Source organism: Triturus cristatus, chromosome 1_1 (assembly GCF_964204655.1).
Source record: "Triturus cristatus chromosome 1_1, aTriCri1.1, whole genome shotgun sequence".
Classification (NCBI taxonomy): Eukaryota; Metazoa; Chordata; class Amphibia; order Caudata; family Salamandridae; genus Triturus; species Triturus cristatus.
In genome coordinates, this window is record NC_140579.1 from 606,721,685 (window position 1) to 606,865,863 (window position 144,179).

Genomic DNA, 144,179 nt, shown 5'->3' on the forward strand with positions numbered 1-144,179 from the left:
AGGGGCCAGTCCTTGGTTTAGAGCCCAGAGGGGCTCAGGGGGCCACGAGTGTTGTGTATTCAGAGCCCTGGAAGGCTCCAACGTTGGCCCCAGCATCTTCCCAGCTGCCCAGCACCTAGTGGGCAGCTGCCACGTTTAGGCCCCCCCTGACATTGGGACACAGGGCGTCCTAGCCCCGACAAGGCCAGTTGGCCTAGGGACTGCCACAAGTGGTGGCTAATGTGAGTTTTGCGCTATTGTTCCTAACCTGCACCTCTGAATGTGTTTTATGCGTCATGTGCCTTGTGTTTACACCTCTGAATGTGTTGTGATGCATCATGTGTAATGAGTTTATACCCCTACAGGTATTGTGATACTTAGGTGGTTGTTTTTCTCCTAGTACAGGTGGTGCTAGTGAGGTCCTGGTTCCCTGGGTGACATTTTCCTAAGGTGGTTAGGGTTGTGTAGGTGGTACTTACCTGTTACCAGTAGTTACTGGTGGTGTGCTACATATGTTATTTTGTGCTACAGTAATTTTATATCCTATGTTCTAATTGCTAAGTTCTAAATGTGCTAATTCTTGACAGTGGTCCATGTAGCCCTGTCCCCTGTACATATAATCCCTTGTAAAATTCTGCCCAGTGCAAGTTGGCACAGTGTAAATTGTGTGAATATTATCTAATGTGTTTTGGTAGAATAAAAAGGCTATTTTTATATAATACCTTGTGTGGAGTTTCCTTTGTGGTGGGCCTTGGGTGTTGTTGCTGGGTGCGCGCGCAAACGCTTTACACATTGAGGCGTGAGGTGTGAGGCGTGCAGCAGTGTGAGGCGTGCAGCAGTGTGCGGCGTGCAGCACTGTGCGGCATGCAACACTGTGCGGCGTGCAGCAGTGTGAGGCGTGCAGCAGTGTGAGGCGTGCAGCAGTGTGAGGCATGCAGCAGTGTGCGGCATGCAGCAGTGTGAGGCGTGCACCAGTGTGAGGCGTGCAGCAGTGTGTGACGTGCAGCAGTGTGTGGTGTGTAGCAGTGTGCGGCGTGTAGCAGTGTGTTTCGTGCAGCAGTGTGCGGCGTGCAGCAGTGTGCGGCGTGCAGCAGTGTGTGGCATGCAGCGGCATGCAGCAGTGTGCGGCGTGCAGCAGTGTGTGGTGTGTAGCAGTGTGCGGCGTGCAGCAGTGTGCGGCGTGCAGCAGTGTGCGGCGTGCAGCAGTGTGCGGCGTGCTGCGGTGTTGGACTTGGCCCTTTTTCCATGAATTTTTTTCGTTTTTGTAGTGTTAAGGTGCAGGTGCTCCCTTCACCCAAGATGGCTGCCACAGGCCCCGGCTACTGCAGAGTGGCCTGTTCTAGTAGCACCCTAGCTGCCAGGAGCTGGCTGGAACCCCACAACAATGTTGCGACTCCAGCCCGCCTTTTTGTCCCATAGGTAGAGTGGGGAAGCTCCTGGAATGTGCTGGAACCTTCTAGAAGGGAGGTGTGGTTTTTCTTTTGCCGCCTTGGCTAGAGGTCACCTGACCTAGGGTTACTTAAGAGAGGGAGGGAAATTTTTGTGGTGAGTTGGCCATTGGGGTGAAGCAGAGCTGGAAGAATCCACCAGGAGTGTAGGCGGTAGGGCCTAGCCAGGGACTTATGCCTCTGAGAGTGACAGGATCTAGGTGCTGCCTCTTAAGTGAGTGAGGGACCCTGTGAAACCCACTGATCTTGCCCAGCAGTAGGAGGACCCAGAGACTCTCTGCCCAGCCTCACTAGGAAGGATCTAGTCGCCCTCTCCATTCCTAACCCCCTGTAACAGAACCCCTTAAGGGCGCCAGATACATCTGCGCCAATAAGACTTCATCTAACAGCTGAGAACCAAGACTGAATACTGAGACTGCGTGTCCAGACTGAACTCTAAAACCTATTCACCAAGCACTGAGACTGCGTGTCCAGACTGAACTCTAAAACCTATCCACCAATGTTGGACTTGGCCCTTCTGGCAGGTTCACCCCTGAATTTTTTGCTTTTATTGGTGACTTGGTGATAGTGGTTTTTGGTTTCTGGCACTTTCCCTGTGTCCCAGGGTAAAGTGCGTGCGCACTCTGAGTGCATGTGTTGAGATAGGCCTGCCCTCCCATAGGAATACATGGGGAATGTATGTGTCCCTAGTAGTTCCTGATACGTGGGGTGTGCAGGCCCGAGTTTGGTATGTGCGGACTCGTGTGATTGAATGCTGCACGATGATGTGTGCGGCGTGCATGTACCTAGTGTGGAAGTGCCACTTCTAGAAGTGGGCACTTCTGTGTGCAGTGTGTCTGGCGTGTGATTGGCTTGAGCTGGCTGGTGAGCCTCGCTCCAGGAGTCTGGTTGGGTCTGCCCCAGTGGTGAGTGTGAGATTAGCATGCTGATGGCTGGGGAGGAGTGCACCTTGGACCTGAATCGGGCAGGGCTTTCTCCACACAATACTGGCTCCGCCCCCTGTGGTGCGACTGACGACCCTAGCTCTGCCAGTGAATAGAGTGAGGGGCTGAGCACATCAAGGGTGCTCCCCAACCAGCTGCGACTGGTTTTCCCCTTCACCCTGAACCAAGAACAAAGGGTTTTAGTGTATAAAAATGGGGCTGTGTCCTCACAGAAACTGTTCTCTGCCAGGATCTTACCTGAGGGGGGCTGCTGCTGCTGCTGGACCAGAGGACCGCCACTTGGACTACCTCCCTGCCTGGAGGCCCAGTGAGCTGGCTCTGGGTCCAGCCTTGCCCCCCACCCCTGCCCTGCTGCATGCAGGGAAGAACTTTGCTGGATTCTATGGGGATCCTCCTTTAAAGCGCGGGGAGCGCTTTATTTGTGTCCCCAAAGCGCCTGGAAGCGCTTCTTATTTGCCCTTAGCGCTAGGAGCGCTTTATTTCGGGAAGCCGGTGCCCACCCGGCGTTTGCCCCGTCTTTGCGGATCTTAAAGCCTCCTGGCAGGTGCCCACCCTGCCAGGGACATTGCCACTCGTTGGCGGGTGCCCACCCCGCGTCTTAGGTACTTTTGGACGGGAGCCTACCCCGTATTGCCGCCTTACTGAGAAGGTAAAATCACCGCTGCGACCCCGTTCGGCCGATCCGGAAGTCAGGCAGGCCGAGGGCGGGCCTCCGGGACAACCGGAAACTTGCAATAGGAGGGCGGGAGCCTACCCCGCCTCCCAACAAAGCATCGCGGCTGCTCTGAGCCCCGGAGCCGGCAGGAGCCTACCCTGCGCCCCGGGGCACTCTGCCCAGAAGAGGAAGCAGCGCCGTGACGGCCCCAGCCCCGCCGCGAGAGAAGTGACGGTGAGTGCTGCCGGCCCCGGAAGCAGGAGAGCGGAGGCGGCGCGGGAGTCCCCGGAGAACAGCCCGGTAAGTGTGAAGGGCTGGGGGGACTCCGCGCCTGTGTTGGGAGGCATTGTGTGTGCCCTTGAGCCCAGTGAGGCTCCCACATCCTCGGGGGCATTCGGGTGTTTTCTAAGAGCCGTGAAGGCTCCAACGAACGGGGGCAGTTTCCTTGGTTTCTGAGCGCGAGGCGCTCCCACATGGTGACAGTGTTTTGTTGAGCCCAGTGAGGCTCCCACGTACTCGGGGGGGCATTTTGTTCAGAGCCGTGAAGGCTCCAACGAACGGAGGCAATTTGATTCAGAGCCCACGAGGCTCCAACGTTGGCCCCCATTGTATAGTTTAGAGCGTTGCACGCTCCCAACGTCGGGGGCATTTCTTTTGCACTCGGAGCGGCCCCGGAAGACAGCGGGCCGCTCCCACACATACGGGGGCATTTCTCTTGTGATTGAGTGGCCCCAGATGGCAGCGGGCCACTCCCACCTTGCCCCACAGAGTTGTTTAGAGCCTGCGAGGCTCAGGGGGCCACAAGTGTGACATATTTAGAGTCCAGGAGAGGCTCCAACCCCTGCCATATTTGTGTAGGAAGGCACAGTGGTGCCCCAGCATCTCTCCAGTTGCCCAGCACTTAGTGGGCAACTGCTACGTGTAGGTTGTGCTGTGTGCACCCTGGTTTGCGCAGCCTGCGCAGGCGCGCCCTGACTCTGCTGGACACAGGGCGTCCTTGCCCCTTCAAGGCCAGTTGGCCTAGGGACTGCCACAGGTTGTGGCTAATGTGAGTTTGGCGCTATTCTTCCTAACCTGCACCGCTAAATGTGTTTTTATGCGTCATGTGCTTTCTTTTACACCGCTGAATGTATTTTATGCATCATGTGTTTTCCCTCCCTACACCTCTGAATGTGTTGAGATGCATCATGTGTAATGTGCTCATGCCCCTACAGGTATTGTGATACTTAGGTGGTTGTTTTCTCCCTAGTACAGGTGGTGCTAGTAGTTCCCTGCGTGACATTTTCCTAAGGGGTTTAGGGTTGCGTAGGTGGTACTTACCTGTTACCCGTAGTTACTGGTTGTGTGCTACATTGTCTATTTAGTGCTACAGTATTGTATGTGCTATGTTCTAAAGTATTATTCCTATGTTCTAAGAGTGCTAATTCCTGACAGTGGTCCATGTGGCTCTGTCCCCTGTACATATAATCCCTTGTAAGCTCTGCCCAGGCCTGTTGGCACATTGTAAAGTGTGTGTTCTTATCTAATGTGTTTTGGTAATACAAAGGCTATTTTTATATAATACCTTGTGTGGAGTTTCTTTTGTGGTGGGCCTTGGGTGTTGTTGCTGGGTGCGCGCGCAAACGCTTTACACATCGCCTCAGGGATAAGCCTGTCTGCTCGTGCCAAGCTACCAAGGGGGTGAGCGGGGTTATGTAGGAGAGTAGGGTCTGCTATCCTATGGTCACCCAAAATTTTTTGCTTTTTGCTTCACTGGTTTTTGACATATTGAGGCTGTGGGCCTGCTAATCAGACCCCCAGCCTGCTGTTCTCTCTAACTAAATTGACACTATGCACCCTAGGTGCATAACCAATTGGAATTGGATCACCCTGTGAGCCCCTGTACCAGTGTACACTAGGTACCCAGGGCATTGGTGTATCTAAGGCCTACCAGGGGCTGAAGCATGTATTGTGCCACCCCTGGCCTGGCCTAACAAATTTGACACAACTGGCTGATCACTCAGCTGGGGTAAGTTGGTGTAACCACCTGTTGGAAGGCGTTCCCCGGGGAGGCTGCGGAATGGGTTCCTGACCACCCTGAGGCCCACCTTTCCCAGAATTAGGCCGAGTACGAGCAGGGAGGCCCTTCCTGGAAGGGTCTCGCACCTAGGATCGCACGCGCTGCGCTTACTCTCTCTTCGGATAGAGGGACACCACACAGTAGTTCGTTATAAGGCAATAAGCTTTTATCGGTAGTTGTCAGGGATCTTTATGATCCGGCAGGCAGGTGCAGAATTAATGCCACAAGCGGCAGCGATCTTGTGATGATGGGAAAAGGGGTAGCGGGACAGTCTTTCAATCAGTGTCTCTGCGAGGTATCCGGCGCACAGCTCTCAATCCTCGAGCTGAGGGGATGTTGCTTCTCTCGGCAATCTCTGCCGATTCTCTTGGAGGAGCGGGCCGCGAGTCACTCAGCAGGCACCGGAGGGTCGTAGTTCAGGGAGCCGCGACGTCGTCAGCAGGGCTCAGATGGTTCAGCGTTCGGGGAGCCGCGACGGCGTCAGCAGGGCTCAGATGGTTCAGAATTCATGGAGCCGCGACGGCGTCAGCAGGGCTCAGATGGTTCAGCGTTCGGGGAGCCGCGACGGCGTCAGCAGGGCTCAGATGGTTCAGAATTCAAGGAGCCGCGACGGCGTCAGCAGGGCTCAGATGGTTCAGCGTTCGGGTAGCGTTTCTTCTGTTCGGTGAGCGATCGAGCCGCGACCAGGTCCGCAGGCTCTTGTCAGTCCAGGTCTTCTCTGCCCTCGTCCCTTCAGCACCCCTTGTTATACTCCCCCTCCTCTTTGAAGTCTGGAGTCCTCGCGGAGAGGGGTCTCGTGCCTGGGTGGGGGGCGATGTGTCGGGGTTTCCTGTCACTCAGCCCATTGATCTATTCAGATGTGTCCGGGAGGGACCCCAGACGCCCAGCAGGAGAGGCGCCCGCTCACCGGGGGCCTGGTGGCCGATCGAAACCTCCCTCGGGGAAGAGTCCAGAGGTGTGACAGAGTCGGCGCCTCTCGGTCTGGTTTGGGGGGGGGGGTTTCGTTCTCCCTCGGCCGGGCATGCGTGTTGGGGATCTGGTCGGCCCTCGGGATGTTGGTCCACGGGAGCCGGAAGGCCGTGTCCACGAGGTTCGGCGTGGTTGTAGTGTACTTTGCTGGTCGGGAGGGCCCACGCCACGAGGCCGGTCTCACACGTTTCCCCCCCCAGCTGAAAGGCGGGGAGAACTATCCATCCACTTGGGAGTTTTCCTCGCTGAAGCGGAAGAATCGGGACAGGCCGTCCGCGTTGGCGTGGTCAGTACCGGGGCGATGTTCCACAGTGAAATCCATCCCCTGGAGAGAGATGGACCAGCGTAGCAGCTTGGGGTTTTCCCCTCGCATCTGCATCAACCACCGCAGGGGTCGATGATCTGTTTGCACTCGGAAGTGTGTTCCGAACAGGTAGGGCCGTAGCTTTTTGAGAGCCCAGACTACGGCGAACGTCTCACGTTCAATCGTGCTCCACCGCTGTTCCCGGGGCAGTAACCTTCGGTTGATGAAGGCTATGGGCTGATCTATGCCTTTGTCGTCGTATTGTGAGAGGACTGCCCCGATGCCGTGTTCCGAGGCGTCCGTCTGGACCACAAACTCCTGGGCGTAGTCGGGTGCTTTGAGTACTGGAGCCGCGCACATTGCGGCCTTTAGGGTGGCGAACGCCTTCTGGCAGGCGGGAGTCCAGTGTATTTTCTTGGGGTGTTTTTTGGAGGTTAGTTCTGTGAGAGGGCCTGCGATGCTGCCATAGTTTTTAATGAACCTTCGGTAGTAGCCGGTGAGGCCCAGGAAGGCTCGGACTTCCGTTTGGGTTGTAGGGGGTTCCCAGGACAAGATGGCGTCGATCTTCGGCTGGAGGGGGGCGACCTGCCCACTCCCCACCTGGTGCCCCAGATAAGTTACGGAGCCGTGCCCAATTTGACATTTGCTAGCTTTGATGGTGAGGCCGGCTCGGCGCAGAGCCAGCAGGACTTGACGGAGGTGCTGGAGGTGCTCGGTCCATTGGGAGCTGAAGACCGCTATGTCGTCAAGGTATGCTGCGCTGAACCCCTCTAGTCCGGCCAGGACCCTGTTCACCAGCCGCTGGAAGGTGGCAGGGGCATTTTTCATTCCGAACGGCATCACCCTAAAGCGGTAGTGCCCATCCGGGGTGGAGAAGGCGGAGCGCTCCTTGGCTCCCTCGGTGAGGGCATTCTGCCAGTACCCACTGGTCAGGTCGAAGGTGCTGAGGTAGCAGGCGGCTCCAAGGCGGTCAATGAGTTCGGCGGCACGGGGGATAGGGTGAGCGACTGCTCGGGTGACCGCATTGAGGCCTCGGTAGTCCACGCAGAATCTCAGCTCGGGGGCAACACCCGGGGTAGTCGCCTTCGGAACCAGGACTACCGGGCTGGCCCAGGGGCTGTCGGAGGGTTCAATCACCCCAAGGTCTAACATCTTTGCCACCTCGGTCTGGATGCAGGTCCGTACCCGATCAGGGACCCGGTAGGCCCGATGTCGCACTGGCGGGCTGTCTCCGGTGTCCACGTCGTGGACACACCAGCTGGTGACCCCGGGGGTCAGGGAGAAGAGATCCGCGAACTGCCCAAGTAGCTGGCGGCAGTCGTCGGTCTGTTGGGCTGTGAGGGCGGTCGACAGTCTCACTCCCTCCACCGATCCATCGGTTTCCTTCGCCCCCAGGGGGTCTGGGAGGGGCTCGGTGTCTTCTTCGGTCCCATCGTCGGTGGCCAGGAGTAGACTTAATTCGGTCCGCACAAAGTGGGGCTTGAGGCAGTTCACGTGGAGAACCCGGAGGGGGTTCCGCGGGGACTGCACATCGATGAGATAGGTGACTTGGCTCTTCCGCTCGATCACCTTGAAGGGTCCAGTCCATTTATCCTGGAGAGCACAGGGTCTCACCGGGGCCATGACCCAGACTTGTTGGCCTGGCTGAAACTCGACCAGCGTAGCATTCTGGTCATACCAGCGCTTCATCTCTTCTTGACTGGCCTCGAGGTTTGCTTCTGCGAGTTCCCTGAATTTTCGGGTCTGGTTGCGGAGCACCAGGATGTATCGGAACACGTCTGGAGGGGTCCCCCGGGGGGTTGCTTCCCACCCCTCCTTGACTAGGCTCAGGGGTCCTCGGACGGGGTGTCCATATAACAGTTTGAATGGGCTGAACCCCAGGGATTTTTGGGGGACCTCCCGGAAGGCGAACAGGAGGCATGGGAGGAGGACATCCCACCTCCGGCGTAGGGGTTCCTCGATGCCCATGATCATCCCTTTCAGTGTCTTGTTAAAGCGCTCGACTAGGCCGTTTCCTTGGGGGTGGTACGGGGTGGTGAATTTGTACGATAATCCGCACTGCTGCCAGAGGGACTTCATATATCGGGAGATAAAGTTCGTCCCCCGGTCACTCACGACTTCGCGGGGGAACCCCATGCGGGAGAAGATCCCCATCAAGGCCCGGCCCACCACGGGGGCCGTTACGGTGCGGAGAGGGATGGCTTCGGGGTAACGGGTGGCATGGTCCACCAGGACGAGGATGAACCGGTGCCCCTGGGCGGTCTTAGGGTCCAGTGGTCCGACAATGTCGATTCCTACCCGCTCAAAAGGGGTACTGACGACGGGGAAGGGTTGGAGCGGAGCCTTGCGCTTGCCCCCACTCTTTCCGCTGGCCTGGCACGTGGGGCAGGACTTGCAGTGGGCCTCCACATTTGCTCGCATCTTGGGCCAGTAGAAGTGGGTGACGAGTCGCTGGTATGTCTTATCTTGGCCTAAGTGTCCGGCCAGGGGTACATCATGGGCCAGGCCCAGGAGGAGACTTCGGAAGCGTAGGGGTACTACTAGTACTCGGGCCGATCCCAACTCGGCCGACTTCTGTTCACTGTACAGCAGTCCGTTCTCCCAGTATACCCAGTGGGTGCCAGTCTGGTCGCCTGCTGCTTGGGCCTCGGCCTGTTGTCGGGGTCCAATGAGGGACGGGCAGGTGGATTGTTCTTGGCAGAACTCTTCACGGGAGGGGCCCCCTTCGCAGGGCCACGGGGCCAGTTCTGGCAAGTCCCCGAGTTTGGTCAGGGTTGCGGGGTCGGAAGGCCCGGATTCTTCGCCGGGAGCGGTTGGTTCGTCCAGGAGGGGGTCGTCGGCCTTTGGTGGTGTATCCTGGCTCTCAGGGATGGTGGCGGTGTTCAGGGGCATGGCCTCTCCCCCCTCGGAGGAAGGCGCCCGGAGAGTCATCGAGCGCGTGGTGGCGCATACCCACTCGGGTATGCCCATCATCTCGAGGTGGGCCCTTCGTTCCACTTGTCCCCACGGGGAGTTCTCCAGGTCGTTGCCCAGGAGGCAGTCCACGGACTGGGAGGTTCGGACCGCTACTTTTAACTTGCCGGTGACTCCCCCCCATTCGAAGGGGACTAGAGCCATCCGGCAGAGGCTCTCGGAATTGTCTGATGAGATGACGGGGCAAAAGGCGTCAGGCAGGATCTGATCCTAGGAAATCAGGTGACAGTGGACCGCCGTGACACTCGCCCCCGTGTCCCGGAGCCCCTCGATGCGGTGACCGTTGACCGTCACCTGCTGTCGGTACTTCTTCGTGTTGGCGGGCAGGGGCGTGCCGGGGACCATCTCCCAGTCCCCTAGGGAGACCAAGGCCATGGCGGCTGGTTCCCATTCTTCGGAGTCTTCCATCTCTTCCCCCAGGGCTACAGAGGCCATCTGTCGAGCCGGCGGGGTTGTGGTGGTGGTTCGCTGGTACAGGGGACACTGAGGGTCACTGGCATAGTGTCCGGTCTGCTGGCAGCGGAAACATGTGATTCTCCCTCGGGTTCCCGGCCTCCCTGGGGGCCCGGTGCTGGCCGGAGGCGGAGCTGGAAAGGGCGGAGATTGTCCTCTGGGAGGGCTGAGCGGGGATCCCCCCGGGAGCTCCCTTTGCCGGCCTTGGTTCCCTCCGCCCCTCTGGCGGGGGGGTCCCTGATGGTGGCGACCGTAGTCTCCCACGGGGCCCCGGGAGGTCCGGGTGTTCACCCACCGGTCAGCCTCGACGGCCAGTTTCCGAGGGTCTGTGAGTTTGCTGTCCAAGAGGTGCTGGCGCAGCTCTACGAAGCAATTAGCGGGCAAGTGTTCCCATGCGATCAGGTCGAACAGCTCCTCAAAGGTGGAGACCTTGCTGCCCTTGATCCATCCGTCCAATGCCCGGCTGTAAAAGTTCACGTACTCCACCCATGTGGTACCGGGTATCTTTTTGCAGTCTCTAAACCGTTGCCGGTACATTTCAGGGGTGAGCCCATATCTGGCTACCAGGGCCTCTTTCATGTGACTGTAGGAGTTCATCACGGTGGAGGGCAGGTCCAGCAGGGTATCTCTCCCCTCGCTCAGGAACCGGCCCCACAGCCCAGCCCCCCAGTCTTTCTGCGGGACTCGGTGGGAGGTCATGGCGACTTCGTAGGCCTTGAACCATTGCTGAATATCGTCGTTTTTATAATATTCTTTCACCACATCCATGGGGATGTGGACCTTCGGTTCCACGGTGGAGGAGATGGGTTGCGTTTCCGAGGGTCGGGTCTCCGCTCGCTTGGCCTTGAGCTCCATCTCCTTCAGGCTACGTTCGTGCTCTAGTTGGAGTTCCTTTTCTTCGTGTTCTCTCTGTCGTTTCTTTTCCTCTAGTTCTCCTTGTAGGCGTAACTGTTCTACTGCCAGTTTTTTCTCAGCCAGTTTTATCTAACCTTCGATTTTTAGCTTTGCTAGTTCCAGTTCGTGGTTGCGACTTCTTTCTCGGTCCGCTAGTTCCTCTGGGGATAGGCCCCCCTCAGGGGCGCCGTTCCTCCCCGGGCTGCTTCGTGGTTCGTTGGGGTGCTCTCCTTCTGCTTGTGACCGAGGAATTTCTGCCTCGACCCAGGTTTTTAATGCCCCCTGGAAATCCTCTTTCGTGCTTAGTCCGGTGGTAGCGATTCCAAAGTCTTTGCAAAATTGTTTCAGTTCCCGGTGCGTATACGATTCTAACTGGTCTTTTTGAAATGCCGTGCTTGGGTTGGTGCCTGCGGCACCTAGGGAAGTTTCTCCTTCCATTCTTCTCGGTGGTGCGTAAGCCGTCTACTGCACGATCTCCAGGTGTTGGCTCGGATCCCGTCGCCTGCCACGAAATGTTGGAAGGCGTTCCCCGGGGAGGCTGCGGAATGGGTTCCTGACCACCCTGAGGCCCACCTTTCCCAGAATTAGGCCGAGCACGAGCAGGGAGGCCCTTCCTGGAAGGGTCTCGCACCTAGGATCGCACGCGCTGCGCTTACTCTCTCTTCGGATAGAGGGACACCACACAGTAGTTCGTTATAAGGCAATAAGCTTTTATCGGTAGTTGTCAGGGATCTTTATGATCCGGCAGGCAGGTGCAGAATTAATGCCACAAGCGGCAGCGATCTTGTGATGATGGGAAAAGGGGTAGCGGGACAGTCTTTCAATCAGTGTCTCTGCGAGGTATCCGGCGCACAGCTCTCAATCCTCGAGCTGAGGGGATGTTGCTTCTCTCGGCAATCTCTGCCGATTCTCTTGGAGGAGCGGGCCGCGAGTCACTCAGCAGGCACCAGAGGGTCGTAGTTCAGGGAGCCGCGACGTCGTCAGCAGGGCTCAGATGGTTCAGCGTTCGGGGAGCCGCGACGGCGTCAGCAGGGCTCAGATGGTTCAGAATTCAAGGAGCCGCGACGGCGTCAGCAGGGCTCAGATGGTTCAGCGTTCGGGGAGCCGCGACGGCGTCAGCAGGGCTCAGATGGTTCAGAATTCAAGGAGCCGCGACAGCGTCAGCAGGGCTCAGATGGTTCAGCGTTCGGGGAGCCGCGACGGCGTCAGCAGGGCTCAGATGGTTCAGAATTCGAGGAGCCGCGACGGCGTCAGCAGGGCTCAGTTGGTTTCAGAGTTCGGATAGGGTTTCTTCTGTTCGGTGAGCGATCGAGCCGCGACCAGGTCCGCAGGCTCTCGTCAGTCCAGGTCTTCTCTGCCCTCGTCCCTTCAGCACCCCTTGTTATACTCCCCCTCCTCTTTGAAGTCCGGAGTCCTCGCGGAGAGGGGTCTCGTGCCTGGGGGGCGATGTGTCGGGGTTTCCTGTCGCTCAGCCCCTTGATCTATTCAGATGTGTCCGGGAGGGACCCCAGACGCCCAGCAGGAGAGGCGCCCGCTCACCGGGGGCCTGGTGGCCGATCGAAACCTCCCTCGGGGAAGAGTCCAGAGGTGTGACAGAGTCGGCGCCTCTCGGTCTGGTTTGGGGGGGGGTTTCGTTCTCCCTCGGCCGGGCATGCGTGTTGGGGATCTGGTCGGCCCTCGGGATGTTGGTCCACGGGAGCCGGAAGGCCGTGTCCACGAGGTTCGGCGTGGTTGTAGTGTACTTTGCTGGTCGGGAGGGCCCACGCCACGAGGCCGGTCTCACACCACCTCTTACTTAGGTGTAGTGTACCTATACCTAACCTTAAATGGGACACATGTTAACCTATAAGTCACTCCTATGGCAGGCCTTAACAATCCTGAAGGCAGAGTGCTTGGTTCCATGTGAGATGGTGCTCTGGTATGAGCTGAGCCTGTCTGCAGTGGTCGGAACAACTTCCTTCTACCGTTTCCAGATATCGTCATACCATATACTCTTAAGTGCATTATGAACCTCGCGGTTAAATGCTATCTTTGGTTTGGCTTTATCAAAACATGTCTGTGACAAGTTGGCCTGGTATATGATGTTCACTAGTTAAAGTGACCACCTTGTACCATGCCAAGCAACACTTATTGTGTGGTTGTAAGTCAACCTTTTCGGACTAGCTGCCCTAGTGGTAGCGTAGGCTAAGCAGTCTTAGAGGCTAAACTCGTGAAGCGTGTTAAGCCAGCTGTTTTACCAAATGTAACCCCCTTTTATACCAATGAAAGGACACCACACAGATATATATTGAAAATATATATGTATTTATTTCTCAAAGTAACCCCTAGACTCTTTATGAGCACAGGAGCACAAATCGTTAAACAAGAATACGTTAGAATACACAGAAGTTGCACTTTATATGGATAGGCCCTGGTGGCCGCTCAAACCATATACTAAAATAGTGGTATAAGTACCACGAACAGAAAAGGGAAAAGGCCTAGGGCCTCTAGAATCGCTGGGCCTACAAGGAGCTAACTTTAGTTAGTGACCAGGAGGTCCACGGGTTGCGTGTGCAGAGCAAATAGTCACACGCGGGCTCCCATAGGTTTTCAATGGGTGCGTAAAAGTTACAAAGTTACTGCAAAAAGGACCTTCCGGATGGACTATGAGCTTAAGATTCGAAACACAGACACTAGAGATGATACTCTACACTTGGGCACCGGAGTGCCAGCTTTACCTCACCCACAGGAAGCGGGTGCATAGGTCTCGAAGTGCGTCGGGTTTCTTCTATCTGTTCAATGGAGCCTGTGGACAAAGATGCTGCAGGCGATCGGTCCGGAAGAGATGCGGTGGATCCAAGGGTGGATCAGAGTTGTAGAAGACCTGTAAGCAGAGGGGACAGTGTTCACAGTCACTAGCCAGTGACCAGCGTGGCACCAGGTGGGTACCAGGCGATGTCGGGTGCAAACAGGAAGGAAGGTGTAGCTTGTCTCTGCAGCCACGTGGTCCCTGAAGGTTGACGACATCCAGGAGTCGGTTCACGAGCTGTCCCACGCAGGTTCTCGCTGTCGGCGGTGTCAGCTACTTGATTGAAGCAAACAAGCCTTGGCAAAAGCAATTGTTGTGGAAAACGAAATAAGCTGATGGTTCTGACCAGCAAGGTCAGAGGGACTGCTCCTTTGGAGGGGAGCAAGGGCCAGTCTGGAGCAACCAGACCAGTGGTGTAGTTCTTGAAGTTCGTCGCCAAGATGGCCACTAGCCAGCGGGCCAGCAACCGGTTAAGCGAGTCAAATGGCAAAATGCAGAAGGGCCCCACGCAGATCGTGGAGATGCGGGAGGGCTCACCTTTGGTGCAGATGCTGCTCGAGGGTTGGGCTTCTCAGATCCCAAAGCACAACTTGGAGGGAGCCTCGGTTGTTGCGCTTGCAGCTTGTCGTGGTCGTTTCAAGATGGCTGGCTCCACGTGTCTCGGTGCCTCCACGGGTCTCTTCTTTTCAGGGACTGTGGATCGGGCGGTGAGAGGTCTGGAGGTCCAGGTCTTGTCAGTCTCTGGGCTCGGGCTCCGGCGGGAGGCGGCGGCGAAGCAGACGTTGATTCGCTGGATGGTGCTTGCGTTAGCAAGGTGGTCACTCCCTGACCACAGGGGAGATTGGCTTCAGTCCTCTGTGCGGCAGAGCGTCGAAGTTCCCGTCTTCTTCTTGTTGTTAAGTTGATTCCAGGATGTCTAAAGTCTTAGGACACAGCTCCTACCTTTATTCGGATTCTAGGGGCCGGACTACCTGCTAGGTCCCTCCCTAAGGGTGGGATCAGGAAGGGGGGTGGTTACACCCCCAATCCTTTGTCCAGCTAGCCCCAGGTCCAGGGCTGGTGTGCCCCAGGACCGGTTTGAACTGGCATATGCACCGAGGCTCCTTGTGAGCCTCAGGCATGTCTGGTTTCTTTCAAGCCCTACCTGACCAATACACAAAATCCTGTCTGGGGTGGTGCACGCACCTTCCCTGGCAGGAAACCCTTTGTCCACACCTCCCAAGCTGGAAGGACTCCCAGCAGCAGGAGGGCAGACTTGTGTCTGTGGTGGCAGCATCCATTTTGTGGAGCTGAGGCTATGTCTGATTTTACCCGGGTTTCAGGTACTGTACATGTCGTGTCCCTCTAGAAGGGTGGAATGCTAACCCCGTCACCAGAATTGGCGAGGGGTTAGTATTCCAATTCGTATGACACCTTACTCGACATGTTTTGATAAAGCCAAACCAAAGATAGCATTTAACCGCGAGATTCATAATGCACTTAAGAGTATATGGTATGACGATATCTGGAAACAGTAGAAGGAAGTTGTTCCGACCACTGCAGACAGGCTCAGCTCATGCTAGAGCACCATCTCACATGGAACCAAGCACTCTGCCTTCAGGATTGTTAAGGCCTGCCATATGAGTGACTTATAGGTTAACATGTGTCCCATTTAAGGTTAGGTATAGGTATACTACACCTAAGTAAGAGGTGGTTACACCAACTTACCCCAGCTGAGTGATCAGCCAGTTGTGTCAAATTTGTTAGGCCAAGCCTGGGGTGGCATAATACATGCTTTAGCCCCTGGCAGGCCTTAGATACACCAATGCCCTGGGTACCTAGTGTACACTGGTACAGGGGCTCACAGGGTGATCCACTTCCAATTGGGTATGTACCTAGGGTACATGGAGTCCATTTTAAAGAGAGAACAGCTAGGCTGAGATCCTGAATGGCAGGATCTCAGGCCAACTAAGTCGAAAAACCAGCTAGACACTAGGCAAAAAATTGGGGGTAACCATAGTCAGATATCCACCTTCCTACAATGTCGAGTAAGGTGTCATACGAATTGGAATACTAACCCCTCGCCAATTCTGGCGACGGGGTTAGCATTCCACCCTTCTAGAGGGACACGACATGTACAGTACCTGAAACCCGGGTAAAATCAGACATAGCCTCAGCTCAACAAAATGGATGCTGCCACCACAGACACAAGTCTGCCCTCCTGCTGCTGGGAGTCCTTCCAGCTTGGGAGACGTGGACAAAGGGTTTCCTGCCAAGGGAGGTGCGAGCACCACCCCAGACAGGATTTTGTGTATTGGTCAGGTAGGGCTTGAAAGAAACCAGACATGCCTGAGGCTCACAAAGAGCCTCGGTGCATATGCCAGTTCAATCCGGTCCTGGGGCACACCAGCCCCGGACCTGGGGCGAGCTGGACAAAGGATTGGGGGTGTAACCACCCCCCTTCCTGGTCCCACACTTAGGGAGGGACCTAGCAGGTAGTCCGGCCCCTAGAATCCGCTTAAAGGTAGGAGCTGTGTCCTAAGACTTCAGACATCCTGGAATCAACTTAACCACAAGAAGAAGACGGGAACTTCGACGCTCTGCTGCACAGAGGACTGAAGGAAATCTCCCCTATGGTCAGGGAGTGACCATCTTGCTAACGCAAGCACCAACCAGCTATTCGACGTCTGCTTTGCCGCCGCCTCCCGCCGGTGCCCGAGCCCAGAGCCCGACAAGACCTGGACCTCCAGACCTCTCACAGCCCGATCCACAGTCCCTGCAAAGAAGGAACCCGTGGAGGCACCGAGACACGTGGAGCCAGCCATCTTGAAAGACTGACGACAAGCTGCAAGCGCGACAACAGAGGCTCCCTCCAAGTTGTGCTTTGGGTCCTGAGAAGCCCAACCACCGAGCAGCATCTGCACCAAAGGTGAGCCCTCCAGCATCTCCATGATCTGCGTGGGGCCCCTCTGCATTTTGCATCTCGACGCGCCTGCCCGGTCCCTGGCCCGTTGGCCAGTGGCCATTTTGGCAACCTATTTTGAAATCAACGACACTGGTCTGGTTGCCCCAGACTGGCCATAGCTGCTCTCCAAAAGAGCAGCCCCTCTGACCTTGCTGGTCAGAACAATCAGCTTTCCTCTCTTTCCACGACTCCTGCATTGCCAAGGCTTGTTTGCTTCTTTCGAGTCGCCGACACCGCCGACAGCGAGAGCCTGCGTGGGACAGCTCGTGACTTGACTCCTGGATGTCGTCGACCTTCAGGGACCACGTGGCTGCGGAGACAAGCTACACCTAACCACCTGTTTGCACCCGACATCGCCTGATACCTTCCTGGTGCCACGCCGGTCACTGGCTAGTGACTGTGAACACTGTCCCCTCTGCTTTCAGGACTTCTACAACTCCGATCCACCCTTGGATCCACCGCATCTCTTCTGGACCGACCGCCTGCAGCATCTTTGTCATCAGGCTCCATTGAATCGATAGAAGAAACCCGACGCACTTCGAGACCTATGCACCCACTTCCTGTGGGTCAGGTAAAGCTGGCACTCCGGTGCCCAAGTGTAGAGAAACATCTCTAGTGTCTGTGTTTTGAATCTGAAGATCGTAGTCCATCCAGAAGACCCTTTCTGCAGTAACTTTTAAACTTTTACGCACCCATTGAAAACCTATGGGAGCACGCGTGTAACTTTCCTCACTGCACACGCGACCCGTGGACCTCCTGGTCACTAACTGAAGTTAGCTCCTTGTAGGCCCAGCGATTCTAGAGGCCCTAGGCCTTTTCCCTTTCCTGTTCGTGGTACTTATACCACTATTTTAGTATATGGTTTGAGTGGCCACCAGGGCCCATTCATATAAAGTGCAACTTCTGTATATTATAACGTTGTCTTGTTTAACGATTTGTGCTCCTGTGCTCATAAAGAGTCTAGGGGATACTTTGAGAAATAAATACATATATATTTTGAATATATATCTGTGTGTTGTCCTTTCATTGGTATAAAGGGGGGTTGCAATTGGTAAAACAGCCTGCTTAACACGCTTTAACGAGTTTAGCCTCAAAGACTGCTTAGCCTACGCTACCAGTAGGGCAGCTAGTCCGAAAAGGTTGACTTACAACCACACCATAAGGGTTGCTTGGCATGGTACAAGGTGGTCACTTTAACTAGTGAACATCATATACCAGGCCAACTTCTCACATTGGTGAGCAGCGGTTGGATTTGAGCTTGCTGTGTTTTACCATTGTAATCTCTTGGTTACCAATTGAAAGATCACATAGGTACCTGTAGGTACATATAAAACAAGATTAGATATACATAAGTTCTACTGAACTTAGTTGTTGTAGAGCAAAGGGAGTAGCACACCCTGACTACAACTACTAGATAGGGTTAGTAGGAAAACCCAAGTGTAGGTAGATTGCAACACATCCACCCACACTTAAGAGCAATGGCTGGGGCAGAGGGGTCCAATGTACCCATCTCTGTTGAGAGTGACCCCCAGAGGGCACCATCCATCTTTGCTACCCTAAACCAAAATGAGCTCAGGCAGTTGGCAAATATCAGGGGCCTTAAACAGCCCAAGAACCCTACCTCTGCTGAACTCAGAGAGCTTTTACAAGCTGATGAAGATCAGAAAGCTCTCAAGAAAGCCTCCCAGTTAGGCCCCTTAGGGACTGGAACAGGAGGCCCCCCTTCTGAAGATGCAACTGAGGTACCCCTTTCCAATAATCACCCCTTAGATGAGATTTATACTACAGAGGATGAAAGTGATAGGGATACAGATGTTAGTGGGGATGAAAGGAGAGCTAGCCCAGTGCCAAGTGTTATACGTGGCCCAGCTAACCTAAGGCTATTGGGGACTGACAATGGGATCATCCCATTGGATCTCCCCAGTGGACTTAACCAGGGGCTTGGGAGGCAAAGGAATCACTCAGGTGAATCTAATGCTTCTCATGCCTCTAGAGGCTCTCAAGGTCACTCCAGAAGGTGGATGACCACCCCTCAGAGGAGGGAGCATGAGGCCAGAATGCAGGAAGCTCAGCTGAGAATCAGGAGACAGGAGCTAGAAGTAGCTCTGATGGAAGAGAAACTGAGTAAGGCTAGGCAACCTAAAGAGAGTAGGTCTATACCCACTGGTGGCAGCATTGTCCCTAAGGACAAAGATAGGGTCTTTGACAATAGGAACCTGTCCAAGGTTGTGCCCCCCTACAAAAGTGGGGATGACATCCACAAATGGATGACTGCTCTTGAGAGAGCCTGCAAAGTGCAGCAGGTTCCTGAAGACCAGTGGGCAGCAATCTTATGGCTCTCCTTTGAAGGTAGAGGCAGAGATAGACTCCTCACTGTAAGGGAGGAGGATGTCAGAAACTACAGAGCCCTGAAGAGTGTCCTAGTTGATGGGTTAGGCTTAACCACTGAACAGTACAGGTTAATGTTCAGAGACACCCAGAAGACACAGACTCAGGACTGGTCTGAATACATTGAATGTGCCACTAAGGCTTTGGAGGGTTGGTTGCTGGGAAGTAAGGTATCTGATTATACAGGATTGTACAATTTGATGATGAGAGAACAGATTTTAAATAACTGTCAGAACCAGCAACTGCATCAACACTTGGTTGACTCAGATCTGACCTCTCCCCAAGAATTGGGAAAGAAGGCAGACAAATGGGTCAGAACCAGGGTTAAGCAAAAGAACCAGAACCAGGGCCAAGGGGGTGATCAGAAGAAAACAGACCAAAAGGGTGGAGATCAGAAATCTAAAGACCAGAAGTCTTCAACAGGGCCCCAAACTAGTACTAACGAGGGTGGGTCCCAGCCTAAAGGGAAGAAGAAAGAAGGTCCAAAGAAACCCTGGTGCAAATCATGCAAGAATACAACTCACTGGACTAGTGATTGTAAGAAGGGTGGAGCCCCCAACACTGTTGCCCCTAAGGCACCTGCTCCCAGTACTACTGTTAGCAGTGTTGGTCCCCAGACAAAGGGTGTAGTGGGAATCACTATGGGACCTGAAGGAGATTCTGACTTAGACAGAACCCTGACACAGGCAGTCTTGATCTGTGATGGGGACATGGATTTGTCCCTGACTGTGAGCCCCAGTAACCTGGGCAAGTACAGACAGACTCCTTTAATAAATGAAAAAGTGGCTCAAGCCTACAGGGACACATGTGCCAGTGTCACTATGGTGACACCAGGCTTTGTGGACCCTGGACAGTACATACCAGGTGAGAATTACCTGGTGACCAATGCCAGCAATGCCACTACTTCACATAGTGTGGCAGTTGTTAACTTCTCATGGGGAGGGGTAACTGGCCTCAGAAGGGTTGTGGTTAGTGCAGACCTCCGAGTAGAATGTTTGTTGGGCAATGACCTAGAGAGTTCTCTATGGTCAGAAGTGGAGTACAGGACACATGCAGAGATGTTAGGTATATCACCACATGTCCTTGCTGTGACCAGGTCACAGGCCAAAAAGTGCCTTACTGAACCACAGGTCTTGGATCCTGGAACAATGGACCAAGCACCTACCAAGAAGAAGAACAGGAGGGTTAAGGCTGTGCCTTCCCCCCTGCCTCCAAGTGATGATCAGCCTTCCCAGGAAGATGATCTAGAGGACCCTGAAGGAACTGTCCCTGAAGAGCTTGAACCTGATCAGGTTGAGTTTCTGGGGACAGGGGGACCTTCCAGGGCTGACTTGGGGCAGGCTCAGTTATCCTGTCCATCTCTTGAACCCCTCAGACAGCTGGCTGCTGCTGAGGCTGCTGGGAATGCTCAAGGTACCCATAAAGTGTATTGGGAAGATGGGCTCCTTTATTCAGAGGCTAGAGACCCAAAACCTGGTGCAACCAGGAGGTTGGTTATACCTCTGCAATTTAGGGGCTTCCTTCTTACCTTGGCCCATGATATTCCTCTAGCAGGACACTTAGGCCAGAACAAGACTTGGGACAGGCTTGTCCCTCACTTTCACTGGCCTCACATGAATGAAGATACCAAGGAGTTTTGTCGCTCCTGTGTGACCTGCCAAGCCAGTGGCAAATCAGGTGGCACAACAAAGGCCCCCCTAATACCACTACCTGTGGTGGGGGTCCCCTTTGAAAGAGTGGGAATAGATATAGTGGGTCCCATGGATCCTCCCACTGCATCTGGGCACAGATTTATACTGGTGGTAGTGGATCATGCCACCAGGTATCCAGAGGCAATTCCCCTTAGGACCACTACAGCTCCTGTTGTGGCCAGGGCCCTGCTGGGAGTATTCTCCAGAGTGGGGTTTCCTAAGGAGGTGGTTTCTGACAGAGGTACCAACTTCATGTCAGGATACTTGACAGCTATGTGGAAGGAATGTGGTGTCAACTACAAGTTCACCACTCCTTATCACCCACAATGCAATGGGCTTGTTGAGAGATTCAACAAGACCCTAAAGGGTATGATCAAAGGATTACCTGAAAAGCTCAGGCGAAGATGGGACATCCTTCTACCCTGCCTTCTGTTTGCTTACAGAGAGGTCCCACAAAAAGGAGTTGGCTACAGCCCCTTTGAATTGTTGTTTGGGCACCCTGTAAGAGGCCCACTGTGTTTAGTGAAGGAAGGATGGGAGTTACCTCTCAAAAAGCCTAAACAAGACATAGTGGACTATGTACTTGGTCTCCGCTCCAGGATGGCTGAGTATATGGAGAAGGCATCCAAAAACCTTGAGGCAAGCCAGGCCTTACAGAAAGCTTGGCATGACCAAAAGGCTGTCTTGGTTGAGTTTCAGCCAGGACATAAGGTATGGGTGTTGGAGCCAGTGGCCCCAGCAGCACTCCAAGACAAATGATCTGGACCCCATACAATCCTGGAAAAGAAGGGAGAGGTTACCTACTTGGTGGACCTAGGAACTCCCAGGAGTCCCCACAGGGTACTCCATGTTAACAGGTTAAAAGCATATGTTGACAGGGCAGACATGGGCTTGCTCATGGCTACAGATGAAGGACAGGAGGAAGAGAGTGACCCTCTCCCAGACTTGTTGTCTCAGAACCCTGAAGATGGCTCAGTTGAAGGAGTGACCCTTGGAGGCAACCTCACTGACCGTCAGCAGATTGAATGTAGACAGGTTCTACAATCATTTCAACATATGCTCTCACTGATACCTAGTCAAACTGACTAGTGTACCCATGTGGTGGACACTGGTGACAGTCTGCCTGTAAAGAACAAACTTTACAGACAACCTGACCATGTCAGGGACTGTATAAAGGCTGAGGTACACAAAATGCTGGAACTGGGTGTCATTGAACCCTCAGAGAGCCCCTGGGCTAGCCCAGTGGTTCTGGTCCCCAAACCTCACACCAAAGATGGCAAGAGAGAGATGAGGTTCTGTGTGGATTACAGAGGACTCAATGCTGTCACTAGGACGGATGCACATCCTATTCCAAGGGCAGATGAGCTCATAGATAAACTGGCTTCTGCTAAGTTTTTGAGCACATTTGATTTGACAGCTGGCTATTGGCAAATCAGGTTAGCTGAGGAGTCCAAGGCCAAAACAGCATTCTCAACCCCAGGTGGGCACTATCAATTTTTGGTGATGCCCTTGGGTCTGAAGAATGCACCTGCCACCTTCCAAAGGTTGGTGAATCAAGTCCTTACTGGGTTGGATGACTTTTGTGCAGCATATCTTGATGACATTGCTGTCTTTAGCTCCACCTGGGAGGATCACCGGATCCACCTGAAGAAGGTACTTGAGGCACTGCAAAAGGCAGGCCTCACTATCAAGGCTACTAAGTGCCAGATAGGGCAGAGTAAGGTTGTGTATTTGGGCCACCTTGTAGGTGGAGGCCAAGTTCAACCACTGGAGAGTAAGATACAATCCATCAAGGACTGGTCTCCTCCAACCACCCAGACTCAAGTTCGAGCTTTCTTGGGCTTGACTGGGTACTACAGGAAGTTTGTTAAGAACTATGGGTCCATTGTGACTCCTCTTAATGATCTGACATCCAAGAAGATGCCCAAAAAGGTTCAGTGGACAGTAAGCTGTCAAAAGGCATTTGATGACCTGAAGGAGGCCATGTGCTCTGCACCTATCCTGAAAAGTCCTGACTACTCCAAAGAGTTTATTGTCCAAACAGATGCTTCTGAGTTGGGTGTGGGAGCTGTGCTGTCACAACTTAATGTAGATGGTCAAGACCAACCCATTGCTTTTATTAGCAGAAGGTTGACCCCCAGAGAGAAGAATTGGTCAGCTATTGAGAGGGAGGCCTTTGCTGTGGTGTGGGCCCTGAAGAAGCTGAGGCCATACTTGTTTGGCACTCACTTCAAGATTCAGACCGACCATAAGCCCCTCTTGTGGCTAAATCAGATGAAGGGTGAAAACCCCAAACTGCTTAGGTGGTCCATTTACCTACAGGGGATGGACTTTACAGTGGAGCACCGGCCAGGTACAGACCATAAGAATGCAGATGGTCTCTCCAGGTACTTCCACTTAGGACATGAAGACGAGACTGGTCAAGGCTAGTTTAATGTCCCTGCGTTTGGGGGGGGGGGTTGTGTAGGAGAGTAGGGTCTGCTATCCTATGGTCACCCCAAATTTTTGCTTTTTGCTTCACTGGTTTTTGACATATTGAGGCTGTGGGCCTGCTAATCAGACCCCCAGCCTGCTGTTCTCTCTAACTAAATTGACACTATGCACCCTAGGTGCATAACCAATTGGAAGTGGATCACCCTGTGAGCCCCTGTACCAGTGTACACTAGGTACCCAGGGCATTGGTGTATCTAAGGCCTGCCAGGGGCTGAAGCATGTATTATGCCACCCCAGGCTTGGCCTAACAAATTTGACACAACTGGCTGATCACTCAGCTGGGGTAAGTTGGTGTATCCACCTCTTACTTAGGTGTAGTATACCTATACCTAACCTTAAATGGGACACATGTTAACCTATAAGTCACTCCTATGGCAGGCCTTAATAATCCTGAAGGCAGAGTGCTTGGTTCCATGTGAGATGGTGCTCTGGCATGAGCTGAGCCTGTCTGCAGTGGTCAGAACAACTTCCTTCTACCGTTTCCAGATATCGCCATACCATATACTCTTAAGTGCATTATGAACCTCGCGGTTAAATGCTATCTTTGGTTTGGCTTTATCAAAACATGTCGAGTAAGGTGTCATACGAATTGGAATACTAACCCCTCGCCAATTCTGGCGACGGGGTTAGCATTCCACCCTTCTAGAGGGACACGACATGTACAGTACCTGAAACCCGGGTAAAATCAGACATAGCCTCAGCTCCACAAAATGGATGATGCCACCACAGACACAAGTCTGCCCTCCTGCTGCTGGGAGTCCTTCCAGCTTGGGAGACGTGGACAAAGGGTTTCCTGCCAGGGGAGGTGCGAGCACCACCCCAGACAGGATTTTGTGTATTGATCAGGTAGGGCTTGAAAGGAATCAGACATGCCTGAGGCTCACAAGGAGCCTCGGTGCATATGCCCGTTCAAACCGGTCCTGGGGCACACCAGCCCCGGACCTGGGGCGAGCTGGACAAAGTATTGGGGGTGTAACCACCCCCCTTCCTGGTCCCACCCTTAGGGAGGGACCTAGCAGGTAGTCCGGCCCCTAGAATCCGCTTAAAGGTAGGAGCTGTGTCCTAAGACTTCAGACATCCTGGAATCAACTTAACCACAAGAAGAAGACGGGAACTTCGACGCTCTGCTGCACAGAGGACTGAAGGAAATCTCCCCTATAGTCAGGGAGTGACCATCTTGCTAACGCAAGCACCAACCAGCTGTTCAACGTCTGCTTTGCCGCCGCCTTCCGCCGGAGCCCGAGCCCAGAGCCCGACAAGACCTGGACCTCCAGACCTCTCACAGCCCGATCCACAGTCCCTGCAAAGAAGGAACCCGTGGAGGCACGAGACACGTGGAGCCAGCCATCTTGAAAGACCCACGACAAGCTGCAAGCGCGACAACAGAGGCTCCCTCCAAGTTGTGCTTTGGGTCCTGAGAAGCCCAACCACCGAGCAGCATCTGCACCAAAGGTGAGCCCTCCAGCATCTCCACGATCTGCGTGGGGCCCCTCTGCACTTTGCATCTCGACGCGCCTGCCCGGTCCCTGGCCCGTTGGCTAGTGGCCATTTTGGTGACCTATTTTGAAATCAACAACACTGGTCTGGTTGCCCCAGACTGGCCATAGCTGCTCTCCAAAAGAGCAGCCCCTCTGACCTTGCTGGTCAGAACAATCACCTTTCCTCTCTTTCCACAACTCCTGCCTTTGCCAAGGCTTGTTTGCTTTTTTCGAGTCGCCAACACCGCTGACAGCGAGAGCCTGCGTGGGACAGCTCGTGACTCGACTCCTGGACGTCGTCGACCTTCAGGGACCACGTGGCTGCGGAGACAAGCTACACCTAACCACCTGTTTGCACCCGACATCGCCTGGTACCTTCCTGGTGCCACGCCGGTCACTGGCTATTGACTGTGAACACTGTCCCCTCTGCTTTCAGGTCTTCTACAACTCTGATCCACCCTTGGATCCACCGCATCTCTTCTGGACCGACCGCCTGCAGCATCTTTGTCATCAGGCTCCATTGAATCGATAGAAGAAACCCGACGCACTTCGAGACCTATGCACCCGCTTCCTGTGGGTGAGGTAAAGCTGGCACTCCGGTGCCCAAGTGTAGAGAAACATCTCTAGTGTCTGTGTTTTGAATCTTAAGATCGTAGTCCATCCAGAAGACCCTTTCTGCAGTAACTTTTAAACTTTTACGCACCCATTGAAAACCTATGGGAGCACGCGTGTAACTTTCCTCACTGCACACGCGACCCGTGGACCTCCTGGTCACTAACTGAAGTTAGCTCCTTGTAGGCCCAGCGATTCTAGAGGCCCTAGGCCTTTTCCCTTTCATGTTCGTGGTACTTATACCACTATTTTAGTATATGGTTTGAGTGGCCACCAGGGCCCATCCATATAAAGTGCAACTTCTGTATATTATAACGTTGTCTTGTTTAACGATTTGTGCTCCTGTGCTCATAAAGAGTCTAGGGGATACTTTGAGAAATAAATACATATATATTTTGAATATATATCTGTGTGTTGTCCTTTCATTGGTATATAGGGGGGTTGCAATTGGTAAAACAGCCTGCTTAACACGCTTTAACGAGTTTAGCCTCAAAGACTGCTTAGCCTATGCTACCACTAGGGCAGCTAGTCCGAAAAGGTTGACTTACAACCACACCATAAGGGTTGCTTGGCATGGTACAAGGTGGTCACTTTAACTAGTGAACATCATATACCAGGCCAACTTCTCACAGGTTATCTTTGGCGTGTAACTCCCCAGCCCTGACTAGAGTGGTGGTCTCTGCCTGGCTTTGGCGCAAGCCCTAGCCAACCAGAAATCGCCATTTCTAACATTGGTGATCAGCGGTGGGATTTGGACTTGCGTTTGCGCTGTACGGCAGCAGCGACTGGCTGCACCACAAAACTCTGCATTTAGATAGTCACATGGTATAGGGATTATTGTGCAAAAATTGTGCTAAGTTTGTTTTTGTCATTTCTGTAGAAATGTGTTTCTTGTGCACTGTGAGTTAGGTGTCCCTAGCTCGGGACGGTAGATCATCCCCCTAAGTGCATTGTGTTTTCTGGATTCACCAGAGGGTGGGATCCAGTGGTGGCAGCGTAATAGTGTCCAGTACATTTGTTTCCCGCCCTGCGCCCAGAGTTGGTACCTGTGTCACTTGTGGTCAGGTTGAGGAATCAGGGGTGGTAGAAACTGCCTTACCAGTCCGAGGGGAGGGTTGTGTGTGGATGAAGGGTGTGTGGCACTAGGCAAGTGAGTGTGAGTTCTCTGGGATAGAGAGCTTGCTGAATCCTTTTTGTGAATTGTGTACCCTGTGTTAAGCTCAGACCCCTAGGTTCCCTGTATAATCTTTTCACCATAACGTCCGCCAGAATGGAGCCTGCTTGTGATCCCTATGAGCTAGCTTGGCGCCAGAGGCAGGAGTTAGAAAGGTCCTGTACAGAGAGAGAGTCCAACACTCTGTACGAACTTCAGGACCACCTGCTCCTATGGCAAAAGGGTCCATGGGATCTTGAGCACAGTATGGAAAGGGCCCGGGCCTCACACCTGGAGGGTGGTGGGTCTGTGGGGAGCCCTGAAGCTTCAGAAGAGGAGGAAGAAGATGACAGTACCTGGACGCCAGTAGAGAGTGAGGACCCCATAGGTAGGGCATCCCTTGCTGGGTCCAGCGTAGGAGGCAGCGCCTCATCCCTTTCCCTGTCCCCAGAGGAGTGGGAAGATAGGAGGAAAGAAAGGGAGCACCAGCTGACGCTAGAGAAGCTCAGGTTAGAGCATGCACAGGCTATGGCGCAGCTGGAGGTCAAGAAGCAACAGCTAGAGACTGAGAGGGTCTTGGCGCAGGAGAGGATAGAGGAGGCTGAGAGGACCTCCACCAGAGGCAAAGTAGCTCTGGAGGGTAGACTATCCCCTGCGCGCAGTTTTAATTTTCTGGGCTCCCCAGGGAGGGTTGAGTCCAGTGGTGGAAGCCATATAGATTTCAGTGTAGGAAATCCCAGTCCCAGTTCCCCCAGTCTGGTACCTGTTCCCCAGGAGGAGGAGTTGAGGTTGAAATTCAGGGGCAGTAGGAAGCTGTCTCACCAGACTTGGGACACGTTTGTGGGTAAATGTGAGGATGCACTGGATGATTGGTTAAGGGTAAACACGAAACGGGATTTTGAAGGACTGTATGCTCTGGTTATCAAAGAACAGCTATGCAGTAGTTTTTATCCCAGGTTGCGCCAACACCTGTTGGGATGTGATGCCTTGGATCCTTGGACCCTGGCAAGAAAAGCAGACCGTTGGGAAGGGGTCCCAAGTTCTGATGAGGAATGGGAGAGTGATTCCAACAGTAGTGGTTCAGAGATCCTCCAGCCCAGCGTGGCGGAGGAGGCTCAGTGTAGCCCAGCTAGGTCCCAGGATAGCGAGGATGGTGTAGGAGCTCACTGCCTGGCTCAGCGGAGCAGGAGTGAGAGGGTGACTGAGGGTCCCCAGACGCACGAAACCCTGCCTCAGGACTTGGATGGTTTCTTGAGGGAACACCAAGTTGGGGACCTATGCTGTCCTGTTACTCCACTTGAGGAAGATCTCTTAGTGAGTAGAGGACCTGGAGCACCTGTAACCAGGGCTCCTGTGGTTCTAGAGTCTGGCAGTACCACTCCGGTAGGGAGGGTACAGGAGTCCAGTGTGAGGAGTGATTGGGGGATGAGTTCGCCAGTGGAAGAACCAGTGGGTCAGGGACTTCCCAGTTGGGCTAGGATCCCGTGTAGTGACCATGGGGACACCACTTCTGTTCTGGGGGATCTCCGCGCACTGTCAGGTGGACAGGGGACGGGAGATCAGCGCCAGACAGACAGTCGCTCGACATATGTGTCATTTGATAGCCTCAGGGGGATGGAGTGTAAATCCCCCAAAGTCCTGGAGTGCCAGGCGATTATTCCACCAAAGGTTCTAGGCCGGAGGTGGGAAGGCCAGGTTCAGGATCAGCCTGACCTGAAGAGTGGGACGTCTGTAACCAGCGTCCCGACCGGTTCTTCTTCCAGAGGTACCGCCCCAGTTGGTAGGGAGTAGGGCTCTGGAAGGGGGTGCAGAGGGTGGGAGAGCCCACCTCTGGCCCCGGCACAACCTGAGGGGTTAAACCCTGGGTTGGAATGGCGTTCTAGGTGTACCCCTCGCCAGAGGAGGAGGAACCCTAGGAGAAGAGGTAGGGGGAGGAGAGCCTTCCCTGAGACTCCTGGTCCGCCTGAGGGTGCAGACCCTAGGCTGGAGAACCAGTGGCAGTCTAGTCCTGTCTTGCAGACAGGAAGAGTGGAGAATGGACGCTATGTGCCAGGGGTTACTACCCCCCACTCTGTGATTAGGCAAGGATCGGTGGCACCTGGTCTTGGCCGCGGACAGCTTGGGAGTACCAGTGGGGTAGCCCAGTTGGTCCAGACAGGGGGTTTAGAAGAAATTCCATAGGTTCACCGTGGCGTAGAACCGGAGGGTGTCCCTGCAGTTGCGGGCCCGCGTCCGTGTTCTATCGCCCCAAGCAGGGAAGCCCATCACGGTGGTGATTGGTCTGCCCTGCGTTTTGGCTGGAAGGGGGTTGTGTTGGACTTGGCCCTTCTGGCAGGTTCACCCCTGAATTTTTTGCTTTTATTGGTGACTTGGTGATAGTGGTTTTTGGTTTCTGCGCACTTTCCCTGTGTCCCAGGGTAAAGTGCGTGCGCACTCTGAGTGCATGTGGTGAGATAGGCCTGCCCTCCCATAGGAATGCATGGGGAATGTATGTGTCCCTAGTAGTTCCTGATGCGTGGGGTGTGCAGGCCCGAGTTTGGTATGTGCAGACTCGTGTGATTGAATGCTGCACGATGATGTGTGCGGCGTGCATGTACCTAGTGTGGAAGTGCCACTTCAAGAAGTGGGCACTTCTGTGTGCAGTGTGTCTGGCGTGTGATTGGCTGGAGCTGGCTGGTGAGCCTGGCTCCAGGAGTCTGGTTGGGTCTGCCCCAGTGGTGAGTGTGAGATTAGCATGCTGATGACTGGGAAGGAGTGCACCTTGGACCTGAATAGGGCAGGGCTTTCTCCACACAATGCTGGCTCCGCCCCCTGTGGTGCGACTGACGACCCTAGCCCTACCAGTGAATAGAGTGAGGGGCTGAGCACATCAAGGGTGCTCCCCAACCAGCTGCGACTGGTTTTCCCCCTCACCCTGAACCAAGAACAAAGGGTTTTAGTGTATAAAAATGGGGCTGTGTCCCCACAGAAACTGTTCTCTGCCAGGATCTTACCTGAGGGGGGCTGCTGCTGCTGCTTGACCAGAGGACCGCCACTTGGACTACCTCCCTGCCTGGAGGCCCAGTGAGCTGGCTCTGGGTCCAGCCTTGCCCCCCAACCCTGCCCTGCTGCATGCAGGGAAGAACTTTGCTGGATTTTACGGGGATCCTCCTTTAAAGCGCGGGGAGCGCTTTATTTGTGTCCCCAAAGCGCCTGGAAGCGCTTCTTATTTGCCCTTAGCGCTAGGAGCGCTTTATTTTGGGAAGCCGGTGCCCACCCGGCGTTTGCCCCGTCTTTGCGGATCTTAAAGCCTCCTGGCAGGTGCCCACCCTGCCAGGGACATTGCCACTCGTTGGCGGGTGCCCACCCCGCGTCTTAGGTACTTTTGGACGGGAGCCTACCCCGTATTGCCGCCTTACTGAGAAGGTAAAATCACCGCTGCGGCCCCGTTCAGCCGATACGGAAGTCAGGCAGGCCGAGGGCGGGCCTCCGGGACAACCAGAACTTGCAATAGGAGGGCGGAAGCCTACCCCGCCTCCCAACAAAGCATCGCGGCTGCTCTGAGCCCCGGAGCCGGCAGGAGCCTACCCTGCGCCCCGGGGCACTCTGCCCAGAAGAGGAAGCAGCGCCATGACGGCCCCAGCCCCACCACGAGAGAAGTGACGGTGAGTGCTGCCGGCCCCGGAAGCAGGAGAGCGGAGGCGGCGCGGGAGTCCCCGGAGAACAGCCCGGTAAGTGCGAAGGGCTGGGGGGACTCCGCGCCTGTGTTGGGAGGCATTGTGTGTGCCCTTGAGCCCAGTGAGGCTCCCACGTCCTCGGGGGCATTCGGGTGTTTTCTAAGAGCCGTGAAGGCTCCAACGAACGGGGGCAGTTTCCTTGGTTTCTGAGCGCGAGGCGCTCCCACGTGGTGACAGTGTTTTGTTGAGCCCAGTGAGGCTCCCACGTACTCGGGGGGGCATTTTGTTCAGAGCCGTGAAGGCTCCAACGAACGGAGGCAATTTGCTTCAGAGCCCACGAGGCTCCAACGTTGGCCCCCATTGTATAGTTTAGAGCGTTGCACGCTCCCAACGTCGGGGGCATTTCTTTTGCACTCGGAGCGGCCCCGGAAGACAGCGGGCCGCTCCCACGCATACAGGGGCATTTCTCTTGTGATTGAGTGGCCCCAGATGGCAGCGGGCCACTCCCACCTTGCCCCACAGAGTTGTTTAGAGCCTGCGAGGCTCAGGGGGCCACAAGTGTGACATATTTAGAGTCCAGGAGAGGCTCCAACCCCTGCCATATTTGTGTAGGAAGGCACAGTGGTGCCCCAGCATCTCTCCAGTTGCCCAGCACTTAGTGGGCAACTGCTACGTGTAGGTTGTGCTGTGTGCACCCTGGTTTGCGCAGCCTGCGCAGGCGCGCCCTGACTCTGCTGGACACAGGGCGTCCTTGCCCCTTCAAGGCCAGTTGGCCTAGGGACTGCCACAGGTTGTGGCTAATGTGAGTTTGGCGCTATTCTTCCTAACCTGCACCGCTGAATGTGTTTTTATGCGTCATGTGCTTTCTTTTACACCGCTGAATGTATTTTATGCATCATGTGTTTTCCCTCCCTACACCTCTGAATGTGTTGAGATGCATCATGTGTAATGTGCTCATGCCCCTACAGGTATTGTGATACTTAGGTGGTTGTTTTCTCCCTAGTACAGGTGGTGCTAGTAGTTCCCTGCGTGACATTTTCCTAAGGGGTTTAGGGTTGCGTAGGTGGTACTTACCTGTTACCCGTAGTTACTGGTTGTGTGCTACATTGTCTATTTAGTGCTACAGTATTGTATGGGCTATGTTCTAAAGTATTATTCCTATGTTCTAAGAGTGCTAATTCCTGACAGTGGTCCATGTGGCTCTGTCCCCTGTACATATAATGCGTTACAACAAACAAATGATAGACGGAATGCTGACAATGCAGACATTCTCCCCCAGTCAAGAGATCTGGGTTAAATCCATCGTTCTTTTGCCCACTACGCCACCCCAGTTCAGACATGGCCATATGCAAATCGGTCTTGACCCTGTGCCTCATGGGAACAGTCCAGCCCGAACTGCCAAGCCATGTCTTCCCTGGACCGGAATCAAGCATCCTAGGACCGGTTTCTGGCTATCAGCCGTCATCAGCCAGGATAGCTTGACTCCAGTGGCGTAGTGAGCACGGGTCCCACGTCTGGGAATACCCATCCCACTTAGGGCGAAAAGCGTTACAACAAACAAATGATGGACGGAATGCTGACAATGCAGACATTCTCCCCCAGTCAAGAGATCTGGGTTAAATCCATCGTTCTTTTGCCCACTACGCCACCCCAGTTCAGACATGGCCATATGCAAATCAGTCTTGACCCTGTGCCTCATGGGAACAGTCCAGCCCGAACTGCCAAGCCATGTCTTCCCTGGACCGGAATCAAGCATCCTAGGACCGGTTTCTGGCTATCAGCCGTCATCAGCCAGGATAGCTTGACTCCAGTGGCGTAGTGAGCACGGGTCCCACGTCTGGGAATACCCATCCCACTTAGGGCGAAAAGCGTTACAACAAACAAATGATGGACGGAATGCTGACAATGCAGACATTCTCCCCCAGTCAAGAGATCTGGGTTAAATCCATCGTTCTTTTGCCCACTACGCCACCCCAGTTCAGACATGGCCATATGCAAATCAGTCTTGACCCTGTGCCTCATGGGAACAGTCCAGCCCGAACTGCCAAGCCATGTCTTCCCTGGACCGGAATCAAGCATCCTAGGACCGGTTTCTGGCTATCAGCCGTCATCAGCCAGGATAGCTTGACTCCAGTGGCGTAGTGAGCACGGGTCCAACGTCTGGGAATACCCATCCCACTTAGGGCGAAAAGCGTTACAACAAACAAATGATGGACGGAATGCTGACAATGCAGACATTCTCCCCCAGTCAAGAGATCTGGGTTAAATCCATCGTTCTTTTGCCCACTACGCCACCCCAGTTCAGACATGGCCATATGCAAATCAGTCTTGACCCTGTGCCTCATGGGAACAGTCCAGCCCGAACTGCCAAGCCATGTCTTCCCTGGACCGGAATCAAGCATCCTAGGACCGGTTTCTGGCTATCAGCCGTCATCAGCCAGGATAGCTTGACTCCAGTGGCGTAGTGAGCATGGGTCCCACGTCTGGGAATACCCATCCCACTTAGGGATGGGTCAAGGCACAGGGTCAAGACTGATTTGCATATGGCCATGTCTAAACTGGGGTGGCGTAGTGGGCAAAAGAACGATGGATTTAACCCAGATCTCTTGACTGGGGGAGAATGTCTGCATTGTCAGCATTCCGTCCATCATTTGTTTGTTGTAACGCTTTTCGCCCTAAGTGGGATGGGTATTCCCAGACATGGGACCCATGCTCACTACGCCACTGGAGTCAAGCTATCCTGGCTGATGACGGCTGATAGCCAGAAACCGGTCCTTGGATGCTTGATTCCAGTCCAGGGACGACATGGCTTGGCAGTTCGGGCTGGACTATTCCCATGAGGCACAGGGTCAAGACTGATTTGCATATGGCCATGTCTAAACTGGGGTGGCGTAGTGGGCAAAAGAACGATGGATTTAACCCAGATCTCTTGACTGGGGGAGAATGTCTGCATTGTCAGCATTCCGTCCATCATTTGTTTGTTGTAACGCTTTTCGCCCTAAGTGGGATGGGTATTCCCAGACGTGGGACCCGTGCTCACTACGCCACTGGAGTCAAGCTATCCTGGCTGATGACGGCTGATAGCCAGAAACTGGTCCTTGGATGCTTGATTCCGGTCCAGGGACGACATGGCTTGGCAGTTTGGGCTGGACTGTTCCCATGAGGCACAGGGTCAAGACTGATTTGCATATGGCCATGTCTAAACTGGGGTGGCGTAGTGGGCAAAAGAACGATGGATTTAACCCAGATCTCTTGACTGGGGGAGAATGTCTGCATTGTCAGCATTCCGTCCATCATTTGTTTGTTGTAACGCTTTTCGCCCTAAGTGGGATGGGTATTCCCAGACGTGGGACCCGTGCTCACTACGCCACTGGAGTCAAGCTATCCTGGCTGATGACGGCTGATAGCCAGAAACCGGTCCTTGGATGCTTGATTCCGGTCCAGGGACGACATGGCTTGGCAGTTCGGGCTGGACTGTTCCCATGAGGCACAGGGTCAAGACTGATTTGCATATGGCCATGTCTAAACTGGGGTGGCGTAGTGGGCAAAAGAACGATGGATTTAACCCAGATCTCTTGACTGGGGGAGAAAGTCTGCATTGTCAGCATTCCGTCCATCATTTGTTTGTTGTAATGCTTTTCGCCCTAAGTGGGATGGGTATTCCCAGACGTGGGACCCGTGCTCACTACGCCACTGGAGTCAAGCTATCCTGGCTGATGACGGCTGATAGCCAGAAACCGGTCCTTGGATGCTTGATTCTGGTCCAGGGACGACATGGCTTGGCAGTTCGGGCTGGACTGTTCCCATGAGGCACAGGGTCAAGACTGATTTGCATATGGCCATGTCTAAACTGGGGTGGCGTAGTGGGCAAAAGAACGATGGATTTAACCCAGATCTCTTGACTGGGGGAGAATGTCTGCATTGTCAGCATTCCGTCCATCATTTGTTTGTTGTAACGCTTTTCACCCTAAGTGGGATGGGTATTCCCAGACGTGGGACCCGTGCTCACTACGCCACTGGAGTCAAGCTATCCTGGCTGATGACGGCTGATAGCCAGAAACCGGTCCTTGGATGCTTGATTCCGGTCCAGGGACGACATGGCTTGGCAGTTCGGGCTGGACTGTTCCCATGAGGCACAGGGTCAAGACTGATTTGCATATGGCCATGTCTAAACTGGGGTGGCGTAGTGGGCAAAAGAACGATGGATTTAACCCAGATCTCTTGACTGGGGGAGAATGTCTGCATTGTCAGCATTCCGTCCATCATTTGTTTGTTGTAACGCTTTTCGCCCTAAGTGGGATGGGTATTCCCAGACGTGGGACCCGTGCTCACTACGCCACTGGAGTCAAGCTATCCTGGCTGATGACGGCTGATAGCCAGAAACCGGTCCTTGGATGCTTGATTCCGGTCCAGGGACGACATGGCTTGGCAGTTCGGGCTGGACTGTTCCCATGAGGCACAGGGTCAAGACTGATTTGCATATGGCCATGTCTAAACTGGGGTGGCGTAGTGGGCAAAAGAACGATGGATTTAACCCAGATCTCTTGACTGGGGGAGAATGTCTGCATTGTCAGCATTCCGTCCATCATTTGTTTGTTGTAACGCTTTTCGCCCTAAGTGGGATGGGTATTCCCAGACGTGGGACCCGTGCTCACTACGCCACTGGAGTCAAGCTATCCTGGTTGATGACGGCTGATAGCCAGAAACCGGTCCTTGGATGCTTGATTCCGGTCCAGGGACTACATGGCTTGGCAGTTCGGGCTGGACTGTTCCCATGAGGCACAGGGTCAAGACTGATTTGCATATGGCCATGTCTAAACTGGGGTGGCATAGTGGGCAAAAGAACGATGGATTTAACCCAGATCTCTTGACTGGGGGAGAATGTCTGCATTGTCAGCATTCCGTCCATCATTTGTTTGTTGTAACGCTTTTCGCCCTAAGTGGGATGGGTATTCCCAGACGTGGGACCCGTGCTCACTACGCCACTGGAGTCAAGCTATCCTGGCTGATGACGGCTGATAGCCAGAAACCGGTCCTTGGATGCTTGATTCCGGTCCAGGGACGACATGGCTTGGCAGTTCGGGCTGGACTGTTCCCATGAGGCACAGGGTCAAGACTGATTTGCATATGGCCATGTCTAAACTGGGGTGGCGTAGTGGGCAAAAGAACGATGGATTTAACCCAGATCTCTTGACTGGGGGAGAATGTCTGCATTGTCAGCATTCCGTCCATCATTTGTTTGTTGTAACGCTTTTCGCCCTAAGTGGGATGGGTATTCCCAGACGTGGGACCCGTGCTCACTACGCCACTGGAGTCAAGCTATCTTGGCTGATGACGGCTGATAGCCAGAAACCGGTCCTTGGATGCTTGATTCCGGTCCAGGGACGACATGGCTTGGCAGTTCGGGCTGGACTGTTCCCATGAGGCACAGGGTCAAGACTGATTTGCATATGGCCATGTCTAAACTGGGGTGGCATAGTGGGCAAAAGAACGATGGATTTAACCCAGATCTCTTGACTGAGGGAGAATGTCTGCATTGTCAGCATTCCGTCCATCATTTGTTTGTTGTAACGCTTTTCGCCCTAAGTGGGATGGGTATTCCCAGACGTGGGACCCGTGCTCACTACACCACTGGAGTCAAGCTATCCTGGCTGATGACGGCTGATAGCCAGAAACCGGTCCTTGGATGCTTGATTCCGGTCCAGGGACGACATGGCTTGGCAGTTCGGGCTGGACTGTTCCCATGAGGCACAGGGTCAAGACTGATTAGCATATGGCCATGTCTAAACTGGGGTGGCGTAGTGGGCAAAAGAACGATGGATTTAACCCAGATCTCTTGACTGGGGGAGAATGTCTGCATTGTCAGCATTCCATACATCATTTGTTTGTTGTAACGCTTTTCGCCCTAAGTGGGATGGGTATTCCCAGACGTGGGACCCGTGCTCACTACGCCACTGGAGTCAAGCTATCCTGGCTGATGACGGCTGATAGCCAGAAACCGGTCCTTGGATGCTTGATTCCGGTCCAGGGACGACATGGCTTGGCAGTTTGGGCTGGACTGTTCCCATGAGGCACAGGGTCAAGACTGATTTGCATATGGCCATGTCTAAACTGGGGTGGCGTAGTGGGCAAAAGAACGATGGATTTAACCCAGATCTCTTGACTGGGGGAGAATGTCTGCATTGTCAGCATTCCGTCCATCATTTGTTTGTTGTAACGCTTTTCGCCCTAAGTGGGATGGGTATTCCCAGACGTGGGACCCGTGCTCACTACGCCACTGGAGTCAAGCTATCCTGGCTGATGACGGCTGATAGCCAGAAACCGGTCCTTGGATGCTTGATTCCGGTCCAGGGACGACATGGCTTGGCAGTTCGGGCTGGACTGTTCCCATGCGGCACAGGGTCAAGACTGATTTGCATATGGCCATGTCTAAACTGGGGTGGCGTAGTGGGCAAAAGAACGATGGATTTAACCCAGATCTCTTGACTGGGGGAGAATGTCTGCATTGTCAGCATTCCGTCCATCATTTGTTTGTTGTAACGCTTTTCGCCCTAAGTGGGATGGGTATTCCCAGACGTGGGACCCGTGCTCACTACGCCACTGGAGTCAAGCTATCCTGGCTGATGACGGATGATAGCCAGAAACCGGTCCTTGGATGCTTGATTCCGGTCCAGGGACGACATGGCTTGGCAGTTCGGGCTGGACTGTTCCCATGAGGCACAGGGTCAAGACTGATTTGCATATGGCCATGTCTAAACTGGGGTGGCGTAGTGGACAAAAGAACAATGGATTTAACCCAGATCTCTTGACTGGGGGAGAATGTCTGCATTGTCAGCATTCCGTCCATCATTTGTTTGTTGTAACGCTTTTCGCCCTAAGTGGGATGGGTATTCCCAGCTGTGGGACCCGTGCTCACTACGCCACTGGAGTCAAGCTATCCTGGCTGATGACGGCTGATAGCCAGAAACCGGTCCTTGGATGCTTGATTCCGGTCCAGGGACGACATGGCTTGGCAGTTCGGGCTGGACTGTTCCCATGAGGCACAGGGTCAAGACTGATTTGCATATGGCCATGTCTAAACTGGGGTGGCGTAGTGGGCAAAAGAACGATGGATTTAACCCAGATCTCTTGACTGGGGGAGAATGTCTGCATTGTCAGCATTCCGTCCATCATTTGTTTGTTGTAACGCTTTTCGCCCTAAGTGGGATGGGTATTCCCAGACGTGGGACCCATGCTCACTACGCCACTGGAGTCAAGCTTTCCTGGCTGATGACGGCTGATAGCCAGAAACCGGTCCTTGGATGCTTGATTCCGGTCCAGGGACGACATGGCTTGGCAGTTCGGGCTGGACTGTTCCCATGAGGCACAGGGTCATGTCTAAACTGGGGTGGCGTAGTGGGCAAAAGAACGATGGATTTAACCCAGATCTCTTGACTGGGGGAGAATGTCTGCATTGTCAGCATTCCGTCCATCATTTGTTTGTTGTAACGCTTTTCGCCCTAAGTGGGATGGGTATTCCCAGACGTGGGACCCGTGCTCACTACGCCACTGGAGTCAAGCTATCCTGGCTGATGACGGCTGATAGCCAGAAACCGGTCCTTGGATGCTTGATTCCGGTCCAGGGACGACATGGCTTGGCAGTTCGGGCTGGACTGTTCCCATGAGGCACAGGGTCAAGACTGATTAGCATATGGCCATGTCTAAACTGGGGTGGCGTAGTGGGCAAAAGAACGATGGATTTAACCCAGATCTCTTGACTGGGGGAGAATGTCTGCATTGTCAGCATTCCGTCCATCATTTGTTTGTTGTAACGCTTTTCGCCCTAAGTGGGATGGGTATTCCCAGACGTGGGACCCGTGCTCACTACGCCACTGGAGTCAAGCTATCCTGGCTGATGACGGCTGATAGCCAGAAACCGGTCCTTGGATGCTTGATTCCGGTCCAGGGACAACATGGCTTGGCAGTTCGGGCTGGACTGTTCCCATGAGGCACAGGGTCAAGACTGATTTGCATATGGCCATGTCTAAACTGGGGTGGCGTAGTGGGCAAAAGAACGATGGATTTAACCCAGATCTCTTGACTGGGGGAGAATGTCTGCATTGTCAGCATTCCGTCCATCATTTGTTTGTTGTAACGCTTTTCGCCCTAAGTGGGATGGGTATTCCCAGACGTGGGACCCGTGCTCACTACGCCACTGGAGTCAAGCTATCCTGGCTGATGACGGCTGATAGCCAGAAACCGGTCCTTGGATGCTTGATTCCGGTCCAGGGACGACATGGCTTGGCAGTTCGGGCTGGACTGTTCCCATGAGGCACAGGGTCAAGACTGATTTGCATATGGCCATGTCTAAACTGGGGTGGCGTAGTGGGCAAAAGAACAATGGATTTAACCCAGATCTCTTGACTGGGGGAGAATGTCTGCATTGTCAGCATTCCGTCCATCATTTGTTTGTTGTAACGCTTTTCGCCCTAAGTGGGATGGGTATTCCCAGACGTGGGACCCGTGCTCACTACGCCACTGGAGTCAAGCTATCCTGGCTGATGACGGCTGATAGCCAGAAACCGGTCCTTGGATGCTTGATTCCGGTCCAGGGACGACATGGCTTGGCAGTTCGGGCTGGACTGTTCCCATGAGGCACAGGGTCAAGACTGATTTGCATATGGCCATGTCTAAACTGGGGTGGCGTAGTGGGCAAAAGAACGATGGATTTAACCCAGATCTCTTGACTGGGGGAGAATGTCTGCATTGTCAGCATTCCGTCCATCATTTGTTTGTTGTAACGCTTTTCACCCTAAGTGGGATGGGTATTCCCAGACGTGGGACCCGTGCTCACTACGCCACTGGAGTCAAGCTATCCTGGCTGATGACGGCTGATAGCCAGAAACCGGTCCTTGGATGCTTGATTCCGGTCCAGGGACGACATGGCTTGGCAGGTCGGGCTGGACTGTTCCCATGAGGCACAGGGTCAAGACTGATTTGCATATGGCCATGTCTAAACTGGGGTGGCATAGTGGGCAAAAGAACGATGGATTTAACCCAGATCTCTTGACTGTGGGAGAATGTCTGCATTGTCAGCATTCCGTCCATCATTTGTTTGTTGTAACGCTTTTCGCCCTAAGTGGGATGGGTATTCCCAGACGTGGGACCCGTGCTCACTATGCCACTGGAGTCAAGCTATCCTGGCTGATGACGGCTGATAGCCAGAAACCGGTCCTTGGATGCTTGATTCCGGTCCAGGGACGACATGGCTTGGCAGGTCGGGCTGGACTGTTCCCATGAGGCACAGGGTCAAGACTGATTTGCATATGGCCATGTCTAAACTGGGGTGGCATAGTGGGCAAAAGAACGATGGATTTAACCCAGATCTCTTGACTGTGGGAGAATGTCTGCATTGTCAGCATTCCGTCCATCATTTGTTTGTTGTAACGCTTTTCGCCCTAAGTGGGATGGGTATTCCCAGACGTGGGACCCGTGCTCACTATGCCACTGGAGTCAAGCTATCCTGGCTGATGACGGCTGATAGCCAGAAACCGGTCCTTGGATGCTTGATTCCGGTCCAGGGACGACATGGCTTGGCAGTTCGGGCTGGACTGTTCCCATGAGGCACAGGGTCAAGACTGATTAGCATATGGCCATGTCTAAACTGGGGTGGCGTAGTGGGCAAAAGAACGATGGATTTAACCCAGATCTCTTGACTGGGGGAGAATGTCTGCATTGTCAGCATTCCGTCCATCATTTGTTTGTTGTAACGCTTTTCGCCCTAAGTGGGATGGGTATTCCCAGACGTGGGACCCGTGCTCACTACGCCACTGGAGTCAAGCTATCCTGGCTGATGACGGCTGATAGCCAGAAACCGGTCCTTGGATGCTTGATTCCGGTCCAGGGACGACATGGCTTGGCAGTTCGGGCTGGACTGTTCCCATGAGGCACAGGGTCAAGACTGATTTGCATATGGCCATGTCTAAACTGGGGTGGCGTAGTGGGCAAAAGAACAATGGATTTAACCCAGATCTCTTGACTGGGGGAGAATGTCTGCATTGTCAGCATTCCGTCCATCATTTGTTTGTTGTAACGCTTTTCGCCCTAAGTGGGATGGGTATTCCCAGACGTGGGACCCGTGCTCACTACGCCACTGGAGTCAAGCTATCCTGGCTGATGACGGCTGATAGCCAGAAACCGGTCCTTGGATGCTTGATTCCGGTCCAGGGACGACATGGCTTGGCAGTTCGGGCTGGACTGTTCCCATGCGGCACAGGGTCAAGACTGATTTGCATATGGCCATGTCTAAACTGGGGTGGCGTAGTGGGCAAAAGAACGATGGATTTAACCCAGATCTCTTGACTGGGGGAGAATGTCTGCATTGTCAGCATTCCGTCCATCATTTGTTTGTTGTAACGCTTTTCGCCCTAAGTTGGATGGGTATTCCCAGACGTGGGACCCGTGCTCACTACGCCACTGGAGTCAAGCTATCCTGGCTGATGACAGCTGATAGCCAGAAACCGGTCCTTGGATGCTTGATTCCGGTCCAGGGACGACATGGCTTGGCAGTTCGGACTGGACTGTTCCCATGAGGCACAGGGTCAAGACTGATTTGCATATGGCCATGTCTAAACTGGGGTGGCGTAGTGGGCAAAAGAACGATGGATTTAACCCAGATCTCTTGACTGGGGGAGAATGTCTGCATTGTCAGCATTCCGTCCATCATTTGTTTGTTGTAACGCTTTTCGCCCTAAGTGGGATGGGTATTCCCAGCTGTGGGACCCGTGCTCACTACGCCACTGGAGTCAAGCTATCCTGGCTGATGACGGCTGATAGCCAGAAACCGGTCCTTGGATGCTTGATTCCGGTCCAGGGACGACATGGCTTGGCAGTTCGGGCTGGACTGCTCCCATGAGGCACAGGGTCAAGACTGATTTGCATATGGCCATGTCTAAACTGGGGTGGCGTAGTGGGCAAAAGAACGATGGATTTAACCCAGATCTCTTGACTGGGGGAGAATGTCTGCATTGTCAGCATTCCGTCCATCATTTGTTTGTTGTAACGCTTTTCGCCCTAAGTGGGATGGGTATTCCCAGACGTGGGACCCGTGCTCACTACGCCACTGGAGTCAAGCTTTCCTGGCTGATGACGGTTGATAGCCAGAAACCGGTCCTTGGATGCTTGATTTCGGTCCAGGGACGACCTGGCTTGGCAGTTCGGGCTGGACTGTTCCCATGAGGCACAGGGTCAAGACTGATTTGCATATGGCCATGTCTAAACTGGGGTGGCGTAGTGGGCAAAAAAACGATGGATTTAACCCAGATCTCTTGACTGGGGGAGAATGTCTGCATTGTCAGCATTCCGTCCATCATTTGTTTGTTGTAACGCTTTTCGCCCTAAGTGGGATGGGTATTCCCAGACGTGGGACCCGTGCTCACTACGCCACTGGAGTCAAGCTATCCTGGCTGATGACGGCTGATAGCCAGAAACCGGTCCTTGGATGCTTGATTCCGGTCCAGGGACGACATGGCTTGGCAGTTCAGGCTGGACTGTTCCCATGAGGCACAGGGTCAAGACTGATTTGCATATGGCCATGTCTAAACTGGGGTGGCGTAGTGGGCAAAAGAACGATGGATTTAACCCAGATCTCTTGACTGGGGAGAATGTCTGCATTGTCAGCATTCCGTCCATCATTTGTTTGTTGTAACGCTTTTCGCCCTAAGTGGGATGGGTATTCCCAGACGTGGGACCCGTGCTCACTACGCCACTGGAGTCAAGCTATCCTGGCTGATGACGGATGATAGCCAGAAACCGGTCCTTGGATGCTTGATTCCGGTCCAGGGACGACATGGCTTGGCAGTTCGGGCTGGACTGTTCCCATGAGGCACAGGGTCAAGACTGATTAGCATATGGCCATGTCTAAACTGGGGTGGCGTAGTGGGCAAAAGAACGATGGATTTAACCCAGATCTCTTGACTGGGGGAGAATGTCTGCATTGTCAGCATTCCGTCCATCATTTGTTTGTTGTAACGCTTTTCGCCCTAAGTGGGATGGGTATTCCCAACTGTGGGACCCGTGCTCACTACGCCACTGGAGTCAAGCTATCCTGGCTGATGACGGCTGATAGCCAGAAACCGGTCCTTGGATGCTTGATTCCGGTCCAGGGACGACATGGCTTGGCAGTTCGGGCTGGACTGTTCCCATGAGGCACAGGGTCAAGACTGATTTGCATATGGCCATGTCTAAACTGGGGTGGCGTAGTGGGCAAAAGAACGATGGATTTAACCCAGATCTCTTGACTGGGGGAGAATGTCTGCATTGTCAGCATTCCGTCCATCATTTGTTTGTTGTAACGCTTTTCGCCCTAAGTGGGATGGGTATTCCCAGACGTGGGACCCATGCTCACTACGCCACTGGAGTCAAGCTTTCCTGGCTGATGACGGCTGATAGCCAGAAACCGGTCCTTGGATGCTTGATTCCAGTCCAGGGACGACATGGCTTGGCAGTTCGGGCTGGACTGTTCCCATGAGGCACAGGGTCAAGACTGATTTGCATATGGCCATGTCTAAACTGGGGTGGCGTAGTGGGCAAAAGAACGATGGATTTAACCCAGATCTCTTGACTGGGGGAGAATGTCTGCATTGTCAGCATTCCGTCCATCATTTGTTTGTTGTAACGCTTTTCGCCCTAAGTGGGATGGGTATTCCCAGACGTGGGACCCGTGCTCACTACGCCACTGGAGTCAAGCTATCCTGGCTGATGACGGCTGATAGCCAGAAACCGGTCCTTGGATGCTTGATTCCGGTCCAGGGACGACATGGCTTGGCAGTTCGGGCTGGACTGTTCCCATGAGGCACAGGGTCAAGACTGATTAGCATATGGCCATGTCTAAACTGGGGTGGCGTAGTGGGCAAAAGAACGATGGATTTAACCCAGATCTCTTGACTGGGGGAGAATGTCTGCATTGTCAGCATTCCGTCCATCATTTGTTTGTTGTAACGCTTTTCGCCCTAAGTGGGATGGGTATTCCCAGACGTGGGACCCGTGCTCACTACGCCACTGGAGTCAAGCTATCCTGGCTGATGACGGCTGATAGCCAGAAACCGGTCCTTGGATGCTTGATTCCGGTCCAGGGACAACATGGCTTGGCAGTTCGGGCTGGACTGTTCCCATGAGGCACAGGGTCAAGACTGATTTGCATATGGCCATGTCTAAACTGGGGTGGCGTAGTGGGCAAAAGAACGATGGATTTAACCCAGATCTCTTGACTGGGGGAGAATGTCTGCATTGTCAGCATTCCGTCCATCATTTGTTTGTTGTAACGCTTTTCGCCCTAAGTGGGATTGGTATTCCCAGACGTGGGACCCGTGCTCACTACGCCACTGGAGTCAAGCTATCCTGGCTGATGACGGCTGATAGCCAGAAACCGGTCCTTGGATGCTTGATTCCGGTCCAGGGACGACATGGCTTGGCAGTTCGGGCTGGACTGTTCCCATGAGGCACAGGGTCAAGACTGATTTGCATATGGCCATGTCTAAACTGGGGTGGCGTAGTGGGCAAAAGAACAATGGATTTAACCCAGATCTCTTGACTGGGGGAGAATGTCTGCATTGTCAGCATTCCGTCCATCATTTGTTTGTTGTAACGCTTTTCGCCCTAAGTGGGATGGGTATTCCCAGACGTGGGACCCGTGCTCACTACGCCACTGGAGTCAAGCTATCCTGGCTGATGACGGCTGATAGCCAGAAACCGGTCCTTGGGTGCTTGATTCCGGTCCAGGGACGACATGGCTTGGCAGTTCGGGCTGGACTGTTCCCATGAGGCACAGGGTCAAGACTGATTTGCATATGGCCATGTCTAAACTGGGGTGGCGTAGTGGGCAAAAGAACGATGGATTTAACCCAGATCTCTTGACTGGGGGAGAATGTCTGCATTGTCAGCATTCCGTCCATCATTTGTTTGTTGTAACGCTTTTCACCCTAAGTGGGATGGGTATTCCCAGACGTGGGACCCGTGCTCACTACGCCACTGGAGTCAAGCTATCCTGGCTGATGACGGCTGATAGCCAGAAACCGGTCCTTGGATGCTTGATTCTGGTCCAGGGACGACATGGCTTGGCAGGTCGGGCTGGACTGTTCCCATGAGGCACAGGGTCAAGACTGATTTGCATATGGCCATGTCTAAACTGGGGTGGCATATTGGGCAAAAGAACGATGGATTTAACCCAGATCTCTTGACTGTGGGAGAATGTCTGCATTGTCAGCATTCCGTCCATCATTTGTTTGTTGTAACGCTTTTCGCCCTAAGTGGGATGGGTATTCCCAGACGTGGGACCCGTGCTCACTATGCCACTGGAGTCAAGCTATCCTGGCTGATGACGGCTGATAGCCAGAAACCGGTCCTTGGATGCTTGATTCCGGTCCAGGGACGACATGGCTTGGCAGGTCGGGCTGGACTGTTCCCATGAGGCACAGGGTCAAGACTGATTTGAATATGGCCATGTCTAAACTGGGGTGGCATAGTGGGCAAAAGAACGATGGATTTAACCCAGATCTCTTGACTGTGGGAGAATGTCTGCATTGTCAGCATTCCGTCCATCATTTGTTTGTTGTAACGCTTTTCGCCCTAAGTGGGATGGGTATTCCCAGACGTGGGACCCGTGCTCACTATGCCACTGGAGTCAAGCTATCCTGGCTGATGACGGCTGATAGCCAGAAACCGGTCCTTGGATGCTTGATTCCGGTCCAGGGACGACATGGCTTGGCAGTTCGGGCTGGACTGTTCCCATGAGGCACAGGGTCAAGACTGATTAGCATATGGCCATGTCTAAACTGGGGTGGCGTAGTGGGCAAAAGAACGATGGATTTAACCCAGATCTCTTGACTGGGGGAGAATGTCTGCATTGTCAGCATTCCGTCCATCATTTGTTTGTTGTAACGCTTTTCGCCCTAAGTGGGATGGGTATTCCCAGACGTGGGACCCGTGCTCACTACGCCACTGGAGTCAAGCTATCCTGGCTGATGACGGCTGATAGCCAGAAACCGGTCCTTGGATGCTTGATTCCGGTCCAGGGACGACATGGCTTGGCAGTTCGGGCTGGACTGTTCCCATGAGGCACAGGGTCAAGACTGATTTGCATATGGCCATGTCTAAACTGGGGTGGCGTAGTGGGCAAAAGAACAATGGATTTAACCCAGATCTCTTGACTGGGGGAGAATGTCTGCATTGTCAGCATTCCGTCCATCATTTGTTTGTTGTAACGCTTTTCGCCCTAAGTGGGATGGGTATTCCCAGACGTGGGACCCGTGCTCACTACGCCACTGGAGTCAAGCTATCCTGGCTGATGACGGCTGATAGCCAGAAACCGGTCCTTGGATGCTTGATTCCGGTCCAGGGACGACATGGCTTGGCAGTTCGGGCTGGACTGTTCCCATGCGGCACAGGGTCAAGACTGATTTGCATATGGCCATGTCTAAACTGGGGTGGCGTAGTGGGCAAAAGAACGATGGATTTAACCCAGATCTCTTGACTGGGGGAGAATGTCTGCATTGTCAGCATTCCGTCCATCATTTGTTTGTTGTAACGCTTTTCGCCCTAAGTTGGATGGGTATTCCCAGACGTGGGACCCGTGCTCACTACGCCACTGGAGTCAAGCTATCCTGGCTGATGACAGCTGATAGCCAGAAACCGGTCCTTGGATGCTTGATTCCGGTCCAGGGACGACATGGCTTGGCAGTTCGGACTGGACTGTTCCCATGAGGCACAGGGTCAAGACTGATTTGCATATGGCCATGTCTAAACTGGGGTGGCGTAGTGGGCAAAAGAACGATGGATTTAACCCAGATCTCTTGACTGGGGGAGAATGTCTGCATTGTCAGCATTCCGTCCATCATTTGTTTGTTGTAACGCTTTTCGCCCTAAGTGGGATGGGTATTCCCAGCTGTGGGACCCGTGCTCACTACGCCACTGGAGTCAAGCTATCCTGGCTGATGACGGCTGATAGCCAGAAACCGGTCCTTGGATGCTTGATTCCGGTCCAGGGACGACATGGCTTGGCAGTTCGGGCTGGACTGCTCCCATGAGGCACAGGGTCAAGACTGATTTGCATATGGCCATGTCTAAACTGGGGTGGCGTAGTGGGCAAAAGAACGATGGATTTAACCCAGATCTCTTGACTGGGGGAGAATGTCTGCATTGTCAGCATTCCGTCCATCATTTGTTTGTTGTAACGCTTTTCGCCCTAAGTGGGATGGGTATTCCCAGACGTGGGACCCGTGCTCACTACGCCACTGGAGTCAAGCTTTCCTGGCTGATGACGGTTGATAGCCAGAAACCGGTCCTTGGATGCTTGATTTCGGTCCAGGGACGACCTGGCTTGGCAGTTCGGGCTGGACTGTTCCCATGAGGCACAGGGTCAAGACTGATTTGCATATGGCCATGTCTAAACTGGGGTGGCGTAGTGGGCAAAAAAACGATGGATTTAACCCAGATCTCTTGACTGGGGGAGAATGTCTGCATTGTCAGCATTCCGTCCATCATTTGTTTGTTGTAACGCTTTTCGCCCTAAGTGGGATGGGTATTCCCAGACGTGGGACCCGTGCTCACTACGCCACTGGAGTCAAGCTATCCTGGCTGATGACGGCTGATAGCCAGAAACCGGTCCTTGGATGCTTGATTCCGGTCCAGGGACGACATGGCTTGGCAGTTCAGGCTGGACTGTTCCCATGAGGCACAGGGTCAAGACTGATTTGCATATGGCCATGTCTAAACTGGGGTGGCGTAGTGGGCAAAAGAACGATGGATTTAACCCAGATCTCTTGACTGGGGAGAATGTCTGCATTGTCAGCATTCCGTCCATCATTTGTTTGTTGTAACGCTTTTCGCCCTAAGTGGGATGGGTATTCCCAGACGTGGGACCCGTGCTCACTACGCCACTGGAGTCAAGCTATCCTGGCTGATGACGGATGATAGCCAGAAACCGGTCCTTGGATGCTTGATTCCGGTCCAGGGACGACATGGCTTGGCAGTTCGGGCTGGACTGTTCCCATGAGGCACAGGGTCAAGACTGATTAGCATATGGCCATGTCTAAACTGGGGTGGCGTAGTGGGCAAAAGAACGATGGATTTAACCCAGATCTCTTGACTGGGGGAGAATGTCTGCATTGTCAGCATTCCGTCCATCATTTGTTTGTTGTAACGCTTTTCGCCCTAAGTGGGATGGGTATTCCCAACTGTGGGACCCGTGCTCACTACGCCACTGGAGTCAAGCTATCCTGGCTGATGACGGCTGATAGCCAGAAACCGGTCCTTGGATGCTTGATTCCGGTCCAGGGACGACATGGCTTGGCAGTTCGGGCTGGACTGTTCCCATGAGGCACAGGGTCAAGACTGATTTGCATATGGCCATGTCTAAACTGGGGTGGCGTAGTGGGCAAAAGAACGATGGATTTAACCCAGATCTCTTGACTGGGGGAGAATGTCTGCATTGTCAGCATTCCGTCCATCATTTGTTTGTTGTAACGCTTTTCGCCCTAAGTGGGATGGGTATTCCCAGACGTGGGACCCATGCTCACTACGCCACTGGAGTCAAGCTTTCCTGGCTGATGACGGCTGATAGCCAGAAACCGGTCCTTGGATGCTTGATTCCAGTCCAGGGACGACATGGCTTGGCAGTTCGGGCTGGACTGTTCCCATGAGGCACAGGGTCAAGACTGATTTGCATATGGCCATGTCTAAACTGGGGTGGCGTAGTGGGCAAAAGAACGATGGATTTAACCCAGATCTCTTGACTGGGGGAGAATGTCTGCATTGTCAGCATTCCGTCCATCATTTGTTTGTTGTAACGCTTTTCGCCCTAAGTGGGATGGGTATTCCCAGACGTGGGACCCGTGCTCACTACGCCACTGGAGTCAAGCTATCCTGGCTGATGACGGCTGATAGCCAGAAACCGGTCCTTGGATGCTTGATTCCGGTCCAGGGACGACATGGCTTGGCAGTTCGGGCTGGACTGTTCCCATGAGGCACAGGGTCAAGACTGATTAGCATATGGCCATGTCTAAACTGGGGTGGCGTAGTGGGCAAAAGAACGATGGATTTAACCCAGATCTCTTGACTGGGGGAGAATGTCTGCATTGTCAGCATTCCGTCCATCATTTGTTTGTTGTAACGCTTTTCGCCCTAAGTGGGATGGGTATTCCCAGACGTGGGACCCGTGCTCACTACGCCACTGGAGTCAAGCTATCCTGGCTGATGACGGCTGATAGCCAGAAACCGGTCCTTGGATGCTTGATTCCGGTCCAGGGACAACATGGCTTGGCAGTTCGGGCTGGACTGTTCCCATGAGGCACAGGGTCAAGACTGATTTGCATATGGCCATGTCTAAACTGGGGTGGCGTAGTGGGCAAAAGAACGATGGATTTAACCCAGATCTCTTGACTGGGGGAGAATGTCTGCATTGTCAGCATTCCGTCCATCATTTGTTTGTTGTAACGCTTTTCGCCCTAAGTGGGATTGGTATTCCCAGACGTGGGACCCGTGCTCACTACGCCACTGGAGTCAAGCTATCCTGGCTGATGACGGCTGATAGCCAGAAACCGGTCCTTGGATGCTTGATTCCGGTCCAGGGACGACATGGCTTGGCAGTTCGGGCTGGACTGTTCCCATGAGGCACAGGGTCAAGACTGATTTGCATATGGCCATGTCTAAACTGGGGTGGCGTAGTGGGCAAAAGAACAATGGATTTAACCCAGATCTCTTGACTGGGGGAGAATGTCTGCATTGTCAGCATTCCGTCCATCATTTGTTTGTTGTAACGCTTTTCGCCCTAAGTGGGATGGGTATTCCCAGACGTGGGACCCGTGCTCACTACGCCACTGGAGTCAAGCTATCCTGGCTGATGACGGCTGATAGCCAGAAACCGGTCCTTGGGTGCTTGATTCCGGTCCAGGGACGACATGGCTTGGCAGTTCGGGCTGGACTGTTCCCATGAGGCACAGGGTCAAGACTGATTTGCATATGGCCATGTCTAAACTGGGGTGGCGTAGTGGGCAAAAGAACGATGGATTTAACCCAGATCTCTTGACTGGGGGAGAATGTCTGCATTGTCAGCATTCCGTCCATCATTTGTTTGTTGTAACGCTTTTCACCCTAAGTGGGATGGGTATTCCCAGACGTGGGACCCGTGCTCACTACGCCACTGGAGTCAAGCTATCCTGGCTGATGACGGCTGATAGCCAGAAACCGGTCCTTGGATGCTTGATTCCGGTCCAGGGACGACATGGCTTGGCAGGTCGGGCTGGACTGTTCCCATGAGGCACAGGGTCAAGACTGATTTGCATATGGCCATGTCTAAACTGGGGTGGCATATTGGGCAAAAGAACGATGGATTTAACCCAGATCTCTTGACTGTGGGAGAATGTCTGCATTGTCAGCATTCCGTCCATCATTTGTTTGTTGTAACGCTTTTCGCCCTAAGTGGGATGGGTATTCCCAGACGTGGGACCCGTGCTCACTACGCCACTGGAGTCAAGCTATCCTGGCTGATGACGGCTGATAGCCAGAAACCGGTCCTTGGATGCTTGATTCCGGTCCAGGGACGACATGGCTTGGCAGTTCGGGCTGGACTGTTCCCATGAGGCACAGGGTCAAGACTGATTAGCATATGGCCATGTCTAAACTGGGGTGGCGTAGTGGGCAAAAGAACGATGGATTTAACCCAGATCTCTTGACTGGGGGAGAATGTCTGCATTGTCAGCATTCCGTCCATCATTTGTTTGTTGTAACGCTTTTCGCCCTAAGTGGGATGGGTATTCCCAGACGTGGGACCCGTGCTCACTACGCCACTGGAGTCAAGCTATCCTGGCTGATGACGGCTGATAGCCAGAAACCGGTCCTTGGATGCTTGATTCCGGTCCAGGGACGACATGGCGTGGCAGTTCGGGCTGGACTGTTCCCATGAGGCACAGGGTCAAGACTGATTTGCATATGGCCATGTCTAAACTGGGGTGGCGTAGTGGGCAAAAGAACAATGGATTTAACCCAGATCTCTTGACTGGGGGAGAATGTCTGCATTGTCAGCATTCCGTCCATCATTTGTTTGTTGTAACGCTTTTCGCCCTAAGTGGGATGGGTATTCCCAGACGTGGGACCCGTGCTCACTACGCCACTGGAGTCAAGCTATCCTGGCTGATGACGGCTGATAGCCAGAAACCGGTCCTTGGATGCTTGATTCCGGTCCAGGGACGACATGGCTTGGCAGTTCGGGCTGGACTGTTCCCATGCGGCACAGGGTCAAGACTGATTTGCATATGGCCATGTCTAAACTGGGGTGGCGTAGTGGGCAAAAGAACGATGGATTTAACCCAGATCTCTTGACTGGGGGAGAATGTCTGCATTGTCAGCATTCCGTCCATCATTTGTTTGTTGTAACGCTTTTCGCCCTAAGTTGGATGGGTATTCCCAGACGTGGGACCCGTGCTCACTACGCCACTGGAGTCAAGCTATCCTGGCTGATGACAGCTGATAGCCAGAAACCGGTCCTTGGATGCTTGATTCCGGTCCAGGGACGACATGGCTTGGCAGTTCGGGCTGGACTGTTCCCATGAGGCACAGGGTCAAGACTGATTTGCATATGGCCATGTCTAAACTGGGGTGGCGTAGTGGGCAAAAGAACGATGGATTTAACCCAGATCTCTTGACTGGGGGAGAATGTCTGCATTGTCAGCATTCCGTCCATCATTTGTTTGTTGTAACGCTTTTCGCCCTAAGTGGGATGGGTATTCCCAGCTGTGGGACCCGTGCTCACTACGCCACTGGAGTCAAGCTATCCTGGCTGATGACGGCTGATAGCCAGAAACCGGTCCTTGGATGCTTGATTCCGGTCCAGGGACGACATGGCTTGGCAGTTCGGGCTGGACTGCTCCCATGAGGCACAGGGTCAAGACTGATTTGCATATGGCCATGTCTAAACTGGGGTGGCGTAGTGGGCAAAAGAACGATGGATTTAACCCAGATCTCTTGACTGGGGGAGAATGTCTGCATTGTCAGCATTCCGTCCATCATTTGTTTGTTGTAACGCTTTTCGCCCTAAGTGGGATGGGTATTCCCAGACGTGGGACCCGTGCTCACTACGCCACTGGAGTCAAGCTTTCCTGGCTGATGACGGTTGATAGCCAGAAACCGGTCCTTGGATGCTTGATTTCGGTCCAGGGACGACCTGGCTTGGCAGTTCGGGCTGGACTGTTCCCATGAGGCACAGGGTCAAGACTGATTTGCATATGGCCATGTCTAAACTGGGGTGGCGTAGTGGGCAAAAAAACGATGGATTTAACCCAGATCTCTTGACTGGGGGAGAATGTCTGCATTGTCAGCATTCCGTCCATCATTTGTTTGTTGTAACGCTTTTCGCCCTAAGTGGGATGGGTATTCCCAGACGTGGGACCCGTGCTCACTACGCCACTGGAGTCAAGCTATCCTGGCTGATGACGGCTGATAGCCAGAAACCGGTCCTTGGATGCTTGATTCCGGTCCAGGGACGACATGGCTTGGCAGTTCAGGCTGGACTGTTCCCATGAGGCACAGGGTCAAGACTGATTTGCATATGGCCATGTCTAAACTGGGGTGGCGTAGTGGGCAAAAGAACGATGGATTTAACCCAGATCTCTTGACTGGGGAGAATGTCTGCATTGTCAGCATTCCGTCCATCATTTGTTTGTTGTAACGCTTTTCGCCCTAAGTGGGATGGGTATTCCCAGACGTGGGACCCGTGCTCACTACGCCACTGGAGTCAAGCTATCCTGGCTGATGACGGCTGATAGCCAGAAACAGGTCCTTGGATGCTTGATTCCGGTCCAGGGACGACATGGCTTGGCAGGTCGGGCTGGACTGTTCCCATGAGGCACAGGGTCAAGACTGATTTGCATATGGCCATGTCTAAACTGGGGTGGCATATTGGGCAAAAGAACGATGGATTTAACCCAGATCTCTTGACTGTGGGAGAATGTCTGCATTGTCAGCATTCCGTCCATCATTTGTTTGTTGTAACGCTTTTCGCCCTAAGTGGGATGGGTATTCCCAGACGTGGGACCCGTGCTCACTACGCCACTGGAGTCAAGCTATCCTGGCTGATGACGGCTGATAGCCAGAAACCGGTCCTTGGATGCTTGATTCCGGTCCAGGGACGACATGGCTTGGCAGTTCGGGCTGGACTGTTCCCATGAGGCACAGGGTCAAGACTGATTAGCATATGGCCATGTCTAAACTGGGGTGGCGTAGTGGGCAAAAGAACGATGGATTTAACCCAGATCTCTTGACTGGGGGAGAATGTCTGCATTGTCAGCATTCCGTCCATCATTTGTTTGTTGTAACGCTTTTCGCCCTAAGTGGGATGGGTATTCCCAGACGTGGGACCCGTGCTCACTACGCCACTGGAGTCAAGCTATCCTGGCTGATGACGGCTGATAGCCAGAAACCGGTCCTTGGATGCTTGATTCCGGTCCAGGGACGACATGGCGTGGCAGTTCGGGCTGGACTGTTCCCATGAGGCACAGGGTCAAGACTGATTTGCATATGGCCATGTCTAAACTGGGGTGGCGTAGTGGGCAAAAGAACAATGGATTTAACCCAGATCTCTTGACTGGGGGAGAATGTCTGCATTGTCAGCATTCCGTCCATCATTTGTTTGTTGTAACGCTTTTCGCCCTAAGTGGGATGGGTATTCCCAGACGTGGGACCCGTGCTCACTACGCCACTGGAGTCAAGCTATCCTGGCTGATGACGGCTGATAGCCAGAAACCGGTCCTTGGATGCTTGATTCCGGTCCAGGGACGACATGGCTTGGCAGTTCGGGCTGGACTGTTCCCATGCGGCACAGGGTCAAGACTGATTTGCATATGGCCATGTCTAAACTGGGGTGGCGTAGTGGGCAAAAGAACGATGGATTTAACCCAGATCTCTTGACTGGGGGAGAATGTCTGCATTGTCAGCATTCCGTCCATCATTTGTTTGTTGTAACGCTTTTCGCCCTAAGTTGGATGGGTATTCCCAGACGTGGGACCCGTGCTCACTACGCCACTGGAGTCAAGCTATCCTGGCTGATGACAGCTGATAGCCAGAAACCGGTCCTTGGATGCTTGATTCCGGTCCAGGGACGACATGGCTTGGCAGTTCGGGCTGGACTGTTCCCATGAGGCACAGGGTCAAGACTGATTTGCATATGGCCATGTCTAAACTGGGGTGGCGTAGTGGGCAAAAGAACGATGGATTTAACCCAGATCTCTTGACTGGGGGAGAATGTCTGCATTGTCAGCATTCCGTCCATCATTTGTTTGTTGTAACGCTTTTCGCCCTAAGTGGGATGGGTATTCCCAGCTGTGGGACCCGTGCTCACTACGCCACTGGAGTCAAGCTATCCTGGCTGATGACGGCTGATAGCCAGAAACCGGTCCTTGGATGCTTGATTCCGGTCCAGGGACGACATGGCTTGGCAGTTCGGGCTGGACTGCTCCCATGAGGCACAGGGTCAAGACTGATTTGCATATGGCCATGTCTAAACTGGGGTGGCGTAGTGGGCAAAAGAACGATGGATTTAACCCAGATCTCTTGACTGGGGGAGAATGTCTGCATTGTCAGCATTCCGTCCATCATTTGTTTGTTGTAACGCTTTTCGCCCTAAGTGGGATGGGTATTCCCAGACGTGGGACCCATGCTCACTACGCCACTGGAGTCAAGCTTTCCTGGCTGATGACGGTTGATAGCCAGAAACCGGTCCTTGGATGCTTGATTTCGGTCCAGGGACGACCTGGCTTGGCAGTTCGGGCTGGACTGTTCCCATGAGGCACAGGGTCAAGACTGATTTGCATATGGCCATGTCTAAACTGGGGTGGCGTAGTGGGCAAAAAAACGATGGATTTAACCCAGATCTCTTGACTGGGGGAGAATGTCTGCATTGTCAGCATTCCGTCCATCATTTGTTTGTTGTAACGCTTTTCGCCCTAAGTGGGATGGGTATTCCCAGACGTGGGACCCGTGCTCACTACGCCACTGGAGTCAAGCTATCCTGGCTGATGACGGCTGATAGCCAGAAACCGGTCCTTGGATGCTTGATTCCGGTCCAGGGACGACATGGCTTGGCAGTTCAGGCTGGACTGTTCCCATGAGGCACAGGGTCAAGACTGATTTGCATATGGCCATGTCTAAACTGGGGTGGCGTAGTGGGCAAAAGAACGATGGATTTAACCCAGATCTCTTGACTGGGGAGAATGTCTGCATTGTCAGCATTCCGTCCATCATTTGTTTGTTGTAACGCTTTTCGCCCTAAGTGGGATGGGTATTCCCAGACGTGGGACCCGTGCTCACTACGCCACTGGAGTCAAGCTATCCTGGCTGATGACGGCTGATAGCCAGAAACCGGTCCTTGGATGCTTGATTCCGGTCCAGGAACGACATGGCTTGGCAGTTCGGGCTGGACTGTTCCCATGAGGCACAGGGTCAAGACTGATTTGCATATGGCCATGTCTAAACTGGGGTGGCGCAGTGGGCAAAAGAATGATGGATTTAACCCAGATCTCTTGACTGGGGGAGAATGTCTGCATTGTCAGCATTCCGTCCATCATTTGTTTGTTGTAACGCTTTTCGCCCTAAGTGGGATGGGTATTCCCAGACGTGGGACCCGTGCTCACTACGCCACTGGAGTCAAGCTATCCTGGCTGATGATGGCTGATAGCCAGAAACCGGTCCTTGGATGCTTGATTCCGGTCCAGGGACGACATGGCTTGGCAGTTCGGGCTGGATTGTTCCCATGAGGCACAGGGTCAAGACTGATTTGCATATGGCCATGTCTAAACTGGGGTGGCGTAGTGGGCAAAAGAACGATGGATTTAACCCAGATCTCTTGACTGGGGGAGAATGTCTGCATTGTCAGCATTCCGTCCATCATTTGTTTGTTGTAACGCTTTTCGCCCTAAGTGGGATGGGTATTCCCAGACGTGGGACCCGTGCTCACTACGCCACTGGAGTCAAGCTATCCTGGCTGATGACGGCTGATAGCCAGAAAGCGGTCCTTGGATGCTTGATTCCGGTCCAGGGACGACATGGCTTGGCAGTTCGGGCTGGACTGTTCCCATGAGGCACAGGGTTAAGACTGATTTGCATATGGCCATGTCTAAACTGGGGTGGCATAGTGGGCAAAAGAACGATGGATTTAACCCAGATCTCTTGACTGGGGGAGAATGTCTGCATTGTCAGCATTCCGTCCATCATTTGTTTGTTGTAACGCTTTTCGCCCTAAGTGGGATGGGTATTCCCAGACGTGGGACCCGTGCTCACTACGCCACTGGAGTCAAGCTATCCTGGCTGATGACGGCTGATAGCCAGAAACCGGTCCTTGGATGCTTGATTCCGGTCCAGGGACGACATGGCTTGGCAGTTCGGGCTGGACTGTTCCCATGAGGCACAGGGTCAAGACTGATTTGCATATGGCCATGTCTAAACTGGGGTGGCGTAGTGGGCAAAAGAACGATGGATTTAACCCAGATCTCTTGACTGGGGGAGAATGTCTGCATTGTCAGCATTCCGTCCATCATTTGTTTGTTGTAACGCTTTTCGCCCTAAGTGGGATGGGTATTCCCAGCTGTGGGACCCGTGCTCACTACGCCACTGGAGTCAAGCTATCCTGGCTGATGACGGCTGATAGCCAGAAACCGGTCCTTGGATGCTTGATTCCGGTCCAGGGACGACATGGCTTGGCAGTTCGGGCTGGACTGTTCCCATGAGGCACAGGGTCAAGACTGATTTGCATATGGCCATGTCTAAACTGGGGTGGCGTAGTGGGCAAAAGAACGATGGATTTAACCCAGATCTCTTGACTGGGGGAGAATGTCTGCATTGTCAGCATTCCGTCCATCATTTGTTTGTTGTAACGCTTTTCGCCCTAAGTGGGATGGGTATTCCCAGACGTGGGACCCGTGCTCACTACGCCACTGGAGTCAAGCTATCCTGGCTGATGACGGCTGATAGCCAGAAACCAGTCCTTGGATGCTTGATTCCGGTCCAGGGACGACATGGCTTGGCAGTTCGGGCTGGACTGTTCCCATGAGGCACAGGGTCAAGACTGATTTGCATATGGCCATGTCTAAACTGGGGTGGCGTAGTGGGCAAAAGAACGATGGATTTAACCCAGATCTCTTGACTGGGGGAGAATGTCTGCATTGTCAGCATTCCGTCCATCATTTGTTTGTTGTAACGCTTTTCGCCCTAAGTGGGATGGGTATTCCCAGACGTGGGACCCGTGCTCACTACGCCACTGGAGTCAAGCTATCCTGGCTGATGACGGCTGATAGCCAGAAACCAGTCTTGGATGCTTGATTCCGGTCCAGGGACGACATGGCTTGGCAGTTCGGGCTGGACTGTTCCCATGAGGCACAGGGTCAAGACTGATTTGCATATGGCCATGTCTAAACTGGGGTGGCGTAGTGGGCAAAAGAACGATGGATTTAACCCAGATCTCTTGACTGGGGGAGAATGTCTGCATTGTCAGCATTCCGTCCATCATTTGTTTGTTGTAACGCTTTTCGCCCTAAGTGGGATGGGTATTCCCAGACGTGGGACCCGTGCTCACTACGCCACTGGAGTCAAGCTATCCTGGCTGATGACGGCTGATAGCCAGAAACCGGTCCTTGGATGCTTGATTCCGGTCCAGGGACGACATGGCTTGGCAGTTCGGGCTGGACTGTTCCCATGAGGCACAGGGTCAAGACTGATTTGCATATGGCCATGTCTAAACTGGGGTGGCGTAGTGGGCAAAAGAACGATGGATTTAACCCAGATCTCTTGACTGGGGGAGAATGTCTGCATTGTCAGCATTCCGTCCATCATTTGTTTGTTGTAACGCTTTTCGCCCTAAGTGGGATGGGTATTCCCAGACGTGGGACTCGTGCTCACTACGCCACTGGAGTCAAGCTATCCTGGCTGATGACGGCTGATAGCCAGAAACCGGTCCTTGGATGCTTGATTCCGGTCCAGGGACGACATGGCTTGGCAGTTCGGGCTGGACTATTCCCATGAGGCACAGGGTCAAGACTGATTTGCATATGGCCATGTCTAAACTGGGGTGGCGTAGTGGGCAAAAGAACGATGGATTTAACCCAGATCTCTTGACTGGGGGAGAATGTCTGCATTGTCAGCATTCCGTCCATCATTTGTTTGTTGTAACGCTTTTCGCCCTAAGTGGGATGGGTATTCCCAGCTGTGGGACCCGTGCTCACTACGCCACTGGAGTCAAGCTATCCTGGCTGATGACGGCTGATAGCCAGAAACCGGTCCTTGGATGCTTGATTCCGGTCCAGGGACGACATGGCTTGGCAGTTCGGGCTGGACTGTTCCCATGAGGCACAGGGTCAAGACTGATTTGCATATGGCCATGTCTAAACTGGGGTGGCGTGGTGGGCAAAAGAACGATGGATTTAACCCAGATCTCTTGACTGGGGGAGAATGTCTGCATTTTCAGCATTCCGTCCATCATTTGTTTGTTGTAACGCTTTTCGCCCTAAGTGGGATGGGTATTCCCAGCTGTGGGACCCGTGCTCACTACGCTACTGGAGTCAAGCTATCCTGGCTGATGACGGCTGATAGCCAGAAACCGGTCCTTGGATGCTTGATTCCGGTCCAGGGACGACATGGCTTGGCAGTTCGGGCTGGACTGTTCCCATGAGGCACAGGGTCAAGACTGATTTGCATATGGCCATGTCTAAACTGGGGTGGCGTAGTGGGCAAAAGAACGATGGATTTAACCCAGATCTCTTGACTGGGGGAGAATGTCTGCATTGTCAGCATTCCGTCCATCATTTGTTTGTTGTAACGCTTTTCGCCCTAAGTGGGATGGGTATTCCCAGACGTGGGACCCGTGCTCACTACGCCACTGGAGTCAAGCTATCCTGGCTGATGACGGCTGATAGCCAGAAACCGGTCCTTGGATGCTTGATTCCGGTCCAGGGACGACATGGCTTGGCAGTTCGGGCTGGACTGTTCCCATGAGGCACAGGGTCAAGACTGATTTGCATATTGCCATGTCTAAACTGGGGTGGCGTAGTGGGCAAAAGAACGATGGATTTAACCCAGATCTCTTGACTGGGGGAGAATGTCTGCATTGTCAGCATTCCGTCCATCATTTGTTTGTTGTAACGCTTTTCGCCCTAAGTGGGATGGGTATTCCCAGACGTGGGACCCGTGCTCACTACGCCACTGGAGTCAAGCTATCCTGGCTGATGACGGCTGATAGCCAGAAACCGGTCCTTGGATGCTTGATTCCGGTGCAGGGACGACATGGCTTGGCAGTTCGGGCTGGACTGTTCCCATGAGGCACAGGGTCAAGACTGATTTGCATATGGCCATGTCTAAACTGGGGTGGCATAGTGGGCAAAAGAACGATGGATTTAACCCAGATCTCTTGACTGGGGGAGAATGTCTGCATTGTCAGCATTCCGTCCATCATTTGTTTGTTGTAACACTTTTCGCCCTAAGTGGGATGGGTATTCCCAGACGTGGGACCCGTGCTCACTACGCCACTGGAGTCAAGCTATCCTGGCTGATGACGGCTGATAGCCAGAAACCGGTCCTTGGATGCTTGATTCCGGTCCAGGGACGACATGGCTTGGCAGTTCGGGCTGGACTGTTCCCATGAGGCACAGGGTCAAGACTGATTTGCATATGGCCATGTCTAAACTGGGGTGGCGTAGTGGGCAAAAGAACGATGGATTTAACCCAGATCTCTTGACTGGGGGAGAATGTCTGCGTTGTCAGCATTCCGTCCATCATTTGTTTGTTGTAACACTTTTCGCCCTAAGTGGGATGGGTATTCCCAGACGTGGGACCCGTGCTCACTACGCCACTGGAGTCAAGCTATCCTGGCTGATGACGGCTGATAGCCAGAAACCGGTCCTTGGATGCTTGATTCCGGTCCAGGGACGACATGGCTTGGCAGTTCGGGCTGGACTGTTCCCATGAGGCACAGGGTCAAGACTGATTTGCATATGGCCATGTCTAAACTGGGGTGGCGTAGTGGGCATAAGAACGATGGATTTAACCCAGATCTCTTGACTGGGGGAGAATGTCTGCATTGTCAGCATTCCGTCCATCATTTGTTTGTTGTAACGCTTTTCGCCCTAAGTGGGATGGGTATTCCCAGACGTGGGACCCGTGCTCACTACGCCACTGGAGTCAAGCTATCCTGGCTGATGACGGCTGATAGCCAGAAACCGGTCCTTGGATGCTTGATTCCGGTCCAGGGACGACATGGCTTGGCAGTTCGGGCTGGACTGTTCCCATGAGGCACAGGGTCAAGACTGATTTGCATATGGCCATGTCTAAACTGGGGTGGCGTAGTGGGCAAAAGAACGATGGATTTAACCCAGATCTCTTGACTGGGGGAGAATGTCTGCATTGTCAGCATTCCGTCCATCATTTGTTTGTTGTAACGCTTTTCGCCCTAAGTGGGATGGGTATTCCCAGACGTGGGAGCCGTGCTCACTACGCCACTGGAGTCAAGCTATCCTGGCTGATGACAGCTGATAGCCAGAAACCGGTCCTTGGATGCTTGATTCCGGTCCAGGGACAACATGGCTTGGCAGTTCGGGCTGGACTGTTCCCAAGAGGCACAGGGTCAAGACTGATTTGCATATGGCCATGTCTAAACTGGGGTGGCATAGTGGGCAAAAGAACGATGGATTTAACCCAGATCTCTTGACTGGGGGAGAATGTCTGCATTGTCAGCATTCCGTCCATCATTTGTTTGTTGTAACGCTTTTCGCCCTAAGTGGGATGGGTATTCCCAGACGTGGGACCCGTGCTCACTACGCCACTGGAGTCAAGCTATCCTGGCTGATGACGGCTGATAGCCAGAAACCGGTCCTTGGATGCTTGATTCCGGTCCAGGGACGACATGGCTTGGCAGTTCAGGCTGGACTGTTCCCATGAGGCACAGGGTCAAGACTGATTAGCATATGGCCATGTCTAAACTGGGGTGGCGTAGTGGGCAAAAGAACGATGGATTTAACCCAGATCTCTTGACTAGGGGAGAATGTCTGCATTGTCAGCATTCCGTCCATCATTTGTTTGTTGTAACGCTTTTCGCCCTAAGTGGGATGGGTATTCCCAGACGTGGGACCCGTGCTCACTACGCCACTGGAGTCAAGCTATCCTGGCTGATGACGGCTGATAGCCAGAAACCAGTCCTTGGATGCTTGATTCCGGTCCAGGGACGACATGGCTTGGCAGTTCGGGCTGGACTGTTCCCATGAGGCACAGGGTCAAGACTGATTTGCATATGGCCATGTCTAAACTGGGGTGGCGTAGTGGGCAAAAGAACGATGGATTTAACCCAGATCTCTTGACTGGGGGAGAATGTCTGCATTGTCAGCATTCCGTCCATCATTTGTTTGTTGTAACGCTTTTCGCCCTAAGTGGGATGGGTATTCCCAGACGTGGGACCCGTGCTAACTACGCCACTGGAGTCAAGCTATTCTGGCTGATGACAGCTGATAGCCAGAAACCGGTCCTTGGATGCTTGATTCCGGTCCAGGGACGACATGGCTTGGCAGTTTGGGCTGGACTGTTCCCATGAGGCACAGGGTCAAGACTGATTTGCATATGGCCATGTCTAAACTGGGGTGGCATAGTGGGCAAAAGAACGATGGATTTAACCCAGATCTCTTGACTGGGGGAGAACGTCTGCATTGTCAGCATTCCGTCCATCATTTGTTTGTTGTAACGCTTTTCGCCCTAAGTGGGATGGGTATTCCCAGACGTGGGACCCGTGCTCACTACGCAACTGGAGTCATGCTATCCTGGCTGATGACGGCTGATAGCCAGAAACCGGTCCTTGGATGCTTGATTCCGGTCCAGGGACGACATGGCTTGGCAGTTCGGGCTGGACTGTTTCCATGAGGCACAGGGTCAAGACTGATTAGCATATGGCCATGTCTAAACTGGGGTGGCGTAGTGGGCAAAAGAACGATGGATTTAACCCAGATCTCTTGACTGGGGGAGAATGTCTGCATTGTCAGCATTCCGTCCATCATTTGTTTGTTGTAACGCTTTTCGCCCTAAGTGGGATGGGTATTCCCAGACGTGGGACCCGTGCTCGCTACGCCACTAGAGTCAAGCTATCCTGGCTGATGACGGCTGATAGCCAGAAACTTTCCTTGGATGCTTGATTCCGGTCCAGGGACGACATGGCTTGGCAGTTCGGGCTGGACTGTTCCCATGAGGCACAGGGTCAAGACTGATTTGCATATGGCCATGTCTAAACTGGGGTGGCGTAGTGGGCAAAAGAACGATGGATTTAACCCAGATCTCTTGACTGGGGGAGAATGTCTGCATTGTCAGCATTCCGTCTATCATTTGTTTGTTGTAACGCTTTTCGCCCTAAGTGGGATGGGTATTCCCAGACGTGGGACCTGTGCTCACTACGCCACTGGAGTCAAGCTATCCTGGCTGATGACGGCTGATAGCCAGAAACCGGTCCTTGGATGCTTGATTCCGGTCCAGGGATGACATGGCTTGGCAGTTCGGGCTGGACTGTTCCCATGCGGCACAGGGTCAAGACTGATTTGCATATGGCCATGTCTAAACTGGGGTGGCGTAGTGGGCAAAAGAACGATGGATTTAACCCAGATCTCTTGACTGGGGGAGAATGTCTGCATTGTCAGCATTTGGTCCATCATTTGTTTGTTGTAACGCTTTTCGCCCTAAGTGGGATGGGTATTCCCAGACGTGGGACCCGTGCTCACTACGCCACTGGAGTCAAGCTATCCTGGCTGATGACGGCTGATAGCCAGAAACCGGTCCTTGGATGCTTGATTCCGGTCCAGGGACGACATGGCTTGGCAGTTCGGGCTGGACTGTTCCCATGAGGCACAGGGTCAAGACTGATTTGCATATGGCCATGTCTAAACTGGGGTGGCGTAGTGGGCAAAAGAACGATGGATTTAACCCAGATCTCTTGACTGGGGGAGAATGTCTGCATTGTCAGCATTCCGTCCATCATTTGTTTGTTGTAACGCTTTTCGCCCTAAGTGGGATGGGTATTCCCAGACGTGGGACCCGTGCTCACTACGCCACTGGAGTCAAGCTATCCTGGCTGATGACGGCTGATAGCCAGAAACCGGTCCTTGGATGCTTGATTCCGGTCCAGGGACGACATGGCTTGGCAGTTCGGGCTGGACTGTTCCCATGAGGCACAGGGTCAAGACTGATTTGCATATGGCCATGTATAAACTGGGGTGGCGTAGTGGGCAAAAGAACGATGGATTTAATCCAGATCTCTTGACTGGGGGAGAATGTCTGCATTGTCAGCATTCCGTCCATCATTTGTTTGTTGTAACGCTTTTCGCCCTAAGTGGGATGGGTATTCCCAGACGTGGGACCCGTGCTCACTACGCCACTGGAGTCAAGCTATCCTGGCTGATGACGGCTGATAGCCAGAAACCGGTCCTTGGATGCTTGATTCCGGTCCAGGGACGACATGGCTTGGCAGTTCGGGCTGGACTGTTCCCATGAGGCACAGGGTCAAGACTGATTTGCATATGGCCATGTCTAAACTGGGGTGGCGTAGTGGGCAAAAGAACGATGGATTTAACCCAGATCTCTTGACTGGGGGAGAATGTCTGCGTTGTCAGCATTCCGTCCATCATTTGTTTGTTGTAACGCTTTTCGCCCTAAGTGGGATGGGTATTCCCAGACGTGGGACCCGTGCTCACTACGCCACTGGAGTCAAGCTATCCTGGCTGATGACGGCTGATAGCCAGAAACCGGTCCTTGGATGCTTGATTCCGGTCCAGGGACGACATGGCTTGGCAGTTCGGGCTGGACTGTTCCCATGAGGCACAGGGTCAAGACTGATTTGCATATGGCCATGTCTAAACTGGGGTGGCGTAGTGGGCAAAAGAACGATGGATTTAACCCAGATCTCTTGACTGGGGGAGAATGTCTGCATTGTCAGCATTCCGTCCATCATTTGTTTGTTGTAACGCTTTTCGCCCTAAGTGGGATGGGTATTCCCAGACGTAGGACCCGTGCTCACTACGCCACTGGAGACAAGCTATCCTGGCTGATGATGGCTGATAGCCAGAAACCGGTCCTTGGATGCTTGATTCCGGTCCAGGGACGACATGGCTTGGCAGTTCGGGCTGGACTGTTCCCATGAGGCACAGGGTCAAGACTGATTTGCATATGGCCATGTCTAAACTGGGGTGGCGTAGTGGGCAAAAGAACGATGGATTTAACCCAGATCTCTTGACTGGGGGAGAATGTCTGCATTGTCAGCATTCCGTCCATCATTTGTTTGTTGTAACGCTTTTCGCCCTAAGTGGGATGGGTATTCCCAGACGTGGGACCCGTGCTCACTACGCCACTGGAGTCAAGCTATCCTGGCTGATGACGGCTGATAGCCAGAAACCGGTCCTTGGATGCTTGATTCCGGTCCAGGGACGACATGGCTTGGCAGTTCGGGCTGGACTGTTCCCATGAGGCACAGGGTCAAGACTGATTTGCATATGGCCATGTCTAAACTGGGGTGGCGTAGTGGGCAAAAGAACGATGGATTTAACCCAGATCTCTTGACTGGGGGAGAATGTCTGCATTGTCAGCATTCCGTCCATCATTTGTTTGTTGTAACGCTTTTCGCCCTAAGTGGGATGGGTATTCCCAGACGTGGGACCCGTGCTCACTACGCCACTGGAGTCAAGCTATCCTGGCTGATGACGGCTGATAGCCAGAAACCGGTCCTTGGATGCTTGAGTCCGGTCCAGGGACGACATGGCTTGGCAGTTCGGGCTGGACTGTTCCCATGAGGCACAGGGTCAAGACTGATTTGCATATGGCCATGTCTAAACTGGGGTGGTGTAGTGGGCAAAAGAACGATGGATTTAACCCAGATCTCTTGACTGGGGGAGAATGTCTGCATTGTCAGCATTCCGTCCATCATTTGTTTGTTGTAACGCTTTTCGCCCTAAGTGGGATGGGTATTCCCAGACGTGGGACCCGTGCTCACTACGCCACTGGAGTCAAGCTATCCTGGCTGATGACGGCTGATAGCCAGAAACCGGTCCAGGGACGACATGGCTTGGCAGTTCGGGCTGGACTGTTCCCATGAGGCACAGGGTCAAGACTGATTTGCATATGGCCATGTCTAAACTGGGGTGGCGTAGTGGGCAAAAGAACGATGGATTTAACCCAGATCTCTTGACTGGGGGAGAATGTCTGCATTGTCAGCATTCCGTCCATCATTTGTTTGTTGTAACGCTTTTCGCCCTAAGTGGGATGGGTATTCCCAGACGTAGGACCCGTGCTCACTACGCCACTGGAGTCAAGCTATCCTGGCTGATGACGGCTGATAGCCAGAAACCGGTCCTTGGATGCTTGATTCCGGTCCAGGGACGACATGGCTTGGCAGTTCGGGCTGGACTGTTCCCATGAGGCACAGGGTCAAGACTGATTTGCATATGGCCATGTCTAAACTGGGGTGGCGTAGTGGGCAAAAGAACGATGGATTTAACCCAGATCTCTTGACTGGGGGAGAATGTCTGCATTGTCAGCATTCCATCCATCATTTGTTTGTTGTAACGCTTTTCGCCCTAAGTGGGATGGGTATTCCCAGACGTGGGACCCGTGCTCACTACGCCACTGGAGTCAAGCTTTCCTGGCTGATGACGGCTGATAGCCAGAAACCGGTCCTTGGATGTTTGATTCCGGTCCAGGGACGACATGGCTTGGCAGTTCGGGCTGGACTGTTCCCATGAGGCACAGGGTCAAGACTGATTTGCATATGGCCATGTCTAAACTGGGGTGGCGTAGTGGGCAAAAGAACGATGGATTTAACCCAGATCTCTTGACTGGGGGAGAATGTCTGCATTGTCAGCATTCCGTCCATCATTTGTTTGTTGTAACGCTTTTCGCCCTAAGTGGGATGGGTATTCCCAGACGTGGGACCCGTGCTCACTATGCCACTGGAGTCAAGCTATCCTGGCTGATGATGGCTGATAGCCAGAAACCGGTCCTTGGATGCTTGATTCCGGTCCAGGGACGACATGGCTTGGCAGTTCGGGCTGGACTGTTCCCATGAGGCACAGGGTCAAGACTGATTTGCATATGGCCATGTCTAAACTGGGGTGGCGTAGTGGGCAAAAGAACGATGGATTTAACCCAGATCTCTTGACTGGGGGAGAATGTCTGCATTGTCAGCATTCCGTCCATCATTTGTTTGTTGTAAAGCTTTTCGCCCTAAGTGGGATGGGTATTCCCAGACGTGGGACCCGTGCTCACTACGCCACTGGAGTCAAGCTATCCTGGCTGATGACGGCTGATAGCCAGAAACCGGTCCTTGGATGCTTGATTCCGGTCCAGGGACGACATGGCTTGGCAGTTCGGGCTGGACTGTTCCCATGAGGCACAGGGTCAAGACTGATTTGCATATGGCCATGTCTAAACTGGGGTGGCGTAGTGGGCAAAAGAACGATGGATTTAACCCAGATCTCTTTACTGGGGGAGAATGTCTGCATTGTCAGCATTCCGTCCATCATTTGTTTGTTGTAACGCTTTTCGCCCTAAGTGGGATGGGTATTCCCAGACGTGGGACCCGTGCTCACTACGCCACTGGAGTCAAGCTATCCTGGCTGATGATGGCTGATAGCCAGAAACCGGTCCTTGGATGCTTGATTTCGGTCCAGGGACGACATGGCTTGGCAGTTCGGGCTGGACTGTTCCCATGAGGCACAGGGTCAAGACTGATTTGCATATGGCCATGTCTAAACTGGGGTGGCGTAGTGGGCAAAAGAACGATGGATTTAACCCAGATCTCTTGACTGGGGGAGAATGTCTGCATTGTCAGCATTCCGTCCATCATTTGTTTGTTGTAACGCTTTTCGCCCTAAGTGGGATGGGTATTCCCAGACGTGGGACCCGTGCTCACTACGCCACTGGAGTCAAGCTATCCTGGCTGATGACGGCTGATAGCCAGAAACCGGTCCTTGGATGCTTGATTCCGGTCCAGGGACGACATGGCTTGGCAGTTCGGGCTGGACTGTTCCCATGAGGCACAGGGTCAAGACTGATTTGCATATGGCCATGTCTAAACTGGGGTGGCGTAGTGGGCAAAAGAACGATGGATTTAACCCAGATCTCTTGACTGGGGGAGAATGTCTGCATTGTCAGCATTCCGTCCATCATTTGTTTGTTGTAACGCTTTTCGCCCTAAGTGGGATGGGTATTCCCAGACGTGGTACCCGTGCTCACTACGCCACTGGAGTCAAGCTATCCTGGCTGATGACGGCTGATAGCCAGAAACCGGTCCTTGGATGCTTGATTCCGGTCCAGGGACGACATGGCTTGGCAGTTCGGGCTGGACTGTTCCCATGAGGCAAAGGGTCAAGACTGATTTGCATATGGCCATGTCTAAACTGGGGTGGCGTAGTGGGCAAAAGAACGATGGATTTAACCCAGATCTCTTGACTGGGGGGAGAATGTCTGCATTGTCAGCATTCCGTCCATCATTTGTTTGTTGTAACGCTTTTCGCCCTAAGTGGGATGGGTATTCCCAGACGTGGGACCCGTGCTCACTACGCCACTGGAGTCAAGCTATCCTGGCTGATGACGGCTGATAGCCAGAAACCGGTCCTTGGATGCTTGATTCCGGTCCAGGGACGACATGGCTTGGCCGTTCGGGCTGGACTGTTCCCATGAGGCACAGGGTCAAGACTGATTTGCATATGGCCATGTCTAAACTGGGGTGGCATAGTGGGTGTGAGAAGTTGGCCTGGTATATGATGCTCACTAGTTAAAGTGATCACCTTGTACCATGCCAAGCAACCCTTATGGTGTGGTTGTAAGTCAACCTTTTCGGACTAGCTGCCCTAGTGGTAGCGTAGGCTAAGCAGTCTTTGAGGCTAAACTCGTGAAGCGTGTTAAGCCAGCTGTTTTACCAAATGTAACCCCCTTTTATACCAATGAAAGGACACCACACAGATATATATTCAAAATATATATGTATTTATTTCTCAAAGTAACCCCTAGTCTCTTTATGAGCACAGGAGCACAAATCGTCAAACAAGATTACAGTAGAATACACAGAAGTTGCACTTTATATGGATAGGCCCTGGTGGCCGCTCAAACCATATACTAAAATAGTGGTATAAGTACCACGAACAGAAAAGGGAAAAGGCCTAGGGCCTCTAGAATCGCTGGGCCTACAAGGAGCTAACGTCAGTTAGTGACCAGGAGGTCCACGGGTGGCGTGTGCAGAGCAAATAGTCACACGCGTGCTCCCATAGGTTTCAATGGGTGCGTAAAAAGTACAAAGTTACTGCAAAGAGGATCTTCCGGATGGACTAGGAACTCAAGATTTGGAACACAGGCACTAGAGATGTAATACTACACTTGGGCACAGGTGTGCCAGCTTTACCTCACCCACAGGAAGCGGGTGCATAGGCCTCGAAGAGCGTCAGGTTTCTTCTATCTGTTCCGTGGAGCCTGAAGACAAAGATGCTGCAGGCGGTCGGTCCGGGAGAGATGCAGTGGATCCAAGAGTGGATCGGAGATGTTGAAGACCTGTAAGCAGAGGGGACAGTGTTCACAGTCACTAGCCAGTGACCAGCGTGGCACCAGGTGGGTACCAGGCGATGTCGGGTGCAAACAGGAAGAAATATGTAGCTTGTCTCTGCAGCCACGTGGTCCCTGGAGGTCGACAACGTCCAGGAGTCGGTTCACGAGCTGTCCCACGCAGGCTCTCGCTGTCGGCGGTGTCGGCGACTTGATTGAAGCAAACAAGCCTTGGCAAAAGCAATTGTTGTAGGAGATGAAATAAGCTGATGGTTCTGACCAGCAAGGTCAGAAGGACTGCTCCTTTGGAGGGGAGCAAGGGCCAGTCTGGAGCAACCAGACCAGCGGTGTATTTCGTAGAGTTCGTTGCCAAGATGGCTACTAGCCAGCGGGCCAGCAACCGCTTAGGCGCGTTGAGTGGCAAAATGCAGAAGGGCCCCACGCAGATCGTGGAGATGCTGGAGGGCTCACCTTTGGTGCAGATGCTGCTCGGGTGTTGGGCTTCTCAGATCCCAAAGCACAACTTGGAGGGAGCCTCGGTTGTTGCACTTGTCAGCTTGTCGTGGTCGTTTCAAGATGGCTGGCTCCACGTGTCTCGGTGCCTCCACGGGTCTCTTCTTTTCAGGGACTGTGGATCGGGCGGTGAGAGGTCTGGAGGTCCAGGTCTTGTCAGTCTCTGGGCTCGGGCTCCGGCGGGAGGCGGCAGCAAAGCAGACGTTGATTCGCTGGATGGTGCTTGCGTTAGCAAGGTGGTCACTCCCTGACCACAGGGGAGATTGGCTTCAGTCCTCTGTGCAGCAGAGCGTCGAAGTTCCCGTCTTCTTCTTAGTGTTAAGTTGATTCCAGGATGTCTGAAGTCTTAGGACACAGCTCCTACCTTTAAGCGGATTCTAGGGGCCGGACTACCTGCTAGGTCCCTCCCTATGGGTGGGACCAGGAAGGGGGGTGGTTACACCCCCAATCCTTTGTCTAGCTCGCCCCAGGCCCGGGACTGGTGTGCCCCAGGACCGGTTTGAACTGGCATATGCACCGAGGCTCCTTGTGAGCCACAGGCATGTCTGGTTTCTTTCAAGCCCTACCTGACCAATACACAAAATCCTGTCTGGGGTGGTGCACGCACCTCCCCTGGCAGGAAACCCTTTGTCCACACCTCCCAAGCTGGAAGGACTCCCAGCAGCAGGAGGGCAGACTTGTGTCTGTGGTGGCAGCATCCATTTTGTGGAGCTGAGGCTATGTCTGATTTTACCCGGGTTTCAGGTACTGTACATGTCGTGTCCCTCTAGAAGGGTGGAATGCTAACCCCGTCGCCAGAATTGGCGAGGGGTTAGTATCCCAATTCGTATGACACCTTACTCGACATGTTTTGATAAAGCCAAACCAAAGATAGCATTTAACCGCGAGGTTCACAATGCACTTAAGAGTATATGGTATGACGATATCTGGAAACAGTAGAAGGAAGTTGTTCCGACCACTGCAGACAGGCTCAGCTCATGCCAGAGCACCATCTCACATGGAACCAAGCACTCTGCCTTCAGGATTGTTAAGGCCTGCCATAGGAGTGACTTATAGGTTACCAGGTGTCCCATTTAAGGTTAGGTATAGGTATACTACACCTAAGTAAGAGGTGATTACACCAACTTACCCCAGCTGAGTGATCAGCCAGTTGTGTCAAATTGTTAGGCCAAACCTGGGGTGGCATAATACATGCTTCAGCCCCTGGCAGGCCTTGGGTACACCAATGCCCTGGGTACCTAGTGTACACTGGTACAGGGGCTGACAGGGTGATCCACTTCCAATTGGTTATGCACCTAGGGTGCATAGGTTTAATTTAGTAGAGAGAACAGCAGGCTGGGGGTCTGATTGGCAGGCCCACAGCCTCAATATGTCAAAAACCAGTGAAGCAAAAAGCAAAAATTTGGGGTGACCATAGGATAGCAGACCCTACTCTCCTACACAACCCCCCCCCCCCAAACGCTGGGACATTAAACTAGCCTTGACCAGTCTCGTCTTCATGTCCTAAGTGGAAGTACCTGGAGAGACCATCTGCATTCCCATGGTCAGTACCTGGCCGGTGCTCCACTGTAAAGTCCATCCCCTGTAGGGAAATGGACCACCTAAGCAGTTTGGGGTTTTCACCCTTCATCTGATTTAGCCACAAGAGGGGCTTATGGTCGGTCTGAATCTTGAAGTGAGTGCCAAACAAGTATGGCTTCAGCTTCTTCAGGGCCCACACCACAGCAAAGGCCTCCCTCTCAATAGCTGACCAATTCTTCTCTCTGGGGGTCAACCTTCTGCTAATAAAAGCAATGGGTTGGTCTTGACCATCTACATTAAGTTGTGACAGCACAGCTCCCACACCCAACTCAGAAGCATCTGTTTGGACAATAAACTCTTTGGAGTAGTCAGGACTTTTCAGGATAGGTGCAGAGCACATGGCCTCCTTCAGGTCATCAAATGCCTTTTGACAGCTTACTGTCCACTGAACCTTTTTGGGCATCTTCTTGGATGTCAGATCATTAAGAGGAGTCACAATGGACCCATAGTTCTTAACAAACTTCCTGTAGTACCCAGTCAAGCCCAAGAAAGCTCGAACTTGAGTCTGGGTGGTTGGAGGGGACCAGTCCTTGATGGATTGTATCTTACTCTCCAGTGGTTGAACTTGGCCTCCACCTACAAGGTGGCCCAAATATACAACCTTACTCTGCCCTATCTGGCACTTAGTAGCCTTGATAGTGAGGCCTGCCCTTTGCAGAGCCTCAAGAGCCTTCTTCAGGTGGATCAGGTGATCCTCCCAGGTGGAGCTAAAGACAGCAATGTCATCAAGATATGCTGCGCAAAAGTCATCCAACCCAGTAAGGACTTGGTTCACCAGCCTTTGGAAGGTGGCAGGTGCATTCTTCAGACCAAAGGGCATCACCACAAACTGGTAGTGCCCACCTGGGGTTGAGAATGCTGTTTTGGCCTTAGACTCCTCAGCTAATCTGATTTGCCAATAGCCAGCTGTTAAGTCAAATGTGCTCAAAAACTTTGCAGAAGCTAGTTTGTCTATGAGCTCATCTGCCCTTGGAATAGGGTGTGCATCTGTCCTGGTGACAGCATTGAGTCCTCTGTAGTCCACACAGAACCTCATCTCTCTCTTGCCATCTTTGGTGTGAGGTTTGGGGACCAGAACCACTGGGCTAGCCCAGGGGCTCTCTGAGGGTTCAATGACACCTAATTCCAGCATTTTATGTACCTCAGCCTTTATACAGTCCCTGACGTGGTCAGGTTGTCTGTAAAGCTTGTTCTTTACAGGCAGACTGTCACCAGTGTCCACCACATGGGTACACCAGTCAGTTTGACTAGGTATCAAGGAAAACATATGTGAAAATGATTGTAGAACCTGTCTACATTCAGTCTGCTGATGGGCAGTGAGGTTGCCTCCAAGGGTCACTCCTTCAACTGAGCCATCTTCAGGGTTCTGAGACAACAGGTCTGGGAGAGGGTCACTCTCTTCCTCCTGTCCCTCATCTGTAGCCATGAGCAAGCCCATGTCTGCCCTGTCAACATATGCTTTAAGCCTGTTAACATGGAGTACCCTGCGGGGACTCCTGGGAGTTCCTAGGTCGACCAAGTAGGTGACCTCTCCCTTCTTTTCCAGGATTGTATGGGGTCCAGACCATTTGTCTTGGAGTGCTGCTGGGGCCACTGGCTCCAACACCCATACCTTCTGTCCTGGCTGAAACTCAACCAAGACAGCCTTTTGGTCATGCCAAGCTTTCTGTAAGGCCTGGCTTGCCTCAAGGTTTTTGGATGCCTTCTCCATATACTCAGCCATCCTGGAGCGGAGACCAAGTACATAGTCCACTATGTCTAGCTTAGGCTTTTTGAGAGGTAACTCCCATCCTTCCTTCACCAAACACAGTGGGCCTCTTACAGGGTGCCCAAACAACAATTCAAAGGAGCTGTAGCCAACTCCTTTTTGTGGGACCTCTCTGTAAGCAAACAGAAGGCAGGGTAGAAGGATGTCCCATCTTCGCCTGAGCTTTTCAGGTAATCCTTTGATCATACCCTTTAGGGTCTTGTTGAATCTCTCAACAAGCCCATTGCATTGTGGGTGATAAGGGGTGGTGAACTTGTAGTTGACACCACATTCCTTCCACATAGCTGTCAAGTACCCTGACATAAAGTTGGTACCTCTGTCAGATACTACCTCCTTAGGAAACCCCACTCTGGAGAATACTCCCAGCAGGGCCCTGGCCACAACAGGAGCTGTGGTGGTCCTAAGGGGAATTGCCTCTGGATACCTGGTGGCATGATCCACTACCACCAGTATAAATATGTGCCCAGATGCAGTGGGAGGATCCATGGGACCCACTATGTCTATTCCCACTCTTTCAAAGGGGACCCCCACCACAGGTAGTGGTATTAGGGGGGCCTTTGTTGTGCCACCTGATTTGCCACTGGCTTGGCAGGTCACACAGGAGCGACAAAACTCCTTTGTATCTTCATTCATATGAGGCCAGTGAAAGTGAGGGACAAGCCTGTCCCAAGTCTTGTTCTGGCCTAAGTGTCCTGCTAAAGGAATATCATGGGCCAAGGTAAGAAGGAAGCCCCTAAATTGCAGAGGTATAACCAACCTCCTGGTAGCACCAGGCTTGGGGTCTCTAGCCTCTGAATAAAGGAGCCCTTCATCCCAATACACTTTATGGGTACCTTGAGCATTCCCAGCAGCCTCAGCAGCAGCCAGCTGTCTGAGGGGTTCAAGAGAGGGACAGGATAACTGAGCCTGCCTCAAGTCAGCCCTTGAAGGTCCCCCTGTCCCCAGAAACTCAACCTGATCAGGTTCAAGCTCTTCAGGGACAGTTCCTTCAGGGTCCTCTAGATCAGCTTCCTGGGAAGGCTGATCATCACTCTGAGGCAGGGGGGAAGGCACAGCCTTGACCCTCCTGTTCTTCTTCTTGGTAGGTGCTTGGTCCATTGTTCCAGGATCCAAGACCTGAGGTTCAGTGAGGCACTTTTTGGCCTGTGACCTAGTCACAGCAAGGACATGTGATGATATACCTAACATCTCTGCATGAGTTCTGTACTCCACTTCTGACCATAGAGAACTCTCTAGGTCATTGCCCAACAAACATTCTACTGGGAGGTCTGCACTAACCACAACCCTTTTGAGGCCAGTTACCCCTCCCCATGAGAAGTTAACAACTGCCACACTATGTGAAGTAGTGGCATTGCTGGCATTGGTCACCAGGTAGTTCTCACCTGGTATGTACTGTCCAGGGTCCACAAAGCCTGGTGTCACCATAGTGACACTGGCACATGTGTCCCTGTAGGCTTGAGCCACTTTGTCATTAATTAAAGGAGTCTGTCTGTACTTGCCCAGGTTACTGGGGCTCACAGTCAGGGACAAATCAATGTCCCCATCACAGATCAAGACTGCCTGTGTCAGGGTTCTGTCTAAGTCAGAATCTCCTTCAGTTCCCATAGTGATTCCCACTACACCCTTTGTCTGGGGACCAACACTGCTAACAGTAGTACTGGGAGCAGGTGCCTTAGGGGCAACAGTGTTGGGGGCTCCACCCTTTTTGCAATCACTAGTCCAGTGAGTTGTATTCTTGCAATGATTGCACCAGGGTTTCTTTTGACCTTCTTTCTTCTTTTTGGACTGTTGTTGGGACCCACCCTCCTTAGCAGTAGTTTGGGGCCCTGTTGAAGACTTCTGGTCTTTAGATTTCTGATCTCCACCCCTTTGGTCTGTTTTCTTCTGATCACCCCCTTGGCCCTGGTTCTTTTGCTTAACCCTGGTTCTGACCCATTTGTCTGCCTTCTTTCCCAATTCTTGGGGAGAGGTCAGATCAGAGTCAACCAAGTGTTGATGCAGTTGCTGGTTTTGACAGTTATTTAAAATCTGTTCTCTCATCATCAAATTATACAATCCTGTAAAATCAGATACCTTACTTCCCAGCAACCAACCCTCCAAAGCCTTAGTGGCACATTCAACATATTCAGACCAGTCCTGAGTCTGTGTCTTTTGGGTGTCTCTGAACATTAACCTGTACTGTTCAGTGGTTAAGCCTAACCCATCTACCAGAACACTCTTCAGGACTCTGTAATTTCTGACATCCTCTTCTCTAACAGTGAGGAGTCTGTCTCTGCCTCTTCCTTCAAAGGAGAGCCAGAGGATTGCTGCCCACTGGTCTTCAGGAACCTGCTGTACTTTGCAGGCTCTCTCAAGAGCAGTTATCCATTTGTGGATGTCATCCCCACTTTTGTAGGGGGGCACAACCTTAGACAGGTTCCTATTATCAAAGACCCTATCTTTGTCCTTAGGGACAATGCTGCCACCAGTGGGTATAGACCCACTCTCTCTAGGTTGCCTAGCCTTGTTCAGTTTTTCTTCCATCAGGGCTACTTCTAGCTCCTGCTTCCTGATCCTCAGCTGGGCTTCCTGCATTCTGGCCTCATGTTCCCTCCTCTGAGGGGTGGTCATCCTTTTCCTGGAGTGACCTTGAGAGCCTCTAGAGCCATGGGAAGCATTGGAGTCACCTGAGCGATTCCTTTGCCTCCCAAGTCCTGTGTTAAGTCCACTGGGGAGATCCAATGGGGTAAACCCACTGTCAATCCCCAATAGCCTTAGTTTAGCTGGGCCAAGTATAACACTTGGCACTGGGCTAGTTCTCCCTTCATCATCACTACTTTCTGTATCCTCACCACTTTCCTCCCCTGTAGTATGATTCTCATCTAAGGGATGGCTATTGGAACTGGGTACCTCTGTAGCATCTTCAGAAGGGGGGCCTCCTGTTCCTGACCCTAAGGGGGCTAACTGGGAAGCTTTCCTGAGTTCTCTCTGATTCTCATCATTTTGTAAGAGTTCTCTGAGCTCAGCAGAGGTAGGGTTCTTGGGCTGTTTAAGGCCTCTAAGAGTTGCCAAATGCCTGAGCTCATTCTGGTTAAGGGTAGCAAAGCTGGATGGTGCCCTCTGGGGGTCACTCTCAACAGAGATGGGTACAGTGGACCCCTCTGCCCCGGCCATTGCTCTTAAGTGTGGGTGGATGTGTTGCAATCTACCTACACTTGGGTTTACCTACTAAACCTATCTAGTAGTTGTAGTCAGGGTGTGCTACTCCCTTTGCTCTACAACAACTAAGTTCAGTAGAACTTATGTATATCTAACCTTGTTTTATATGTACCTACAGGTACCTATGTGATCTTTCAATTGGTAACCAAGAGATTACAATGGTAAAACACAGCAAGCTCAAATCCCACCGCTGCCACCAATGTGAGAAGTTGGCCTGGTATATGATGCTCACTAGTTAAAGTGATCACCTTGTACCATGCCAAGCAACCCTTATGGTGTGGTTGTAAGTCAACCTTTTCGGACTAGCTGCCCTAGTGGTAGCGTAGGCTAAGCAGTCTTTGAGGCTAAACTCGTGAAGCGTGTTAAGCCAGCTGTTTTACCAAATGTAACCCCCTTTTATACCAATGAAAGGACACCACACAGATATATATTCAAAATATATATGTATTTATTTCTCAAAGTAACCCCTAGTCTCTTTATGAGCACAGGAGCACAAATCGTCAAACAAGATTACAGTAGAATACACAGAAGTTGCACTTTATATGGATAGGCCCTGGTGGCCGCTCAAACCATATACTAAAATAGTGGTATAAGTACCACGAACAGAAAAGGGAAAAGGCCTAGGGCCTCTAGAATCGCTGGGCCTACAAGTAGCTAACGTCAGTTAGTGACCAGGAGGTCCACGGGTGGCGTGTGCAGAGCAAATAGTCACACGCGTGCTCCCATAGGTTTCAATGGGTGCGTAAAAAGTACAAAGTTACTGCAAAGAGGATCTTCCGGATGGACTAGGAACTCAAGATTTGGAACACAGGCACTAGAGATGTAATACTACACTTGGGCACAGGTGTGCCAGCTTTACCTCACCCACGGGAAGCGGGTGCATAGGCCTCGAAGTGCGTCGGGTTTCTTCTATCTGTTCCGTGGAGCCTGAAGACAAAGATGCTGCAGGCGGTCGGTCCGGGAGAGATGCAGTGGAACCAAGAGTGGATCGGAGATGTTGAAGACCTGTAAGCAGAGGGGACAGTGTTCACAGTCACTAGCCAGTGACCAGCGTGGCACCAGGTGGGTACCAGGCGATGTCGGGTGCAAACAGGAAGAAAGATGTAGCTTGTCTCTGCAGCCACGTGGTCCCTGGAGGTCGACGACATCCAGGAGTCGGTTCACGAGCTGTCCCACGCAGGCTCTCGCTGTCGGCGGTATCGGCGACTTGATTGAAGCAAACAAGCCTTGGCAAAAGCAATTGTTTTAGGAGATGAAATAAGCTGATGGTTCTGACCAGCAAGGTCAGAAGGACTGCTCCTTTGGAGGGGAGCAAGGGCCAGTCTGGAGCAACCAGACCAGCGGTGTATTTTGTAGAGTTCTTCGCCAAGATGGCTACTAGCCAGCGGGCCATCAACCGGTTAGGCGCGTTGAGTGGCAAAATGCAGAAGGGCCCCACACAGATCGTGGAGATGCTGGAGGGCTCACCTTTGGTGCAGATGCTGCTCGGGTGTTGGGCTTCTCAGATCCCAAAGCACAACTTGGAGGGAGCCTCGGTTGTTGCACTTGTCAGCTTGTTGTGGTCGTTTCAAGATGGCTGGCTCCACGTGTCTCGGTGCCTCCACGGGTCTCTTCATTTCAGGGACTGTGGATCGGGCGGTGAGAGGTCTGGAGGTCCAGGTCTTGTCAGTCTCTGGGCTCGGGCTCCGGCGGGAGGCGGCGGCAAAGCAGACGTTGATTTGCTGGATGGTGCTTGCGTTAGCAAGGTGGTCACTCCCTGACCACAGGGGAGATTGGCTTCAGTCCTCTGTGCAGCAGAGCGTCGAAGTTCCCGTCTTCTTCTTAGTGTTAAGTTGATTCCAGGATGTCTGAAGTCTTAGGACACAGCTCCTACCTTTAAGCGGATTCTAGGGGCCGGACTACCTGCTAGGTCCCTCCCTATGGGTGGGACCAGGAAGGGGGGTGGTTACACCCCCAATCCTTTGTCTAGCTCGCCCCAGGCCCGGGACTGGTGTGCCCCAGGACCGGTTTGAACTGGCATATGCACCGAGGCTCCTTGTGAGCCACAGGCATGTCTGGTTTCTTTCAAGCCCTACCTGACCAATACACAAAATCCTGTCTGGGGTGGTGCACGCACCTCCCCTGGCAGGAAACCCTTTGTCCACACCTCCCAAGCTGGAAGGACTCCCAGCAGCAGGAGGGCAGACTTGTGTCTGTGGTGGCAGCATCCATTTTGTGGAGCTGAGGCTATGTCTGATTTTACCCGGGTTTCAGGTACTGTACATGTCGTGTCCCTCTAGAAGGGTGGAATGCTAACCCCGTCGCCAGAATTGGCGAGGGGTTAGTATCCCAATTCGTATGACACCTTACTCGACATGTTTTGATAAAGCCAAACCAAAGATAGCATTTAACCGCGAGGTTCACAATGCACTTAAGAGTATATGGTATGACGATATCTGGAAACAGTAGAAGGAAGTTGTTCCGACCACTGCAGACAGGCTCAGCTCATGCCAGAGCACCATCTCACATGGAACCAAGCACTCTGCCTTCAGGATTGTTAAGGCCTGCCATAGGAGTGACTTATAGGTTACCAGGTGTCCCATTTAAGGTTAGGTATAGGTATACTACACCTAAGTAAGAGGTGATTACACCAACTTACCCCAGCTGAGTGATCAGCCAGTTGTGTCAAATTGTTAGGCCAAACCTGGGGTGGCATAATACATGCTTCAGCCCCTGGCAGGCCTTGGGTACACCAATGCCCTGGGTACCTAGTGTACACTGGTACAGGGGCTGACAGGGTGATCCACTTCCAATTGGTTATGCACCTAGGGTGCATAGGTTTAATTTAGTAGAGAGAACAGCAGGCTGGGGGTCTGATTGGCAGGCCCACAGCCTCAATATGTCAAAAACCAGTGAAGCAAAAAGCAAAAATTTGGGGTGACCATAGGATAGCAGACCCTACTCTCCTACAGTGGGCAAAAGAACGATGGATTTAACCCAGATCTCTTGACTGGGGGAGAATGTCTGCATTGTCAGCATTCCGTCCATCATTTGTTTGTTGTAACGCTTTTCGCCCTAAGTGGGATGGATATTCCCAGACGTGGGACCCGTGCTCACTACGCCACTGGAGTCAAGCTATCCTGGCTGATGGCGGCTTATAGCCAGAAACCGGTCCTTGGATGCTTGATTCCGGTCCAGAGACGACATGGCTTGGCAGTTCGGGCTGGACTGTTCCCATGAGGCACAGGGTCAAGACTGATTTGCATATGGCCATGTCTAAACTGGGGTGGCGTAGTGGGCAAAAGAACAATGGATTTAACCCAGATCTCTTGACTGGGGGAGAATGTCTGCATTGTCAGCATTCCGTCCATCATTTGTTTGTTGTAACGCTTTTAGCCCTAAGTGGGATGGGTATTCCCAGACGTGGGACCCGTGCTCACTACGCCACTGGAGTCAAGCTATCCTGGCTGATGACGGCTGATAGCCAGAAACCGGTCCGTGGATGCTTGATTCCGGTCCAGGGACGACATGGCTTGGCAGTTCGGGCTGGACTGTTCCCATGAGGCACAGGGTCAAGACTGATGTGCATATGGCCATTCCTAAACTGGGGTGGCGTAGTGGGCAAAAGAACGATGGATTTAACCCAGATCTCTTGACTGGGGGAGAATGTCTGCATTGTCAGCATTTGGTCCATCATTTGTTTGTTGTAACGCTTTTCGCCCTAAGTGGGATGGGTATTCCCAGACGTGGGACCCGTGCTCACTATGCCACTGGAGTCAAGCTATCCTGGCTGATGACGGCTGATAGCCAGAAACCGGTCCTTGGATGCTTGATTCCGGTCCAGGGACGACATGGCTTGGCAGTTCGGGCTGGACTGTTCCCATGAGGCACAGGGTCAAGACTGATTTGCATATGGCCATGTCTAAACTGGGGTGGCGTAGTGGGGAAAAGAACGATGGATTTAACCCAGATCTCTTGACTGGGGGAGAATGTCTGCATTGTCAGCATTCCGTCCATCATTTGTTTGTTGTAACGCTTTTCGCCCTAAGTGGGATGGGTATTCCCAGACGTAGGACCCGTGCTCACTACGCCACTGGAGTCAAGCTATCCTGGCTGATGACGGCTGATAGCCAGAAACCGGTCCTTGGATGCTTGATTCCGGTCCAGGGACGACATGGCTTGGCAGTTCGGGCTGGACTGTTCCCATGAGGCACAGGGTCAAGACTGATTTGCATATGGCCATGTCTAAACTGGGGTGGCGTAGTGGGCAAAAGAACGATGGATTTAACCCAGATCTCTTGACTGGGGGAGAACGTCTGCATTGTCAGCATTCCGTCCATCATTTGTTTGTTGTAACGCTTTTCGCCCTAAGTGGGATGGGTATTCCCAGACGTGGGACCCGTGCTCACTACGCCACTGGAGTCAAGCTATCCTGGCTGATGACGGCTGATAGCCAGAAACCGGTCCTTGGATGCTTGATTCCGGTCCAGGGACGACATGGCTTGGCAGTTCGGGCTGGACTGTTCCCATGAGGCACAGGGTTAAGACTGATTTGCATATGGCCATGTGTTAGAAAGGGTAGACGGACCGGGAGGGTCGGCCGGAGTCAGGAGGAGAGGTCTCCGGGGAGAGCCGTCTCCAGCGATCGTACAGACAAGTAACTTCCCCCCCCCACAGACAGATACCACACACGGATAAGGTTCAGTGTTCTTTATAAGCACTTCTTAAGGTACGGTTGAATGGTACAAGGAGGTCTGGACTCAGGGGTCCCCTCGATTCAAGTCTCTCAATGCAGGGTAAGGGGGAGCGGGACAGTCTGTTTACCAGTCAGGTAGTTCGGATGAGATGATGACTAGCTCACAATCCTCGAGCTTGGTGGTTTAGTTGGTACGGGCCGCGGCGGCGCCAGCAGGTCCCGGTCGAGATGGTCGGGACACGGTCCGCGGCAGCGCCAGCAGGTCCCGGAAAGATGGTCGATGTACGGTCCGCGGCAGCGCCAGCAGGTCCCGGTGAGGATGGTCGTTACAACGGGCCACGGCAGCGCCAGCAGGTCCCGGCGAGGATGGATGTTGCAGAAGGCCGCGGCAGCGCCAGCAGGCAGGACGATGGTTCACAAGAGCGGGCTACGGCCGCGCCAGTAGTCCGTCAAGGCTGAGTTCTCTCGGTGTCTCTCGACTCCAGGATACAACTGCCTTCCTGCTCCGGAGTTGCCCCAGTTATAGGGCAGGCGCTCTTTGATGTCCGGACCCTCGCACTTGGAGGTCGGAGGGCCCGGGATGAAGGTGTCCAGACACCCAGCAGGGGGTGGAGCCAGCGCCTGGGGGAGCTGGAGGCGATCGGCACCTGGCGGGGGAAGAGCTCTTGACACTTCGTCCTCCCATTGACCTGCCAAGTGGTCCGCTCACCTCCCGGGTGGATGGTGGTGCCGGGATGTCGGGGCCGGTCAGGCCCGGGGTTAGGGTCGGGGCGAGGCCACGCGGCCTCGTGGTGCAGGGCCCAAGATGGCGTCTTGAACCGGCTGGGGGAGCCGGTGGGGCTGGGCCCCGTGATGAGTAGAGGTCCGAGGGCAGAAGATCCGTCGGGAGACGGGGTACAGGTGCTTTTCGTGGGTTATGCCTGGTGGGCCGGAGCTCGGGCCCTGTCGTGCGGGGAGGGAGCAAGCCCTTCGTGTGGCCTGTCCAACATGCGTCCCCCCCAGCTGAAGGCGGGGAGAGTCACCCATCTCCTTGGGGACTCTCTTCGTCGAGGCGGAAAAAGCGGGACAGGCCATCCGCGTTGGCGTGGTCTTGGCCTGGTCGGTGCTCCACAGTGAAGTCCATTCCCTGCAGGGAAATGGACCAGCGCAAGAGTTTTGGGTTCTCCCCCCGCATCTGCATCAGCCACTGCAGGGGTCGATGGTCGGTTTGTACCCGGAAGTGGGTACCGAAGAGATAGGGCCGGAGCTTTTTGAGGGCCCACACCACTGCGAAGGCCTCCCTCTCGATGATGCTCCAGCGCTGTTCTCGGGCCAGGAGACGTCGACTGATGAAGGCCACCGGCTGGTCATGACCTTCGGGGTTTAACTGAGAAAGGACGGCTCCGATGCCGTGGTCGGAGGCGTCGGTCTGTACCACGAATTCCCGACTGTAATCGGGGGCCTGGAGCACAGGGGCGGTGCACAGGGCGGCCTTCAGCTTCTCGAAGGCCGCTTGACAATCGGGGGTCCAGTTAATCCGCTTCGGTTGGTTCTTGGACGTGAGACCCGTGAGGGGCCCCACGATGCTGCCGTAGTCCTTCACGAACCGCCGGTAGTAGCCGGTTAGCCCCAAGAAGGCTCGGACCTCGGTCTGGGTGACGGGGGGCTGCCAGGACTGGATGGCAGCAATCTTAAGTTGTAGCGGGGCCACCAGCCCGCTTCCCACTTGGTGCCCAAGGTAGGTCACAGACCCTTGGCCAATTTGGCACTTGCCGGCATTAATTGTGAGGCCGGCCCGCTGGAGGGCCTGTAGGACCTCTTGGAGGTGACGGAGGTGGTCGGGCCAGTGGCGGCTGTATACAGCGATATCGTCCAGGTAGGCAGCGCTGAACTCTTCGAGCCCCGCCAAGACCTGGTTCACGAGGCGTTGAAACGTGGCGGGGGCATTCTTCATGCCGAAGGGCATGACCTTGAATTGGTAGTGGCCATCGGGGGTAGAGAAGGCTGACCGTTCCTGAGCCCTGGGTGTGAGGCCGATCTGCCAGTAGCCCGCTGTTAGGTCGAAGATACTGAGGTAGCGGGCGGCCCCCAGCCGGTCGATCAGCTCATCTGCTCGGGGGATCGGATGCGCGTCGGTCCGGGTGACAGCGTTCAAGCCCCGGTAGTCGACGCAGAATCTCAGTTCAGGTGCGGTGCCGGGGGCAGCGGCTTTGGGGACCAATACAACCGGACTGGCCCAGGGACTGTCCGAGGGCTCGATGACCCCGATTGTGAGCATCTTGGCCACTTCCTCCTGTATGCAGGCCCGTACCCGATCTGGTACGCGGTAGGCCCGGTGTCGGACAGGGGGACTGTCCCCGGTGTCCACGTCGTGCAAACACCAAGGGGTGACCCCGGGGGTGAGGGAGAACAGGGTAGCGAACTGCAGCAGGAGGTTCCGGCAGCCCTGGCGTTGCTCCGAAGTGAGGGCGTCAGAGAGCCGGACCCCGTCCACGGAGCCGTCATTCTCCTGAGTCTTCAGAAGATCCGGGAGGGGTTCGGAGTCTTCCTCTGCCCCACTGTCCGTAGCCATCAGGAGGCTGAATTCTGAGCGCACAAAGTGTGGTTTGAGTCGGTTGGTGTGGAGGACCCGAAGGGGGTTCCGGGAGGTCCCCAGGTCGATGAGGTAAGTGACGGGGCTTTTGCGCTCGACCACTTTGAAGGGCCCCGTCCACTTATCTTGCAAGGCACATGGTTCGGTGGGGGACATCACCCATACTTGTTGTCCAGGCTCGAACTCAACGGAGGAGGCATTGTGATCATACCACCTCTTCATGTCCTCCTGGCTGGCCTCGAGGTTCGCCTTGGCCATCTCTCTGAAGCGCCGGGTCTGATTGCGTAGGGCCAGGAGGTATTTGAAGACGTCTGGAGGGGTCTTTAGGGGGGCCATCTCCCAACCTTCTTTTACTAGGCTGAGGGGCCCTCGCACAGGGTGCCCGTACAGGAGTTCGAAAGGGCTAAAACCGAGGGACTTCTGGGGAACTTCTCGGTAGGCGAAGAGGAGGCACGGGAGTAGTACATCCCACTGGCGACGGAGGGGCTCTTCCAATCCCCCAATCATCCCCTTGAGAGTGCGGTTAAAACGCTCCACTAGTCCGTTCCCTTGGGGGTGATAGGGGGTCGTGAATCTGTAGGTGACCCCGCATTGTTGCCAGAGGGACTTCATGTATTTGGATATAAAGTTCGTGCCTCGGTCGCTGACGACTTCTCGGGGGAAGCCTACCCGGGAGAAGATCCCCATTAGGGCCCGGCCAACCACCGGAGCTGTCACGGTCCATAGGGGCACCGCCTCGGGGTAGCGGGTGGCATGGTCCACCAGTACTAAGATGAACCTGTGTCCTTGTGCCGTGCGGGGGTCCAGAGGCCCCACAATGTCTATCCCCACCCTCTCGAACGGGGTGGTGACCACAGGGAAGGGTTGCAGAGGGGCTTTCAGCTTCCGACCACTCTTCCCGCTGGCTTGGCATGTGGGGCAAGATCGGCAGTGGTTCAGGACGTCGTTCCTCATTTTCGGCCAGAAAAAGTGGGTCACTAGGCGGCTGTACGTTTTGTCCTGGCCCAGGTGTCCAGCCAGGGGGACATCGTGGGCCAGGTTGAGCAGAAAGTCTCTGAAGCGGAGAGGTACCACCAGTACTCGACCGGCCCCCAGCTCGGCGATTCTTTGCTCGCTGTATAGCAGGTCGTTATCCCAGTAGACCCAGTGAGTTCCGGTGGAGTCCCCTGCGTTCTGGGCGCTGGCTTGTTGGCGGAGTCCCTCGAGGGAGGGACAGGTCTTTTGTTCCTGGCGGAACTGTTCTTGGGTGGGCCCCCCTTCTTGACGCCACTGAGCCAGGTCAGGAAGGTTCTGGGGTTGCGCGTCCCCTTCGGTCGTCGGGTCTGGGAGGCTGGCCTCGTCGTTGTCTTCTACTGGGGCGACCGGGGGCGGAGGTGCTGGCCATTCCGGTTCTTCTGATCGGGGGACGGCACGGGCGGCCATGGACCGGGTGGTTACGCAGGCCCAGTCCGGGAGGCCCAGCATCCCCAGGTGCTCTCTTCTCTCAACGGTGGCCCACGGGGAACTCTCGAGGTCATTCCCCAGGAGGCAGTCCACGGGGGCATCGTCCCGGACCGTCACCTTCAACAGGCCGGAGACCCCTCCCCATTCGAACGGGACGCAGGCCATTTGACACATACTCTCAGAGTTGTCTGCCGAGCGGACGGGGCAGAGAATGTTCGGCAGGATCTGCTCGGGCTTCACCAGGTGACAGCGGACGGCCGTCACACTGGCGCCTGTGTCACGCAAGGCCTCGGCTCGCTGTCCATTAATGGTCACCCACTGACCGTATTTCCTGGTGTTAGCGGGTAGGGGAGCCCGTGGGACCATGTCTCTTCCCCCTAAGCACGCCAGGACCATGGCGGCCGGTTCCCACTCTTGCTGGGCCGGCTCATACTCTTCTGGTTCCCCCGATAATCGCTCTTCCCCCAGGGCGGCGGCAGCTACCTGGCGGGGCTTGGGTGTTTGGTTCTGCGGGCATCTCGGGTCATTGGCGTAGTGGCCGACTCGCTGGCATCGGTGGCACGTGACGTTGGCTCGGAACCCAGGACGCCACGGGGGGTTGCCCCGGCCGGCCGGAGGCGGGGTGCTGGCCATGGGTGTTGCTGGCAAGGCGTCTCTCCCTCGCCCCTGGCCCCCTCCTCCTCCCCGAGGACGGTGCTGGCCTGGGTTGCTTCTGTTCTGTTCGTGTGGCCCCCTCCGGCCCACTCGGGTGCTTTCCCATCGGTCAGCTTCGGCGGCGAGCTGCCGGGGGTCAGTCAGCTTACTGTCGAGGAGGTGCTGCCTGAGCTCGACGAAACAGTTGTTCGACAGGTGCTCCCATACCATAAGGTTAAAGAGTTGTTCGTAGGTGGTGACATGGCTCCCCTTGATCCAACCCTCGAAGGCACGGCTAAAATAGTTCACGTATTCTACCCAAGTTGTACCTGGGATCCGGGTGCAATCTCTGAACCTCTGGCGGTACATCTCGGGTGTGAGGCCGTAGCGGGTGAGGAGGGCAGCCTTCATGTGGTCGTAGGACGACATTTGGTGATCTGGGAGCTGCAGTAGGGCATCGCGACCCTCGTTGACAAACCTCCCCCAAAGTCCGGCTCCCCAATCACTCCGGTCGATCCGGTGGGAGGTCATGGCGATCTCGTAGGCTTTAAACCACTGTTGTATGTCGTCTTCTCGGACATACTCGCGGACAACATCCTTGGGGATGTGGACTTTTTTCTCGATTGGCCCCGGGGTGTGTGGTCGCTCAGGCACCCCCAGTTCTTTATTCTGTTTCCGAAGTTCTATCTCCGCTAGTTGGCGCTCGTGCTCGAGCGTTATTTTTTTCTCCTCCAGCTCTCTCTGTCTCTGCTTCTCTTCTCGTTCTTCTCGGAGCCGCATATGCTCGAGGTTGAGTTTCTGTTCAGCTAACTTGAGTTCCCCATCCATCTTGAGTCGTGCCATTTCCAACTCGTGCAATCTGGTTCTTTCTCTTTCTCGGATCTCCTCCTGCGAGAGGCCCGTTCCCCGCTCCTCGGGAGCCATGGCGTTCCCCTCTGGTGTGATGCTGCTTTGGTCGGAGGGTCCGGCGACCCCAGTTTCTGTCCACGACTCTAGGGCGTGCTTTAGATCATCCTTGGTACTCAGGCCGGTGGTAGCAATGCCAAGTTCTATGCAGAATTGTCTCAGTTCGCGGTGGTTGTATTCTTCTAACTTATCCATTTGGAATTTCTCGGTGGAGCTGCTATCTTTGGCTGACATCGTGTTTTTGTCGTGGGGTGAGCTACTCTCTGTACGATTACGCGTTGATTCGGATCGCGCCGCTGGCCACCAATGTTAGAAAGGGTAGACGGACCGGGAGGGTCGGCCGGGGTCAGGAGGAGAGGTCTCCGGGGAGAGCCGTCTCCAGCGATCGTACAGACAAGTAACTTCCCCCCCCCACAGACAGATACCACACACGGATAAGGTTCAGTGTTCTTTATAAGCACTTCTTAAGGTACGGTTGAATGGTACAAGGAGGTCTGGACTCAGGGGTCCCCTCGATTCAAGTCTCTCAATGCAGGGTAAGGGGGAGCGGGACAGTCTGTTTACCAGTCAGGTAGTTCGGATGAGATGATGACTAGCTCACAATCCTCGAGCTTGGTGGTTTAGTTGGTACGGGCCACGGCGGCGCCAGCAGGTCCCGGTCGAGATGGTCGGGACACGGTCCGCGGCAGCGCCAGCAGGTCCCGGAAAGATGGTCGATGTACGGTCCGCGGCAGCGCCAGCAGGTCCCGGTGAGGATGGTCGTTACAACGGGCCGCGGCAGCGCCAGCAGGTCCCGGCGAGGATGGATGTTGCAGAAGGCCGCGGCAGCGCCAGCAGGCAGGACGATGGTTCACAAGAGCGGGCTACGGCCGCGCCAGTAGTCCGTCAAGGCTGAGTTCTCTCGGTGTCTCTCGACTCCAGGATACAACTGCCTTCCTGCTCCGGAGTTGCCCCAGTTATAGGGCAGGCGCTCTTTGATGTCCGGACCCTCGCACTTGGAGGTCGGAGGGCCCGGGATGAAGGTGTCCAGACACCCAGCAGGGGGTGGAGCCAGCGCCTGGGGGAGCTGGAGGCGATCGGCACCTGGCGGGGGAAGAGCTCTTGACACTTCGTCCTCCCATTGACCTGCCAAGTGGTCCGCTCACCTCCCGGGTGGATGGTGGTGCCGGGATGTCGGGGCCGGTCAGGCCCGGGGTTAGGGTCGGGGCGAGGCCACGCGGCCTCGTGGTGCAGGGCCCAAGATGGCGGCTTGAACCGGCCGGGGGAGCCGGTGGGGCTGGGCCCCGTGATGAGTAGAGGTCCGAGGGCAGAAGATCCGTCGGGAGACGGGGTACAGGTGCTTTTCGTGGGTTATGCCTGGTGGGCCGGAGCTCGGGCCCTGTCGTGCGGGGAGGGAGAAAGCCCTTCGTGTGGCCTGTCCAACACCATGTCTAAACTGGGGTGGCGTAGTGGGCAAAAGAACGATGGATTTAACCCAGATCTCTTGACTGGGGGAGAATGTCTGCATTGTCAGCATTCCGTCCATCATTTGTTTGTTGTAACGCTTTTCACCCTAAGTGGGATGGGTATTCCCAGACGTGGGACCCGTGCTCACTACGCCTCTGGAGTCAAGCTATCCTGGCTGATGACGGCTGATAGCCAGAAACCGGTCCTTGGATGCTTGATTCCGGTCCAGGGACGACATGGCTTGGCCGTTCGGGCTGGACTGTTCCCATGAGGCACAGGGTCAAGACTGATTTGCATATGGCCATGTCTAAACTGGGGTGGCGTAGTGGGCAAAAGAACGATGGATTTAACCCAGATCTCTTGACTGGGGGAGAATGTCTGCATTGTCAGCATTCCGTCCATCATTTGTTTGTTGTAACGCTTTTCGCCCTAAGTGGGATGGGTATTCCCAGACGTGGGACCCGTGCTCACTACGCCACTGGAGTCAAGCTATCCTGGCTGATGACGGCTGATAGCCAGAAACCGGTCCTTGGATGCTTGATTCCGGTCCAGGGACGACATGGCTTGGCAGTTCGGGCTGGACCATTCCCATGAGGCACAGGGTCAAGACTGATTTGCATATGGCCATGTCTAAACTGGGGTGGCGTAGTGGGCAAAAGAACGATGGATTTAACCCAGATCTCTTGACTGGGGGAGAATGTCTGCATTGTCAGCATTCCGTCCATCATTTGTTTGTTGTAACGCTTTTCGCCCTAAGTGGGATGGGTATTCCCAGACGTGGGATCCGTGCTCACTACGCCACTGGAGTCAAGCTATCCTGGCTGATGACGGCTGATAGCCAGAAACCGGTCCTTGGATGCTTGATTCCGGTCCAGGGACGACATGGCTTGGCAGTTCGGGCTGGACTGTTCCCATGAGGCACAGGGTCAAGACTGATTTGCATATGGCCATGTCTAAACTGGGGTGGCGTAGTGGGCAAAAGAACGATGGATTTAACCCAGATCTCTTGACTGGGGGAGAATGTCTGCATTGTCAGCATTCCGTCCATCATTTGTTTGTTGTAACGCCCTGCACATATAATCCCTTGTAAGCTCTGCCCGTGCCTGTTGGCACATTGTAAAGTGTGTGTTCTTATCTAATGTGTTTTGGTAATACAAAGGCTATTTTTATATAATACCTTGTGTGGAGTTTCTTTTGTGGTGGGCCTTGGGTGTTGTTGCTGGGTGCGCGTGCAAACGCTTTACACATCGCCTCAGGGATAAGCCTGTCTGCTCGTGCCAAGCTACCAAGGGGGTGAGCAGGGGTTATCTTTGGCGTGTAACTCCCCAGCCCTGACTAGAGTGGTGGTTTCTGCCTGGCTTTGGCGCAAGCCCTAGCCAACCAGAAATCGCCATTTCTAACAACCAAGCACTGAGACTGCGTGTCCAGACTGACCCCTGAACCCTGATGCAAAGCTGACTGGAGAACCACCGGGGATCGACCAGGTATTAGCGCTGTGACCCCTGCGCTCCCTGCCCTGGTCTGGGACCCCCGGCAGCGTGCTCCGCTGAGCACAGAACCCCATCCTTAATTCGAGCCCCCCCCCCCGGTGACGACGAAGCCAGCGTGCTCACCGCCGTGGCCTGGAGGCCTGGAGAAGTGCCCTGCCACGAGGCCCGCGGAGAAGCCTGGGGCCCCGCCGCTGCCGTTGCAGCTGCGGGAGGAGGTGTGCGAGGCCGGGGCCGAGTTCCCCCATCATCGTGGGAGCGGACGCCTGCTGATGCCGAGATCGAGGTAAGCCCGGAGGCTGAGATCGCCCCCGGTGCGCCCCCTGCGGGTTGGGAGCCACACCGCACCCTTAGCCGGGTTTCCTCTCCGTGGGATTTCCCCCCCCCCCCCCTGACTTCGCGGCGGAAGAGACCCCGCCGAGGGATCCTTTCCGTGTGCCCCCTCGAGCGGTACTGAAGCGCGGTGCCCGACGAACTGCACCGGAGTCCAGAGACTTGCTCCTCAAGTCCCATGGCGCTCCCCGCTGGAAGCTCCGCTCCAAAGTACTGAGAGTCATTGATTACGAGTGGCGCTTTGGGTTATATGCTCCGCTCCAAAGTACTGAGAGTCATTGATTACGAGTGGCGCTTTGGGTTATATGCTCCGCTCCAAAGTACTGAGAGGCATTGATTACGAGTGGCGCTTTATGTTATATGCTCCGCTCCAAAGTACTGAGAGTCATTGATTACGAGTGGCGCTTTGTTTTTACATGCCCTGCTTTAAAGTCTTACGTGCGATTGATTCCGAATAGCGCTCTGTGACTCATATGCCATGTTGAAGTGTTACGTGCTATTGATTCCGAGTAGCGCGTTGTTATTCATATGCCAGGTTGAAGTGTTACGTGCTATTGATTCCGAGTAGCGCACTATTATTCATGTGCCATATTGAAGTGTTGAACGCTATTGATTACGAGTAGCGCTCTGTTATTTATATTCCCTATTACAGTGCTATGTGCCAGAGATTACGAGTAGTTCTCCATGCTAGGTGCCCCGTTCTGAGGTCGTCACCGGTTAGCGCACCCAACGCGCGTGTACAGCTACGTGAGTGGTAGTTGTGCCCCAGGCAGTACTGTTATTTCATGAATTGCATATGTGGTACGAACCGACCGTTATAGCTCCTGACTGATATGTACATCGCTAGCTATTGTATTATCAGCTTATGAAATGTACTGCTTCCTCATGAACTGCATCTAACGTGATCTACTTGGATAAACTTGAGTATTTACATAACTCCTACAGTGTGGCGTCACTTATTGTGTGTGTTCCTCGTCGCATGTGAGGTGCGTGTTGTATGGTTGCTTTACACACAGACCTTTGGTGGCCCGACCACTCGTGTCACGTTACCGCCCCATAGGGCCTGGAGACCCCAGGTCTTACAAACAGTGTGTGGCGTGCAGCAGTGTGAGGCGTGCAGCAGTGTGTGGCGTGCAGCAGTGTGTGGCGTGCAGAAGTGTGTGGTGTGCAGCAGTGTGAGGCGTGCAGCGGCATGCAGCAGTGGGTGGCATGCAGCAGTGTGCGGCATGCAGCAGTGTGTGGCGTGCAGCGGCATGCAGCAGTGGGTGGCATGTAGCAGTGTGCGGCATGCAGCAGTGTGCGGCATGCAGCAGTGTGAGGCGTGCAGCAGTGTGTGGCGTGCAACAGTCTGTGGTGTGCAGCAGTGTTTTGTGCAGCAGTGTGGGGCGTGCAGCAGTGTGGGGCATGCAGCAGTGTGGGGCGTGCAGCAGTGTGCGGCATACAGCAGTGTGCGGCGTGCAGCAGTGTGCGGCAGTGTGTGGCGTGCAGCAGTGTGTGGCGTGCAGCAGTGTGCGGTGTGTAGCAGTGTGCGGCGTGCAGCAGTGTGTGGCGTGCAGCAGTGTGTGGCGTGCAGCAGTGTGTGGCGTGCGGCAGTGTGTGGCGTGCGGCAGTGTGCGGCGTGCGGCAGTGTGCGGCGTGCGGCAGTGTGTGGTGTGCAGCAGTGTGTGGCGTGCAGCAGTGTGCGGTGTGCAGCAGTGTGAGGTGTGCAGCAGTGTGAGGCGTGCAGCAGTGTGAGGCATGCAGCAGTGTGAGGCGTGCAGCAGTGTGAGGCATGCAGCAGTGTGTGGCGTGCAGCAGTGTGCGTCGTGCAGCAGTGTGCGTCGTGCAGCAGTGTGCGGCGTGCAGCAGTGTGCGGCGTGCAGCAGTGTGTGGCATGCAGCAGTGTGTGGCGTGCAGCAGTGTGTGGCATGTAGCGGCATGCAGCAGTGTGCGGCGTGCAGCAGTGTGCGGCGTGCAGCAGTGTGTGGCGTGCAGCAGTGTGTGGCGTGCAGCAGTGTGAGGCGTGCAGCAGTGTGTGGCGTGCAGCAGTGTGCGTCGTGGAGCAGTGTGCGTCGTGCAGCAGTGTGCGGCGTGCAGCAGTGTGTGGCATGCAGCAGTGTGTGGCGTGCAGCAGTGTGTGGCGTGCAGCGGCATGCAGCAGTGTGCGGCGTGCAGCAGTGTGCGGCATGCAGCAGTGTGTGGCGTGCAGCAGTGTGTGGCGTGCAGCAGTGTGTGGCATGCAGCGGCATGCAGCAGTGGGTGGCGTGCAGCAGTGTGTGGCGTGCAGCGGCATGCAGCGTGCAGCAGTGTGTGGTGTGCAGCAGTGTTTCTTGCAGCAGTGTGCTGCGTGCAGCAGTGTGCGGCGTGCAGCAGTGTGTGGCATGCAGCAGTGTGAGGCGTGCAGCAGTGTGAGGCGTGCAGCAGTGTGTGGCGTGCAGCAGTGAGTGACGTGCAGCAGTGTGAGGCGTGCAGCAGCGTGAGGCATGCAGCAGTGTGAGGCGTGCAGCAGTGTGAGGCGTGCAGCAGCGTGAGGCGTGCAGCAGTGTGAGGCGAGCAGTAGTGTGTGGTGTGCAGCAGTGTGCGGCGTGCAGCAGTGTTTCGTGTAGCAGGGTGAGGCATGCAGCACTGTGTGGTGTGCAGCGGCGTGCAGCAGTGTGCGGCGTGCAACAGTGTGTGGCGTGCCGCAGGGTGCGGCATGCAGCAGTGTGTGCCGTGCAGTAGTGTGTGGCGTGCAGTAGTGTGTGGCGTGCAGCAGTGTGGCGTGCAGCAGTGTTTCGTGTAGCATTGTGCGGCGTGCAGCAGTGTGCAGCGTGCAGCAGTGTGCGGCATGCAGCCGTGTGACGCGTGCAGCAGTGTCAGGCGTGCAGCAGTGTGCGGCATGCAGCAGTGTGTGGCGTACAGCAGTGTGTGGCGTACAGCAGTGTGTGGCGTACAGCAGTGTGTGGCGTGCAGCAGTGTGTGGCGTGCAGCAGTGTGGCATGCAGCAGTGTGCGGCATGTAGCAGTGTGCGGCGTGTAGCAGTGTGTTTCGTGCAGCAGTGTTTTGTGCAGCAGTGTGCAGCAGTGTGTGGCGTGCAGCAGTGTGTGGCATGCAGTGGCATGCAGCAGTGTGTGGTGTGCAGCAGTGTGCGGCGTGCAGCACTGTGTGGCGTGCAGCAGTGTGCGGCGTGTAGCAGTGTGCGGCATGCAGCAGTGTGCGGCGTGCAGCAGTGTGCGGCGTGCAGCAGTGTGTGCCGTGCAGCGGCATGCAGCAGTGTGCAGCGTGCAGCAGTGTGCGGCGTGCAGCAGTGTGAGGCGTGCAGCAGTGTGAGTCATGCAGCAGTGTGAGGCGTGCAGCAGTGTGTGGCGTGCAGCAGTGTGAGGTGTGCAGCAGTGTGAGGTGTGCAGCAGTGTGAGGCATGCAGCAGTGTGAGGCATGCAGCAGTGTGTGGTGTGCAGCAGTGTGTGGCGTGCAGCAGTGTGCGGCGTGCAGCATTGTTTCGTGTAGCAGTGTGAGGCATGCAGCACTGTGTGGTGTGCAGCGGCGTGCAGCAGTGTGTGGCATGCAACAGTGTGCGGCGTGCAGCAGGGTGCGGCGTGCAGCAGGGTGCGGCGTGCAGCAGTGTGAGGCGTGCAGCAGTGTGAGGCGTGCAGCAGTGTGTGGCGTGCAGCAGTGTGTGGTGTGCAGCAGTGTGGCGTGCAGCAGTGTGTGGCGTGCAGCGGCATGCAGCAGTGGGTGGCGTGCAGCAGTGTGTGGTGTGCAGCGGCATGCAGCAGTGGGTGGCGCGCAGCAGTGTGCGGCATGCAGCAGTGTGCGGCATGCAGCAGTGTGCGGCGTGCAGAAGTGTGCGGCATGCAGCAGTGTGCGGCATGCAGCAGTGTGCGGCGTGCAGCAGTGTGTGGCGTGCAGCAGTGTGCGGCGTGCAGCAGTGTTTCATGCACCAGTGTGCGGCGTGCAGCAGTGTGCGGCATGCAGAAGTGTGCGGCGTGCAGCAGTGTGTGGTGTGCAGCAGTGTTTCTTGCAGCAGTGTGCTGCGTGCAGCAGTGTGCGGCATGCAGCAGTGGGGTGGCGTAAAGCAGTGTGAGGCATGCAGCAGTGTGAGGCGTGCAGCAGTGTGTGGCGTGCAGCAGTGAGTGGCGTGCAGCAGTGTGAGGCATGCAGCAGCGTGAGGCGTGCAGCAGCGTGAGGCGTGCAGCAGTGTGAGGCGTGCAGCAGCGTGAGGCGTGCAGCAGTGTGAGGCGTGCAGTAGTGTGTGGTGTGCAGCAGTGTGCGGCGTGCAGCAGTGTTTCGTGTAGCAGTGTGAGGCATGCAGCACTGTGTGGTGTGCAGCGGCGTGCAGCAGTGTGCGGCGTGCAACAGTGTGTGGCGTGCAGCAGGGTGCGGCATGCAGCAGTGTGTGCCATGCAGCAGTGTGTGCCGTGCAGCAGTGTGTGGCGTGCAGCAGTGTGGCGTGCAGCAGTGTTTCGTGTAGCATTGTGCGGCGTGCAGCAGTGTGCAGCGTGCAGCAGTGTGCGGCATGCAGCCGTGTGACGCGTGCAGCAGTGTCAGGCGTGCAGCAGTGTGTGGCATGCAGCAGTGTGTGGCGTACAGCAGTGTGTGGTGTACAGCAGTGTGTGGCATACAGCAGTGTGTGGCGTGCAGCAGTGTGTGGCGTGCAGCAGTGTGGCATGCAGCAGTGTGCGGCGTGTAGCAGTGTGCGGCGTGTAGCAGTGTGTTTCGTGCAGCAGTGTTTTGTGCAGCAGTGTGCAGCAGTGTGTGGCGTGCAGCAGTGTGTGGCATGCAGTGGCATGCAGCAGTGTGTGGTGTGCAGCAGTGTGCGGCGTGCAGCACTGTGTGGCGTGCAGCAGTGTGCGGCGTGCAGCAGTGTGCGGCATGCAGCAGTGTGCGGCGTGCAGCAGTGTGCGGCGTGCAGCAGTGTGTGCCGTGCAGCGGCATGCAGCAGTGTGCGGCGTGCAGCAGTGTGCGGCGTGCAGCAGTGTGAGGCGTGCAGCAGTGTGAGGCATGCAGCAGTGTGAGGCGTGCAGCAGTGTGTGGCGTGCAGCAGTGTGTGGCGTGCAGCAGTGTGAGGTGTGCAGCAGTGTGAGGCATGCAGCAGTGTGAGGCATGCAGCAGTGTGTGGTGTGCAGCAGTTTGTGGCGTGCAGCAGTGTGCGGCGTGCAGCATTGTTTCGTGTAGCAGTGTGAGGCATGCAGCACTGTGTGGTGTGCAGCGGCGTGCAGCATTGTGCAGCATGCAACAGTGTGCGGCGTGCAGCAGGGTGTGGCGTGCAGCAGGGTGCGGCGTGCAGCAGTGTGAGGCGTGCAGCAGTGTGAGGCGTGCAGCAGTGTGCGGCGTGCAGCAGTGTTTCGTGTAGCAGTGTGAGGCATGCAGCACTGTGTGGCATGCAGCAGTGTGCGGCGTGCAGCAGTGTGCGGCCTGCAGCAGTGTGCGGCATGCAGCAGTGTGCGGCCTGCAGCAGTGTCGTGCAGCATGCAGCAGTGAGTAATGCAGCAGTGTGCAGCAGTGTGTGGTGTGCAGCAGTGTGCGGCATGCAGCCGTATGTGCTGTGCAGCAGTGTGTGGCGTGCAGCAGTGTGTGGCGTGCAGCAGTGTGTGGCATGCAGTGTGCGGCATGCATCAGTGTGGCGTGCAGCAGTGTGCGGCGTGCAGCAGTGTGTGGCGTGCAGCGGCATCCAGCAGTGTGTGGGGTGCAGCAGTGTGTGGGGTGCAGCAGTGTGTGGGGTGCAGCAGTGTGTGGGGTGCAGCAGTGTGTGGGGTGCAGCAGTGTGCGGCATGCAGCAGTGTGCAGCATGCAGTGTGCGGCATGCAGCAGTGTGGCATGCAGCAGTATGCGGCGTGCAGCAGTGTGTGGTGTGCAGCAGTGTGTGGCGTGCAGCAGTGTGTGGCATGCAGTGGCATGCAGCAGTGTGTGGCGTGCAGCAGTGTGTGGCGTGCAGCAGTGTGCGGTGTGCAGCAGTGTGCGGCGAGCAGCAGTGTGCGGCGAGCAGCAGTGTGTGGCATGCAGCAGTGTGCTGCGTGCAGCAGTGTGCGGCGTGCTGCAGTGTGTGGCGTGCAGCAGTGTGTGGCGCGCAGCAGTGTGCGGCGTGCAGCAGTGTGTGGCGTGCAGCAGTGTGTGGCGCGCAGCAGTGTGCGGCGTGCAGCAGTGTGTGGCGTGCAGCAGTGTGAGGCATGCAGCAGTGTGAGGGTTGCAGCAGTGTGAGGGTTGCAGCAGTGTTTCGTGTAGAAGTGTGAGGCGTGCAGCAGTGTGAGGCGTGCAGCAGTGTGCGGTGTGCAGCAGTGTGCGGCGTGCAGCAGTGTGTAATGCAGCAGTGTGTAATGCAGCAGTGTGCACAGCAGTGTGTTGCGTGCGTTAGTGTGTGGCGTGCGGTAGTGTGCGGCGTGCAGCAGTGTGTGGCGTGCAGCAGTGTGTGGCGTGCAGCAGAGTGTGGCGTGGTTTGTAAACAACAAGAAAAGCAGACATTAAAGGAAGGGTGGGAGGGAACGAGCATATGTGGTGTGAGTTATAACGAAAGTTCATTGTTGTAAGAGGGGATGCAGGAAGTTTGGCCGAGCGCGCGCTGGCGATAGCAGTCTGCTCCTTTCAAGTCCGATGCCAGATGCCAGCTTCGCGCTTGAATGCCTCACATGCACTGGCCATAAACCGCATTCCTAAGGTCTTGTGCCCCTTACTAAATCTCTCTGAATGCGTGAGGCGGCGCACGCGCAGGAAGTAGCTGCTGGCAAATGGAATGCGCATGGTTGTGCGCGTAACCGCCACCCGATCCGCCTGGGAAGCCTTTGGGAGCATTTTCTGAACGCATTAGTACATAAAGCACAATAACACCTAAATCACATTAGGGTCCAGGTTGCGCCAGAACCTAAACGTAGCAGCTGCCCACTACTTGCTGGGCAGCTGGGGACAAGAACAGGGCCTAAACGCTGCAGCTGGCACTAAGTGCTGCCCAGCGGGGAAGTAAAATGAGGCATGGGCTCTCAATGGCCCTTGAAGTAATGTCCAAAACGTTGGAGCCACCTAGGCTCTAAAAACGACATGTCCCCCAGTACTGTGGAGCCACACGGGGCTCCTAAAATTAGTCTGCGCCAAACGTTGGAGCCATCTAGGCTCTAAGAACCAACTTGAGCAAGCCTGGGCCCCTCTGGGCCCAGCTAAAACAATTATGGCCATAACTAAAGTCCCAGCTGCCCTCTAGCAAGCGGGGCAGCTGTGGGGGATGGCCACACAACAGGGGAAAAGAGCCTGGGCCCCTCTGGCCCCGTCTAAAATAAATGCGACCATCGTTGGAGCCCTGTAGCCTCTGAAATGCAGGAATGCCCATGCTGGAGCCACGGGGCTCTTCAAATACACATACCCCTGTTGGAGCGGCCCGCTGCAAGACGGGCCGCTCAGAGACTAGGGAAAGGCCACTGTGCCTCGAGGGCCACCCACAACACGGAGCCCCCACTTACCGGGCTCTCCATGCTGTGCTGCTCTGGTCTTCTCTGGGCATCGCTGGGACCGGCAGCACTTCTCATGCGGCGCGGGGCTTCCCTCACTCCTGGGAGCCCCCGCGCTGCCATCTTCACCCGGGCCTCCTTCTGGGACCCGGGACTTGTCACGGGCATTCGGGGAGGCGGGGTAGACTCCCATCCTCCTCTCACGCAGCCCAGCTTCCGCACTCTTCGGCAGGCAACAGGCCCGCCCAACGTCACAGGCAAGGCTCGCCTGACTTCCGGGTCGCGCTAGGCAGCGGCCCGGAGGAGATTCTCTCGCGGCTAGGGCCGCGACGGTGAGACGCGGGGTGGGCTCCCGCCAGGGTAAACAAAAGTACACAATAAGCGGCAAAGTCGCGGGGTGGGCACCCGCACACTAAATAAAATAAGCGGCCATGCGGGGTGGGCACCCGCGATCTAAATACAAAAACAAGCAGGGTGGGCACCCGCCGATCAAAAGCACCATAAAGCGGAGTAGGCTCCCGGTAGTTGAAACAACGTCAAAGCGGGGTGGGCACCCGCCATCTAAGCATAAATGGGGGAATCTCCACGTCAGGATTCCTCCAGGACACGCCGCCGCCCAGTGCTGCAAGGGCAACCAAAGGATAGCGCTTCCAGGCGCAAGATGGAGCCAAAGTCCTGGGGCAAGGAGAACAGCAAATGGTCCCAAAAGTCTGCAAACATGAAAACAAAGGCAAAAGGCTCCAGGGCATAGCTGGGCCCAGGGAGGCAGCTCTCCTGGCAAGTCCTCCTGGGCCCCAGCAGCAGCACGATCGGCAGCAATCAGGATCCAAAAGCAGAAAATTTTTCTGGGGTCACAGCCCCTTCTTTTATACACCATTTCCCTTTGTCTCAAGGTGCAGGGAAGGGGCGAACCAGATGCAACTGGTTCTTGAGCACTTTGTTTTGCTCAGCCCCTCTCCCTATTCACAGGACAGGCCAGGGACATTAGACGCACCACAGGGGGTGGAGCCAGCATTGTGTGGGGAAAGCCCAGCCCTATTCAGGTCCCAGGTGTACTCCTCCCTGCCATCAACATGCAGATCTCTCCACCCACCACCAGGGCAGACCCATCCTGACTCCTGGAGACAGACACACCAGCCAATCACAAGCCAGACAGTCACTGCACATTTATGCCAGCGTCTAGAAGTGGCACTTCTACACTAGCCACAGTAACGCTGCACACATCATCGCGCAGCATTTACTATCACGAGTTCGCACATACCAAACTCGACCCTGCACTCCCCACGCATCAGGAACTACCACGGTCACTCAGATCCCCCATGCATTCCTATGGGAGGGCAGGTCAGTCTCACTAAACATACACAGAGCGCACGCACTTTCCACTGGGACACAGTGTGAAAGCGTCTAGAGGCCTAAATCCACTAATACACCATAGGGAAAAGGCTAGGATAAATGCAAAAAGTTCTAGGGGTGAACTTGCCAGAAGGGCCAAGTCCAACACAACCCCCTTCCAGCCAAAACGCAGGGCAGACCAATCACCACCGTGATGGTCTTCCCTGCTTGGGGCGATAGAACACGGACGCAGGCCCGCACTGCAGGGACACCCTCTGGTTCTACGCCATTCTGAATCAACATGGTTCCATCTGAAAAAAAAAACAACCGAAAAAAACTCAGGCCCAACTAGGCTACCCCACTGGTACTACCTAGTTGTCCACGGCCAGGACCAGGCCCTAGGCCACCCAGATACCACTGGTCTTTGCCAAACCCAGAGTGGGGGGTAGTAACCCCTGGCATACAAGCCATTCTCCACTCTCCCTCTCAGTGTAGTTCCCAACTGCCACTGATCCTTCAACCTAGGGTCCGCACCCTCAGGCTGACCAGAGGTCACGGGCAAGAATGCCCCACCCTACCTCTACTTCTGGGGTTCCGCACCCTCCCAGGGAAGCACCCACCAGAACACAACTCTCCCACCAGTTCAGGATCTCTCTACATTAACTGGTCTACCACCTGGGATCCACGGGGTCAGAGGCGAGGACTCCCCCCCCCTCTGCACCCCCTTCCACTGTAGAGCAGGGTCTCTTCACTTAAGATGAGCCCCACCTGCCCTCAGGACTACAGCTGCCCTTACGTCCAGATCCGGAAACACCGACTACTGGCTCCCCAACCGAGGGACGTACCCTTTGGTCAGATGCCTGGCGAACCAGGACTTAACGAGGGTGACACATAACTAATGGGTCGTGACACAGTCTGCCTGGCACTGATCTCACGACCTCCTGTCCATCTGACAGTGCGTGCGGACCCCCCAGGACAGAAGTGGCGATACCACGGTCACTCAGTGGCGACTCAGCCCTCCCGGCTGGTCCCTGACCTACTGGTTCCCACTGCGGACTCCCTCCCCCTCTCACCCCTCCCTCTGGACTTCCGCACCCTCCCAACTGGAGCGGTACCGCCAGACACCAGGACTACTGGAGCTCTGATTACAGACACTCCACGTCCTCTAGACACTGGGAGATCCTCCTCAAATGACCTATTGGTCCAGCCTAGGCCCCCGACCTGATGTTCCCTAAAGAAACCATGCAGGCCCTGAGACTGGGTTTCGGGCACCTGGAGACACGCAGTCCCACCCACTCCTTCTCCGCAGAGACAGGACATGAGCCCCTACACCGAGACCTAGCTGGGCTACTCTGAACCTCTTCCACCACGCTGGGCTGGAAGACACCTCAGCCACTCCATATGGAATCACTCCCCCATGCAAGCTCCCTATCCCAGAGAACTCACACCCAATCAACCAGCAAGCTCCTTATTTCAGAGAACCTACACCAAAGTATTCAGCAAGCTCCTTATTTCAGAGAACTCACACCACTCATCCACACACACCCCCCCCAGACTGGTAAAACAGTTTCTACCGCCCCTGATTTCTCAACCTGACCACCACGTGACACAGGTACCATTACTCCGGGAACTGGGAATGGGACGTTCACATTCATCCAGCGCATTACACATTCATCCCCACCCCTCCCAAGACTGGTAAGACAGTTTCTACCGCCCCTGATTTCTCAACCTGACCACCACGTGACACAGGTACCATTACCCCGGGAACTGGGAATGGGAATACATGCACTGGACACACATCTGCAGCCACAACTGGATCCCACCCTTACTGGTTTATCCAGAAAACACACTGCACTTAGGGGATGATCTACCCTCCTGAGCTAGTGACTCCATACCAATTAAGTCCCCACTGCAGGCCAACCCAAGAACCAGCGCAATGGCTCAAGGGCAGTCTCTCCTCCAGATTCTCTGGTTTATGTCCTTGGCAGGACACTCAACTCACAGTGCACAAGAACCACATTTCCACAGAAATTACACTTAAAAAAACTTAGAACAATAATCCCTTTCCATGTGACTATCTAAATGCAGAGTTTTGTAATGCAGCCAGCTGTCACTGTGGTACTGCGCAAACGCAAGTCCTAATCCCACCGCTGATCACCAATGTTAGAAATGGGATTTCTGGTTGGCTAGGGCTTGCGCCAAAGCCAGGCAGAAACCACCACTCTAGTCAGGGCTGGGGAGTTACACGCCAAAGATAACCCCTGCTCACCCCCTTGGTGGCTTGGCACGAGCAGTCAGGCTTATCCCGGAGGCAATGTGTAAAGCGTTTGCACACGCACACAGCAACAACACCCTAGGCCCACCACAAAGGAAACTCCACACAAGGTTATATATAAAAATAGCCTTTGTATTATAATAAACACATTAGATGATAATCACATAATTTACACTGTGCCAACTGGCACTGGGCAGAATTTTACAAGGGACTATTTACACGGGACAGGGCCACATGGACCATTGTCAGAATCAGCACAAATCACCAATTGTACATGTAGAACATATACTATCTGTAACACAAATTATCACTGTAGAGCACAACCAGTAACTACTGGTGCAATAATGACCTCAGCATCATCACAATAGAATCAGGTATAAAACCTATCCTGCATCCATCACAGGGGCATAAACACATTATGCAATTTCTCATAAGTCTAATGCACTAGACCTAACCTCCGAAGTATAACTACACTAGGGGCGTACATCACACAGGGAAGTACAATCTCCCTAACATCAACCTAAACAGGTAAAACAACCACCTAGGCAGAAATCCTATCTAGAGGTATAAAACACAGGGTGCGCAAAACATACTACACACAGTACATTTCCTAACACCCAACGCATTAGTATATAAAGCACAATAACACCTAAATCACATTAGGGTCCAGGTTGTGCCAGAACCTAAACGTAGCAGCTGCCCACTACTTGCTGGGCAGCTGGGGACAAGAACAGGGCCTAAACGCTGCAGCTGGCACTAAGTGCTGCGCAGCTGGGGAAGTAAAATGAGGCATGGGCTCTCAATGGCCCTTGAAGTAATGTCCAAAACGTTGGAGTCACCTAGGCTCTAAAAACCGCATGTCCCTCAGTACTGTGGAGCCACACAGGGCTCCTAAAATTAGTCTGCGCCAAACGTTGGAGCCATCTAGGCTCTAAGAACCAACTTGAGCAAGCCTGGGCCCCTCTGGGCCCGTCTAAAACAATTATGGCCATAACTAAAGTCCCAGCTGCCCTCTAGCAAGCGGGGCAGCTGTGGGGGGATGGCCACACAACAGGGGGAAAGAGCCTGGGCCCCTCTGGGCCCGTCTAAAATAAATGCGACCATCGTTGGAGCCCTGTAGGCTCTGAAATGCAGGAATGCCCATGCTGGAGCCACGGGGCTCTTCAAATACACATACCCCTGTTGGAGCGGCCCGCTGCAAGACAGGGCTGCTCAGAGACTAGGGAAAGGCCACTGTGCCTCGAGGGGCACCCACAACACGGAGCCCCCACTTACCGGGCTCTCCATGCTGTGCTGCTCCGGTCTTCTCTGGGCTTCGCTGGGACCGGCAGCACTTCTCATGCGGCGTGGGGCTTCCCTCACTCCTGGGAGCCCCACGCTGCCATCTTCACCCGGGCCCCCTCCTGGGACCCGGGACTTTATCTCTCGGCCCCCTCCTGGGAGCCCCGGTTCTTGTCACGGGCATTCGGGGAGGCGGGATAGGCTCCCGTCCTCCTCTCACGCAGCCCAGCTTCCGCACTCTTCGGCAGGCAACAGGCCCGCCCAACGTCACAGGCAAGGCCCGCCTGACTTCCGGGTCGCGCTAGGCAGCGGCCCGGAGGAGATTCCTCTCGCGGCTCGAGCCGCGGCGGTGAGATGCGGGGTGGGCTCCCGCCAGGGTAAACAAAAGTACACAATAAGCGGCAAAGTTGCGGGGTGGGCACCTGCGCACTATAAATAAAATAAGCGTCCATGCGGGGTGGGCACCCGCGATCTAAATACAAAAACAAGCGGGGTGGGCACCCGCCGATCAAAAGCACCATAAAGCGGAGTAGGCTCCCGCTAGTTGAAACAACGTCAAAGCGGGGTGGGCACCCGCCATCTAAGCATAAATGGGGGAATCTCCACGTCAGGATTCCTCCAGGACACGCCGCCGCCCAGTGCTGCAAGGGCAACCAAAGGATAGCGCTTCCAGGCGCAAGATGGAGCCAAAGTCCTGGGGCAAGGAGAACAGCAAATGGTCCCAAATGTCTGCAAACATGAAAACAAAGGCAAAAGGCTCCAGGGCATAGCTGGGCCCAGGGAGACAGCTCATACCAAACTCGACCCTGCACTCCTCTCACATCAGGACTTCACATGGTCACTCAGATCCCCCATGCATTCCTATGGGAGGGCAGGTCAGTCTCACTAAAGATACACAGAGCACAGGCACTTTCCACTAATACACCATAGGGAAAAGGCTAGGATAAATGCAAAATGTTCTAGGGGTGAACTTGCCAAAAGGGCCTAGTCCAACAGAGGCGTGCAGCAGTGTGAGGCGTGCAGCAGTGTGTGGCTGTTAGACCTGTCAGCCCTAGGGTGGTCTTTCCCTGTGTTTTTGCCCTTGCCTCATTTTTTCCACCCTCTTTTTCGTTGGCCTTAGGTTTCCGAGCACCTTTCCATTGCTAATCAGTGTGAAGGTGCAGGTGCTCTCTTCCCCCAATATGGCTGCCACAGGCCCCTGCTACTGCGGAGTGGCCTTTTTAGTAGCACCCTAGTTGCCAGGAGCTGGCTGGGACCCTACAACATTGTTGCGACACCAGCCCGCCTTTTTCTCCTATAGCTAGAGTGGGGAAGCTCCTGGAACTTGCTGGAACCTTCTAGAAGAAGGGTGGGGTTTACTTTTGCCGCCTTAGAGGGTGGTCACCTGACCTAGGGATACTTAAGGAAAGGAGGGAACATTTTTAGTCAGTTGGGGCGACGCAGACCTGGGGGAACCTACGCAGGAGTTTTAGGAGGTAGGGCCTAGTCAGGGACCTATGCGACTGAAAGTGACAGGGCTTAGGTGCTGCCTTTTAAGTTGAGTGAGGGATCCTGAACTAGCCCACTGATCTGGCCCAGCGGGAGGGGATCCCAGGGGCAACCTGCCAAGCCTGACTGAGAACCCTCTTCAGTCACTGTGAGAAGTTGGCCTGGTATATGATGTTCACTAGTTAAAGTGACCACCTTGTACCATGCCAAGCAACCCTTATGGTGTGGTTGTAAGTCAACCTTTTCGGACTAGCTGCCCTAGTGGTAGCGTAGGCTAAGCAGTCTTTGAGGCTAAACTCGTGAAACGTGTTAAGCAAGCTGTTTTACCAAATGCAACCCCCTTTTATACAAATGAAAGGACACCACACAGATATATATTCAAAATATATATGTATTTATTTCTCAAAGTAACCCCTAGTCTCTTTATGAGCACAGGAGCACAAATCGTCAAACAAGATTACAGTAGAATACTCAGAAGTTGCACTTTATATGGATAGGCCCTGGAGGCCGCTCAAACCATATACTAAAATAGTGGTATAAGTACCACGAACAGAAAAGGGAAAAGGCCTAGGGCCTCTAGAATCGCTGGGCCTACAAGGAGCTAACTTCAGTTAGTGACCAGGAGGTCCACGGGTTGCGTGTGCAGGGCAAATAGTCACACGCGTGCTCCCATAGGTTTTCAATGGGTGCGTAAAAAGTACAAAGTTACTGCAAAAAGGATCTTCCGGGTGGACTATGAACTCAAGATTGGAAACACAGACACTAGAGAAGATACTTTACACTGGGGCACCGGAGTGCCAGCTTTACCTCACCCACAGGAAGCGGGTGCGTAGGTGTCGAAGTGCGTCGGGTTTCTTCTATCTGTTCAGTGGAGCCTGAAGACAAAGATGCTGCAGGCAGTCGGTCCGGAAGAGATGCGGTGGATCCAAGGGTGGATCGGAGTTGTAGAAGACCTGTAAGCAGAGGGGACAGTGTTCACAGTCACTAGCCAGTGACCAGCGTGGCACCAGGTGGGTATCAGGCGATGTCGGGTGCAAATAGGAAGAAAGGTGTAGCTTGTCTCTGCAGCCACGTGGTCCCTGAAGGTCGACGACGTCCAGGAGTCGGTTCACGAGCTGTCCCACGCAGGCTCTCGCTGTCGGCGGTGTCGGCGACTTGATCGAAGCAAACAAGCCTTGGCAAAAGCAATTGTTGTGGAAAACGAAATAAGCTGATGGTTCTGACCAGCAAGGTCAGAGGGACTGCTCCTTTGGAGGGGAGCAAGGGCCAGTCTGGGGCAACCAGACCAGCGGTGTATTTCTTGAAGTTCGTCGCCAAGATGGCTACTAGCCAGCGGGCCAGCAACCGGTTAGGCGCGTCGAGTGGCAAAATGCAGAAGGGCCCCACGCAGATCGTGGAGATGCTGGAGGGCTCACCTTTGGTGCAGATGCTGCTCGAGGGTTGGGCTTTTCAGATCCCAAAGCACAACTTGGAGGGAGCCTCGGTTGTTGCACTTGCAGCTTGTCGTGGTCGTTTCAAGATGGCTGGCTCCACGTGTCTCGTTGCCTCCACGGGTCTCTCTTTTTCAGGGACTGTGGATCGGGTGGTGAGAGGTGTGGAGGTCCAGGTCTTGTCAGTCTCTGGGCTCGGGCTCCGGCGGGAGGCGGCGGCAAAGCAGACGTTGATTCGCTGGATGGTGCTTGCGTTAGCAAGGTGGTCACTCCCTGACCACAGGGGAGATTTCCTTCAGTCTTCTGTGCAGCAGAATGTCGAAGTTCCCGTCTTCTTCTTAGTTTCAAGTTGATTCCAGGATGTCTGAAGTCTTAGGACACAGCTCCTACCTTTAAGCGGATTCTAGGGGCCGGACTACCTGCTAGGTCCCTCCCTAAGGGTGGGACCAGGAAGGGGGTGGTTACACCCCCAATACTTTGTCCAGCTCGCCCCAGGCCCGGTACTGGTGTGCCCCAGGACCGGATTGAACTGGCATATGCACCGAGGCTCCTTGTGAGCCACAGGCATGTCTGGTTTCTTTCAAGCCCTACCTGACCAATACACAAAATCCTGTCTGGGGTGGTGCACGCACCTCCCCTGGCAGGAAACCCTTTGTCCACACCTCCCAAGCTGGAAGGACTCCCAGCAGCAGGAGGGAAGCCTTGTGTCTGTGGTGGCAGCATCCATTTTGTTGAGCTGAGGCTATGTCTGATTTTACCCGGGTTTCAGGTACTGTACATGTCGTGTCCCTCTAGAAGGGTGGAATGCTAACCCCGTCACCAGAATTGGCGAGGGGTTAGTATTCCAATTCGTATGACACCTTACTCGACATGTTTTGATAAAGCCAAACCAAAGATAGCATTTAACCGCGAGGTTCATAATGCACTTAAGAGTATATGGTATGACGATATCTGGAAACAGTAGAAGGAAGTTGTTCCGACCACTGCAGACAGGCTCAGCTCATGCCAGAGCACCATCTCACATGGAACCAAGCACTCTGCCTTCAGGATTGTTAAGGCCTGCCATAGGAGTGACTTATAGGTTAACATGTGTCCCATTTAAGGTTAGGTATAGGTATACTACACCTAAGTAAGAGGTGGTTACACCAACTTACCCCAGCTGAGTGATCAGCCAGTTGTGTCAAATTTGTTAGGCCAGGCCAGGGGTGGCACAATACATGCTTCAGCCCCTGGTAGGCCTTAGATACACCAATGCCCTGGGTACCTAGTGTACACTGGTACAGGGGCTCACAGGGTGATCCACTTCCAATTGGTTATGCACCTAGGGGGCATAGCGTGAATTTAGTAGAGAGAACAGCAGGCTGGGGTTCTGATTGGCAGGCCCACAGCCTCAATATGTCAAAAACCAGTGAAGCAAAAAGCAAAAATTTGGGATGACCATAGGATAGCAGACCCTACTCTCCTACACAACCCCCCCCAAACGCAGGGACATTAAACTAGCCTTGACCAGTCTCGTCTTCATGTCCTAAGTGGAAGTACCTGGAGAGACCATCTGCATTCCCATGGTCAGTACCTGGCCGGTGCTCCACTGTAAAGTCCATCCCCTGTAGGGAAATGGACCACCTAAGCAGTTTGGGGTTTTCACCCTTCATCTGATTTAGCCACAAGAGGGGCTTATGGTCGGTCTGAATCTTGAAGTGAGTGCCAAACAAGTATGGCCTCAGCTTCTTCAGGGCCCACACCACAGCAAAGGCCTCCCTCTCAATAGCTGACCAATTCTTCTCTCTGGGGGTCAACCTTCTGCTAATAAAAGCAATGGGTTGGTCTTGACCATCTACATTAAGTTGTGACAGCACAGCTCCCACACCCAACTCAGAAGCATCTGTTTGGACAATAAACTCTTTGGAGTAGTCAGGACTTTTCAGGATAGGTGCAGAGCACATGGCCTCCTTCAGGTCATCAAATGCCTTTTGACAGCTTACTGTCCACTGAACCTTTTTGGGCATCTTCTTGGATGTCAGATCATTAAGAGGAGTCACAATGGACCCATAGTTCTTAACAAACTTTCTGTAGTACCCAGTCAAGCCCAAGAAAGCTCGAACTTGAGTCTGGGTGGTTGGAGGGGACCAGTCCTTGATGGATTGTATCTTACTCTCCAGTGGTTGAACTTGGCCTCCACCTACAAGGTGGCCCAAATACACAACCTTACTCTGCCTTATCTGGCACTTAGTGGCCTTGATAGTGAGGCCTGCCCTTTGCAGAGCCTCAAGAGCCTTCTTCAGGTGGATCAGGTGATCCTCCCAGGTGGAGCTAAAGACAGCAATGTCATCAAGATATGCTGCGCAAAAGTCATCCAACCCAGTAAGGACTTGATTCACCAACCTTTGGAAGGTGGCAGGTGCATTCTTCAGACCAAAGGGCATCACCACAAACTGGTAGTGCCCACCTGGGGTTGAGAATGCTGTTTTGGCCTTAGACTCCTCAGCTAATCTGATTCGCCAATAGCCAGCTGTCAAGTCAAATGTGCTCAAAAACTTAGCAGAAGCTAGTTTGTCTATGAGCTCATCTGCCCTTGGAATAGGGTGTGCATCTGTCCTGGTGACAGCATTGAGTCCTCTGTAATCCACACAGAACCTCATCTCTCTCTTGCCATCTTTGGTGTGAGGTTTGGGGACCAGAACCACTGGGCTAGCCCAGGGGCTCTCTGAGGGTTCAATGACACCTAATTCCAGCATTTTATGTACCTCAGCCTTTATACAGTCCCTGACGTGGTCAGGTTGTCTGTAAAGCTTGTTCTTTACAGGCAGACTGTCACCAGTGTCCACCACATGGGTACACCAGTCAGTTTGGCTAGGTATTAGGGAAAACAGATGTTGAAATGATTGTAGAACTTGTCTACATTCAGTCTGTTGATGGGCAGTGAGGTTGCCTCCAAGGGTCACTCCTTCAACTGAGCCATCTTCAGGGTTCTGAGACAACAGGTCTGGGAGAGGGTCACTCTCTTCCTCCTGTCCCTCATCTGTAGTCATGAGCAAGCCCATGTCTGCCCTGTCAACATATGCTTTTAACCTGTTAACATGGAGTACCCTGTGGGGACTCCTGGGAGTTCCTAGGTCCACCAAGTAGGTGACCTCTCCCTTCTTTTCCAGGATTGTATGGGGTCCAGACCATTTGTCTTGGAGTGCTGCTGGGGCCACTGGCTCCAACACCCATACCTTCTGTCCTGGCTGAAACTCAACCAAGACAGCCTTTTGGTCATGCCAAGCTTTCTGTAAGGCCTGGCTTGCCTCAAGGTTTTTGGATGCCTTCTCCATATACTCAGCCATCCTGGAGCGGAGACCAAGTACATAGTCCACTATGTCTTGTTTAGGCTTTTTGAGAGGTAACTCCCATCCTTCCTTCACTAAACACAGTGGGCCTCTTACAGGGTGCCCAAACAACAATTCAAAGGGGCTGTAGCCAACCCCCTTTTGTGGGACCTCTCTGTAAGCAAACAGAAGGCAGGGTAGAAGGATGTCCCATCTTCGCCTGAGCTTTTCAGGTAATCCTTTGATCATACCCTTTAGGGTCTTGTTGAATCTCTCAACAAGCCCATTGCATTGTGGGTGATAAGGGGTGGTGAACTTGTAGTTGACACCACACTCCTTCCACATAGCTGTCAAGTATCCTGACATGAAGTTGGTACCTCTGTCAGAAACTACCTCCTTAGGAAACTCCACTCTGGAGAATACTCCCAGCAGGGCCCTGGCCACAACAGGTGCTGTAGTGGTCCTAAGGGGAATTGCCTCTGGATACCTGGTGGCATGATCCACTACCACCAGTATAAATCTGTGCCCAGATGCAGTGGGAGGATCCATGGGACCCACTATATCTATTCCCACTCTTTCAAAGGGGACCCCCACCACAGGTAGTGGTATTAGGGGGGCCTTTGTTGTGCCACCTGATTTGCCACTGGCTTGGCAGGTCACACAGGAGCGACAAAACTCCTTTGTATCTTCATTCAGGTGAGGCCAGTGAAAGTGAGGGACAAGCCTGTCCCAAGTCTTATTCTGGCCTAAGTGTCCTGCTAAAGGAATATCATGGGCCAAGGTAAGAAGGAAGCCCCTAAATTGCAGAGGTATAACCAACCTCCTGGTTGCACCAGGCTTGGGGTCTCTAGCCTCTGAATAAAGGAGCCCATCATCCCAATACACTTTATGGGTACCTTGAGCATTCCCAGCAGCCTCAGCAGCAGCCAGCTGTCTGAGGGTTTCAAGAGAGGGACAGGATAACTGAGCCTGCCTCAAGTCAGCCCTTGAAGGTCCCCCTGTCCCCAGAAACTCAACCTGATCAGGTTCAAGCTCTTCAGGGACAGTTCCTTCAGGGTTCTCTAGATCAGCTTCCTGGGAAGGTTGATCATCACTCTGAGGCAGGGGGGAAGGCACAGCCTTGACCCTCCTGTTCTTCTTCTTGGTAGGTGCTTGGTCCATTGTTCCAGGATCCAAGACCTGAGGTTCAGTAAGGCACTTTTTGGCCTGTGACCTGGTCACAGCAAGGACATGTGGTGATATACCTAACATCTCTGCATGTGTCCTGTACTCCACTTCAGACCATAGAGAACTCTCTAGGTCATTGCCCAACAAACATTCTACTGGGAGGTCTGCACTAACCACAACCCTTTTGAGGCCAGTTACCCCTCCCCATGAGAAGTTAACAACTGCCACACTATGTGAAGTAGTGGCATTGCTGGCATTGGTCACCAGGTAATTCTCACCTGGTATGTACTGTCCTCCAGGGTCCACAAAGCCTGGTGTCACCATAGTGACACTGGCACATGTGTCCCTGTAGGCTTGAGCCACTTTTTCATTAATTAAAGGAGTCTGTCTGTACTGGCCCAGGTTACTAGGGCTCACAGTCAGGGACAAATCAATGTCCCCATCACAGATCAGGACTGCATGGGTCAGGGTTCTGTCTAAGTCAGAATCTCCTTCAGTTCCCATAGTGATTCCCACTACACCCTTTGTCTGGGGACCAACACTGCTAACAGTACTACTGGGAGCAGGTGCCTTAGGGGCAACAGTGTTGGGGGCTCCACCCTTCTTACAATCACTAGTCCAGTGAGTTGTATTCTTGCAATGATTGCACCAGGGTTTCTTTTGACCTTCTTTCTTCTTTCCCTTGGATTGTTGTTGGGACCCACCCTCCTTAGCAGTAGTTTGGGGCCCTGTTGAAGACTTCTGGTCTTTAGATTTCTGATCTCCACCCTTTTGGTCTGTTTTCTTCTGATCACCCCCTTGGCCCTGGTTCTGGTTCTTTTGCTTAACCCTGGTTCTGACCCATTTGTCTGCCTTCTTTCCCAATTCTTGGGGAGAGGTCAGATCAGAGTCAACCAAGTGTTGATGCAGTTGCTGGTTTTTACAGTTATTTAAAATCTGTTCTCTCATCATCAAATTGTACAATCCTGTATAATCAGATACCTTACTTCCCAGCAACCAACCCTCCAAAGCCTTAGTGGCACATTCAATGCATTCAGACCAGTCCTGAGTCTGTGTCTTCTGGGTGTCTCTGAACATTAACCTGTACTGTTCAGTGGTTAAGCCTAACCCATCAACTAGGACACTCTTCAGGACTCTGTAGTTTCTGACATCCTCCTCCCTAACAGTGAGGAGTCTGTCTCTGCCTCTTCCTTCAAAGGAGAGCCAGAGGATTGCTGCCCACTGGTCTTCAGGAACCTGCTGCACTTTGCAGGCTCTCTCAAGAGCAGTCATCCATTTGTGGATGTCATCCCCACTTTTGTAGGGGGGCACAACCTTAGACAGGTTCCTATTATCAAAGACCCTATCTTTGTCCTTAGGGACAATGCTGCCACCAGTGGGTATAGACCCACTCTCTTTATGCTGCCTAGCCTTGCTCAGTTTCTCTTCCATCAGGGCTACTTCTAGCTCCTGCTTCCTGATCCTCAGCTGGGCTTCTTGCATTCTGGCCTCATTCTCCCTCCTCTGAGGGGTGGTCATCCTTCTCCTGGAGTGACTTTGAGAGCCTCTAGAGGTATGAGAAGCATTAGATTCACCTGAGTGATTCCTTTGCCTCCCAGACCCCTGGTTAAGTCCACTAGGGAGATCCAATGGGATGATCCCATTGTCAGTCCCCAGTAGCCTTAAGTTAGCTGGGCCACGTATAACACTTGGCACTGGGCTAGTTCTCCCTTCATCCTCACTACTTTCTGTATCCTCACCACTTTCCTCCTCTGTAGTATGATTCTCATCTAAGGGATGGCTATTGGAAAGGGGTACTTCAGTAGCATCTTCAGAAGGGGGGCCTCCTGTTCCTGTCCCTAAGGGGCCTAACTGGGAGGCTTTCCTGAGAGCTTTCTGATCTTCATCAGCCTGTAAAAGCTCCCTGAGTTCAGCAGAACTAGGATTCTTGGGCTGTTTAAGGCCCCTGATATTTGCCAACTGCCTGAGCTCATTTTGATTAAGGGTAGCAAAGATGGATGGTGCCCTCTGGGGGTCACTCTCAACAGAGATGGGTACAGTGGACCCCTCTGCCCCAGCCATTGCTCTTAAGTGTGGGTGGATGTGTTGCAATCTACATACACTTGGGTTTACCTAATAAACCTATCTAGTAGTTGTAGTCAGGGTGTGCTACTCCCTTTGCTCTACAACAACTAAGTTCAGTAGAACTTAAGTATATCTAATCTTGTTTTATATGTACCTATAGGTACCTATGTGATCTTTCAATTGGTAACCAAGAGATTACAATGGTAAAACACAGCAAGCTCAAATCCAACCGCTGCTCACCAATGTGAGAAGTTGGCCTGGTATATGATGTTCACTAGTTAAAGTGACCACCTTGTACCATGCCAAGCAACCCTTATGGTGTGGTTGTAAGTCAACCTTTTCGGACTAGCTGCCCTAGTGGTAGCGTAGGCTAAGCAGTCTTTGAGGCTAAACTCGTGAAACGTGTTAAGCAAGCTGTTTTATACCAAATGCAACCCCCTTTTATACCAATGAAAGGACACCACACAGATATATATTCAAAATATATATGTATTTATTTCTCAAAGTAACCCCTAGTCTCTTTATGAGCACAGGAGCACAAATCGTCAAACAAGATTACAGTAGAATACACAGAAGTTGCACTTTATATGGATAGGCCCTGGTGGCCGCTCAAACCATATACTAAAATAGTGGTATAAGTACCACAAACAGAAAAGGGAAAAGGCCTAGGGCCTCTAGAATCGCTGGGCCTACAAGGAGCTAACTTCAGTTAGTGACCAGGAGGTCCACGGGTTGCGTGTGCAGGGCAAATAGTCACACGCGTGCTCCCATAGGTTTTCAAGGGGTGCGTAAAAAGTACAAAGTTACTGCAAAAAGGATCTTCCGGGTGGACTATGAACTCAAGATTGGAAACACAGACACTAGAGATGATACTCTACACTGGGGCACCGGAGTGCCAGCTTTACCTCACCCACAGGAAGCGGGTGCGTAGGTGTCGAAGTGCGTCGGGTTTCTTCTATCTGTTCAGTGGAGCCTGAAGACAAAGATGCTGCAGGCGGTCAGTCCGGAAGAGATGCGGTGGATCCAAGGGTGGATCGGAGTTGTAGAAGACCTGTAAGCAGAGGGGACAGTGTTCACAGTCACTAGCCAGTGACCAGCGTGGCACCAGGTGGGTACCAGGCGATGTCGGGTGCAAACAGGAAGAAAGGTGTAGCTTGTCTCTGCAGCCACGTGGTCCCTGAAGGTCGACGACGTCCAGGAGTCGGTTCACGAGCTGTCCCATGCAGGTTCTCGCTGTCGGCGGTGTCGGCGACTTGATCGAAGCAAACAAGCCTTGGCAAAAGCAATTGTTGTGGAAAACGAAATAAGCTGATGGTTCTGACCAGCAAGGTCAGAGGGACTGCTCCTTTGGAGGGGAGCAAGGGCCAGTCTGGGGCAACCAGACCAGCGGTGTATTTCTTGAAGTTCGTCGCCAAGATGGCTTCTAGCCAGCGGGCCAGCAACCGGTTAGGCGCGTCGAGTGGCAAAATGCAGAAGGGCCCCACGCAGATCGTGGAGATGCTGGAGGGCTCACCTTTGGTGCAGATGCTGCTCGAGGGTTGGGCTTCTCAGATCCCAAAGCACAACTTGGAGGGAGCCTCGGTTGTTGCACTTGCAGCTTGTCGTGGTCGTTTCAAGATGGCTGGCTCCACGTGTCTCGTTGCCTCCACGGGCTCTCTTTTTCAGGGACTGTGGATCGGGCGGTGAGAGGTCTGGAGGTCCAGGTCTTGTCAGTCTCTGGGCTCGGGCTCCGGCGGGAGGCGGCGGCAAAGCAGACGTTGATTCGCTGGATGGTGCTCACTCCCTGACCACAGGGGAGATTTCCTTCAGTCTTCTGTGCAGCAGAATGTCGAAGTTCCCGTCTTCTTCTTAGTTTCAAGTTGATTCCAGGATGTCTGAAGTCTTAGGACACAGCTCCTACCTTTAAGCGGATTCTAGGGGCCGGACTACCTGCTAGGTCCCTCCCTAAGGGTGGGACCAGGAAGGGGGGTGGTTACACCCCCAATCCTTTGTCCAGCTCGCCCCAGGCCCGGAACTGGGGTGCCCCAGGACCGGATTGAACTGGCATATGCACCGAGGCTCCTTGTGAGCCACAGGCATGTCTGGTTTCTTTCAAGCCCTACCTGACCAATACACAAAATCCTGTCTGGGGTGGTGCACGCACCTCCCCTGGCAGGAAACCCTTTGTCCACACCTCCCAAGCTGGAAGGACTCCCAGCAGCAGGAGGGCAGACTTGTGTCTGTGGTGGCAGCATCCATTTTGTGGAGCTGAGGCTATGTCTGATTTTAACCGGGTTTCAGGTACTGTACATGTCATGTCCCTCTAGAAGGGTGGAATGCTAACCCCGTTGCCAGAATTGGCGAGGGGTTAGTATTCCAATTCGTATGACACCTTACTCGACATGTTTTGATAAAGCCAAACCAAAGATAGCATTTAACCGCGAGGCTCATAATGCACTTAAGAGTATATGGTATGACGATATCTGGAAACGGTAGAAGGAAGTTGTTCCGACCACTGCAGACAGGCTCAGCTCATGCCAGAGCACCGTCTCACATGGAACCAAGCACTCTGCCTTCAGGATTGTTAAGGCCTGCCATAGGAGTGACTTATAGGTTAACATGTGTCCCATTTAAGGTTAGGTATAGGCATACTACACCTAAGTAAGAGGTGGATACACCAACTTACCCCAGCTGAGTGATCAGCCAGTTGTGTCAAATTGCTAGGCCAGGCCAGCGGTGGCACAATACATGCTTCAGCCCCTGGTAGGCCTCAGATACACCAATGCCCTGAGTACCTAGGGTACACTAGTACAGGGGCTCACAGGGTGATCCAGTTCCAATGGGTCATGCACCTAAAGTACATAGTGTCAATTTAGCAGAGAGAAAAGCAGGCTGGGGATCTGATTAGCAGGCCCACAGCCTCAATACGTCAAAAACCAGTGAAGCAAAAAGCAAAAATTTGGGGTGACCATAGGATAGCAGAACCTACTCTCCTACAGCGAGCTCTACAGTTGAATGCGTCAGGTAATGATAATGGTGGCAGCGTACCAAAGGCTCAACAGGAGCCAACATTTTATCTACCCAAGGATGTGATTGCCAGTTACACGGTGGGGGATGACATCGCCAAGTGGCTGGAGGCGTATGAGGTGGCCTTGACAGCCCATGGGGTACCTGAAAGCAACTGGGGGGGTGGCCTGTATCGCTACATACCTCCGAATGTCAGGGACACCCTTTTCTACCTAGCAAAGGCGGATCAGGTCAGGTATGCCCCCATGAAAGAGGCGTTACTTAAGAAATTTGGCCTCAACCCTGAAAGGTATCGGCAGAAGTTCTGCGTGGCAGCCATAAGCTGTCCACGCAGAATTGGGTGGATTTTTTTAATTATGCCCGTAAGGCTCTAGATGGTTGGGTGCGTGGCAGCGAGGTGCATGATTACGAGGGCTTGTATAATCTGTTTTTGAGAGAGCACCTCTTGGATAAGTGCTTTCCCGAGATGCGCCAACATCTGGTGGACCGCAAGTTGACTGATCCCCGTGAGCTTGCAGAGGAGGCGGACATTTGGGTTAGCAACTGGGTGTCTCACAAGGGCCCCGGGGGAGATGGCCCGAAAGGCGGACAGGGTTTCCCCCAGAAGAAAGAGGGGGGAGATAAAAAGGTGGAGTTCTCCAGAGGCCCACAAACTAGACAGTTTGGGAAAGGAGTAGGGACCCCACCTCAGTCCAATTCCCCAAAGCCCACTTACCCTGACAAGAGTCAGCAGCCAAGGATTGTGCATTGCTATGAATGTGGGGAGATTGGACACTACAAGGACGATCCTAAGTGTCGCAAGAGACCCCCAGCCCCAACGGGCGGGAAGAGCCCCGGGGTGGCTAGTGTAGCGCTTGGGGTGGAGCTGCCCCTAGATAGGGAAGGGGAGTGGACAGGCCTGACCCTGGTTTCACTCGGGGATAGAGAGATGGTCCCAGTGGTGTCCCTACCCCCGAACACTGCTAAATACCAGCAGAGGGTGAGAGTTAACGGGGAGGAGGTGGAGGCTCTGAGGGACACAGGTGCCAGCATGACCACCGTAGTGAGGCGGCTGGTGTCCCCTGAGCAGGTGATCCCTGAGGAGTTCCATCCGGCCGTGTTGGCTGACGGCAGTGTGAGTCACTATCCAGTAGCTCAAGTTCCCTTTGAGTGGGGAGGAGTCAAAGGCCTACTGAGAGTTGCGGTGAGCCCTGCCTTGCCTGTGGGGTGCTTACTAGGGAACGATCTAGAGCACATCAACTGGAAAGATGTGGAATTTCAAGCCCATACTGAGATGCTGGGGTTACCAGGATGGACTTGCGTAGTCACGCGGTCCATGGCTGCCCGGCATGGAACTCAACCCGGGATGGAGCCTGGGATAATGGCCCAACCCAACGCCGATTTTGGAGAGGAGAATGTGGTGGAGGACACGCCCCGTGTGATGGATGAGGAGCCCGCGGAGGTACCCCCGGAGTCCGCGGAGGTGGATGTCGTTCCCGTGGGGGACTTGCCGACCCTTGCTGACTGGCATGTGGAAGGAGGGCCTACCCGGGAGGAATTTTGTCAGGCGCAGAGGGAGTGCCCCACGCTTGATGGCATGCGGCGGCAGGCCGGAGACCAAGCGACCAATCAGGAGACTGGCAGTTATCACGTGTATTGGGAGGATGGCCTCCTTTACAGTGAGCCTAAGGTTCCGGTGCATGGATCTTCGAGGGCCGTAGTGGTCCCCCAATGCTACCGGGCCTTCCTGTTGGAGTTGGCGCATGAGATACCCTGGGCCAGGACAAAACCTTTGCGCGGTTGGTCCCACGTTTTTATTGGCCCAGGATGAGAGTTGCATCTGACACCTATTGTAAGACCTGTAAGTCTTGCCAGGCGAGTGGCAAGACTGGGACTAAACTGAAGGTCCCTTTGGAACCGCTCCCGGTGGTCGGGACCCCTTTTGAGCGGGTCGGAATCAACATTGTTGGGCCGTTGGACCCTCCGACCTCAGCGGGACACCGGTGCATTTTGGTATTAGTGGACCACGCCACTCGGTACCCGGAGGCTATTCCTCTGAGGACCATCACTGCACCGGTGGTGGCGCGGGCCCTGTTGGGGATTTTTACCCGAGTGGGATTCCCCAAGGTCGTGGTGGCAGACAGGGGCACGAATTTCATGTCGGCCTACATGCAGGCCATGTGGAAGGAGTGTGGAGTGACCTATCGGTTCTCCACCCCTTACCACCCCCAGACTAACGGGCTCGTAGAGCGCTTTAACAAAACTCTAAAAGGGATGATCCGGAGCCTGCCAGAGGACTTGAGGCGGAAGTGGGACGTCCTCCTCCCTTGCCTGCTGTTCTCCTACCGTGAGGTGCCGCAGAAGGGAGTCGGGTTCAGCCCTTTTGAGCTGCTCTATGGCCATCCCGTTAGGGGGCCCCTCAGCCTGGTGAAGGAGGGGTGGGAGAAGACTTCAAAGAAGCATCCCCGTGATGTTGTCAGCTACATGCTGGCATTCCGCAGCCAGATGGCCAAGCTGTGGAAGGCAGCCTCAGATGATCTGGAGGCTAGCCAAGCCGTCATGAAGGAGTGGTATGACCGCAACGCTCGGACGGTAGAGTTGGACGCTGGACAGAAGGTGTGGGTCATGAAGCCTGGGGAGCTTAGCGCCCTCCAGGACCGGTGGACTGGTCCGTACGAAATTGTGGAGCGACGAGGCCAGACTACCTATGTCGTTGACTTGAAGACCCCCCGTCAGCCCCATCGGGTGCTCCACGTCAACCGCCTGAAGCCGCACCATGAGCGATCTGAGCTTGCTCTCCTCATGGTGACGGATGGGAGCGAGGAGGAAGAGAGTGAGACTCTTCCTGACCTTCTGGCGGCCCAGGAGAAGGATGGATCGGTGGGGGGCGTGATCCTCTCCCCACCCTTGACCCCAAAAAAACAGAGGGACTGCCGCCAGGTGTTGGGGCAGTACGCCTCGTTGTTCTCCCTCACGCCTGGAATCACTCATTTGTGTACCCATGATGTGGACACAGGAGACAGCCCACCGGTAAAGAACAAGTCTTACCGGCTATCTGACCGAGTGAAGAACAGCATCCAGAGTGAGGTGGCGAAAATGCTGGAGCTGGGGGTGATCGAACCTTCCTGCAGCCCGTGGGCTAGTCCAGTGGTGTTGGTGCCGAAAGCGGCCCCACCGGGCACCACAACAGAACTGCGGTTCTGTGTGGACTACAGGGTATTGAACTCTGTGACGAAGACAGACGCTCACCCAATCCCACGAGCCGACGAGCTGGTGGACCGGCTGAGAGCAGCCCGGTACCTCAGCACCATCGATTTGACGTCAGGGTACTGGCAAATTGCCATGGCCGATGGAGCAAGGGAGAAAACAGCGTTCTCCACCCCCGAGGGCCACTTCCAATTCAGAGTGATGCCCTTCGGGCTCAAGAATGCTCCGGCCACTTTCCAGCGGTTGGTGAACCAGGTGCTATCTGGCCTGGAGTCCTTCTCAGCGGCATATCTGGATGACATAGCTGTCTTCAGTAGCACCTGGGAGGACCATCTGCAGCACCTCCAGGAGGTACTGCAGGCTCTGCAACGTTCTGGTCTGACTATCAAGGCCAGCAAGTAACAGACTGGACAGGGATCTGTCGTTTACCTGGGACACCTGGTGGGCGGGGGTAAGGTGCAACCCCTCCAGGCCAAAATTGAAACCATCATGGCCTGGGAGCCCCCCAAGACCCAAACTGAGGTCCGAGCTTTCCTCGGCCTCACTGGGTATTACCGCCGGTTTGTCAAGGGATATGGTACCATCGTAGCCCCCTTGACAGAATTGACGTCCAAGAAGCAGCCACGAAAAGTAATCTGGACGGCTGCTTGCCAAGAGGCATTCGAGACTCTGAAGCACGCAATGTGCACCGCTCCGGTGTTTGCAACACCTGACTTCGCAAAAGAATTCATCGTGCAGACGGACGCCTCTGAGCACGGCATAGGTGCGGTGCTCTCGCAACTCAACAACGATGGCCAAGATCAACCTGCGGCCTTTATCTCCAGAAGACTCCTCCCTCGGGAACAACGGTGGAGCACCATCGAGCGAGAAGCCTTCGCGGTGGTCTGGGCTCTGAAGAAGTTGAGGCCATACCTCTTTGGCTCTCACTTCCTGGTTCAGACGGACCACCGACCCCTTCGCTGGCTCATGCAGATGAGAGGTGAAAATCCCAAGTTGCTAAGGTGGTCCATTTCCCAACAGGGGATGGACTTTCGGGTGGAAAATCGGCCCGGAGTTGACCACGCCAATGCTGACGGTCTCTCCCGGTATTTCCACCTTAGTGACGAGAACCCCCTAGTGGTTGGGTAGCTCTCCCCTCTTATAGCTGGGGGGGATGCGTGTTAGACCTGTCAGCCCTAGGGTGGTCTTTTCCTGTGTTTTTGCCCTTGCCTCATTTTTTCCACCCTCTTTTTAGTTGGCCTTAGGTCTCCGAGCGCCTTTCCATTGCTAATCAGTGTTAAGGTGCTGGTGCTCTCTTCCCCCAATATGGCTGCCACAGGCCCCTGCTACTGCGGAGTGGCCTTTTTAGTAGCACCCTAATTGCCAGGAGCTGGCTGGGACCCTACAATATTGTTGCGACACCAGCACGCCTTTTTCTCCTATAGCTAGAGTGGGGAAGCTCCTGGAACTTGCTGGAACCTTCTAGAAGAAGGGTGGGGTTTACTTTTGCCACCTTAGAGGGTGGTCACCTGACCTAGGGATACTTAAGGAAAGGAGGGAACATTTTTAATCAGTTGGGGCGACGCAGACCTGGGGGAAGCTACACAGGAGTTTTAGGTGGTAGGGCCTAGTCAGGGACCTATGCCACTGAAAGTGACAGGGCTTAGGTGCTGCCTTTTAAGTTGAGTGAGGGATCCTAAACTAGCCCACTGATCTGGCCCAGCGGGAGGGGAACCCAGGGGCAACCTGCCAAGCCTGACTGAGAACCCTCTTCAGTCACCAACTCAACCCACCCCAAGGAACAAAACCACTAAGGGCGCCAGAACCAACAACCGCCAAGAGGACTACAGAAACTTACCACAGAAACTTACCACCGAACTGCTGGGGGATCGACCAGGTACCTGCGCTGTGCCACTCCTGCGCTCCCTGCCTTAACCTGGGCCCCCTCCCTAGCTTGTTCTGCCACTGGCGTGTGGCCTGCCACCACCCAGCCTACCTGCCCTGAGCTGGGGCGTCTTGATGGGAAAAAGGGGGCGCTGGGCGCCGAACACATCGCCACCCCCCAAGCTGCGGGCCAGCCCTTAATTTCTGCCACCCCCGCCGGGGATACCCAAAAGGAACCGTCACCGCTGCGGCCCTGGGCCAGGTAGATTGTCCCCTGTCATCCACGGAGCCCACGGGGAAGACCGGGGCCCCACCGCCGCCGTCGCGGCCCGTGCAACGTGGTCCTCTGGTCTGAGAGGGCCGCGGGAATCCGAGGAAAGGCCTCGTTAGGCCAGAAGCTACTCCGTGAGGGCCTCGATCGGCCCTGAAGCCAATTTCTGGGTCACCTGACGGGGGCGGACTTCTCAACGCCGCCCCCGCCGCTTCGGGATTCGCTGTCTGGGCCGCGCCCCTGCAGGCCGCACTGCCATTGGCGGCTGCGGGCGCGCCCGTCCCGGAATCCGACAGAACCCCAGGAGCCCTCGCAGGGCCGGCAACTGCTACTCCTGGGCCGCGCGAAGCCTTGTGACCGCCGCAAGCCCAATCCCGTCTCCCCGACATCACGTGAGAGCCGACCTCGGCAGCAGGAGGGGCTCCAGGAGCCGTGAGCCCTCCCACCAAGAAGAGACCGGCGGAAGGCACTTCGAGGAGGCCACGTCCCTGACCAGGTAACCCCCCAGGGAGGAGGGCGGAAGGCCGTAGAGAGGCCCAGAGGTCGCCCCTCCCCTGGGGAGATCTATCGTTGGGCCCAGTAGGACACATCGCTCCCTCAGACCCGGGACCCTGGCCACCAGCAACTCACGCCCTCTGAAGGGCTCCGGGATAGTTTACCCGCAAGATACTTTGGGGGACCAAGGACCTCGCCTCAGACTGCTGGATAGCCGCCCCTGTTCGGGCTCAATGTTATGCAAATGTCTAATGCTCAAAGGAATTGCCCAGTTTAGCGGTAATGAATTGCTATGTGCAGCGCTATGTTTAAATGCCATGTGTTGCAGCGCTATTGATTGGCTATGTGCAGCGCTATGCTTAAGCGCCATGTTTTGAAGCGATTTTGATTGGCTATGTGCAGCGCTATGTGTAAATGCCATGTTTTGCAGCGCTATTGATTGGCTATGTGCAGCGCTATGCTTAAGTGCCATGTTTTGGAGCGCTATTGATTTGCTATGTGTAGCGCTATGCTTAAATGCCATGTTTTGAAGCGCTAATGAATTGCTATGTGCCGCGCTTGGCGTAAACGCTGTGTTTGACGCTCCCCAGGATCACCAGGTGTCGCGCTTTGATTCAATTCCAGGTTTTGATGTTTTAATGACCTGCCAATCTATTCCTAATGAAATGCTTTTGATCCTAATGTTGATCTAGATAAAACTGATTGGTTTTATTCAACCTACGGTGTGATGTCAATTATTGCGTGCGTTTCCTGTCTCAGTGGATGTGTGTGGTGTATGGTCACTTTACACGTAAGCCCTTGGATGCCTACCTGCTCGCGCCACGCTACCCCCGTAGGGCCTGATGACCCCCGGTCCTACAGTGGCGTGCAGCAGTGTGTGGCATGCAGCAGTGTGAGGCGTGCAGCAGTGTGAGGCGTGCAGCAGTGTGAGGCGTGCAGCAGTGTTTCGTGTAGCAGTGTGAGGCATGCAGCAGTGTGCGGCGTGCAGCAGTGTGTAATGCAGCAGTGTGTAATGCAGCAGTGTGTAATGCAGCAGTGTGTGGCGTGCGGGAGTGTGCAGCGTGCAGCAGTGTGCGGCGTGCAGCAGTGTGTGGCGTGCAGCAGTGTGTGGCATGCAGCAGTGTGTGGCGTGGTTTGTAAACAACAAGAAAAGCGGACATCAAAGGAAGCGTGGGAGGGAACGAGCATATGGGGTGTGAGTTATAACGAAAGTTAATTGTTGTAAGAGGGGATGCAGGAAGTTTGGCCGAGCGCGCGCTGGCGAAAGCAGTCTGCTGCTTTAAAGTCCGATGCCAGATGCCAGCTTTGCGCTTGAATGCCTCACATGCACTGGCCATAAACCGCATTCCTAAGGTCTTGTGCCCCTTACTAAATCTCTCTGAATGCATGAGGCGGCGCACGCGCAGGAAGTAGCTGGTGGCAAATGGAATGCGCGTGGTTGTGCGCGTAACCGCCACCCGATCCGCCCGGAAAGCCTTTGGGAGCATTTTCTGAAGCCCCTACATAAGTCTCGCTGTGCGATTGCTTACGCGATAGCCTACGCGATAGCCAGGCGAGACCTAAAAATGACTGCCAAGCTGACAGTCATTTCTAAAGCACTTGCCGGAACCACTGACACTGCGGCTACTGTCAATACTGTTTACAGTTTGGTGCAGGGCTCTGTAACCATGACGGAGCCCTGCACCAAACCGTTTCCTTTTTTATTTCCAAAAAGGAAATCCTGCAATAGAGCAGAGAATGCTCTCCTCGCCCTGGGAAGGGAACATTTGGCAGTTTTCCCTGCCCCTTACCGCCACTATTTTCCTGGAGATGAGGGGCGTGGAAAACTGACCTCTAATTCCGCCCATCTAAATCTGGTGGGTGGATCTAGAGGTCTACCTCTGACGGCCCTTACTCCGCAGGGCTGTTGGAGGGGTTTAATCATGGCGGAGAGGGAGCAGTCTCCGCTGTGATTAAACCTATGATCTGCCCACATCTAAATTGGGAGGATGAGCGGACCTTTGTCTTGGCCATATGTACACTCTGTAGCTAAAATAAAACGTAGTTTATTTTTTATGCAGTTTTATATCACGCAAACTCAACTTGAAGGTATTGGAACACTTTACATGAGCAGCAGCTAAATTACACAAGGACAGATTCATTTTTGTTTTATAGGCATAGGGAGATAAAGTGAAATTGTCAGATCTGGACGTTATGCCACATCGAACACTTGGTTGTAGAATGCTAGATATGCCTGCATAACAATGTTGCTCGATCGAACCGGACCCACCGTTTTATATGTTAAGCTGAATGTTTTCATTGCGATGAAAGGTTGTCTTCAATGCTCTTTGAAAACTGTGAATGCACACATTCATATTGAAAGATAGCTTGTATACACTGTCACTACAAACATAAGTTTAAAAAGACACACATCCCTTCTGCAATTGGGTAGTATTTCATCTGGAGCCTCTCAGGACGCGATGAACTGCCCCAAAGTACCTGTCTAACCCTGTCAAGGTTAAACGGTTTTGGTTTTGAGGTGGTCAGTTTCTTTAATGTTAACTGGGCCTCCTGGCTCTTAGAATTATCATTGTGTAAATTACTACTCAATTCAATTCGATACCAGCTTTATTCGATTTTTGTGCAAAAAATCATAAAAGCAAACAGTTTAAAACATCAATATTACAAAGTAAGAAAGGACACTGGGTGCCTATAGGTACAATTTACTCAAAGATATAATCTTTAATTCCAACGATAAATTACAAATTCATTTTATCATCACCAGTGAGTTTCATAAACTAATACCTTTCCTATAATTAACAATACTTCTAAGAAAAGATGCTATTGACTTTGCGAAACAATCATTTTCCAAAAATTGTAGTGATAAAAACGCTGGTCTGCATTGTCTCAATCCTAAAAACCTTAAAATAGGTAAAATCCATCTTTTTCTTTGCGTTATATAAAATTTACAGAATAAAACCACATGCACAGTTGTTTGCTGAGATTGTTTATCACATGGACAGCTACTTAATGTTGGGGACCAAACATTTAATTCAGGAAAACTTATCACAAGGTGAAAAATTCCAAGTCTAAAACGGGTTAAAACAAATTGGTCATACCCACTTAATACAAAATTTAAGTACGATTGTGTACCATAAGTAATAAGTATAATTTGGTTAGCTTGTACCGTCGACTTAGCAGCCTCTGCGGCAAATCTTTTTGCATCCATATGAGTCAAACAACGTTTTTTAAAAATGCTTTCTGGTAACAGTATGTAAAATTCCAGGATTCTTAAAATATTCCAAAAGACCCAAATCATTCATAAAATGTTTTACATACTTCAACCAGGGAATCTCCAGAGCCCGATCTAACATAAGACTGTCTTTTAATATGTCACAATTAAAGGTGGTTTTTGGGGAAGTCCAAATCCTGTGCCACAACAGAACGGGTTGGATTTTTATTAAGTTTGAAATAAAAGTCAATCCTAGTTCTGAGTGTCATACATAGGCAGAGGTGCTATCTGGAACTCCCAGGAGATATTTTAAAAAGGCCTGTCGAAAAGGTTTAATATCACGGTAACCCCACACACCCGCACCATACATCGCTATGCTGGTACATTTTGCCCTGTAAATTTCGAAAAGTTTCACTGGTGGTTTCCTACCCAGTTTTTTTGCAAAATTAATCAGGGCCGCGGTAGCTTTCATAAAAAGCTGACTCCTATTTTTTACTGCCTAATATCATGTCCCCTTGTTATCAAATAAAATACCTAGATAAGGAAAGGTTATAGTAGGTTCCACCTTTTTGTTACCAATAAAAATGCCCCTGCACCTAGAACTATTTTTACCAATTATAAACGTTTTAGTAATATTGACGCGTAAACCCAACTCAGTGTACTCAGTGTATCTAGTGAGCACTGTTCCCTGTAACGTGCGCGCCCGCGCACCCATGTCTCCCAGAGCGCGTAGTGTAATAGGCGAAGCGCGCACACTCAGCTGAGGCCAGTTCGCGTCGCCGCTTTTAAAATGCGTGCGGCGCGAAAGGCAGAGGGAGACCACCAGAAGTTCGTCAGCAAGTGGCTCCTGCTGCATTTCTTTTGTTTAAAAGGACTAGGCTCTGGGGCAGATTGTGTGCTTTTTTGAAAGTAATCATGTTAATCACAGCGCCCGTGTGTGCTGCAATTAACAGGATTACTTTAACAAAGGCACACAATCTGCCCCGTAGCTGTGCCCTATTAACAAATGAAAGGCAGCAAATCTACCAGCATGACGTGTGCTTTCAGGGGTTTCTATAAGCACACGTCCTGCCAGTAGACTTGCTGCATTTCTTTTGATAATAAAGCAGGGCAGATTGTGTGCCATGCTCTATCAACAAATGAAATGCAGCGTCAACAAGCATGACGAGTGCTTTTAGAAACACCTGAAAGAACACGTCAGGCTTGTAGACTTCAGAGACGTTTTCAGGAATGGCCGTGGGAGGGGGACGGGTGAGGGGGAGGGCAGACTCCCTTAAACATACCCAGGAAATCACAGGCTTTCATCCTCCCTTCACATAAATGTTGAGCCAAACCTTGGGGTTTTAAGACAATTACCTAACAAGGGTGCCTTCAGACAAGTAAGAAACAAAGGCCTCTTACAGTCGCAGTTTAGTAGCAAAAGGAAGCCATACTTGGGTGAGTTGGGTCTCTCAAGGTCCTGTGCCCAGTGCAACTGCACCTGCTGCTCAATCGACAGCACCACCCTGCATTCAGTTCGGGGAATATATTTCCTCAATGCCTCCCACATTTCCTCACAAAAGCTAAAATGATATTGTTCTCCGTATTAAAAACTATCCTGCTTTCAAAATTATTTTGAATGTGCTGCATTATAACTACACTTACGAGTTACGACCATCTCACGCTTGACAATAGCATGTTCTATGGAGTAGGGTAACATGTAGGAGATAATTGCTCCACTCAACATGGACAGAAGGATCACATGCACAGCGCTCTCCGCTGTTAACCTCCTAGATGGACGTGTGTTGTATAAAAAAATGCATAACATAACTTATACCTCTCAACATAGCCAGACCATGAATGACCATAAAGAACTGGGGCTCCTCCACTAGGGTGGGCTCGAGCTCAAACATTCCCATTAATGTCCTATTACTTACCGGTAATCTTCATTACTCCGGGTCCCGTAGTCCTCGACACCGTCATGGACTAGTGAGATGTAACTATCTCGCTGACAGAAAAAGAACGAAGGAATGCTGGACCTACCCTTCCCCCTCCCACTGGGAGTACATAAGGAGTACCGTCCCAGCATTCCTCCTGAAATACCAAGCCATAATGAAGGCCGGCAGACAGGGAGGGAGGGAGGGAAGTCATGACGGTGTCGAGGACTACGGGACCCGGAGTAATGAAGATTACCGGTAAGTAATAGGACATTACCCCCAGGTCCCTCCGTCCTCGACACCGTCATGGACTAGTGAGAAATACCAAAGCAAACCCCGGCATTCATACTAGAAAACACAACAAACCACCAGGATAGCAAACAAACCCAGAGATTTATTGGAAACAAAAGCAGAAAAACAATCAGGAGCGAACAGAGCTCAACACCCCCAATGCAAAACCTCCATCATCCCCCAACAGATTGAGAAGGCGATAATGCCTGATGAAAGTATTGGAAGAGGCCCACGTGGCAGCCCTACAAATCTCAGAGAGAGGAACACCCTGAACCTCCGCCCAAGAAGCAGCCACCCCTCTCGTAGAACGACCCTGAACCCCCAGAGGAGGAGGAGAACCAGACAGAGAGTAGGCCAAGGAAATGACTTGCTTCAGCCAACGGCCGATGGACACAGAAGAAGCCTTACTCCCAAGGGAAGCCGCACCAAAGGAGACAAAAAGGGAGTCCGATTTGCGAAAAACCGCCGTACGGTCCAGATAAATGCGCAAAGCCCTGCACACATCCAACAAAGACCACTGGGGACCACCAGGAGAATCCAAAACAGAGCCCAGGGCAGGTAAAACCAACTCCTGACACCTGTGAAATTGCGAAGAAACCTTCGGTACAAAAGAAGAATCCAGTCGGAGCACCACACCCTCCTCCGTGAAGGAAAGAAAAGGAGGCCGAGCCATCAAGGCTCCCAACTCCCCAAGACGACGAGCAGAGGTGACCGCCACCAGAAAAACCACCTTGAGAGTCAGAAATTTTAAGTCCACCACATCCAAAGGTTCAAAAGGAGGACCGACTAAAACTCGCAGGACCAAAGGCAAATCCCACAGGGGAAAAGAAGGACGAGGAACAGGCCGAGAAACAGTAAAACTGCGAAGAAGACGAGAAACCAAGTCCTCAATATCCGAAAGGTTCCCCCACGGGGAACGAAAAGCCCGAACAGCGGCCCACTGTGCCCGCAGAGTAGACACAGCCAAACCCTTCTCGAAACCTTCCCACAAAAACTGAAGGACAACCTGCAAGGAACAGAACAAAGGGGAGACCCCCAACGTCGAACACCAACGGTCAAAATTACCCCAATGCCTATCATAAGCCTTAAGGGTGGAAGGCCGCCGGGAACGCTGAAGAGCCACCGCTAAATGTTCCGGGAAACCGCGCCGTCTCCAACCCTGCCTTTCAACTTCCACACCGACAACCGCAACCGGAGAAGCGACAGGGACGGGGAAGACCGAAGTGGAGACGGAGACAGGGGAAGAAACCAGGGACCCTGCACCGCCAAAAGACGCACCGTCGGAAACCAAGACCTCCGAGGCCAAAACGGCAGGACCGCCACCACCTCCCGATCCTCCTGACACAAACGGGCCAGAAACCTGGGAACCAGAGCCAGGGGGGGGAAGGCATAGAGGAGACGCGACGGCCACGGGAGAGACAGAGCGTCCACCCCCCAGCAACCCTCCTGCAGAAACCGGGAGCAAAACCGAGGGAGCTGAGCATTGTGCCGGGAGGCAAAGAGGTCCAGAAAGGGACGCCCAAACCTCCCGCACACAAGCCGAAACGCAACCGGGGTGAGAGACAACTCCAGAGAGTCCGGAAAGCACCGACTCAGGGCATCCGCCACAAAGTTGTCCACTCCCCGAAGATGAACCGCCGTCAGAGACAGCAGATGGCCCTCCGCCCAACAAAACAGGGGCACCACTATCGCATTCAAGGAAGCCGAACGAATCCCCCCTTGATGATTCAGATAAGCCACCGTCACCATGTTGTCGGACCGCACCAACACGTTCCGACCTAGCAACAGAGCCCGAAAACCCATCACAGCTCGGGACACCGCCGTGAGTTCTCTCCAGTTGGACGACCGGCGGCTCTCCAGGAGGGACCAACGACCCTGAAGGGAGTGAGATTCCAAGGTCGCCCCCCAACCCAAGGCGCTGGCATCCGATGTCAAGACCAGAGAAGGAGAAGACTGCAGGGGCAGACCCAAAGACAGATGATCCCTCACAGACCACCAAAGAAGAACCGGGAGGACCACCGGAGACACAGGAATAAGAACGTCCATGTCGCGGGACAGGGGATCCCAGAGAGACAGGAGGTACACCCAAAGGGGGCGCAGATGAAAACGAGCCCAGGCCACCGTGAAAACTGTCGCCGCCATCAGACCCATAAGACGCAACCAAAGGCGCACCGGAAAGGCACCCCCCACCCGGAAACGACGAGCAAGGGACACCAATGTCAAAACCCGAGGCTCGGGGAGGAACACACGGTTCAGATCCGAACGGAAGCGGGCCCCAATGAAAACCATGTCCTGCGACGGCGTCAGCTGACATTTGGGCAAGTTGATCAGAAACCCATGGGCCCGCAACGCCGAGCACACCACCTCCCTGGCCTCCAGCAACAGAACCCGAGATGGAGCATGGATCAACCAGTCGTCTAAATAGGGGTACACCATCACCCCTTGGAGATGAAGCCACGCGACCAAAGGCGCCACCACCTTTGTAAACACCCTTGGCGCCGACCGGAGACCGAAAGGCAACACCATGAACTGGTAATGACGCCCCTGAACACAAAACCGTAGAAACCTGCGGGATCGAGGATGGACCGCGACATGGTAATACGCATCCTGAAGATCGAGGGTACACATGAAGTGACCCGGCAGCACTAATGGAATCACCCTCTGCAAGGTCTCCATGCGGAAAGGAATCCTGGCCACCCATTTGTTCATGACCCGCAGATCCAAAATCAAGCGGAAACCCCCCGTGTTCTTTGGAACCAGAAAGACCAGGGAATAGAAACCCAACCCCATCTCCAACGGAGGAACCTCCTGAATGGCACCCTTCCGAAGAAGGTCCAGAATCCCGAGAGAAAGATGGGACCGCTTCACACGACTCGAAGGCCAAGGAGTCGGCCGAACACCCGAGTCTGGTGGAGGTGCCGTAAATTCCAGGACATAACCCTGGCGAATGATGTCCAACACCCAGACGTCGGAACACGACTGAACCCAGGCATCCAGGAAGAAGTGCAGCCGCCCTCCAACCAACAACCCGGGAACCACCGCCAAAGAGTCAGGAACGCGGCTTAGCAGGAGGAGGGGACTTACCCTTACGGTCCCGACCACGGCCAGAAGCAAACCTACCCTGGCCTCTCACAAACTGCCTACGAGAAGCAGGGCGAAAGAAAGATTTGGGTTTAGAAGGGACAGGAGCAGTAGTAGAGACTTTAAAAGAGGAAGAATGTTTCTTTTCTTTAAACAACTTGTGCAATTTCGTCTCCAACTCTCCTCCAAACAACATCGTACCCTGAAAGGGCAACCTCAAAGCGCATGCCTTCTGCGCAGAGTCAGTCTTCCAGTCCTTGAGGACAAGACTGCGACGAGCAGCCACACAAGCCCCCCCGGACAGAGCAGAAGCACGCACAACGTCAAAGGAGACATCAGACAGAAGCTCCACCTGACGCTCAATTTGCTCCAGCAAGCCAGAACAGTCCGTGGCATTATCCATAGACTGATAGAGAGACTTCAGGTCAGACAACAGGGACTGCGACACATAAGTCCCGTAGATGCCTGCCCTCAAGGCCAGGTGGGAGCCAGAATACACCTTACGGAGCGCCACATCCGCCTTCTTGTCAACCGGATCCTTCAGAACAGCATCTTCAGCAAGGGAAGTACGCCCCACCAAACTAGCCACAAACGAGTCAATAGGAATTGAATCAGGCAGTTCAGTGGCCATATCCTGCAGAGGATAGAGTTTCGTCATGAATCGAGGAATCAAAATGCGATCAGGATCAGCCCACTCGCGCTTCAAAACATCTTTGATGAAGGGATGGACAGGCACATCGACAGTGGCAGCACTCTGAAATTGACGCAACAAAGGGCCCCTAGAGGTACTAGGCGCGTCTCCGTCAGGGAACCCCATGTTCTCTTTAACATGCTGCACAATAACTGTCATAGTATCCTTGTCCACATATTTGCCCTTCAACTCGTCATCCCCCAAATGTCCAGCAGACTCATCGCCACTAGAAGCTGAAGAAACAGGAGCAGGACACTTGCGACGGGAACCAACATCACCCATCTCAGTCAAGGTTTCCCTGATTAAGCGCTTAATATGCGCATCAGCACCAGCATCACGGCGCCTGGACCTGGCAGGAGAGGGAGACCTGGAATCACTAGAAGAAGAGGAAGACCTCTCCCGGTGATGTCTTTTCCTGGAATGCTTTCCCATCGTAAAGAATACACCAAACACAGCAAAAACGCCAGAGATAACAACCGCTATGCGGTACTCACCCCAAACGCTCGTTATAACGAGTCTCCCAAGCCGGTAACCTCGAGGCGCCTGACTTCCGTCCCCACGATCAAAAACCGGAAGTCAGGCATGACGACTTCCGGCCGGGGAAGGAGCTCCAACCAATCCAGAGGAGCATCACGGCCGCGCCCCCTAGCAAGCCCAGCAGGCCAGGAGAGGCGGCCATCGGGCCAAGAAGAAACCAACGCGGTATTACACCGCCGCGTGGAACTAGGAAATGGAGAGGCCCGCGCCACTCCCCCCAAGCCCAGCAGGGAGGGAGAGGTCAACAAGGAAGGGCCGCCGGCACCAGGTAAGAACCAGCGGCCGCAACGCAACATCCAGAAAGAAGGCAGGAGCGCCCCCGCTCCTGCCGCGTCCTCTTACACCGTCAGGATGACAGAAAAAGAACAGGAGGAATGCTGGGACGGTACTCCTTATGTACTCCCAGTGGGAGGGGGAAGGGTAGGTCCAGCATTCCTTCGTTCTTTTTCTGTCAGCGAGATAGTTACATCTCACTAGTCCATGACGGTGTCGAGGACGGAGGGACCTGGGGGTAATGCGAAGTTGAGTTCTGCTGGTCGAGCCACCAGATAGTACCATTCAGCCAGGATTTTAGAATATCCACAATGAAAACATCTGAGAAAAATGTACCTTGCATTCATTTCATTGGAAATAATTTGCATATATGATTGCTATCCCAAAGTAGAATTGTGCGTAACTAACTATTCGCTGTATCAAGAAAACCAGCCAGTGCTTAAGTTAATTTGTGAGAAAAAAAAAACGCCAGGGCTCTCGTCAGGAGGCCACTTCAGCTTGCACCCCACATTGCCCCTATCATGCTGCCAATTATAGTAACACCACAACTATTAACCATCACACTCCTCCTACAGGTGTGACAATTCGGACTATTACAGGCCCCCAAAGCTTTAAGAATGACTTCAGCGGCAGGTAATAATAGTTTACAACGTATATTGAATTAATAATTAACTGTTGTTGTGTTCATCTCTAAATTAGCCAGACACTGCCACATTTTAGCATACTGTCACAAGCGCTGGTGTTGACAAGTGCTGGTGCCAACACTGGAAACCACCAGCTCAAATTAAGCACTGAACTCAGCGCTAATAAGATGGCCAACCATTATTTTCAAGGCTCTCCGCTTGGACACGCGGACAAGCGCCACACTGTCAGGGATCCAATATGGCTGCCTGCTTTCTAGGAGACCGCAAGGAATTTAGTATGCACAACAAACCACTAAATAGAGCTTTGGCAAAACCCACAACAGCATGCAACTAAATAAACACAAAAGCACAGATGGTCTCATAAACAATGAGAATGTTACTGTCTCACTTGGATCCCTCCTTCTTGCATCTGGATCTACACCTTTGTTTGAAATATCATTAAGCTCTCATATGTGTTGTGTAATATGTCACAATTGCTTTACTTTTCAGCTGACCCTACTACGGAGGGGACGGATGCACAGAAAAGTAGGTATATAACACACATAAGGGCTGCCTACTATAAATCTACAGACCTTGCTTTCTCGCCAGATCTGGGATTGTTTGGGTCTCGCCTACCACACAGCTCAATCTGTCTGGTTGTGAAAAGACCTATGGTAAACTTGCAGTGGTCTTAGACGCTGCCCACTGCTTCCCATTGGTTGGCTATATTTTCACTATCAGCTTGCTCATTATTAATTTCCTTGTGTGGGCTTACCTTCCTTTCCTGTTTTCACTCCCCCTGGAACATAGCATCTTTACTTCCTTCAACCACCTACTTTTCGGGAACTTAATTTTTCGTTTTGGTTCAGCACTCCATGAGAGTGCATGTGTTTTCCAGATGACTCCCTCATGTACTGCTCTTCCATATTCTGCTATGTTCCATGTTGCCTCTCTTGCCCATGTGTTTCCTCCCCCTCTATGTGTTTCACGCATCTTTGTGTTCTACTCCACCACTTTGCTTCTACACTTCTGTTCTTCTGCCACAAGTGATATCTTCACCAACCACTCCCCATTGCTTCCCTCCACACTCCTGATCCCCCAGGCTATCTCCTCCTCCCTTTCAAACTTAAAAGCACTTTTTTGCTACATCTATACTATTTTTTTTTAATCTACTATTCTATCTGAGACCTGTAAACATAAAACATTTTGGAGGCATGCATGCGCAATGCAACATTCTCGTGCCTACAAAATAGCATGGCTGCCTAATAGTACCTTCAATTTTGTAACTTTCCATTATGCTGCACAGCATCTTGATTCTGCTGAATAGCATAGCTAAAACGTTTTGGCAAAAAGGCCGTAAAAACAAGACTATTGGCTTTGCCAGTGCTTGTTATTATTTTGCTACTTTTGCTGCAAAGACATTCCAGGCATTTACTACACATTCTGTGCTACTTCTAAACAAATCCTGATCTATAGAAAGGCTTCCTCTTGTATATGATGGTCTCTTCAACTGTATTTATACCGTTGGGTATTTTACTGTCTACCTCATCTTATTCCTCACCTCCACAAAATATGTATCAATTTTATGTCTGAACGGGTCCTCCATAAATTGAAGAAAACGTGAAAACCAGTGCAGTGCATTAAATAGTAATAGGAAAGTGAAACCATTTTAGTTCACATGGAGACTAGGGAGCAATTCAGAGTGTACGATGGAAGGAGAGAGTTAAGTGGGACAGAGTTTCTTCATAGTTGGGCTCATAGACAGAAGAGCTCGGAGGTTCTTATCGATGCCAGATGAGGTGATCACAGATGAGAAAAAACTTTAGTTCCTTTCTGAACTTTGAGAGTGATGTGGTGAGCCTGAAATCCAGAAGGGGTTTTCTTGGAGGTCCTGGTGCGTACACTGTCTCCAGCTTTCATTCTTGCATTTCTCGATCTGAAGTCTTCCAATGTCATGATTTTCAAGCAGGTGAATCAGTGGGCCCGTTACTGATTTGTAGGTTCAAGCCTTAAAGTCGATGCAGTCTTTGATGCACAGCATTTGCAGATTCATCACTCTCGATGTGATGTGTTATATATTTAACCCTGTGATGAGATGGGCGGTGGCACATTGGATGCAATGCTATGGAGCGAATGCGGAGTGATGGAAGCTGTTGAGTTGGACATTGCCACCACCCAGGTGAGAGAGGATCAGGCCTTGTGCATTGCTTCTTACTCAGTTAGAGCTGTGACTGAGTTCTTTAATGTCTCTCGGGAATTGAAGAATTTATCCAACCAGCCACTGTTCCCTGTAAGGTGACCTTACACTGCAGCACACAGAGAGAAAAAATTAGACGGAACATTGGTCGACGCACCCACATGTGCGGCCTGGTTCCTGGCGCACATAGCCTTGGCTGCAGTGCACAGACACCTTACACTGCCGCACACAGAGCATTGGTATAGAGTGTAAATAAAAATGGTGCCAAGACCCCTGTCTGACCCCCCCCTCTTTACATCGAATGGTGCGGTGCATTCTCCCTTAAGTCTGTAACGGACCTTTGCTTTAGCATTACAATACAATTGTCTTAAAAATTGAATCAATGACAAATCCACCCTCATGGTGGCTAAAATCTCCCATAATGTGTTGTGTATCACGCAGTCAAAAGCTGCCGAAAGATCTACGAAGGCGAGATATAATCTACCTACTTTAGACCGCGTGTACTTCCCAATCAAAATGTTAAGGTTCAATCCTTGTTCAAGAGTACCCAGACACGGACGAAACCCAAATTGGACATCTGAAAGCAGCTGATTATCTTCTGCCCTTTCTTGTAACCGATTGAGCACAATCTGTCCCGCTATCTTTACTAGCGAGTCCAGCAAAGATATTGGTCGGTAACATGCTGGATTTTGCCGGTCACCTTTTTTAAAGATAGGTACAATAATAGATTCTGACCACGTCTCAATAAATTCAGTTGAAAAGCAGGCCGCTAAAGCCTGCATTAGCAGTGGTCCCCATAGGAGCAAATTAGATTTAAATAGGTCAACCGGGACACCATCAGGGCCTGGTGCCTTGCCTCCCTTGCTCTCAATTATTGCGCATGTTACCTCTTCTAAGGAGAAGGAGAGATCAATGGGATGATTGAATAAAGTCATTGGGTCCTGCAATGTTTGTATATCATTAGAGATACTATTCTCCTTTTCCAATTTATATACTTTGGAAAATAAATCCGCCCATTGATGTTCGCCAATAGCAATTTCCACAGTTGGTGTTTCTTTAGCTTTAAGAAACAGAGCATTTACTGCTCACCAGAATGCTGGCCTATCCCTCTTTTGTGATGCTTCATGCAGCATTACCCATGTCTCGTCTTTTACTTCTTTTTTATGGACTTTCTGGGCCTGATTATATTCCCTTCTACACAACACAAATTACTACTCTTCATAGGGAACGTCTGATTTCTGCTAAGTGTGGTTCCTGCACATAAACAATAATTTGTGGCATTTTGCTCTTTCTATGTGAGCTGCAGAATGCAGCACACATGAAAAAACACAAAAACAAGGAGAAATAAAAGAATTTCTCCGCGTATCCCCAATCTAACACCTATTCTTGCATGGTGTGAATTTTTGGCACTGCCTCAGATTTACACATTCTTGTAAATCTGCGGCAGCGTCAAAAAGCAATGGGTGTTGTGGTGGAACGCCCACAGCAACACCCATTACACGCCCCTTTCACACAGATACCTGCTTCTAAGTGTACCATATTTACAAAGCGGCGTTAAGCCACAAAAGGTGGCTCAATGCCACTTAGTAAATATGGAGCAGGGCATTGCGCCACAGGAACGTCATTAAAAGTGATGTTCCTTTGGTGCTATGCCTTTGTAAATATGCCCCAGAGTCTGAGAATTACTTCACAAAATTGCAGGTAGTGGATGATGCAACTTCCCTTTCTAAGATGATTTAATGGGACAGAGGCAGATAATATTAATTTCATATTACAGTGGTCCGCAAAAGGATTTTTACCACTTACATTTGTGTCTTACACACGCTTGTTTCGCTTAACATATGATAATGTATACACAGCATTACACTCAGTAGTTTAAAGAAAATATACATAGAAAGGGCAGTATTATGCTGCAGGGCATGTATTTGATGTCATATATGTACATAATGCTAGTATGGTGAGGGTGTAATACATTGACCAAGTTTTGGGAAAGTGTTAGAAACATAATTAACATAGTAAAATAATGCAACTGGGAACAATAGTCTTCCATAACGCTATTTTAGACTACTGTAGGCATCAGAAAAAAACTTTCTCCAGTGAACGGCTTAGTTGTCGTAATTATACGATTCTCGCGCCACTGTGTTATCTGCATATTTGTCCATTGTTTCTCATACTGGGATGTCCTCAAACTTAAGGTGTCACCTAATGAGCCAGTTTAATAAGTATGGATTATGTAATATTGCTGTGCATGGCAGTTTGTTGTTGGAACGGTGTGATTCTAGAAGCTCCACATTGTGAACTAGAATAAAACTGACTGGAATTTGACTGGTATAATCTGCCAAAGTATTTACTGGAAGAGAAATGGCCACTTCAAGGAGAGAAAGTGCTTGAAGTTCCTTTAAAACTTTGTACATATGGTAAACATCCTAACAGACTCAAGTTTATTCTAGCAAATTTTCTCAGGAGTGTATTGGGACCAGATCATGCCTCATACAGCAAAACCTCAAAGTAAAGGCACTTTCGTTGTATTGGGACGCGAGTTCCTCGCTCAGGCTTGTATGATGAGGTGGCGTGTGAGGGCAGCTTTTGAAAATTCCTATTTAAGGTCTGTCAAAGGGAGACAATTAAGAAGTGTTCATTTTCAGTTACTCATTTCCAATGGACAGCTTGTCAAGTCACTGCCCATTCAACCAAAAGCGGGTATTTTTTGCTGAATTCCTCACTGTCTGCAATCATGGTAAATCTGTGGTTTCAACATCTCCATCCAAAATTAGTCATTCCTGGGCCTTCCAAATACAATGACTATGTTGTATCAATTTGGTTTGTTAAGTTGTTCCTCCTATTATGAACAAGCTAGTGATGTTACATTGCAGCAAACATCCCTCAAGCACATGCTTGGAATTTTGAGGATGTGCACGAGGACAGATTGTATAATGTCCTATTTAAGGCCTGACAACTGGTGGTTGGTGGGACGATGGTTGGTGGGATGATCTCCCCCTTCCCACCTGGTGCCGAGCATCCACATTTCAGCTTGCAATAAAGTATGGTCTACAGCTACACACACTTGGAATTTATTACAACTCTCCCAACACATCCTGATTAAAGTGCATATCCAGCCTCGTGGTTTCATGAGCATCATAAATTCATTTTGGCCCATGTGATGCGGAGATAAGATTTTGCTTAAACATTAACCAGAGTGGACATTTCTCTTCAAGTCAATTCTTTGGAACTTGTCTTATACGGTTGGCCATTAAAGTGTGGATTCCTCACCCATCAATTATTCTGCACCTGGAGTGATATCCCTCTCACATCATTTGAGGAGGAGCAACATGTGGATTTGGCGGCACTGAAAAGAATGGAACCAACACTAGCACCCAGTGAACAAATGCTAAATAGTAGCTGGGATAAACAGAATTAAAGCGGTGTAGGTTTTAATCACAGTAGGTTTGTGGTGTACTGTGTACAGCTTTCTATACTTTCTATATAAAGTATCTTACTCTGGTATGCAGAGAAGATGGTAGTAAATGGGCCATCAGAAGGAACATTCTAGCATGCCTATAATTGTTAAATGTTACCGATGAAGGAGTGCTAGGTGACTCCTTTAAAAAGTGGTGCTCCTCTGCTATTATGCAAAAAAAAAATGCATCATTAATAGTTAATAACTTGTCGAACCTAATCTTTCTTCATAAACCTCTGCACCCACCCCCCCCCCTCCCCCAAAATGTAGGTTCATTTGATATCAATAACGCTAAATACCCATAATGTTAGAGGGTTACACTAGCTCGATTGTTATGCCAGAGATTAAGCAGTATAATTTGCTTGAGGTGCATGGTAGGAAACATAATTAAATACAATGTAATACCCCTTTACAGAATATAAGGGGAAACGTGCAGGGACCTCACGAGCCCACCTCGCTTCCAATAATGGTAATAACAAAAAATACTTGTTCTTTAGGAATTCAAACATGTTACCTGCAGATCACAGCAGATGTCAAGAGCAAGTGTTAAAACATTTTGCAGGCAAATGGTTGTTTTTGTAACAAGGTCGGTGCAATTTGTGTGAAGGTTGCCCACTACACTTGACATACACACACAGAAAGAATGGGTGAAGACAACTAAGGGCAAGAAATGTTCAGCAAAAAAGAATATGCACTTGTTTGATGCATGGGGGTTCCATCCTCGCCAACTAATGTCTCTATGGGGTATTTGCAGCCGCCTGTCTGCGTCACCCACCACAGTACTGGACAGTTCATTCACAAAGTTCTCTGCCCTCATCCTTCCTTCTGTGTTGATCTGGGTGTGAGCTCCGAGTGACTGGACCTGGTCTCTCTTTCCCTGTGCCTGTCTGTGCTGCTGTGTGGATCTGTTGGTGTCTTTTATAATTCTCAGATCCCGTAGTCCCTCTTACTCATTATAGTCCTTAAATCGTAAGGGGAACAGACAGGACGCTAGCCCTTTAAGCCCCTCACCCCCTTTGCTCAGACAACATAAATATCTTACCTTTCACATGGAAGTACTTTTTGCCTCTTTCATGTATGTCAGACTCTGGGTTCCATGTTGGATACTGCAGGGAATTTTGTTTGGCTCCCTATATTGTTTTTTTTTTTTGCTTTTAATTTCTTAAATGCTTTGATTGTGCTAACGAGAACTTTTGCCATTTCAATCCTATTTCAGTCGCATATAGAAACCAATTTCACTTTGTTTATCAGGATCGGCCTAGTTATGGAGGCTGATATGCTGGTCCATGGTATTCTCCTAGAGGCTTCACTGTGATACATAGCCTGAAATTCCACCAGCGCCCTGGCTTAAAGTCTTGCACTGATCCCAGCACCTACCTCCCTTTTTGCCCATCTTTCAGTCAATATGAAGGACAGCAATGGTGGGGCAGTGGGAAGTGCCCATCCTTCCTTCAATGCATCGACCAGTCTAATCAGTGACAGTATTTTCTCTTAGAGGAAGGATGCTCATAAATCATAACAAAAAACATTCTCAATCACGATGTACACGATTGTTTTCATATTTCTGTTTCCTCTGTTCCCTTTTCAGTTTAAAACAAGCATTGTCATAGCCAATAGGTCTCGCCTTTGGGACCTTATAAGTGTTTAGCCATGCAACAGTTGCATAACTAAATACTTATAAGGTCCCAAAAGCAAGACCTATTGGCTATGCAAAGCGGCCGCGAAAGTGAAAGTAAATCGCGGTAAAGCGCGGCGCGCGCGCCCGCGCACCTGCACTCTAGCTCTAGGCTGGCCTGGTAGCACTTTTTGGAGCCCTCTCAATAAGTCTCGCCAGACCAGCGCATGCGCTGGGTCAGGCGAGACCTAAACATTCTGGCATCAAGAATCAGAATACTGCCACACATGTTTCCAGGCAGCACCTCTTTTTTAGGTCTCGCCCATTAGGAAACTTCTGTCAAATTCTGAAGATCTGCAAATATCGAATTGTTTAAATGCAATCATCCTGTTATATCCGGCTTTAGGGTCAATTGAAAGTCTCCCTTTCAGTAGCCCCATTCTTCTTTGTGCAGTCACTCACCTCAATCCATCCTCATAATCAACAAGTACTTTAAAAAGCAAATCCAGGAATATGAGCTCCCCGGGTTCACCTGGCATTTGGAATCCAAATTAGGAATCTAAGTCTCATTTCATTTTATTCATTTATAAGCTTCAGGGGGAACCCTGCGTCGTTCACATATGTGAAGCTTATAAAGTTGGTGATCTCCACAACCTGTCAGTGCCTCTCGCTGGCTCACCTGAGGATATAGAACAGTAGGGTTTGTCTTAATAGCGAACAAATAGTAATTCTATTACAGGACCGGAGGCTTCATATTATGCTTCTCTTTCTTATTTATTGCTACTCACAGCAGCCAATGAAAACTTTTCTTATGTCAAACAAACTACATTTCCCATGATGCATGCACCACATCACTTCCTGCAGAGCCCCATAAGAGCCAGTAATACCGGAACCAGTCCTCTTTCTTTGCTGCTCACGCAGAAAGATAAGTTGCTGACTTCGTTCTTACTTGTAATTGATGTGATATATATGTTATTGCAAGTCGCGCGGCGCATTGTTTTCAGCCTAATTGTATGCCTAGAGCCGCTTTGCTATGTAATGCTTATTGGGGATTTCCTCGTACTTTCAGTGTACGCGCGTTCGATTACGCGCCCTTGGCGCTGGGAGCGGAAAGGTTGGCAGCTTTTAGCGACCTGGACTATGGTAATTTTGGCAGCTTAACGATCACGAGTTCAGCGCTTACATCGCGCTACTTGCTTGAAGACGCGGCGCTCGGCCGCGCTGATTTGGGTGTATCCAGCACGTTCAGCGCTTCATTGTATAAGCACAAGGGTACCGCTTCGCCTTTGGTGAAGTACAATTATCTGCATATGAGCGCTGAGGCTCCCCTCGTTAGCCGTGCGCTGGGAGCCTGTCACTTTTGCTTTCTGTTCAGGTTTTGACGTGCGAAGCCCAATTGGGCTATATTTGGTAGGATTTGGGCTACGCACGTCGCTACTGCCCGGTTCTATGTCTTTTTCTTTCGTTTTCATTTATTCTGGCTGTGATTTCCACGGAGAGCACTGTTTACGCCTGGCTGGCTGCAAAAACGACCTGGGCCTGGAGGGAGCACACCCCTTTGGACTTCCTTGCTCTTTTTGGCTCCACTACGCCCTGTGGGCTGTAACGATTGGGACACAGCTTTTGCTGAGGAGCTAGGTACCTGTGCTGTTGTGCTGTGGGTTGGCCCCCCCCCCCTTTTGACTCCTCCCTACTGTTGCCTTATGAGCAAATATGTCTACAAATTTGGCTCCACCATGGAAAATTGGGTGCACTATGAGGAGGATGACACCTTATATGAGGAGGAAGTAGGTACACCTTCCATCGAGGAAAATATTGTTGAGGCCCTGGACGCTTCTGTGCAGGAGTCAGTCAACAAGGCCCTGGAGAAGGCAGTTCCGGGAACTGTGCAGCAGGCATTGGCGACTGCATTGAAGCCTATTACTAGGCAATTGGAGAGGTTCGCGAAGCATCATGGCTTCACTACCCCAGCCGGAGCTCCGGCAGAAGGGCCACAGCCTAAGCCCTGGCCTCATTCTGCCTCTTACTCGTCACTTCCGCGTCCTGAGACGGAGAGAGAGAGGGTTCAGGATACCGACTCGGAACCTGGTTCCACCTCATCGGACACCCCAGATGATTCCCCTCCCAAGAAGAAATCTAGGAAGGCTAAGAATGTGGAGACTCCACAGACAGCCCCTACGCCTTTCACCTTCAACCCCTCGGATATTGTTCATCCTAGGTCCTCTGATTGGTTGCCTGCCCCGGAGATGGCGGCGTACCTGCATGAGAATTTGCGCAAGAGTTTTGACAAGGAGGTGCGCAACAGACTGCGGTCTGAATGTCTCCGACCGGATCTTTCGGACAAGGTGGCTGAAACGCCAGAAATTGACTCTAGTCTGCTAACTTTCCTTAAAAAGTTTGCCAAGGACCCCAAGAAGGGTATAGATCACGCCTGGCGAGGGTGCCAAGACAAGCTTCTTGATGTGGTCGGTCCCTTGGCCAAGATATTGGAGATGGCTCTAGAGGCGCAGGAATCGGGAACCGCTATTGATTCCCATGTGTTGGCGGGCTGGACCCAGCGGGCCATCTGCCTATTAGGTAATGCCAACTGCGCAATCTCCAGGGAGTGCAGGAAGTCCATTCTGATGCGCATGGACTCTAAACTCACGGAGTTGGCGGCGGCGGAGCCTGGCCCATTGGCGGACGGAAACCTCTTCGGCGACCGTTTCGTCAAAGATGTGGCGAAATACGTGGGCACTTTCACGACCCTGGATAAAGCTCAGGCAGGAATCAAACGTGTATTTCAAGCTGGGGTTTTCAACAGGGCCGGACGAGACCGGGGACGCTCGTTTGGCCGTCAATTCTCCCAAGGTCCTCAGCGAGGAGACTTCGGACGCGGCAGGGGAGAGTGGGACTCGACCCGCGGTGGCACCTTCTACCCCACCAGGCAACGCTTCAACAAGCGACGCTTTAACAAGGGATCCTATTGGGGAGGATTCCAGAACACCGAGTCTTCAGGTAAGCGCTCCAGACTTATTTCTTCTTCCATTGGGGGGACGTATTCAGCAGTTTTATCACAATTGGGTTCAACTATCGCAGGATGCCTGGGTTTTGCAGACAGTTCAGGGATTTCATCTAGAGTTCTTCCAGACTCCTTGTCAGGTTCATCGGCCCAGACAGCTTTCTTTTTCCCAACTAGAGTGCGATTTCATAGATTCAGAAATAGAAGGATTGCTGCAGAAACACGCGATAGCACCTTGCGACGAGGGCCCTCGCGGTTTCTGCAGCAATATTTTTCTGGTGCAGAAGAAAGGCGGTGGTTACAGGTTGGTACTCAATTTGAAGGATTTCAACCACTACATGACTTACAAGCACTTCAAGATGGAGGGCATCCATCTGTTGGCAGACCTACTGAAGCAAGGGGACTGGTTGGTCCGTCTGGACCTGAAGGACGCCTATCTGTCCGTTCCCATATATCGTCCCCATCGCAGATTCCTTCAATTTCAATGGCGGAACCGGTGGTACGAATATTTGGTCCTTCCTTTCGGACTTTCCTCAGCACCGTGGTGCTTCACCAACGTTCTGAAACCCGTCGTAGCCTACCTCAGGGAGCAAGGGGTTCGCATGATTGTCTACTTAGACGACATGCTCATCATGGCGCAGTCTCAGACGTTGGCGGTTCAGCATTTGCGCATGACCATTCGTATCTTGCAGAACCTGGGGTTTGTGATCAACGAACCAAAATCGGTTCTGTGCCCCACACAGACGATAGATTTTCTGGGGTTCGTCATAAACTCTCAGACGGCCCAGCTCAGTCTTCCAAGTTTCAAACTTCGGGATATCAAGAAGGAGCTTCGCTCCTTTCTGACCAAACAAATGGTTTCTCTCAGGGTGATTGCCCGGATAGTGGGACTTCTTGCGTCGTCCATTCAAGCAATATTTCTGGGACCCCTACACTACAGGGTCCTTCAACGACTCAAAATTCAACACTTGAAAAAGGGTCTTTCATACACGGACTTAGTCCCTCTTTCCCCGGAAGTGCGGGAGGAGATGCAGTGGTGGCTGGCCCGCATGGAAGCGTGGAACGGCAGAGCGATTTTCGGCTCTCTACCGGAAGTGGTCATAGAATCCGACGCCAGCCGTTGGGGTTGGGGAGCGCGCTGTGGAAATATTTCCACAGGGGGACGTTGGTCCCTAGAAGAGTTACATTTTCACATAAATTGTCTAGAACTCCTCGCAGGATCATTTGCGATCCGGACACTATCTCCCAGACAAGTCTCATGTTGCATCCTTCTTCGGATGAACAACATATCGGCGGTACGGTACATCAACAAACTGGGGGGCACGAGGTCCTCAATGCTGGTAGACATAGCGAAGGACTTTTGGCATTATTGCCTGAGTCATCAGATTTCGGTCATATCCGAATACATTCCGGGTCAGTCCAATGTAGTGGCGGATTGGAATTCACGCCACCTCAAGGACTACAGTCACTGGCAACTGGGGGTTTTGCGAGATCGACCTGTTTGCCTCCAGACTGAACCGTCAAATGACGAAGTTTTTCAGCTGGAGGCCAGACCCATTGGCTCTGGCGACGGATGCCTTTGCACAGGAGTGGACTCAGACTTTGAATTATGCGTTTCCACCCTTCATTCTCATTCCTCGCGTGTTCACTCAGGTGATGCGCCAGAAAGCGGAAGTGATATTAGTGACTCCCTTGTGGAAGTCGCAGCCTTGGTTCCCGTTGTTGCTGGAGGCGAGTTGCGACTTCCCCAGGAGGATCCCATGGTCCTCGACAATGCTCCAGGGCCCTCTTGGAGAGAAGCACCCGATGGTTCTATCGGGGCATCTGTCTCTGATGGCCTGGAGACTTTCAGGCAGCGTTGGCACATGCCAGGGTTTTCGGAACAAGCTTCAGGCTTCATCAACCAAGCGTGGGCCCCCTCTACCAGGAAGCGATATTCTTCAGCCTGGGGATGCTGGGTTCGTTGGTGCATGGGACAGCATGTGGATCCTGTGGGGGCAAAATTACCCTTTATTGTAAACTTCCTGTCAGAAAAAGCATCGGAAGGTTTAGCGTATCGCTCTATTAATAATATCCGTTCCGCCATATCGACGGGCCACTCTCAGATCGAGGGCAAACCGGTCGGAATGCATCCTTTAATATGCAAACTCCTAAAGGGTATCAGAGTAGCTAATCCACCCAATCCAAAGTATTCTTCCTTGTGGGATGTCTCGCTGGTTCTTTCACTGTTTAACAGATGCCCCGACAACAATATGTTGTCCAGGAAACAATTATAGGCCAAACTGGCCATGTTGCTATGCCTAGCGGCTTGTAGACGTTCCTCGGATGTTACGGCTCTTGATATTACAGGTAGAGTATTTACTCCGGAGGGAGTTTCGTTTAATATTACGTCTAGAACTAAAACCATGTCACGCAGTGTAGATTATCATGCTTTTCCCGACAATGCTAAACTTTGTGCAGTCCAATGCCTCAAGGCTTATGAAGAATGTACCAGGTCTACCAGGCCTGATGGTGTGGTACAATTGTTGATTGCTCTGCAGAAACCGTACAAACCTGTTACTGCGGCTACTATAGCCAGATGGTTAAAAAATGTTATGCAGGAGGCGGGTGTCGATACTCAGGTCTTTGGTGCACATTCTGTTCGAGGTGCTATGGCCTCTAAGACCTTCATGTTGGGTTCTACTGCACAGGATATCATGCATTCTGCAGATTGGTCTTCTGAGTCAACATTTAAACAGTTTTATTATAAACCGGTGGGTGACATATCCTCTGTTGTTTTGAATCAGCGTTAAACTAGCATAATACGAAGCCTCCGGTCCTGTAATAGAATAAAAAATTATCTAGCATTCGCGCCAAGAATTTTCAATTCTATTAAGGACACGGAGGCGAGGATTATCCCACCCGGTTAAATTACAGTATTGTAATTATTGCCCACCCGTTTGCATATATATTCTGGTTATACAGAAGTTACGGGTTGTTCTATCTCTGTTTTTTTAGGATCCGAAAAGAAGATGGATTAGTCGTAATCCTGCTTGAAGTTGACGTTCCTCCCAGCTGGTCTGGTTCTTCCACGTTGGAAGCTGTTGTTGGACTGTGTAATAATTATTGGACTTTAATGTTCGGAGCAAAGAAAGAGGACTGGTTCCGGTATTACTGGCTCTTATGGTGCCTTGCAGGAAGTGATGTGGTGCATGCATCATGGGAAATGTAGTTTTTTTTACATAAGAAAAGTTTTCATTGGCTGCTGTGAGTAGCAATAAATAAGAAAGAGAAGCATTATCCTCGCCTCCGTGTCCTTAATAGAATTGAAAATTCTTGGCGCGAATGCTAGCTAATTTTTTATTCTGTACCCCCGAGCCCTATCAACTCCACCCTTTCCTTTTATCCTGGTCAAAGGACCGGAGCATCCTTCAGTCAGTGGGTAAAACTCAGTCATTAACAGCAACTATGCATTTACCCCCAATTAAATGAAGTCTCTGAAAGTGCGTTTCACCATATACATCTGCTAAAGGGGTTCTGCCACTGCTCAGATATTCAAAGATTTTTTTTCTGATTGTTGCTGTGGTCATGCACGCCTGGATTACTCCAATAGCTGACACACAGGTCTCCCCAGCGCATCTCTTTCAAAACTCCAGAGTTTAAAACTCTGCCCCCACCTGTTGTTAGGTTCCATGCGTCATAACTGCTTAAAAACGGCCCTGAAATACTGCAAATGACTCCAAGTAAAAGAAATGCGGCTGTCCGCGGCCCCCGCAGGGGGCCATTACAACGGGCGACCCTTTAGTGCCATTTGTGCACAAACGCCACCCTACTGGCCAAGGGTTGGTCTCAGGAAGGAGTCCTTCACCTTGGCGCGCTAGGCGCATCACTTCCGGCGGACAGAGGTCGGGGGAGGGTACTTATACCTCCCCCCCACCTCTCTGGCATCCTCTTTGCGCCAGACATGCCATCTGTGTGGCTGCCCTTGACGCCGATCAGACGTGTACCAGAGCTGCTAAAGTTGCGGTGAGTGCCTATCCGCCCCCTCCTCGCCCAGTCTCCCCATCAGGGGCAGGATTGAGGGCAGGGCGGCTTGGCCACGGCTGCGGTCTGCCTTGGGGGGTGTTGGGGACAGCTCTCAGTGAGCTCGGGCGGTGGCAGCATAGAGGCTCCCCCCCTTGTTGGGTACAGGGAGAGGCCAGTACACCTTTTTAGCGCTAGACACGCCGTCAGACGTGTCGCTGGTCGGTGGCGCAGCTCCCCCAGTCTGGTGTTGGACCTATGGAGAGGAGAGTGGCCAGGCGGTCCAAGCCGCGGCGTTAAGGCTCCAGTCTCCCCGGGGGCGTGGGGTTCAATCCCAATGCTGCCAATGATTCTGAGGCTGGCTCTTTGTGCCAAGATGCGGCCGGGGCCTTCAGGCGGGTGCCTTGGGGGTCGGCAGGCTTTCTGTGTGGCATCCTAACCCTCTCCCCCCTTACACTTTCACATTGCCTGTGAGGGCGGTGGGTGCCACTGTGGGCACAGTGACTGCGGGGAGCGACCCACGCAAGCATCGCTAATGCACCACGCGGAGGTGCATACTGAAAGTTGTTGGACCAATGCAGGCAAGTGTGTGCGGACCGTCATCCTTGCACCCTGGGGCAGCATCGGAAACTGCGGGGGTGTGCGATGTTGCGGCTCCCGGTCGGCGAGCCACCAGGTGTGGGGAGGGTGCCACCAGAGTACCAGCCCCCCCTCCCCCCCCCCCGGCA